This window comes from Symphalangus syndactylus, chromosome 5, assembly GCF_028878055.3.
Source record: "Symphalangus syndactylus isolate Jambi chromosome 5, NHGRI_mSymSyn1-v2.1_pri, whole genome shotgun sequence".
Classification (NCBI taxonomy): domain Eukaryota; kingdom Metazoa; phylum Chordata; class Mammalia; order Primates; family Hylobatidae; genus Symphalangus; species Symphalangus syndactylus.
In genome coordinates, this window is record NC_072427.2 from 27,785,588 (window position 1) to 27,921,282 (window position 135,695).

General features: G+C 48.6%; 2 protein-coding genes across 7 annotated transcripts; one reads left to right on the plus strand and one right to left on the minus strand.

Moving 5' to 3' along the window:
- The first annotated feature begins 10,118 nt into the window (after positions 1 to 10,118).
- Positions 10,119 to 92,820, plus strand: TBC1D2B (TBC1 domain family member 2B). 6 transcript variants are annotated; one of them, XM_055277594.2, is made up of 14 exons: positions 10,120 to 10,541; positions 33,440 to 33,593; positions 42,601 to 42,769; positions 57,781 to 57,944; positions 62,445 to 62,683; positions 63,404 to 63,787; positions 70,012 to 70,122; positions 71,234 to 71,427; positions 74,641 to 75,135; positions 78,901 to 79,018; positions 84,670 to 84,855; positions 86,422 to 86,543; positions 89,797 to 89,957; positions 92,745 to 92,820. In XM_055277594.2, the coding sequence occupies exons 1-14, from the start codon at positions 10,155 to 10,157 to the stop codon at positions 92,768 to 92,770; spliced, it is 2,910 nt and encodes a 969-aa protein (XP_055133569.2). In that variant the 5' UTR covers positions 10,120 to 10,154; the 3' UTR covers positions 92,771 to 92,820. The 6 variants fall into 6 exon arrangements, with proteins under 6 accessions (XP_055133568.2, XP_055133569.2, XP_055133570.2 ...); XM_055277593.2 differs by having other exon boundaries at positions 10,119 to 10,541; positions 62,448 to 62,683; positions 89,797 to 92,820; XM_055277595.2 differs by having other exon boundaries at positions 89,849 to 92,820.
- Positions 92,821 to 94,766: 1,946 nt separating this feature from the next.
- On the minus strand, positions 94,767 to 115,172 carry LOC129481539 (A disintegrin and metalloproteinase with thrombospondin motifs 7-like). The gene is given in 27 exon segments (XM_063638490.1): positions 94,767 to 94,830; positions 94,832 to 94,857; positions 94,859 to 94,929; positions 97,627 to 97,789; positions 98,915 to 99,061; positions 99,143 to 99,316; positions 99,755 to 99,907; positions 100,822 to 101,643; positions 101,645 to 101,845; positions 101,848 to 102,240; positions 102,567 to 102,738; positions 102,740 to 102,772; positions 103,698 to 103,824; positions 106,365 to 106,506; positions 106,788 to 107,018; positions 107,020 to 107,033; positions 108,280 to 108,400; positions 109,146 to 109,276; positions 109,359 to 109,525; positions 110,943 to 111,088; positions 111,489 to 111,581; positions 112,187 to 112,267; positions 112,269 to 112,520; positions 112,900 to 113,026; positions 113,126 to 113,316; positions 114,363 to 114,496; positions 115,070 to 115,172. Coding segments are annotated over 27 exon segments (4,479 nt in total).
- Positions 115,173 to 135,695: the final 20,523 nt, after the last annotated feature.

A 135,695-nucleotide genomic window follows, 5' to 3' on the forward strand; every position in this document is an offset into this window, starting at 1 on the left:
CTCTGGAGTCAGACTTATTGGCTTAAAATCCCAGCTCCCTTACTTGTTGGCTCTGACTTCACTGTGTCTGTTTCTTCATCTATAAAAATAGAAGGGAGAAAAAGTACCTACCTGGTAGGTTTCGGGAATTCTCAGAGCTAATCTATGCAGCGAAGTGGCCTGGAGGCTCAGTGCACATGCAATAGATATCAGTAGCCATCATGATTCACCCACAGCTGCAAGTCATCCCCAGGACTGGGAAGTCCCCAGAATTCGAAGTCCCTGTCCCTAGCAAAACTTCCCTGTCCTAATTTCTCTCTCAAAAGGCTGCTTTTCCTATAGCGCAAATAGATGGTAATGGATTATCCCACAAATGACTACTGAAGGTGTTCAGCTTGGCTTGCCCTTGCAGGAAGCAGGTTGAGGTTTCTCCAGAAAGCTGCTCAGAGGTAGTGTCTCCCCAGCCGTTTCGATGAAGGCCCACTGAATGTGCCCTAACCAAGCACTGACCCTCTCACTTCTCTTTTTGAGCCTGTGCAGAAGCCATGTTCATTGCCAAGTGCTGCCGGCAGAGCCTGGTGATCGAACACCAAAGTGGACTTTTCTGTAAATGCTTGTCATGTGCCTGTGTTAGTCTATGCACACTACATTTTCATAGCTCTAAGTTGTTTCATTGATAGGCCTGAATTAGTTCTATAATATTGGGGAGTGAAGAATGGATGATCCTATTTCTTTTTTCTCAATTTGTCTACCTCATTTTCCACTGTATTCCTTACCTAGAATAGTGCTTGGCACAAGTAGATGCTCAGTAGGCTTATTTTATGTTATTATTTTATTTTATTTTATTTTTGAGACAGAGTCTCACTCTGTTGCCTAGGATGGAGTATAGTGGACACGATCATGACTCAATGCAACCTCCAGCTCCCAGGTGAAGGCGATTTTCTTGCCTCAGCCACCCAAGTAGGTGGGACTACAGGCATGCACCACCACACCTGGCTAATTTTTGTATTTTTAATAGAGATGGGGTTTTGTCACATTGGCCAGGCTGGCCTCAAACTCCTGACCCCAAGTGGTCCACCTGCTTTGGCCTCCCAAAGTGCTGGGATTACAGGCATGAACCACCACACCTGGCCTTCAGTAAATATATTTTAATTCATTATTCAAATAGACGATAAATCAACATAATTTTTAAAAAGACAAATATAAAAAGATATCAGTAAAAATATTTTTCCTCCAGGCATTTAACCCCATCCACCCAGCTACTAACCGCATTTCATTCCCATAGATAACCACTGTTAGTTGTTCCTTGAATGTCCTTCCTGGGTTTCTTTATGTACATACAAATAAGTATGTATATTTTTTCTTTTCTTTTCTTTTTCTCTTCTCTTCTTTTCTTTTCTTTTTTGAGACAGAGCCTTGCTCTGTTGGCCAGGCTGGAGTGCAGTGGTGCAACCACAACTCACTGCACCCTCAACCTCCTGGGCTCAAGCAATCCTCCCACACCTCAGCCTCTTGAGTAGCTGGGACTCAAGGTGTTGGGATTATAGGCGTGAGCTACTGCGCCCAGCCAAGTATGTACATTATTTTCCTCACCTTCTTACATAAAAGGTAGAGTACTATACAGCGTTCTGCACCTTGCCTTGTAAAAAAAATTCAGCAGTGTATCTTGGTGCTCCTTCCACAAGACCAAAGAGAGGGGTGCCATTCTTGTTTTCACAGCTGCATATTATTCCATTGTATGAATACATCACAATTTTTGTAACCAGTCCTCTATTGATGGTCATTTGAGTTGTTTCCAATTTTTTTTAATTCCTGAAAATACAGCAATGGATAACCTTATATGGATTTGATTAAGTATAAGAATAAATACATCCATGAAACACATTCTCAAAAGTGGAATCGCTGAATCAAAGGGTATTTGCAGTTGTCATTTTAACAGATGATGCCAAATTGCTTTCGTTAAGGGTTGTATTGATTTATGGCTCAGTAAATATTGAATAAATGAATGAATAATATTTTCAAGTTCAGTCATTTTGAGGCCCGCAGCATGCAAGAAAAACCAGGGGAGAGGGCTATGGCTGGTCCAGAGACGTCACCAATGTTATCGTGACCCTTTTGGCCCCTCAAGGCCACTGAGTGACTTCGTCTTGCCATCTTTCCAACATGGCTGCTGGTTGGGGAGGGCAGTGTCTAGAGAGGTCCCCCTCAGCCCTTCTCCCACCAAACACAGGCAGCTCTATTTTATCCATAGGACAATGGCCAGGTACTGGGCTGGGAACTTTCCAAGGGCCTATAAAAAGATCTGAGACCTGGAAGAAACAAACAAACAACCAGTATTGGCTCCAAAATTCAAAAGGAGAAAAATGCAAAATCACAATGAATAAATGTATAAGTAAATGTCTATACTATGTAATATTGCATCAGCTTCATTTCGTATTCATAGAAGTTTCGTCACATCTGAAAATGGTTTGGAGGCCAGATTATTTTAGCTCACAAAAATCCTCAAGTGTGCAAGAAGACTGCCAAGAAATCATTACCAATTGTAAATGAAATGAATTCCTCAAGGCTAAATCATCTCAAAATCAAAATCATAAGAATAATCCTTTCCAAAAAGCTTAAAGCAAAAGACATATATATTTTTATTGTAAAATATGGCCATGCCATTTAAAATTACATATATTTGATAGTAGTGAGATGGAGACTCCAAAGGTGAGAGTGCCCTGGACCTACCACGGTCTCAAAAACATTGCCAACCTCATCTGTGCCATAAAACACCCATCTGGGGTGCTCTGGGCCTGTAGTCTCTGCTCCTGACAGCGCAGAGCGGAAAACCACCCCTCAGATCAGAGAGGCTCCCTTGTCGGTGTACCTCTCAGTTTCAGCAGCAAGAACAAGACACAAGTTAATTTCGCTATAGATAATCCGTACTCACTAGTGAGTATTTCTGAGTCCCATGTAAAAATGAAATTCTTCAGAGTTGCTTGCTGTTTGCTCATGACAGCTGGAGAAGGGACGAGCTTTTGGGATCAGTTTAGGGACCATAGGGAAGACAAGGGGCCAAGGACCATAATTTTGAGAACCCTCGTTCTACAGCCTTTTGGAGGCCAGATGGCCACTGTGGGGCCCAGCTGCAGAGACCTGGTACACCTAGAAACTTGGGCAGCTGGGGCCCCTGGGCTTGCCCCTCAATTTAGTCCTATCCCTGTCTCCCTTCCCCTCACTTTACAGCTGGGAACACGGAGGTCTCCATAGATTCCTAATGATTTTGAGCCCTTACCAGGTGCCAAGTACTTCACATACACACATACATGATTTCCTTTCATCTTTATAGCAGGTATACAAGGTAGTATTACTGTCCTCACTTTTTCCCATTACAAAGACAGTGACACTGAAACTCAAGAATGGAAATGGCCTGTCCAAGACAAAGAGTAAGTCCATGGCAGGGCCAAGACGAGAACCTCGTACCCCATCCTCCTCCCCCAGATTTGCTGCATCCTCCTCCCATGCCATTGCTCCAGCCATTTTCCCTGCTACCCGAATTCTTTAAATACTTTAAAAATGCATTAATTCAAAATTAATAGTCAATGTGTTCAAACTTCCAAATAAGAAACACATTTAAAAACATTCCTCCCACTCCAGTATCTACTTCTTCTGGGTCTTTTCTGTGCCTGTCTTCACGTATCCTGACTGCCTTCTTCCTGCTTCCCTCTTCATTGCTTTGCTCACATAAGTACGCTGTAAACTCCTTTCGTAGACCCCTTCGCCCAACCAGAAGAATGCCTGAACTTCCACCATCAGAACAGCATCTCTTTAAGCTTTCAGTTAAAATGCCCCACCTCCCAGACTTGGCCTCAAAGTGGGTTTCAGTCCCTGTTGCTTGTGTGGGAAGGGTGGAAGTGTCTGAGATCAGATTTGGCTGAGTGATGGGGGCACTGGGAAGGGGACAGCATGAGGGCCTCTAGGAAGCAGAAAGGTGAAGGCAGAGGGGACTACGCTGTGCTGGGCCGGGTGCCAGGCCCTGGGAACAGGGCGGTAACAGGAAGGACACAGGGCCTCTGCAGTTGCAGCCATTGCCTCCTCAGGGTCCAGTGCTCCCCTGTTCCTGGGGCAGTGTGACTCTCCCTAACTCCCATGCTAGACTTGACTGCCTGGCACCAAGCCCCTGCCAACCCTCTACCCTCTATCAGCTCCCAGAGACACCCAGGCGTCTATCTGTCCGAGCCTCAGTCCCCTGGCCCCAGGGCTGGGAGATTGGCCAGCACCTCAGATTTGTTCCTTCTCAGAAAAAGAGCCAGGAGGTATGCAAATTTGCCTGCCAATTTGGTAGGGAAATGAGGCCTACTGGAAGCCAGAGTCCACAGTCCAAGACGGTCTGAGAGCCCTGGGCTCCCTTGCTGGGGCTGTTCTCTGTGAGGCTCTCCCACCTGACAAAACTGAGAGCTTCTCGCAGTGGGGCCAGGCCTAGTCTTGTGGTGAGTTCTCAGCACCACCCATCACCAGCCAGAGGCAAAGAGCAGGAGCCAGGGATGTTTGTTAAATCAATTAGTTACCAAACTGAGACTTGTTGTACGTCAGCGACTGTGTCGAGTGTTTTGCATTTACTGGCTCATTTAAGCCCCTAGCAGCTCTAAGGGGTAAATGTTATTATGCCCCATTGTACAGATGAGGAATCTGAGGCACAGAGAGGCTGGGAGATTGGCCCAAGCTCCCACAGTTCCTTATTTCTTTATTTAGAGACAGGGTCTCACTTTGTCACCCAGGCTGGAGTGCAGTGGCGCAATCTCAGCTCACTGCAGCCTTGACTTCCTGGGCTCAAGCAATCCTCCTGCCTCAGACCCCCAAGTAGCTGGGACTATAGGCATGCACCACGATGCCCAGCTAATTTTTTGTAGAGATGCGGTTTTGCCATGTTGCCCAGGCTGGTCTCAAACTCCTGAGCTCAAGTGATCCACTTGCCTCAGCCTTCCAAAGTGCTAGGATTACAGGTGTGAGCCCTCAGGCCCAGCCCCCTTCTTTATTTTGAAACCACTCCCCCACCACCCTACCCCTGCCCCAGTCCCCCCATCAACCTCCCACCAGGGCAGTAGGCTTGGCGCAGGGTGCCCCCTTTCAGAGCTTTGCAGACATACCTGGAAAGCCCTCTCTCTGGTCTGGGGTCTCCCTGTGGCAGCTGTGTGCTCTGGTCAAAGCATCCTCTGCTCTGAGGATGGCCTTGCTCTTCTCTGCCCTGCCCCTAGCCCTCCAACGCTCAGCCCATTCACAGCTCCAGTCCCCCAACCTTCTTCACCCACCCCATCCCCTCCTCATCAGGCCAACTTCCTTCACAAGGCCCTACCAGGATAGCATTGTCCAACCCCCAAGTAACACAGCTATCTCTGCTTCTGTCTGCCTCAGGGACACAAGGCCTCCATTTGTGCCCTGGATGGGGGTGATGATTAGGGCTGCTTCTCCATCAGGGCCCAGGGTCATACGATGCAGAAGTGTCACCTCAAAGGGGTCATGCTTGCACCAACTGCAGTGGGCAGCCAAGCCTGTAGATGGAGTGGAGCCCTGAGGGGAGGAGGCAGCTTGGTTGTGATGGCTGCAACAATCCAGAGGGCTCTGAGCACAGGGACTGAAAAGAGCACAGCCTCCACCGGCTTGCAGAGCTGTGGGAAGAATGACTGCAGGCCCTCACAGCTGTGTCTCACGCCACTGCTGCGTTTCAGAGCAGGCAGGGGCAGGCCTTTGGACATCACTTAGCCATCCATCTCCTTGTTGTGCAAGGGGAAAACTGCAGCCCAGAGAGGGTGGGGACATGCCTGGGGGAACACAGCATACAGGTGATAAGGCTGTTGTCCTCTCTGGGCCTCCTGCAGATCTGTGCACTCCTCCAACGGGAGGTCAGCATCTCGATCAGCTCCGCCTCCCTGGGGTCTGACAGTTGCAAAGGCAGTGTGCAGTGAGTGCTTCTTCAGAGGCCTCTGGGCACATGCTACCCACTCTGGGGAGACTGACCTAGGATGAGTCACTGGCTCTGTGGTCCCCTAGGGTTTTCCCAGAGGCTGGCCATGTAGGAGCAAGTTTACTGCCCAAATTTCCCCTTTTCAGTAAACATCAGCTACTTCCTCCTGAGTGGTTACTTCCTTCTGGTCACTGGGTTCCTGGAAGGCTCGAGGAAGCAGGGGCTTACATGGGCATGCAGGGCAGACCTTTCAACACCTCTCATGCCTGTACTAGATGCAGGGAAGGTACAGAGAATGTATAAAGCTGGCCCTGACCACAGGACACTGCTGTTTAATCTAAGAGACCTCAGGAACTGCAGATGTCAACAAACCATTTACAAAGGGTTCCAGGGAATTAGGAGCCACCAGAGACAGCCCCAACATTTCCATGCAGGAGGCCCTTGGGAAGAACTGAAGCTATATTTATTTACATAAACTATAAACATTGTCCAAATTGAAGATGGAGGTACTAAGAGAGATGAGATAAAGCCCCATTGCCTAGTCCTCCTCAGCTCATGGCCCTAGGAATGAGGGGAGAAGGGTTTGTTCACAAAATAAAAAGCATTCCAGCAGGGCCTTGAGAGAGTCAGAGGGGAAGAGGGGCCTGGGGGAGGTCTAGAGAGTCAAGAGGGTTTTAGGGTTGATTCTGGAGGCTCTACGGATCCTTGGAAGGCTTGGGCCACTTCCCAAGCCTGGTCAGGTAGACAGAGACTCAGGGCCCTCCAGGGGACCCTCCTGAGACATTGCTGTTGGCTTTGAGGCCTCCATACTTTATCACTCTCACTGGGGACTCAGGCCTGTGTCTGTGTAGCCTCCTCAGAGGGCCATATTCTGGATCTGGCCAGACCAAGGCAGGGGCCAGGCCAGTTTATCCCCTAATATATTAAAAGGCTCAGTGCCTGCGCCTGCCTGCTTGAGAGGCCTGTGAAATGTTTGTAGCCTAAGAAAAATGTATTGGCTCTAAAACCCAAGAAAAACAGCAAAATTAGAATTAACGAATATCTAATTAAATGTCTACAAATGTAACATGTCACCTTTATAGTCATCATAAAAATGTCATAACAGAGCTGGGCACCTTGGCTCATGCCTTAATCCCAGCACTCTGGGAGGCCAAGGTGGGAGGATCACTTGAGACCAGGAGTTTGAGATCAGCCTGGGCAACATGACAAAGACCTGTCTCTACAAAAAATACAAAAATTAGCTAAGCATGGTGCTGCGCACACCTGTGGTTCCAGCTACTCAGGAGGCTAAGGTGGGAGGATTGCTGGAGCCCAGGATGGGGAGGTTGCAGTGAGCCGAGGTAGCGTCACCGCACTCCAGCCTGGGTGACACATTGAGACTCATCTCAAAAAAAAAAAAAAAAGGTCATTACATTTGAGAACAATTTCTAGGTTAGTTTTCTCTCACTTGGCCAAAATTCCCACATAGACATGACGATTGCCAAGAAATCAGCCAATTAAAAATGAAAATGAAAACTCATAATTAGATAATATCAAGAGCACAATTATGGATATTCCTGAAAACATTTTTATAGCAAAAATTATGTATATGTTTACTACGGGATGTAGGGCATTTTAATATGTTTGATATGATGTAAGGTGTGGCCTCCAGAAGGAAGAGGGCAGTGGCCTACGAGCATTTCATTTATTATTATTATTATTATTATTATTTTGAGACAGAGCCTCGCTCTGTTACTCAGGCTGGAGTGCAGTGGCACGATCTTGGTTCACTGCAACCTCCTCCTCCCAGACTCGAGTGATTCTCCTGCCTCGGCCTCCCAAGTAGCTGGGATTACAGGCGCCTGCCACCGTGCCTGGCTCATTTTTGTATTTTTAGTAGAGATTGGGTTTCACCATGCTGCCCAGGCTGGTCTCAAACTCCTGACCTTGTGATCTGCTCTCCTTGGCCTCCCAAAGTGCTGGGATTACAGGCGTGAGCCACCATGCCCAGCCCTGCAAGCATTTTAAAATGGCCCCAGCTCATCTGTGCTGGGTGACCAGGGAAGGACTGGGGACTCAGGTGTAGGGGAGTCAGGCTGAAGTCCAGCTTGCCCACTGAGGGGCACAGACAGCAGGTACAGTTCTGTATGCCAGGCCCTGGCGGATACAGCAGTGAACAAACCAATCATTCTCCTACCCTCATGGAGATTATATTCTAGTAAGGCAGGGAGGTGACACACAAGAAAGCAGATAAAAGTAATGTGTGCTATGTTGTATAAATGCCGTGATGACATGTAAATGATTACCACTTAAAATAGTACCCTTGTCCCATCCCATCTGCCTAGCCCTGGCCAGCCAGCCCAGACTGTTAGTCCAGGAGCGGGGCTCTTGCCTTGTGCCTGTGAAGGATGCCTTCCTCGGGCCTAGGGGACATCGTCCCCCGTGAGACACCTCACGGGGCTTGGTCCTGTCCACTGAGACCACAGGTCATGGCCACCCCCACTTCCTCATAACTTACTGATAGAGCTAGGAGACATGGGCTACACCCTCCCCTGTCCTGTTGCCTCCCCATACCATGGCAATAGAGCTTGGGTTCTCCCAGCTCTTCCCTTTCCCACAGTATTTCAAGGTCAGACCCCACCCTGACTGCCTACCCCACAAGCCAATTAGTCACAGCCACTTTTACATACACGGTGAGGCCCAAATTGAACTTGGACCCCTCACTCCCGAGAGCAGCCCACTCCACTTCTGCAGCACCGCAGTGTCTGGCCTCCCTTGTCTGGGCCCGGTCTGACTGTTGGATTCCCCCTCTCCAAATCTGCTGACTGATGAGGAAGACATCGGTGTTAACTGCATGATGATAATAATAACAGCTGATATGTGCTGAGTGCTTACTATGTGTGAGGCACCGTGCTAAGCACTTTCATATGCATTTCTCACGTAACCCTTTCAATAACAACAGCATGAGATAGCTACTTGTATTTATCAATCCCGTTTTATAAATGAAGAGACTGAGGCCCAGAGAGGTTAAATCACTTGCCCAAGGTCATGCCTCTGGTAAGTGGCAGAGCTAGGAGACACATCTGGTCAGTGTGAAGTCAGAGCCCAGTCCTTAACACTGTGCCGATTGTGCTCAAAGACAGGTGGAGAGGTCAGCCAGACCTCTGATGGGCCCCAGGAAATGAACGCTTGTGTGGTGCCACTGTAGGGCCTGCAGAGAGTCGGCAGGCTGGGTGAGGATCCAGAGCCTGCCCTTCCTACCTGGGTGGCTCCAAACAGGCAGTCTAATTTGTGTCCCTGTCCAGCTCAGAAAGGTCAGTTTTCCACCTGGGTCTTTCAGTGTGTCTGTATAAAACATGCAAATATATGAGGGTGAGATATTTGGTTTGGGCCTTCACAAATGTAGCTATACATTTCCTTTTTCCTTTGAATAAAGTGAGCTCTTGTACTCACTGTTCCCTCTCCCTGGAATGCTTCACCCACATTTCTGGTTGCCCCTGTCCGTCCCATCATCTGGGTCTGTGCTCCACGTCACAGGATCAGACCAGCTTCTTTGCCTGTCCTGGGGGAGCAGCCTGCTACCTGCCCCCCATCACCTCATCCTCTCGCTTTGCTTTTTACTTATTTTATTTTTTATTCTTGTGGGAACATAGTAGGTGTATACATTTATGGGTTACATTCAGAAGGCGCTCAATAAATATATGTTGAATTCAATGAATGAACTGAGGTCTGGAGAGGCAGGAAACGCTTTGGCATTCATGAATTCTGCAAATATTTACTGAGCACCCACTCAGCACCAGGCAATAGGCTGTCTCATTTTTACAATATTAGCTTGAGACTCCGGCAGGAGGGAGATTTAAAAATCAAGTTTTTAGAATAAGGTACACAGTGTGAAATGCAGTTTTAAGTGGACACTCCGTTGGGTTTTGAGATGCACACTCTCATGTACCTACACTGCCGTAAAGAAATAGACCATTACTTCACCCGGCAGGGCGAGGACTTGGAGCCCAGGTAGCACTAAGGCAACTGACCCGCAGGGGTGCTGGTCGCAGGACCCTGCCTCCGGGGGCTGCGGGGGCACTGCCGGCGGGCGGACGGGGGCGAGACTACAAGTCCCAGGCTGCTTTGCGCGCCCGCGGGCCTTGTGGAGCGATGGGGCGGTGCGGAGGGGTAGGGGGCGCAGCGGCGGCGGCGCGGAGGCGCGGGGCGCGGGGCGCGGGGCGCGGGCGCCTACGGTTGGCGCGCGGTAGCGATGCCGGGGGCTGGAGGCCGGGCGGAGGAGGGCGGCGGCGGCGAGGGCGGCGGCGGCGAGGGCGGCGGCGGCGAGGGCGCGGCGCAGGGGGCGGCCGCGGAGCCCGGGGCGGGTTCCTCGCGGGAGCCAGCGCGGCTGTGCGGCTATCTGCAGAAGCTGTCGGGCAAGGGCCCGCTGCGCGGCTACCGCAGCCGCTGGTTCGTGTTCGACGCGCGCCGCTGCTACCTCTACTATTTCAAGAGTCCGCAAGACGCGCTGCCCCTCGGCCACTTGGACATCGCGGACGCCTGCTTCAGCTACCAGGGCCCCGACGAGGCGGCGGAGCCGGGCGCGGAGCCACCCGCGCACTTCCAGGTGCACAGCGCGGGAGCCGTCACAGTGCTCAAGGTGGGACCGCGCGCCCCAAAGCCGCCTGCGTGCTTCCGCTGGCGCCCCCTACCTCGGCCACTGGCTTGCGCCATCCACCCTCCTTCCTCCAAGGCCTCCTCGCCCCTGCCCACGTCGGCCTGCCTTTCCCTGCTTCTCCACATCCCGCCCTCGTTCCTATCTCCCCGCCTCTACCTGGGCTTCAGCCAGTCTGGCTGGGGCTACCCAGCCCCGTCTCCTTCCTCAGCCACCTTGACCCATTATCTCCTTCTGCGCCTAACCTCGGGCCCGTCTCTGGTGTCTCCCGACCCCCACCATCCCGTGGATGTCCTGTGCAGCCTTCCCAGGCATCCGTGAGCGTATAGGCTTCTACCCCTGGGGCCTCCTTTAGAACTCTGCTTATGATCTTGGTACCTCTGAACCGCTCTGCGCTGCAGCGGCCTCCTGTAAAATGGGATAGCAGTAGTATCTACCTCATGGGGTGTTGGGATTGAATGAATTATACTCTAAACTGCTCAGTAAATGTCAGTGCTTTTATCTGTTTATTTATTCTTTTTGAGACAGGATCTCGTTCTGTTGTCCAGGCTGGAGTGCAGGGGTGAGATCTCGGCTCACTGCAGCCTCCATGCCTGGGCTCAAGAGATCCTCCCACCTCAGCCTCCCAAGTAGCTGGGACCACAGGCGCGGGCCACCACGCCTGGCTAATTAAATTTTTTTTTTTTTTTTTAAAAAGAAACGGGGTCTCACTATGTTGCCCAGGCTAGTCTCGAACTCCTGGGCCGAAACCATCCTCCCCCTCCAGCTTCCCAAAGTGCTGGGATGCCAGGCGTGAGCCAGAGTGCATTTAGCACTGTAGACAGAAAGAGTTACATGGCAGGGCCCTTAGAGACAGTCCACTACATTTTCCTCCAGAGTGGACAGGGATGCTCCAGCTAAGGTCACACAGCCAGTAGGTGACAGATCCTGTTTTCTTCCTCCTTGCTTTGTCTAGGATGGGTGGGAGGGGGTCGCTTCAGCCAGTTATGCCTTGCTCCTTTGAGGCTCCCTTAATCCTCCAGTGGACACACAATGAGAGATACAGTGTAGAAGCAGGAGAGTAGAGTCAGGAGTCCTGGTGCTGAAAGGCCTCCCCTGTCCTTGGAAGTTCTGGGGGACTAGACTGTCACCTCCTAGGGGCCCACCTGCTTTGAGCACCTGGAGGGATCTGGGCCCAGGCCTAGAGCTGGGTATCCTTTTTCCAGGCTTTGCTCCCTGCCTAGTTTCTGTGAGTCTCCACCCTCACTCTCCTCTTCCGTATTCCAAGTTGGGCTTTCTGCAGAGCAACAGGGTTGGGCTGGGATGTATGAAAGTGCTCTCAAAACTGGCCACGCGGAGAGCAGAGTAGGCAAGCTCCTGGCCTTGTGAGCTGAGGACTGTTCCTCAGACCCCCAGAGCTGCTAACAGCTGGAGCTGCTCCCTGGAGATGTTCTTAGAGCTTTGCTGACTCAGCTTTTGCCAGTTCAAGCAGGATCTGATTCCCATGTTCTCTTGGGCTCCCCTGTCCTGTCTGTAAGTGGATGCAGACAGCCTGTTTCCCCAAAGAAAACCAACTCGGGTTGCAGTCCTACTCAGGCTTACTTAGAGAGTGCCTGTATAAACTTGGGAATGACCCTAGTGGGAGACCTTTGCCAAAGGCAGAGGCTCTTCCTCAGTGTACATATGGGCTGTCCCTGTGTTGGACTAATTTCCTGTGGGATGTTTGTTAAAGAAAATAGAGCATCATGTTTCACATTTTTCCCAGATGACTGTAGAGCCCTCTATCAGTTTTTTTCATTAAAATAATCTGAATCTCCTGTAATCCCAGCACTTTGGGAAGCTGAGGCGGGTGGATCACGAGGTCAGGAGCTCGAGACCATCCTGGCTAACACGGTGACACCCCATCTCTATTAAATATACAAAAAATTAGCCAGGCATGGTGGCGGGCGCCTGTAGTCCCAACTATTCGGGAGGCTGAGGCAGGAGAATGGCATGAACCCGGGAGGCAGAGCTTGCAGTGAGCAGAGATCGCACCACTGCACTCAGCCTGGGTGACAGAGCAAGACTCCATCTCAAAAAAAATAAAATAAATAAATAAATAAATCAGGATCTACATAAGCAGGGTTACAAGGGGCATTGTCAGTAGTGTGGCTTTAAACTTCGATGGACTTGAACTTGAAGCAGTAGTCTGCTGCTCACACATATTAGACAAATTACACCAGTTCCCTGCTCCAGTTTCCTCTTTGGTCTAGTGGGAATCATACCTTCCTCATTAGGTGTCTGTGAGGATTCTGGAGAATGTTATGGAAAATGGCTGGCACATTTTCCATGGTGGTATGGAAAATAGTAGGCACTACATGGCATATGAAACATCAAGCAGTGTCTTTAGCCAAATATGTAGTGTATTCATATAATGGAATATTATGTAGTAGTAAACAAAGGAACTAGAGCTATAGGTGTCAACATGGATTACTCTCACAAACAATAAAATTGAACAAGAAGTAAGTTACAGACTGATTGTGTTCAGAATGATACCACTTATAGAAAGGTTAGGAAGATCATGTGAAACAGTACTACAGATCATGAGGATGTATGCTCTTTCGCGAGGGGAGGAGCTTTATGGGGCTGATGAGCCCTGGTTTCCAGGTGGTGGTTGCCTCTGATGGGAAGAGGCAGGATGTGATTGGGAATGGGTGCCTCAGGGCTTCTCCTGTTTTGCAGTATTTTATTTCTTGGACTGGGTCATAGGTATATCAGTGTTTGTCATATTATGCCATCCATCTTTTTGTAGGTTCAGGATATTTTTTTAAAGAAAGGAAATACATTTTCCTTTGGGTTACTGACGATGGAGGAATATTTTGACATGTAAAATTAAATTGGTCACAGAATAAGATAGTACCGAGTGTTGGCTATATACAACAATGGGAATGGAAACCAGGCAAGGCTTTCTGGTAGAAGGGAGGAGAAGGCTGGGCGCCGTGGCTCATGCCTGTAATCCCAGCACTTTGGGAGGCCGAGGCGAGTGGATCACTTGAGGTCAGGAGTTCGAGACCAGCCTGGCCAATATGATGAAACCCCGTCTGTACTAAAAATACAAAAATTGGCTGGGCATGGTGGCACACACCTATAGTCCCAGCTGCTCGCGAGGCTGAGACAGAATTGCATGAACCTGGGAGGCTGAGGTTGCAGTGAGCCGAGATCACACCACTGCACTCCAGCCTGAGCAACAGAGTGAGACACCACCTTAAAAACAAACAAACAAAAAAACACCCCTACTCTAAAACCCTGCTCCCTTTTTTTTTTAGAGATGGAGTCTCGCTGTGTCGCCCAGGCTGGAGTGCAGTGGCGCAGTCTCTGCTAACTGCAACCTCTGGCTCCCGGGTTCAAGCAATTCTCCTGCCTCAGCCTTCCGAGCTGAGGGACTATAGGCGCGTGCCACCACGCCCAGCTAATTTTTGTATTTTTAGTAGAGACGGGATTTCACCATATTGGCCAGGCTGGTCTCGAACTCCTGACCTTGTGATCCACCTGCCTCCGCCTCTCAAAGTGCTGGGGTTACAGATGTGAGCCACTGCGCCCAGCCAGGGGTGTGTTTTAAGAAAGTTAAATTTCACTGTACAGTTATTTCTTTTGAGCTGTAGGAATAAAATCTTTATGGTGTAAGTATGGAGATTACCAATTTATCTTCCTTTTCGTCTTTCAGATGCAAGAACTGATTCCCTTAAGCCTTAATGTTTCACTTTAGGGCTGCCCAGCCGTGGAGGAGACCCTGATTTCTAAAGATTTTAAGTTAGGATTTAGCCCTGCTTAGACTTCAGCTAGTTGTGTATAATTTTACAAATACCATTTCTTATCACAGAGGTTTAAAAAGTAAAGAAAAACCAGCGATTTTCTTATTCTGTTATCATATGTTTTTCTTATTTAAAGGCATCTTTCAGCCTTCTCTGGAGAAGCTGTGGTTTTGTTGGGCTTTTTCAAAATGTTTTTCTATGTAAGGCTTAGTGAAAGCTGATATAGGAATTTCTTGGTAAACTCCTCTATTCCCAAACTTAGGGATTTGATCTGGTGCCTTATGGGGTAATAGAGGCTAGAGAGGGGATGTGATTTTGCCAACATCATGAAGCTAGACTCAGACCCTCTCTGAAAGTAGAGGCTCCAGGAACAGTATCTAATTGTATTGTCTGTTCTGACAAGTCTACGTTTTTTGACTTCGTTGTGGATGAGATAAGGCGTAGTAGTAGTCTTTCCTTTTATTGCATTTAATATCTGTCCTTTTTGGATAGTGAGTATCACAAGGGAACATTTTACTGCTCAGTTCTTTACCAGGATGCCTAGTACCTTTTATTGGACATGTCTGTAAACTTCTGCAAGGGTCTAGCGGAGGCTGATGCTTCCTGTGTGCGTCTCTCTCTGTGTGTAGGGGTGCTGGAGGCTTCTCACGGAGCTTTACTGGAATCTGAGGCACTTAGGGGAAGGAGAGCATGTGACTGACCGAGGGTGAAGCTTAAACAGCCTTGATCTTCCAGATCTCTGCAGTCTTTGGAACAAGAGAGCGTCATCAGACCGTCAGCAAATGAATTCCTCCCTCCGTATGTGCTTGGTGCTAAATAGACATGTGTACTGGTTTCTGAGCCACACGTAACTGAATAGCTGTGTACCCCTATTCTTAACCACTTTTGTGGGAATGCACATTCCCTGGTGTTGAAATTTCTCTTAATGACAAACATTTGTCGGCTTGAGTAATCATAGTGTGTTCAGTACAAAACTAGATGTGGTGAACCAGCCTTCTTTGCTGTTTGGTTCTTCTAAGCTGTTCTGCCCTAGGGCATCTCTTCTGTCTTGAAGCATTATTTAACTCTTTAAGTTATGGGGATTTAACTTTTCATGGCTTTCCAATTAGTAAGTTCCTTCAAGGCAAGTCCAGTATTGTGCTTGTGATATCACAGTGGCATTCCGTCTCCCTCTCCCACTGCCTCTCACACAGTCCTCATTGCAGGGGAGTCTCCATCCTATTTCCTGCCAACCAGAGGGTAAGCTCCCTAAGGACTGTGTGTATCCTCAGCTCCCGCAACAGTATCTGGCACAAAGGAGATATGCTATAGACTAGTGTTTGTGTTCCTGAAAAATTCATATGTTGAAGTGCCAACTCCCAATGTGATGATATTTAGAGGTGGGGCCTTTGGGAGGTAATTAAGTCATGAGGGTGGAGCCTTCATGAATGGGATTAGTGCCTTTATAAAAAGAGACCCTGGAGAGATGATCTCTCCCTCCACCTATGAGGATACAGCAAAAAGGCATTCCTTTGCAAACCAGGAAGAGGGCCCCCGCCAGGAACCAAATTGACCGGCACCTTGATTTTGGACATTCCAGCCTTCAGAACTGAGGAGTAAATTTCTGTTGTTTAAGCCACTCAGTCTGTGGTGTTTTTGTTATAACAGCCTGAACCGACTAAGGTAAGGTGCCCAGGTAGACATTTGTTGAATGAATGAATGAATAGAAAATGGTCACCCAGTAAGCACTGGTTTTGGCGTGAGCCCTGACCCTTTAGAAGTGATCAGCCAGAACTCCCAAATATACAGGTGTATTACATGCCATTCTTGCCTCATGTCGTGGAGGTGGCAGCCATTCAGTGACTGCCCACTGAATTTAACAGACATCAGGAATCCAAAAGGGGGTTATGACTCACCCTTCCCCAGAGGAGAGAGCTTACAGTCAGTTCCGTATTTTTGGGTCTCATATATTTCATGCCCATGGTCAGGACTCCAAGGACACTGTTATAGCAGAGGCAAACTTTATGTAAAGGGTCACATACTATTTTCGGTTTTGCGCACTCTGCCATATCTGTCACTATGCTGTTGTAGTACAGAAACAACCATAGAATGAGTATAGCTGTGTTTTAACTTTTAGTTATGGACTCTGAAATTTGAATTTCATATAATTTTCACATTTCACAAAATATTCTTTTGATTTTTTTCAACCATTTAAAAATGTTAGCTGGGCACAGTGGCTCACTCCTGTAATCCCAGCACTTTGGGAGGTCGAAATGAGAGGATCACTTGATCCCAATAGTTCAAGACCAGTCTAGGCAACAAAGTGAGACCCTATCTCTACAAAAATTAAAAAACTAGCCAGGCGTGGCTGGATGCGGTGGCTCACGCCTGTAATCCCAGCACTTTGGGAGGCCAAGGCGGGTGGATCACTTGAGGTCAGGAGTTTGAGACCAGCCTGACCAGCATGGTGAGACCCTGTCTCTACTAAAAATACAAAATTAGCTGGGTGTGGTGGCGGATGCCTGTAATCCCAGCTGTTTGGGAGGCTGAGGCAGGAGAATTGCTTGGACCCAGGAAACAGAGGTTGCAGTGAGCTGAGATGGCGCCATTGCACTCCAGCCTGGGCGACAAGAGCGAAACTCTGTCTCAAACCAAAAAACAAAAAACAAAAGACAAACTGGCCAGGCATGATGGCACATGTCTTTAGTCCCAGCTACTTGGGAGGCTGAGGCAGGAGGACTGCTTGATCCCAGGAGGTGGAGATTGCAGTGAGCTGTGTTTGCTCCACTGTACTCCAGCCTGGGTGACAAAGGGAGACCCTGTTTCAAGAAAATTAAATAGCAAAATAAAAATGTTGAAACTGTCCTTGCCTTGTAGATTGTACAGAAATAGGCAGAGGCTGGAAATGACCCCAGGCTGTAGTTCACTGACTTGTGTTCTAGGAAGGCCTCAGGAGCTTCCCACTTATTCACTCACTGTGTGTGCTTAGGCACTGGGGATATGACTGGACAAGACAAACAGTCCCTGTCCTCCTGGAGCTTTCAGTAGGTGGGGGGGACAGATGTTAATAAAAAACAAACACCAACCAGTGCTAGGAAGTTTGAAAGGAAAGATATGCAATGCATGTATAGTTCAGGATCTTGATCTGGTTTATGGGTGGGGGAGGGCTAGGAAAGACTTTCTTGAAGAAGCGACATTTGAGCTGAGACACAAAGGATGAGTTGGTGTTGACTGGAGGGGGTAAGGGGGTGGAGAGGAGGAAGTAAAGTGTTGTAGGGAGAGGAAATGGCATAAGCAGAGGCCCTTAGGTGGGGGTGCTGGTTGCATGTGGGACTCAAGGAGTGCCTGGTGGCAACTAGGAGTGAAGGGGACATAGCCTTTGGAAGAGGCAGGCCTTGGGCCAGGGCAGGATTTTGGTCTTTGTCTTAACAGCTAGAGTCAGTGAAGAGTTTTAAGCAGGGTTTAACAAATAGGTGTTTTTTTTTTCTTTCTTCTGCTCCCAGATAGATTGTTTTAGGCCATTTGTGCTGCTGTGAAAAAATACCATAGACAGCGTAGCTTATAAACAACAGAAATTTATTTCTCATGGTTCTGGAGGCTGGGAAGCCCAAGATGAAGGCACCAGCAGATTTGGTGTCTGGTGAGGGCTCACTCTGCTTTAGAGGTGGTGGCTTCTAGTGGTGTCCTCTTAGCAGAAGGGGACAGACAAGTTCCTTCTGGGGCCTCCATCTATGTATGTTTGTATATATGTATGTATGTATCTATCTATCTAAATGTATTTTTCTCCTCAAATTCCTTTTCCCACTCTGGCATCTTTCATAAGGACCCTGATCTCATTCCAGAGGGCTCTGCCCTCATGACTTAAATCACTTCCCACAAGGCTTCCCTCTTAATACTATCATCTTGGGGACTGGGTCTCAACGTGTGAATTTTGTGGGACACAGACATTTGGACTGTGGCACTGATGGTTTGGTCATGCCTAGTATTTTTATGTAACTAAGTTAGAGGATTATTGTGTTTGGGTACAAAGGGTTGATGTATTTATATGTTATGTACTGGCAAACAGATTTCAAAGTAGATAAATGCAAAGCTGACCCTATCTTGAGCAGTTGCTTGTTAATTGTTTCTGAGTGGTGGGTGTTGTGATGGGTAAAGTTCGCTTTGGCAGGTGTGTGTGTGGCTAGGGCCGGCGCGCCCTGGTGGACTTCCTTTCCTGAAGCATTCCTAATGGCCCCCGGCGTTGACCTCTCTCCTGCTGCACTTACTTTGCTCATATGCACATTACCAGTTTCCTTCCTCCGTGGAGATGACGATTTCTTGAGAAATGGAAGGAGTGTTCAGATGTACCAGCTCCCACCTCACGTCTGACGGGAGTGGACCAGTCTCCTCGGTCAGTTGCTTTTACCTTTGAGCCACTGGGGTGCAGACTTCCCACCTCCAGTCAGAACAAAATACAAACGGTAACACCCCCTTCCTCTAAACGAAGAAAAAGACCCCACCATTGTAGAAGTCACTGTCAGATTGGGAGAGGGAGAGGCATTTTCATTAGCAATTTTCGGTTCTGGTATTTATGTAGTGGGGTCTTAATGACATTTGATCGGGTGTTCACCCATATCCTATCAGGCCAGCCCTCAGCTGGGTTTTGTTCGCTTTCACAGAGTAAATGCAATGTGGAAATGGTAAACTGGGTAGTGGTGACTAGTTAGTGGCTTCTAACTAGTGTTCTGTGAAATACTCTGCCTGGAGTGCTCAGTTCAGTAAACATCTTGAGCACTCGGATATGTGAGGCCATGGGAGGCTCAAGAAGCTGAGAGGATCCCTGGGGAGACTGCGGCTTTCGCGATTGTCCAGTAGGCAGTAGCTCACCAGCCAGCACAGGAGGCCCTCAGTCGGCTAGAGATTCAGGATGGTTTTGCTCCCTGGTCTAGTCTTTGAGTGTCTGCTGTTGTGTCCTACCAGAGCATCACCTCCTAGGAGATTTTGTCAGTGTATTTCACTACTGCGCCTTTCATGCTTAGAGGATCCCAGCACCTGTTAGATGCTTGTTGGCTAAATGCATGCTTTAAGCCCTCATATCCTTTGTGTGTGTGTGTGTGTGTGTGTGTGTGTGGTGTGTGCTTTCATTTCATGGTCAAACGGACGTTTGCAGTGTCCATTTATTCAGCAAATATTTTTGAGCATCTATCATATTCTAAGCACTATGCTTCTTGCTGCAAATACAGCAGTGAAAATTTTCCACTGATTTAAGAAACTGTAGTGTTAACTTTAAAAATAGCTTAGCATCTGATATAATCAAAGAATTGTAAAAGTTTTGAAAAAAACATTGAAGAGGACCATGTTTGTCTGTAGTATTCAGCACTGGGAGATAAATATCACATGTCTGCAAGTTTTTTGATTCTGAGAGGTCTGGCACTTCTCCATAGTAAATGAAGGGGAGGGGGCATCCATATGTAAAATACTAATCTGGATATGGCCCAGGGCCAGAAATCTGTGATTTGTGTAATAATTTTGGTGAACATTGCAGAATTGGAGAGTTCTGTATAACCTATTATCAAGAAAAACTCCCTGAAGAAGATGGGAAAAGGGAGTTAGTAAATGTTGGTATAATTGTGTAGCTGCTCGAAGACTTAGTTCCTCTTTGATCAGCAACATGTGTTCCCAGTAAGCTGGGAATCACCATCTTCTAATGAGTTTGCATGCTTGGCCATTTTCTTAGCCTTTGCAGAGATTGCCTGGGAGAACTAGAATCCAGTGTGAGAAGCGGGGATTTGGTAGCTGAGATCCTCTGTGCTGCTTCTTTCTGCCCCTTTCCTGGGCCAGTGCTACTGTACCAGCAGACTTTTCCTTGAGCAGACTGCCCCCGGGCTGGGACTTGTGTTGCTGAGTGTCAGATGGCAGGCCTGGCCGTGGCCTGGAGGTGGGCAGGCTAATGTTATCAGAGATGTTGATCTTGGATTATAGGAATTATTTCTAGGCAGCAAGCCCAGTATTCATTTTCCTCTCCAGCTCTCTGGTGTTCAGGAGAGGCTGTGCTTGCAGAGAAGGTGGCCAACTTTCTAAATGGATGCAGCCAACTGGCCATTCACCAGACAGACTTTGTTGAGCAGGAGTCAAGCTTTGCCTCTGGCCTCAGGGAGCTTCTGTGTCTGTTTTGGGGGTGATTAGGGCATTGTCAATAGGTGGCTCTGGGAGCTGGAGGAAGGCATTCATTATTTTTGCTCAAGGGTCATTATCCCAAAGTTAGAACTGGAGAGGCCCTCAGAGATCAGCCCCCTTCCCATGCGTGATACAGAGAGGAAATTGAGTCCCACAGCTAGCTACCCTACCACTGAAACCTTCTCCAAACACATGAACAATATTTTACCATTTTAAACCCAGCAGTTTGATGATACTTGCTTTATATATCTGTCTTAATCCATTAGTAGAAAATTTGGCTTATTCTTTTTTTAGTAGTTGTATATGGAGACTCAAATTGTACCTTTAGCCATTTTGTGTTGGGGCACAGATTTAAGAAGTTTAGTCACATGGAGGTTGGAAATTAACAGCACAAGTTATAAACTTCCAGTGGGGGTTGACGTGATAGGCGGCATCAGTGATGTTTCCCTGGCAGAGATTGAGGCCTGGTGCATCCCTTTTCAGAGGGCTTCTCTTTGGAGGTGGCTTTGATTTTCTCTTTGGTTCGTCAAAGGAAAACAGGCAGTTGGCAGATGGCTGTATCTTTTCATTCTGCTCTGTAAGGCATACCCTCTGGCCTTAGAAGTGAACCACTTTTTATACTGTTTACACAGCTCTCTTGTATATACTGTCCTAGAGGTAACATGCTGATAAGACTTTTTTTGTTTCTGTCTTTTAAAGAAAAATATCTTCCTCAGAACCACAGTTCTTAAATTTTGTGTGGAAAAGACTCTTCCTGGGTTCTGTTAAAATGCAGATTGTGGGGTTCGTCCCCTAGAGATTCTACTTTGGTTGGCAGGCCAGAGTGGGCCTCAGGAATCTGCATTTCTTTCCAGCATCCCAGCCCTTCTGCTGCAGATCTCTGTGGCTTCCCTGTGAAACACTGCTCTCCTCCCGATGATGAATGTTCTCTTTGGCTGTGAAGAAAAGACTGACCCTGTATGATGGTGGCTTTCTAAGTGGGCTAGAAATAACTAAACTGCGTGGGTGGAGACCAGTGAAGTGTGAGCCCTCCATCCTTGGGTTGACTGTCTGTGGTTTATAGCTGCATATCTTCTTTGCATTCTGAGTTTCTATGCTCCAGAGGAGTGGCTTTTGGCCCAATTCTCCATTGGCCCCAAGGTTTCTGTCTCCTGTGCTGATCATGGTGGCTGGCAGACCCTGTGTGCTAGGGTTCCTGCCTGAGCATTCAGAGGGAGGCTCCTGGAGGGAACAGTGTTTACTGGCATCTTTCAGTATTTCTGGGAGGATGAATTGCAATGATTACCACCACCAAAGAGCTGGTAAGTACTTTCAGATCCCCCAGCTTTTCACCAGAGAGAAGTGGGTAACAATGATACAGGACGACCATCTGATACTCCTGAGACACCAACTCCACCTTAAAACACTGTTAGAAATCACTGTGGTTCCCAAACATGCCTGTAAATTCACTGAAAGACTAGGTGGGTTCCTGGTACCGGGCCCCCCAGCCTCACAAATCTCTGGTGGGTGGAGCCTGGGAACCTGTCCCAACTCCATTTCCTAAAACTTCATGTTAAGTCAGTCATTCTTTTGCCCTAGTTTTAGTTGAAAAACATCAAGCAGAATAATGTGGTATTGCATAGTGTGTGGAAGCCAGTGTGGGCAGAGGTGGAGCAAGACCATCCAATAGGCTACAGGCTGTGGCTGCAGGAGTTGTTATTTATCCTGAGCTCATCCCTGGCTCTCTCACATTGTGCAATGGCAGAGCTGAGAGGGAACCACAGGAATGTAGCCCTGTGGTCACTTGGAGGCCTCGTGCTCCCTCTCTCTCTGAAACAGAAAGCATATTGACAGGCTTCTACATTTCCTGTAGGGACGAGCATGTCCGGAGAGCGGCCTCGTCCTTGCCCTTGTCTTGAAATCTGTGGCTCAGCCCAGCCGGGTGGCCTGGGCTGTTAGAGGCTTTGATGTGGCCAGATCCCTCATAAGCCCAGTTGTTTTCATTGCCCACTTTCCTGTGAACTCACATTTGCTCTTCTTTGTTCTAGTTGTAGGCCCTCTTCTTCTAGTCCATTACCCTTAGTTGCTAATCTCTGTTAAATGATATTTGCTTAAAAAGGTATTTGCTGAATATGGGTTTAAGAAATGACTTTTCTCTCAAGGTGTTTGCTTTTTAAAAGGGGTGCTTGAGTGTTAGAGATGGCAGAACTCCTCAGACTACCACCTACCAGAATGGATGATGAATGTGGCATCTTCCCAGGGAATGGCGCCCACCTCAATGCAGACTCTTCCGGCAAATTGATTATGAGTTCTAGGTGTGTGCTCAGCCTTTGAAAGGGGCTAGATTAGAACTATTTTAATAAGATACAATTATTTTGTAAGACATATGAATGCTAATTTTAAGATAGCAATTTTAAAATATACAAAAGGAGAATTTATTATGTTCAGTAGAGGAATGGAGGTTTGTGACCTTGCATTCCATTTTCCAAGGAGCCAGGAGATCCAGTATTTGCCTTCTCAGTCTCTGTTGCTGGGCTGAAACAGAAGATTTCAAAACCTTCCCAGGGAAAAAAATACATTTTTTTTTCCACTGTTGCTGGGCCAGATCCCTTGAGATTGTTTCCAGGCTCATGATTTTGAAACACTCAGGAAAAAATTTGGAACCTAGAGTTATTTATCAGATTCGGGGTTATAGTCTGTTTTCCATTTGAATTTTGCTTTGTATTATCAGGCTGCTTACAATATTCTTGTGCTTTTTATTGCTTATGGAAGAAATTACTTTAGACATTTCTTAGAGATCCAGATATCCTTCCTTGAGTTTAAGAAACAAAAATTCCTTCATTATGAGCAGCCATTGCATTCTTTTCAGAAATGGATACCCAAAGCTATCCATGTAATTTAAATTGCTTTCTAGAAGGTATGCAGACTTGACCCATTCTGTATATATATTTTCCTTCCTGTGGCTCCTTCGTGATTGTTGGTTATGTTATTCTTTTGGCTAATAAACATGGTAGGACCTGACCCTTTGGGAAGGAACCTAGAGTTCATAACCCTAAGTGGGTGATTGAGGTGGTGTGCATCACGTAGAGCATGTTGGAGGAATGATCGTTTGGTTGTATAAGGGATGTTGGCTGGCCTTACAGATGAGATGTTTCAACTGGGTCTTGAGTGAGTAGGAATTTGTTAGGGAGGTGTTAGTGCAGTAGGAGCAGAGATTGTGAAGGCTTTTGTGTGGGAGAAAGGTTATAGTTCTATGGAGTGTGGGGCAGTGTGGGCCAGATTTCTTGACACTTGGAAGCCATGAGGGAGTTTTAAGCATGCGACATATATGACTTCATTGGCTAGGTGTCAGAAGAGAGTTTGGAGAGGGGAGACTGAGACAGCAAGTCCAGTTAGGAAGCTGTTGCAGAGGCCCAGGGGTAGATGAATCTGGAGACCCAGAGGCCCAGGGGTAGATGACTCTGAGACTGTCAGGATGCATGAATCTGAGAGACTGACAAGGGAGTCCTTAGGAATAGGAGACCTGGCGATTCTATTATATCAGGCTGGAGAAGTTTCTGTCCTCTCCATATTTGCTTGTGTGTGGTCTTATTATTGCTCACAGCAGTCTATTTTTGAGAAACACCCTTAGAGCAGAATTGTGATTAAGAGTGGAAGCATGTTGGCCATCGTAGACTGATGGTCATGCCCTCTCCCAGTGACACTATGCTGACCCCTCTAGATTTGATGTCCAGAGGACCGTCTCTACTGATGTGGGGGACCAGCATCTGATATAGTTTATTTGTCTCTGAAGCCAACCCAGAGGTTTTTATTTGAACTTTGCTATTGATTGAGGCCATCAGCATTTCAATATTTGAGAAAAACCATAGAGGAACTTGTGATTTCTGCTAAAATGCTGAGAGGATTGGTTTTGTCTTGGACATGCTCTCTCATCCTTCCCCTTGATAGCAAGTAATGCAGACTTGGGTTTGAGTTTTGACTGTGCCAAGTGGCTAGGAGATTTTGGGTAAACATGATAATATAGGTAGTTGATACACAGTGAGTACTTTGTGCCAAATACTCTTCTGAGCTTAACAGATGTTAAGTGGGTTATCATGGGTAAACATGATAATATAGATAGTTGATACACAATGAATACTTTGTGCCAAATACTCTTCTGAGCTTAACACATGTTAAGTGGGTTATGGGTGAACATGATAATATAGATAGTTGATACCTAATGAGTACTTTGTGCCAAACACCCTTTTGAGCTTAACACATGTTAACTCATTAATCTTCAGTACCATGAAGTAGGTTCCTATTATTATTATTATTTCAATTTTACCAGCAAGGAATCCAAGACCCACACAATTTATTAACTTACCTAACAGCTAGCCAGTAGCAGAGCTGGGATTTGAACCTTGGTAGTTAGGCTCCAGGGTCCATGGGCAAGCAGATGATACTGTTTGGGGAGAGTTAGTTCCGAGGGTTAAATGACAGTGTGTATAAAGCGAAAGCATAGTGTCTGGCACACAGTAATTGTTTAATTGATGGTGTCTAATATAATATGCAAATATAGATTATGGAAGAGTCTATATAATTTTAATACAGTTTCATAAAGAAAATTGGTTTTCTACCAATTGGCTAGAAAATTGGTAGAAAATATATGGGTAGAGAATTTTCTATACATTTATGGGTAGAAAGATGTTTGGAAATACCAGAGTATTGATGGAGGTTATTTCTGGTGATGCAGCTATGTTCATTTTATTTTCTTCTTTGCTTTCCTGTGTTTTCCAAATTCTTCTCAGCAGATGTAGATTGTTATTATTTGAAATGTAAGTCTAAAATATGTTTGTTTTTTTTTTTTAAACTAAAGATTAATAGGATCTCACCAGACAAACAGAACTTCCCACAGTCCAGGAAGAGTGAAGAGCCCTGCAAAGCTATAGTGGTGTGAAACTCTACACCATGCTTAGTGACTTTGAAGTTGTTTGGTCTTTTTTCAGTTTGTCATTGTCTATTAATTTATTTGTAGTGTTTTAGACACGTATTTTCTTTGCTTTGCTTTCTTTGTGGGTTTAGAAAGCCCTTTACCTTCCAAGAGAATAGAAATGTTAGGACAGCAGTTTCTTGTGCTGCTGGGGAGAATAATCAGCCCTCTTATAATCAGTGACTCCCTGCTGCCTGGAGCCGGCTTTCAGGGTTGCCCATGGGAGAAGCAGCTCCGGGGCTTACAGTTTGAAGTGTCTGTCGTTCTAGCTTTCAGTTTTGGGCTTGGTCTTGAAAGAGTGTTTTGTTTTCCTCGTCTACTGCATCATGGCATTCATTTTCTGCGTAGAGTCTTGTGGCTGCTGTTTATACTTCAGTTTTAGCTAAACCTTCCCATGTGAATTTCTGCTATGCCACATTGCTTGATTTAAGTCCTATCATCCCTTCCATACCTTTATAATTTGGTGGAAATCTATATAACTGTTGTTGTAAGAGGCAGAAAGAGATAGAAACTTAATTTTAATTGTGCAGGCTTTTTCTTCTAATTTAATGGTTTTTATTAAATTTATTTATTAAATTCATTCATTTAATGGTTTTTATTAAATCATTAGTTTATTAAATCATGAATTGAATTTGAAATTATTTTCTCTGATGATAGGTTTCTCACCCAGGGCATCACTTATTTTTTTCCAGATATTTGACCGGTTGTCCTAATGCCATTATATATATATTATATATAAATTATGCATGTATTTTTGGAGACAGAGTCTTGCTCTGTCACCCAGCCTGGAGTACAGTGGTACAGTTATGGCTCACTGCAGCTTCAACCTCCTGGGCTCAAGAAATTCTCCCATCTCAGCCTTCTGAGTAGCTGGGACTACAGGCATGCACCACCACACCTGGCTAATTTTTGTACTTTTTGTAGAGAGGGGATTTCACCATGTTGGCCAGGCTGGTCTCGAACTCCTCGGTTCAAGTGATCTGCCTGCCTCTGCCTCCCAAAGTGCTGGGATTACAGGTGTCAGCCACTGTGCCTGGCCTATTATTATTATATTTTTGAGAGACAGGGTCTTTTGTTTTGTGTTTGAGATGGAGTTTTGCTCTTGTTGCCTAGGTTGGAGTGCAATGGCACAATCTTGTCTCACTGCAATCTCTGCCTCCCAGGTTTAAATGATTCTCCTGCCTCAGCCTCCCGAGTAGCTGGGATTACAGGAGTGTGCCACCACACCTGGTAAATTTATATTTCTAATAGAGACGAGGTTTTACCATATTGCCCAGGCTAATCTTGAACTCTGGGGCTCAAGCAATCTGCCTGCCTCTGTCTCCCGAAGTGCTGGGATTACAGGCATGAGCCACTGTGCCTGGCCTATTATTATTATATTTTAAAGAGACAGGGTCTTCTGTTTTCATTTTGAGACAGAGTTTCACTCTTGTTGCCCAGGCTGGAGTGCAGTGGTGCGATCTCGGCTCACTGCAACCTCCGCTTCCTGGGTTTAAACAATTGTCCTGTCTCAGCCTCCCGAGTAGCTGGGATTACAGGAGTGTGCCGCCACACCTGGCTAATTTTGGTATTTTTAATAGAGACGAGGTTTCACCATGTTGGCTAGGCTGGTCTCGAACTTCTGACTTCAGGTGATCTGCCTGCCTTGGCCTCCCAAAGGGCTGGGATTACAGGAGTGAGCCACAGTGCCCAACCAAGAGATAGGTCTTGCTCTGTCGCCCAGGCTGGGTACAGATCTCGGCTCACTGCAAACTCTGTCTCCTGGGCTCAAGGGATCCTCTAACCTCAGCCTCCTGAGTAGCTGGTACTACAAGCACACGCCACCGTGCCTGGCTAATTTTTTTTTTTTTTTTTTTTTTTTTTTGTAGAGATGTGGTTTCACCATGTTGCTCAGGCTGGTCTCAAACTCCTGAGCCCAAGTGATTCACTCACCTGGACCTCCCAAAGGGCTAGGATTACTGGCATGAGCCACTGTGCCTGGCCTCTGGATTTCTTAATTGGATACCTAGGCATTTTATGTTGATTATAATTATGAACTTGTTTCCCACTGTTTATTGTTGGCATAAAGGAAAATGTTTGCTTGCGGTGAATATCTCAGAGGTAGGAATTAACCAGATCTCATCCAGTTCTGTATTCTTAGTGCTAACTACTGGACTTGGCCCAAGTTAGGCTCTTAATAAACATTTGTCAAGCAAATGAACACTTTATGTACATGGTGTTGTCCCTTTTTCCTCTTTTGGACTACTTTAGCTACATTCCCAGGAATAGAATTGTGGGTCAAAGAATGTGAACATTATTATAGCTTCTAAAATGTGGTAAATTTTGATAGGTGGACATTGTTTACCAAAGGGAATAAAAGCTTAGATAAACTTGTTTAGTGGAGATGATGAGGCCCGACTCCCTGTCGATGCTGCTGGGTTGCTACTCCAGCCCCTGTCCTCGCAATCATGTACTTCCTGCTGAGAGTGGGCCCTTAATATACGTGTATTGAAATCAGTTAACTTGTAATCAAACAACTTTATTGTGGGACTTGTCTAAGCATCAAGTTGAGAGCTGGTGGGAGGCTGAGGGGAGTCTCTGGGGCCCAAGAGAAGGAACAGGTGGCCAGGGCCTGTCTCACACAAGAGTGGACTTCTGGGTTTTGAGCTACTAGAGACCTGGGGACAGCAGCTTGTGGGAGCAGCTGGGGCATCATATGGTACTTCTCAGCCAGCTGTCAAGGACTGCATTCCCATCTCAAGCAGAATGTGGATGGCTTGCTTTTATTCTCCGAGCTGGTGCCTCATGTCTTGGCACCCAAAGGCAGCAGATGGCTGCCATGTAGAATTGTGCCCACCCAATCCTTGTCTGTCCCTCTCCCTCACCCAGGACGTTCATGCAGCCATGTAGAAGACAACTACAATGGCTTTCCAAGATGTTCGGCTTGGTCTCATATTGGGATTGGTGCCATATTTGACCTGGGATTTCAGCAGTGTTGAGGAAGTAGCAACAATTGAACATGAGAGGACGAGTCAGATATTTGAGTGTTTATATTCAGGACACTGTGGCAAGGCATCTTGGATCGTATTGAGACCAGCAGGTCTGGCCTCTGCCTTTAAGGAACTTAGGTTAGTGAGGAACATGCAGGGAGTGCCCTCACCTCCATGGGAGGGTTACCTGGGCTACAAGACTCTCTGAGCTCCCCATTCAGAGAATGGAGACAAAATGTACACCCAGATCAGGGAAACCTGCTCTGAAGAGGTGGCCTTTGCATTGGACCTTGAAGGGTGAGGAGGAAGGAGCTGGAGAGACTGGTGTTAGGGGAGACTCAGGAGCTGGCCTGGGTAAGGCATCAGACAGCACACACCAGTACCTGGCTTCTTGCTGGGTGCTTGCCTGGCATCGGCTCCCAGTTCTCTGCTGATCTGTGGAGCTCTGCCTTGTCACTGTTTCTTCTAGCGTGAGTGGAATGCCTGTCTGGCTCTCCAGAACTTGGAACCACAGCATTTTGGTCATTCTGAGGGGTGGGTGGCAGGTGGTGATCCTTCCCAGTCCTCACTCCTCTGGCGGGCGTGTCTTTGGTGAATGCTGTGTGGTCCTGGCGGTAAGCTTCTGCGCTGACTGGCTCATTGTCACCAGCTGAGCTGAGGCTCAGCGGAGGGAACTCCTGGCGATAGACCCAGCAAGGCGTTGTCTTTGCAGCCAGATCACTCAAAGGTCCTACTCGCCCCACTTTGGGAGCACTGAATAAAGGCACTAAAGCTGGGGCCAGACCAGCAGATGCCTGGGTTCCTAAAGAATGTTGGCCTCTCCTTGGACATTAATGGACCATGGGGTGGTTGGAGATATGGAGGCGCCTGTTTAAAGAGAGAAGTTATCTTGAGTCGTGAAGTGCTGTAGAAGGGCAATGGTGTTGGCTGCCCCACATCCCCATGGATCCCATGCCCTTGGCTTACGTTATAATCCTGAGGTGCTGTTCCCTGCCAAGCCAGATCTCCCACCAACCTTGGCTCTCAAAATGGAATATATTTGCCATTGTAGTATAGACCAGCACTGTTCAGTAAAGATAAGATGTGAGCCACATATATACTTTTAAATTTTCAATTAGCCACATTAAACCAGTAAAATTAATTTTAATACTATTGTATTTAATTCAGTGTATCCAAAAGATTTTATGTGGCACTGGCCACCTCTCATGTGCTCAGTAGTCACGTCTGGCTAGGGCTACTGTGTTGGTACAGGGCAGATCTGAACCAATTTACTGGGACTGGGGCCTTAAAGAGGCTGATTTGTGATTATACATTTAATTAGGCCTGAGCCGAATCTCCATTTAGTCCTTTGCTAAAAGATACCAGATGGAAAATGCAGAGGCTTTTTGGATTTCTGCTGATTTTGCTGTCTTGTACTTTTAGTGGTGCTCAGTCTTAGAACCTGTGTGTGTTTCTGTCTTTGGGTTTCAGCTCTCTTCAGAAAAGGCCCTTTGGGGCTTCAAAGCACATGCCCCAGAGCCATTTCAGCCAGCCTGGCCCCCAGCCTTTTACTAGCTAATTGGGGATTGAAGTCAAAAGTCTTCTAGTGATCTCTAGATTTTTTTTTTTTGAGACAGAGTCTCACTGTCGCCCAGGCTGGAGTGCAGTGGCACCGTGTCGGCTCACTGCAACCTCTGTTTCCTGGGTTCAAGCAGTTTTCCTGCCTCAGCCTCCCAAGTAGCTGGGATTACAGGCACCCACCACCATATCTGGCTAATTTGTAAAAATATTTTTAGTAGAGATGGGGTTTCACCATGTTGGCTAGGCTGGTCTCGAACTCCTGACCTCAGGTGGTCCGCCCACCTCGGCCTCCCAAAGTACTGGGATTACAGGTATGAGCCACCACGCCCGCCTGTCTAGGTTTTTTTTTTTGAAAGGAAACAAACCCAGTTAATCAGTGTCTTGATTAACTGCCTTGTTAACCAGATTTTGCCCGCCTTATTGACCAAATTTCTACAATATGATAAAATATCAGTCATTGAAAGCATGTGATCTAAAAGTTTTGCCCTGGGAATTTAGTGAGAAATGACTCAGAGGTTACTAATTGTTTCCTAGTTACATTTAATACCCAAAGATTTAAAGTGAAAAGGATTTCTTGTAAAAAGCAGATTTTTCATGGTGCCTGCATTGTCAGAGGCAGCTGGAGAGGTTGGTTCAGATCTGCCCTAGTGAGTATGTGCCAGCTTCTTTAGCAGCCTGTGGCTCCCGAGCATAAATAGAAACACAGCTGCGTGTGCAGGCTGAACAAGAGGAAGTGTCTGGGCACCTCCCTGGCTGGAGCAGAAGGCTCCCAGGGTGCTTAGCTCACCCGTGGCATGGGGATGGAGGGGCCAGGTAGTCAGGGAGCTGGTGGGAAGACCAGACACACACATTCCCCCACCCAAACACACACTTGCCTCTAAGGGTGGGGGGTTTGGCAGACTGGGCTCACAGTATTGACTCCCTGTATGACCTAGACAAGTCACTTCCCTTTCTGGGCCTCTGTCCCCTCATCTGCAAAAAAAAAAAAAAAAAAAGAAGAGGAGGACTGGGTGGGCTTTGGGCTCTGAATTTGGCTCTGGTTGTGTCTCTCAGTTCCTGACTTGCCTGGTGACTCTCCTCTCCCCTCCTGTGGAAATGCTTGTGTGCTCTTTGCCCCGCCCCAGGGCCAGGCTGAGCTCCTGTGTCTACACTGCAACCAGCCTGCCACCCAAACTCCAGGCTGCAATTCATGGATCTCTCAAGTGGGTTCACGGCCTCTGGCCTGAACTAATCTCCTCCTATGCAAACTGTGCACCTGCCTTTCCCTCACCACCATTTTCACCAGCAGTACCTTTGTCTAATAATGTCAGTGCCCTGCTAAGTTCCCCATTCCATCTCTTTAGGAAGGCACACAAGTCCCTTCAGGGCCAGGTCCTTGCCACTCACTGACCTCACCTCACTCCTGCTCTCTGACCTTTGTGCTTCTGTAGACACTCCTCTCTTTCCTTGGAATCTCTTTTCCTCTGGCCACTGCCTGCTTCCCCTTTAAGACCAAGTTCTCCTGTATCATTTTCTGATTATTCATTCATTCACTTATTCCTTCATATATGTATTCAGTAAATACTGACCTACTACTATGTGCCTGACACTGAGCTAGATGCTAGAGAAATGGAGACAACTTGGAGTTTGTTTCTTGGAGAAGATAGACATTAAACCAATACTTTGAAGCTTTTGAACCTGCCTGTGGCAGGTGTCCTGAACTTTGAGTACCTTGTCCTTTGCTGCACCTCCCCTCTTTGGCTATGTGTCCTTCCTTCCCCGGTGCTCTCCAGTCACGCCAGCCCCGCCTCACCTGCTCTGCTTTCTGTCATAGCACTTAATGCAGCATGGAAACTACAGGTTGTTTTTTCCTGTCTTTCTCACTAGGCCAGGCCCCAGGTCTTGGTACCTGATAGGTGCTCGGCAAATGTTGGTTAAATGAATGGATGAAATGGCAACTTGGCTGATAGTTGGAAGAACTTTCTGTAAAGTACCCAAAGATCCTGTAATGAAAATACCCAAAGATCCTTTTCTTTAACTGGGGCCAGGTGTGCAAGTATCACTAAAAAGACCCAGGTTGTAGCCACAGCACCCAGAGGTTATCATTTGCTTGTAGGTAGTAGTAGTTTGGTCTAGGCCTATCTCTTGCTGTCAGGCCTGCAGAGCCATTTTCTTCACTGCCTCTGATCTTGGGAACCACTGTGTCTGATGTCTGCACATGTCACTGGATGCCAGTGTTGATGAAGTTCCCATAATAGTGTCATGGCAGCCTTTCTTCTTCTTGGGACTCCTTTGCTGGGGGCAGCCTGGAGACCTTGACCCATACCTGCAGTCTAGTTTGTTTATAGTTAGGTTCATTGTTCTGGGTCCTCTCCCTCATCTTGGTTGATTTTTTAATGATATTCACTCTTTGTGTATATAATTCTATGATTTTGGACAAATGCATAGAATCATGACTTTACCACCAGAACCATGATACAGAACAGTTCTGTCACCCACAAATTCTTGTGCTGCCGCTTTGTAGTCAGCTGCTCCCCTCCCTGCCAAGCCCTGGCAACCACAGATTTGTTTTCTGTCCTGACAATTTTGCCTTTTCAGGGTGTTACGTAAGTGGCATCATACAGTATATAACCGTTTGGGTCAAGCTTCTTTCACTTGGCAATACGCACTTAATATTTATCCATGTAGTAGGAATCAGTAGTGTGCTCCTTTTTATTGCTAAATAGTATTTTATTGTATGGATGTACCACAGTTTTTTTTAATCCTTTCACCAGACGAAGTTCTCATTTTTTTTGGCAATTATGAATAAAACCTCTGTAAACATTCACATACAAGTCTTTGTGTGAATATGCTTTCATTCCTCTTGGGTGGATATGTAGGGATGGGCTTGCCAGGTCACTTGGTAAGTGTATGTTTAACTTCATAAGGAATTGCCAAACTGTTTTCTAAAGTGGCTGCACCATGTTGCATTCCACCTGCAGCTTATGAAAGTTCTAGCTGCCCTGTACCCTTTTCAGCACTTGGCATTGTCAACTTTTTGAAATATTAGCCATTTTCATAGGAGTGCCAGCTAGTTTTTAATCTGCAGTTTTCTTTGTATACTCTCAGATGCTGATGGAGTTTAAATATCATTATTTGATGTGATTTGGCAAGGCCGTCCATACCTATGTAAGATTTTATTTTTGAAGATGGAATTTATAGTTTCTCAGAGTAAAAGAGCAGCAGTATTATCACATCTTCCTAAACGGTTTTGAGGAAAATGATATACTGCACTGTTCTTTAATTTTAGAATTTAAAAAGACTTCTTGTTAATTGGGTTCAATTCTTCATGTTACAATTGCTGTTTGCTTGACCAACTCATCATGAGCAAAAGCTACTAATCTTGTAACTGAAGTTTCCTTGATCTGTTAATCTTAACTCTCACATGGCAAGCTGAACAGTCTCTACTCATGAGACATAATATTTTTTAAGCTCTTCATATTATTGGTGGCCATAACATGTTTTTCCCCTCCCTCTTTCTAGGCTCCCAATCGTCAACTCATGACTTACTGGTTACAGGAGCTTCAGCAGAAGAGATGGGAATATTGTAACAGTCTGGACATGGTCAAGTGGGACAGCAGGACCTCTCCAACTCCTGGGGATTTTCCTAAGGGTCTTGTAGCCAGAGATAACACCGGTAAGGCAGAAATAAAGGGGAGCTGGGTCAGTTCTTTGTGTAAGCCATTCGATACCACACATGAACTTAGCAGTGAATGAAAATGAATTTAGAAAGAAAATAATAATGATGCTACCTTATGAGTGGACAGCATTCCACAGTTACTCAGCGCCTCCATGTATGAAGCTTATGCAAGCCCAGTGATGGCCTTGGAATCAGGCAAGGCCAGTGCCAAGCATGTGGAAGAGATGATACGACTAAGGTCAGCATGTGGTAAGTTGTGGTGCTGTAAGTCTAGTTCTGACTGCAGGGCCAGCCTTTCTACCACACCCAATGATAAGCACTCATGCCTAGATAGTCATGCTTGGGCAGACTTGCCAAGATTGACAGGTGTTTGTATACACTAGGAAGGTATTCTCAAAACATTCCACTTGTAATTCTCTAATGTTTCTTAGGAAGACTTTAACCTTCAAACATTGATTTCATTCTATCCTGGATTCATGGCATTTCTATAACTCAGGGTAATCCCTGGCCATTTGTAGCATGGAGATAACCTCTAGAAAGAACAGGACAACAATTATTTGCTGCCCATCCTACCCCCCTGCAAAGACTGTGGAGATGGGACTGTTTTTTGGCCCCCACTCTCCATACAGGGAAAACAACACATCCAGAAAACAAACAAACAAACAAACAAAAAAAACAGCCTCCTGAGCGCCGAAGTAAAGTCTAAAAAGCCCAGGTCATTGTATTAGTATTTTTGGAAGACACGTGGAGCGTACATTAAAAGTAGTAGACAATAGTAAGGACTAGTTCTAACAGTTTCGTAAAGAGATTTCTTCACTTCATAAAACCTGTGGGACCATCTGCTCCAAGCAGAACACAGGGCTGCATCCAAGTTTCCTGTCCCACCAAGGATGGTGTTGGCACATGTGTGGCTGATTTACTCCAGAAACAAAGGCATTCTTAGATGAATTTTTCATCTCCAAATTTGTCAGTCTTGTTTTTACTTGTGCCAGTATTTTTCAGCAGGTTAACCCTCTTATCAGTGATAAATTAGTATATATGCTTTGTACCTATTGATATATTTTCTGTGAGAGTTTTCGAGTCACTTTCACGACTGTCTTAGCACGCTGACTATTCCAGGTTCTGAGATCATGCCTTTATTTTCAACTTTATGCCCCCTTATGTTTAGTTCAGGGTCGAGTCACTGGTAACTGAGTTGTTTTGAAAGCCACTCTTATAGTACTTTTCATCTCAAAAGGAGCTCCTAACTGAGTGTCTGAGTCACTTGGAACATTTGGAAACCCTGTGGGAACAGGCAGTGTTCATGAGCATAGCCAGTGCCTTTGGCACAGGAGATGCTCGATTTGCCTCAGTTCCTTTGTTCTGAGGACACCAAGTGCTTCTTTCTAGCAAAGACTCAGGGATATTAAACTGAAAGGAGGACAAAAAAGTAGTACCTAGCCCTATAGTCTCTTTATAGCAGCTGTCCTTCCTCCTTCTAAGCCAAAATGCTGTGATTGGAGAGCCAGAGAAAACATCTGAAGTCCATATTTGTTTCTCCTCCTTTGATCTGGGGACTCCAGGTATGGAATTTAGCATTTCAGTAAATGCCATCTGACATTTACTCATTCATTCAGCAAAGTCGGCACTCAAGATGAGCTTTGTCCCTCTGCTCACAGAATTTCTAGTCAAGCAGGGTGGTTGTGCAGAGAAAAAATGAGAGAAATGTGCAGGAAGGGTGCATGCTGGTACCATGGGCTGTAAGTGGGCTGTGCATAGTTTCTGGCAGTTAGGGCCTCTCTGAGGAAGTGCATCTAAGCCAAGGCCTGGAGGATGGCCAGGAATTAGCTAGGTAGAGAGGAGGGGAGTCAGATGACAGGGCTGGACTGCGGTGCCTTCCCAGAGCTGCAGTCAGGATGGCTACTGGCTGGAAGCAGTTGTGGGGAGCGAGCTGAACCTGGGGCACACCCAGGACCCAGAGCCAGAGCTGGGGGAGAGCCTAGACTGCTGGTCTTGGGATTTTGGACTTTAACCTAAGAGCAGTGGAGTGCCTTTGAAGATTTTATAGATAGAAATGACTGTAACATTAGACTTCTATTAATTTTTAGATAGCTTCTAAGAACAAGGAATGAAACTTTGGGCCCCAGAGCAGTATGTGAGACTATAATAGTTCAGGAAGTCGTCGAAAAATCTAAAACAGGAAGTCAAGAAGAAAAGGCTGTATTTTAGCCCCTTTTGTTTTATCATCAGAGATAAAATCTGGTTCAAAGATAGATTGTGTTGTGTTATATGGCAGTTCTCTGTGAAGTTTCTAAAGCCATGCTTGTAGTTATCTGCTCAGCTTAGCCTACTCTAGCAAGAATTAAAGAAGAATGTTTTTATAACTGATTTGCATTAAAAATAAAACTTTTCCTAGTATTGTCTCATAGTCACCCAGTTGTTTGGAACATTTTGGTTTGTAGTCTAACGGGCGTCACCCATCAGGACCCTCCTAGCACCTAAAGTCAATATGGGGAAAGATATAGGGGATTAACGTTTTCCACTGATAGCTAGTCATATGTCTTAGAAGGCAGCTCTACCTGGTGGAAGAAGCCCTGTGGGCTGTGAGTCTTGGGGATATTTACTAGTTGTCAGACTCTAAGTAAGTCACTTATCCTGTAGTACAGGGGTAGGAAACTGTGGCTCTGGGAATTGAAGTTTGTTCACCCTCCTTCATAGTTGTTATAAAGATCAAATGGGAAGCTGCACTGTTAAGTGTAAAGAGCCATATGTATGTGTATATACACATATATATTGTATACATATATATGAGACGATATCATTTTGAAAGGGTTAGCATTATGTTTAGTTGTAATTAACAGGAAACCTTACTAATAAGGACTTACACATAGGGAGTAATTTGTGTCACGTGATAAGCAGTTTATGGCTGGCATAGCTACTCACTAGTGCCACTGAAGGGCGCAAGCTGTCTCTGACTCTGTATTTTCCATTGCTAGAGTGTATTAGCTTTCCTGCTCACGCTAGCTGCCCCTGGGGGTGGCACTTACCTCAAAAAGGAGAATGCTTTCCCAGAAACCTGTGGCTTATGCATCATTAGCTGGAACTGTCATATGGCCATTCCCAGCTGGAAGGAGTCTGGGAAGCCAAGTATTTTAGCTGAGCATATGGCTACGATCAAAACCAAGGTCTATAAGTAAGGAAAAGCTGCATTGAATATTCATTAAGGAGCCAGCACTGTCACATAGTTGTTTACATTAATTTTTTTTCTAGAATCTGTGTTGAGTAAGAGACTTTCCTGTGTGATTGGAACTTGCAGCTTTATTATTAGTCAATATCTGTTCTGTCTGCCCTCTATTTTGTAGCCTGTCCTCTGAAGTCATGCCATGCCTCAAATACCATTCCACATTGTCTTCTGTGTTTGGATAGATAAAGACCTAGTTTCAACACAAATGAGTAATTTGCATAAAGATACAATCAGGGGTCCATAAACCTTTATAGCTGATGAGAATGAGGTAGCTAGAACCCAAAGGAGGTGCCCATAAATGGCTAATAGCCTCATTACAGGATGTATGTCTAGCACATTCCGTTTACTTCATTTCCCACATAAACTAATAAGAAAACAAGCCAGGGATAACAACACCCTGCTTTCTTAAAAAGCTTCTTGAAAGTTCATGAGTACTAAAGCACTCGTGGTCATAGCAGGCTCAAATGCCCAAGTGCCTGTTTGAATATGGATGGTATTTCTTGCAGAAATTGTATCGTGAAGACAGTTTGAAGGATGACCACACGTTTCCTCCCCTGAAGCAGCTGCATTGGGTAGTTGAACTGTTACACTTTTAACAGCTTGTGTGCAAGGGGATGGCGTGGGAGGAGTAGCTGTAACTTTCAGTCTTCAGGCAGCCTGAGCAGTGCTCTCAATGCAGGATGCAGGGTGTAGAGGGCTGCCAGAAGGAAAGCCATCAGGTGGAATGCAGGCCCCGTGTTGGCAGTGCCACAGGAATTACACATCATCCTTTAATGTCGTGATTCCATACAGAGATCAAGGAAGCTGTGCTTTTGTGTAATCCTTGTAAAATGCTGCAAAATGCCATGCGTTCTTGTGAAGTATCAGTCATGGTAGTTACCAGTGTTGTATCTGAGAGGCAGCATGGGGAGATCTTATGGGACCTTTAGCACATCATGATTTCCCCATCTGTAAAGCAAGATGCTCTCTGAACCAGGTTCCTTCTGGTTTGAATGTTCTGTGAAAGTCAGGTTGTGAAAAAATGTGACTGTGGGAGGGAGGATGTGAGGGAGATGCTGAGTGGGGTTAGATTGCAGTTCTGTCTGGGAGGAGCCTGCTGGAGAGGGTCGGAAAGGAGACTATCTGGAACAGGCTTGGAATTTGGTGTCAGCAGAGACATCCTCAGCCTAGATTTGGTGGGACTTGGTGCAGGTGAATACAGGGATTGATGTGGCTGTGAGTGGGGGCGGGGCGGTGGCTGAGCCAGATTGCAGGAGAACAGGGAGGAATGGGAAGGGAAAAGAGGGAAACCCCCACTCCAATTCAAGGAATCTGTCAGAGGCAAGGGGGCAGGAGAGAGGAAAGTCAGGAAGGATGATGAGTATAAACCCACTCAAGAACTGCAGGGGCCTTTGCTGCCTTCTGCCCGATTGGCCTTTTCTCCCATGCCATGGTAGCAAGTTCCTGTCTTTTATGGATTAATTTGGTCATTTAACCAATATTTATTAAGTCACTCCTCTATGCTAGATGTTGGATATGCAGCTGTTAGCAAATCAGATAGAGGTTCAGTTCTCACAGAGTTGTGTCCTTGATAGGAGGTAGGGGACAGGCAGATGAGTAATTAACCAGACATATGGACTGGCCCATCCTGGGGCCTCTCAGGACCTGGTGGTTGGCCGCCTTTTTTTTCTGGTGCTTAGATGCACTCTATGTCCTCACTTGGAAGATATTTCTATTCCTCTTGACTGGTCCTTCACAGTCTGTATTAAAACTCACATTGATAAATAAAAAAATTTTTGTCAGATTAAGCCCACCCTGTCTTCCTCCAGCTCGCAGTGTTGACACCCAGACTTTTCGTTTGCTGTATCCTTTGATGCATATAGGGATAGCCCTTTCCCAGTGCTCTTTTCTCCTTTCTTGGATGCAGCTGCAGGCCTGGGTTGAGTTTTATGAGAATTCTCCCACTGTACACGGTTCTGTGCTCTGCAGAGGTTGCTGGCGGAGCACCTAGGCCTGACTGAGACAGCAGGAGAGGAGAGGGAAGACTCACTGAGGCAGTCCGGATGTAGGCAGGAGCTGCCTCTGTGCGGGGAGTCCCATTAGGAGGAGACTTTGAGCATCATGTGTTAGAATGCAGCAAGTGGGAAGGGCTCTTGGAGACCAGGGAGGCTGAGACTGCCCGGGGTCACACTGGATTTAGAGGCGGTGCTGGAATCAGAACCTAGGAAATGGGAACAATGCAGTCGGAAACTCCCTCAGAGTTTTCATTTAGGCATTTGAAAATGTTTAAAAAGGACAGAGGTCTAAACACCAAAAACCGTCAGGCACAGACTTTCTTTCCCCACTGAAGCTGTAAGACAAAAGACATGTTCATGAACACCAGTCCAGCCTCTTAAAATCTTCGAGGAAATGTTGCCATGTCCTAGTTTGTGTTTTCCCTTAATGTCCTCCTCGAGGCGGTTCCCTGCATGCTAATGTTAGGACATGTATTGAGGAGAAGCCAGCAGCTCTGCTTTTCATTAAGTAAATCTCACATGGTCTCTTAAAAACCAAAAACCAGACAAAAATAACAGTAACAGCAAAAATGTATTAAGCTGGAAAAGAGCTTCTTGATTTCAAGTCAGATAATTACTTTTAGAAATTGTCCTCCAACATGTTCCTCCCAGGTCTCTGGTCCCTTGTCTCCACCCCTCCCTGGGGCCTCTGAGTTCCTCAGGAAGTATTTCCAGTATGGGCTGTGGGTTGCTGCAAGGCCTGGGGTTTTCTTGGTAATAGGCACTTTGCCATATGAGCATTTGACAGTCCAATCTCGCAGAGGGGCCGTTCATCACCTTGCTACTAGCCCACACAGGAAGAAGAGGCTGGACTCAGCCTGTAACAGAAATCTGTACAGTTTGTTGTGCTTATTTCCTGACTTGGCTTAGAATTGTGATGATGATTGTAAGACCAGCCTTTGAAGTAAAGGAGTTTGAGCTGCGCCCTTACTCCATGTGCCTGTAGACTGACACATGCTGTCACCAACACTGAGCACCCCCGCCCACCACTCCAGGCACTGTGCTCTCCTCTAGTAGGTACACTCATCTCTACCTGCCTTGCAATATTTGTATACTGCAGGGGCTGGTGTCTGGGTTCTGGCCCTGGATCTGGACTCTAGTGTCCTGATGGAGAAAGTAGGTAGGGAGACTGGACTGGATTAATGGTGTTTGAACTTTTTTTTTCTTTTGTTTACTGGAACCTCTTTTCCAAATGAAATCTTAAAGGGAACCCCAGTATATAAAAGAGTGAAGAGAGGAACTGCTGAGGACGAAGCTGAGCATGGGGCCCCCATCCTCTTCTCCCTGTAGAAGTCCCCCAGGCATCTCCTGGAACCCTAAGACTCAGAGGAAGGGTCTGGATCCCAGTGACTCAATGTATTTATTCTGTGGTGACTTGGAGCTTGACATGTTACTGTTTTACTTATGTCTCTCTCCTGGATGTGTTCTCCTTTACGGGGAAAGCTCTGTCTCATTGGTTGTTGTGCCCTCAGTGCCTAGTGCTTAATACGTGATAGTAAAACCAAGAACTGGCAATCTGTGGTTATTTGTAACTTCTTGCCTCTTGACTCAAGAGGCTGCAGTGAGCCGTGATCACACCACTGCACTGCAGGCCTCAGTGACAGAGTGAGACCCAGTCTCAAAAAAAAAAAAAAAAGTGTGTACTCTGTTACCAAGTCCGTAATTCTTCTGTTCCCAACACACTGTCTTGCTTTTCTTAGTCAGAACCCTACTATAAGCCATGCATTGACTCTCCTTGCCAGAGCCAAATTACCCTGATAGATACACAGCACTTGTTTACTCATGCCACACCCAAGATACTTCCCCAGTGTGTTCTTGAAGCCCTTCCTACACTGATTGTGGTCAAGTCAGAACCTGCCTACACAGTGCAGGCCCATCATGCGGCATTCAGGACGTTGCTCTCCAAGCCCACACAGTCCAGGAATGCCTGCTCTCTGTTTCCTTTACCAGTGCTCAGTGACCTTTACCAGAGACCTGTTCTTGCTGACTCCGATTCTGTGCTCCTCTGATTAGAAACGAATTTTTCTTGGCTGGGTACAGTGGCTTACGCCTGTATTCCCAGCACTTTGGGACACCAAGGTGGAAGAATTGCTTGAACCCAGGCATTCAAGACTAGCCTGGGCAATATGGCAAACCCTGTCTCTACAAAAAAAAAAAAAAAAAAATACAAAAATTAGCTGGGCATCGTGCGTGCCTGTAGTCTCAGCTACTTGGTAGGCTGAGGCAAGAGGATCACATGAGCCTAGGAGGTTGAGGCTGCAGTGAGTCGTGTTCACTGAGACTCTATCTCAAAAAAAAAAGAGAAAAGAATTTTTCTTGAATATCAGTGGTCAGCAGTCAATTCTGATTTCACAGAAAGAGATGGTTGATTTTGTTGATACAGAGATTTTTTAAAAAGAAGTGTAGATCAAATTGATTATTGTAAAGTAATATTGAATTCTGTTTACAAGCATGTCCTATTCTCAGAGAGATTATGCCATTTGGCATGGGATAATTCTACCACTGAAATACCAGTGCAGATTATGTCATTTGGAAGAATACAAAGTATTTGTAGTAGAAATGTTTTTATCAGCCGGGCACAGTGGCTCACACCTATAATCCCAGCACTTTGGGAGGCCGAGGCGGATGGATCACCTGAGATCAGGAGTTCGCGACCAGCCTGGCCAACATGGTGAAACCTTGTCTGTACTAAAAATACAAAAATTAGCCAGGTGTGGTGCCGGGTGCCTGTAATCCCAGCTACTTGGGAGGCTGAGGCAGAAGAATCGCTTGAACCCGGGAGGAGGAGGTTGCAATGAGCCGAGACCGCGCCATTGCATTCCGTCCTGGGCAACAAGAGCAAAACTCCGTCTATGGGGGAAAAAAAAGAAAAGAAAAGAAATGTTTTTATCAAAAACAAAAAAAAATTTAAATAACTTTTTATTATGGGAAATTTTAAACATATACAAAGAACATAATATTACCTCCAGGTTTATTAGCTAGGTGCAACAGTAATTACCCCTCTTGTTTCATTGATACCCTGCTTTGTTATTTTGAAGCAAATAACATGTTACCTGAAGCAAATATTACTATGTATTTGTTAAGTAACAAAATATTGCTATTTTGAAGTAAATCCTGACCATCATATAATTTCCACCTTAACTATTTCAAAAGTTTACATTTTAAAGATGTGAAGTTTCATCATGCTTTAGCATCAGTATGTTTGCTTGTGAATTTACTGAACTGCTATTCTGTGATGTGCAAACCTTATTTTTTCAGTGTCACTCTTTACAAGTATTAGCAAATACATTTATATTTGTATTTCTCCCACTTTCTTAGAGAAAAGGGACCCTTGTATAATCTGATCTGTACCTTGCTTTTCTTATTTAACAGTTTATCCTGGAAATTGTTTCTTATCAGTACAGGTGACTGGACTTTGATGACGGGTTTATGGTGAGGGTTACTGGTGTGCAGTACTGGAGAAAAATTCTAGCCTTTCCTTTCTCTGGGCCAACACTGTTAATACTTGGTGGTTTGAGGCATGTCACAACCTTCCTTTGAGAAACATGGATCTGTTTAGATGAAAATGGTTTCAGAACACCAGAGTTACTCACAGATTATGTTTTTATGTAGTATACATTAAAAATATACTATTACATAGTTTAGATTTTTATATAGTATGTCAAGTCAGTGTTTTATGTGGGATGTCAAGTTTCATGTGGAAAGTTTGAGTAACTGACATTTGTTGACCTTTTTTTTTTTTTTTCAGATTTAATTTGCCCACACCCAAATGCTTCTGCAGAAAAAGCCAGAAATGTCCTAGCTGTGGAGACTGTGCCTGGAGAGCTGGTGGGAGAACAAGCTGCAAATCAGCCTGCCCCAGGGCATCCAAATTCTATTAATTTTTACTCTTTGAAACAGTGGGGCAATGAGCTCAAGTGAGTCTTTGGAAAGCAGCGTATGAATTTGAAAAGGGGTTGTTTCTGATAATGTATGTCACAATTTTATAGATGAAGTTAAAAACTATCTTACACTTACAAAGGCGTTTGTTGTTTACATCATACTTTCCCATAGATCATTGTGATTTTAGCTTGTATTACTTGCTTATTCTGTGTCTGACACTATGCCAAACATTTTCACACTTAAACGGTTTAATTTAATTGCTCAATTCTGTGAAGTAGGTCATATGGCTGACATTTTACAGAGACTGAAACTGGCTGAAGGAGAGTATGTGTCTGAGGTCACAATTCTTCCAGGCTGCAGAGCTGGGGCTTCTTGTGCCTAGGGCCTAGTCCCCTTTCCAAGACACTAGGCTGGCCAGGTCCTGTGCTCTGGATTTCCATTCTCTGTTTGTGCATGGGCTAGTGAGAGTAGAGGTGGGTTGGTTTTTGTTCGTTTGTTTGGTTTTTATGAGATGAGGTCTTGCTGTGTTGCCCAGGCTGGTCTCAAGTCCTGGGCTCAAGTGATCCTCCTGCCTCAGCCTCTTGAGTAGTTGGGACTGCAGGCAAGTGCCACTGTGGTCGACTTGTTTTTTTAAAGAACTTTATTGAGATACAATTCACACACTGTACAATCACCCATTTAAAATGTACAATTCAGTGATTTTTGGTATATTCAGAGTTGTGCTACCATCACCACAATCAATTTTTAAATGTTTTCATCGATCCAAAAAGAAACTCATTACATTAGCAATTCCTTCTCATTTCCCCCAACCCCTTCTCCTCTGTCAACCCTCAACCGTAGGCAACTCCTAATCAACTTTCTATGAATTTGTTTTTTGGTGGTTTTTTTTTTTATTTTGAGACAAGGTCTTGCTCTGTTACCCAGGCTGGCATGCAGTTGCGTGATCATGGCTCACTGCAGCCTTGAGCTCCTGAGCTCCAGCGATCCTCCTACCTCAGCTTCCAGAGTAGCTGGGATTACAGGTGTGTACCACCATGCCCAGCTAATATTTTAATTTTTTTTTTGTAGAGACAGGGGTCTCTTTATCTTGCACAGGCTGGTCTCAACTTCTGGGCTCAAGTAATCCTACCTTGGCCTCCCAAAGTGCTGGGATTACATGAGCCACTGGCCCTGGCTTATGAATTTTATTGTGGACATTTCATATAAATGGCACCGTACATGCCTTTGTGTCTGGCTTCTTTCACTTAGCATAATATTTTCAAGATTCCTCCCATGTTGTAGCAAGTATCAGTGCTTCATTTCCTTTTATGGCCAAATAATATTCCCATATATGAATGTGCCATATTTTGTTTATCCATTAGCTTGGAGTGGTGGTGCATGCCTGTGGTCCCAACTACTTGGAGGCAGAGGTAGGAAGATCACTTGAGGCCAGGAGGTCGAGGCTGCAGTGAGCTGAGTTCGCATCACTGCACTCCAGCCTGGGCGACAGGGTGAAACCCTGTTTCAAAAAAAAGAAAAAATGAAAAAAGAGAAAGGTTGTAGTGGCAGTGCATTGTGGGAGACTTGGAAGTTTCTTGCTGTCCTGTAGAGCCCAAGCCAGTAGTCACTATGCAGTTGGCCAGCTGAGCTCCATAAGGGGTCCCACTGGTTTTTCAGGATGGGGCTGGGGTGTTCTTAGAAGCTACTATCCAAGGACACACTGTTTTAAAAAGTAGCCTCTTTGCTGTAACTGCTTTCTTTTTTGTACCTTCGTGGTTGAATTCAGTATGATAAAGTTATTTTCTGTGTGTTTTTAGTTTTTAAGGATTAGGTTTATATTGAAGCTGAGTGGGATATACAGGATATATATAGGTTATACTGGAACTGAATGTCAGGGGTACTCAGACCTCAGAAGACCAGCACTTATGAGGGTGTTCACTGTAGTGGGCCCTGCTTTCCTTCCTCATCCTGGCTTGTGGCTGCAGTCCCACCTTCTTGGTCGTGCTCTGCTCCCATTCATCTGCTTTCTGCTGTTTTCTCTCTTCAGTCAGCTCTGATCATGTCATCTCCCTACGTCAGAAGCATTGCTGATAGCCCTCAGCCTGCAAGTGCAGCTCCAAACTCTTTGGTGTGATATATGAGTTTCTCAACGATACGACATTAGTCTCTTCTTGGGCAGCTGCTTCCCGGTATTAGCGCTTCATGAGCCTCTGTGTTCTGGCCATTCTGTGCCTTCCCCTTCACCCCAGAACCTCTGCTCAACATGTGCCTGTCTGCCCTGTGCCATCTGATTAAGTCCCAGTCATCTCCCACCACCCAGGGGATGGGGAGGGGTCAGCCGGGAGGCACAGTGGGGCTGCCTTCCCTGGGTACCTGCAACTAGAGAACCACTGATTTCCTCTGTTTCAAAGTATTGGGCTTCTCAGTAAAGAAAGGGATCTGTGCTCCTAAAAGTGTCAGAAAACCACTGAGAGCGTCCCTTCATTCCACATGTTAAAAGGTTGAGGCTTAGAGAGGTAAAGTGACTTGCTGAAGATCTCATAGCAAGTGTGTGGCCAAGCTGAAACACACACCCAGGTCTCCTAATTGGGGACCCAGGGCTCCTTCCCCCTTTCATCATAAGAACACATCTGGGGGACTATTGGTTTGCCAGATTTTCATACCTAAGGTGTGTCATCTGCCCTCAAAGTGAGATAATGGAATGAGGTGGAAACAGACCTGTAATGCTGGGTGCTTTCCATGTCCTTGAACACAGGAACATGGATGATGATTGAGTGCCTCTTGCCTAGGAAAGTGAACGCCTGTCACTTCTGCCTGTCACAGCTGACAGATCACATTCAGGGTGAAACATCACTAGGAGTTATCTTCTATCAGCTGTGCCTTTGCCATGTAACACAGTGATTAAGAACCAGGCTGCCTGAGTTCAACTCCCAGCTATGCCACTTAGTAGCTGGATAACTTGGGCAAGTTACTTAGTATTCTGTGCCTCCGTTTCTCATTTGTAATATGAAGATAATAATCATACATCATGAGATTGATAGCATGATGATGAGTTCGTATGTGTAAACTGCTTAGAACAGTGCCTGGCACTTAGGAAGTACTAGGCAAGGGTTAGTTGTTGCTGTTGCTGGTGGAGGGCTAGCTCATGACAAAGCCATTCTTCACAGAGGTTTTTGGGACCACTTTCTGTAGACACTAATGCTTATTGACTGGCATATGAATCTTAAGTGTTTATGGTTTTTTGTTTTTCTTTTGTTTGTTTTTACTTATGGCATGCTTTATGAAGTTTTAAATAAAATGCCTTAGGTGCATAGACAGACTTTAATGACCCTAAAATAGATTCCTGTATTATAAATGAATGGCTCAAAAATTGTATTTTTTAATGCACTCAAAATGCTATCAACATTATAGTCAAGGCTTAAAAGATAAATGAAGGTTTGTTTATTCTTTTATTCTGTTTATCAGTATAGTTGAAACTCTCCTAACTAGCTCCCCTGATGAACTGACATTTTAAGGTTCCTCAGTAGAGCCATGGTCCTCACTGACTGCATGAGACCAAATGGGCCACTTCAGGGCACCTGTGTCCATGCTGCCCCCCCAAGCTGAGCTACAGACCTACCAAGAATCAGCTGGGTTTGTTCCTCACTGGTTAATGCCCGTTGTACTTATTATTGTAATTATGTAATTTAATGAGATATTTACTAAACCCATGAAATATAAAAAGGAATTGTTGTTTCTAGGAAAAATAAGTTGAATGCTTAGGGAAAATTTGATAAAGGTGAGTCACTAAAAAATTGCCATGAGGATGTGGGTGACATGATTGTGAAAAATCAAAGAAAAAAAAATTGCCATGAGGATGTGGGTGACATGATTGTGAAAAATCAAAGAAAAAAAAACTTAAAAGCCTGTAAGATTTTATGCTTAGATTGTTTCATATCTGTTAGGCCTTGTTCCATTTTTTAATAAGAAACAAAACAAAATTGGGAAAGTTAGCCGATGTCTTAATGGATGTGATTTGCCCAAGAAAGATAACAGAGAACTGCAGTTAGTATCCCTAGATGGATTTCTTCCTTCCTCCTTCCCTCCCTCTTTTTTCTTTTCTTTTCTCTTTTTTTCTTTTCTCTTTTCTTTCTGTTTTTCTTTCTTTCTTTTCTTTCTCTCTCTCTCTTCCTCCCTCCCTTTTTTCCTTCCTTCCTTCCTTCCTTCCCTCCATCCCTCCCTCTCTTCCTCCCTCCCTCCCTCCCTTCCTCCCTCCCTCCCTTCCTCCTTCCCTATCTCTTTTTCTTTCTTTCTCTCTCTTTCTTTTTCTTTCTCTCTTTCTTTCTCTCTTTTTCACTTTCTCTCTTTCTTTCTCTCCTTTCCCTTTCCTTTCCTTTTCCTTTTCCTTTTCCTTTCTTTTTCATTTTTTGAGACAGGGTCTCTAGTTTGTCACCCAGGCTGGAGTGTAGTGGCACAATCTTGGCTTACTGAACCCTTGAACTTCTGGGCTCAGGTGATCCTCACATCTTAGCCCCCCAAGTAGCTGGAACTTCAGGCGTGTGTCACCACGCCCAGTATCCTCAGATTCCAAGAAGAGGCTTTGGCTGGAGTGTATCAGTAGACTGGCAGATGAGTGCACATTTACATACACCTTTACAGGTGCATGTGTTTGTTTTAAGTTCCTTTTATATGGATTCCTGCTTTAACCACATTTTTCATTTAACTTATCAACAGTCCAAATCACACCAGGTGAAGGAACTAGGTCTCTGCTGAAATTCTGGCCAGTCCATGTGTGTATGTGCATGCTCAGGGGTGGGAGTGTGCAAACACAAGTGAGAAAGTGCATGCCTGAGCACACGTGTGAGCGTGCATCGGGAGCCTGTGTGGCGGTTGAGCGTGTATTTTCAGTGTATGTAGGAGGTGTGCTTAGGCTGCAGCAACACTGACAGCAGTCAGCAAAGTTCTGTGGCTTTGTGGCCTAGACTGTGCTCCCATCTCTGGGTGCTAGGCTGGGCCCGATGTGGACCTCTGGCTCCTGGGGTCCAGCTCTAGTTCTGTTCAAGAGTGGGGTCACATTGTGGATATTGCAGTCAGCCTAGGTTTTGGAATCCCAGTCCTGCTACTTATTGGGTGTGTGATGTTGAGCTAGTGACTTAACTTCTCTGAGCTTTATTTTCTCCATTAGTAAATTGCGCGTGTGCACGTGTGTGTGTGTGTGTGTGTGTGTGTGTGTGTGTGTGAAGTAAGCCTCTCCTCTACTGGATGGGTGGGAGTGTTAAGGTTATAAATAAGAACTGCCTAGCACAGCGTCATTGTAAGTGCTCAGTAAATGGTGGCTACACAACCCAGGCCTGCTGGTATTGCTGCCACTGTCGTTACGCTGACTCTTTTTTTTTTTTTTTTTTGAGACGGAGTCTTGCTCTGTCGCCCAGGCTGGAGTGCAGTGGCGCGATCTTGGCTCACTGCAAGCTCCGCCACCCGGGTTCACGCGCCATTCTCCTGCCTCAGCCTCTCCGAGTAGCTGGGACTACAGGGGCCCGCCACCACGCCCGGCTAATTTTTTGTGTTTAGTAGAGACGGGGTTTCGCCGTGGTCTTGATCTCCTGACCTCGTGATCCGCCCGCCTCGGCCTCCCAATACGCTGACTCTTTTGAGCCAGTAGGTGAAGTGAGTCTCTACTTCCTTGAGTCAGGTGGATGGGGTGCCTTTCTCAATGCAGGTGTAAGGGCTGAGCTAGCCGGGAATGTGTGCTCATCCCTCCAGGCCTGCCTCCCGTAAGTCTTCTGCAGGCCCTGCAGTTGGCCCTGCTCTGATCTTTTGTTTTTGCTTCTCTCTTGACTCCTTCAGGCCTGGTAGAAAGAGTTATTTGTGAGCATGGCGGGGGTTCCCAAGAATCTATTAAGGTTTTAGTGTCTAGGACTGTAAAGTCATGACAGTAACTCCTCTCTTCAGCCCCAGTTTGCAGCAGAGGGCCCAGCGCAGCCCAAATCAGGCACCCAGATGTTTGGTGAATTAGGGGAAGTTGTTCCTGTCCCGGAGCCGTAATGTGGTACTTGTGATTTTCCTTGTTGGAAGGCACAGCTATGTCTGCCAAGAAAGACAAGGCATGTAGTCACCATGCTACTGCCTCACACAGACATTTTTTAAGCCAGGCCTTCTGGAGAAGGAAGCAGGAAGGAAGGTGACTTGCTCTTTGGCCCATGGAGTTTCAGCAGTTGTGGGAAGTTGGCTGGGGTGTGTTTGTGTTTCTGCAGTGGTGCAATGGCACCTGGTCTTCTCTGATAGCTCCCAGGAGCATGAAGTTGTGCTTAGCAATTATGTCCCAGTAGTCCTCTTGGTGCTGATCCATTCACATGCTCCCAGGGGCCCATGTATCAGAAGGGCCGCCGGTGTATGACACTGTTCCATGGAAATCACTGTGGTCATGAGAGGACCAGTGGCTTTGGCCTGTAGACTCGGAGACCTTTCACCATGACTCAGCATGGCAAGCCGAGGCTCAGAGAACTTTAATATCTTGTCCAGGGTCACCAAGGGAGCAATTGGGCCATGTCTCCTGTTGTATTTAGAGTTGGGGGCTGAGGAAGGGCACCTGTCTGCATCCTCTGCCTGTGCTGGGTCCACCTGTTGCAGGGACCCAATTCTAAGGGACCTGAATCAATTCAATCGACTGCCTCAGCCTTTCAGAGGCTTCTCATTGCCTTAGGCTGAAGGCTGTCCTGCTGAACATGGCCTTCAGGGTCCCGTGGGGTCTGACCCCTGTCATTTCCTCTGTTGCAGGCCCACTTGACTTCTTTCAGTTCTTCAGATGTATGTCTTCCCGACAGGCCCTGCCTCAGGCTGTCCCATTGCAGGGAGGGCTCTCTCTTCTCTGGTTACTTCTGCTCATTCTTCAGAGAAGCCTTCCTCCCTGTTCCTCCCACTCCTCACTGCTGTGCTTCTCCTTCATAGCCCTGTAGTTTCTGTATTTCTTTGTGTACTTGTCTGTGGTCCAGCTCCCTTGCAAGGCTGGGAGCTCCATGGGGCAGGGACCCTGTCTGTCTTGTCTCTGGTTTACCCCAGCACCTCACACTGCCTGGCTCATGGTGGGTGTCCAGCACCGACTTGAGGAAGAGTGATGAGAGAAGGCTCCAGACCCTTCCAGGGGCAGAGTTGCTCTGCTGCTCCTGCTCCCGCTGCCTGGGGGCTTCTCATCCTCTGCCCTTTATACTCGTGGGGGGTCTGCCCACACCCACCTGCCCTTGTGCCACACTCCCTTCCCCAGCAGGACGACAGTTCTTCTCAGCACTTTTCTTTCTGTTTGGCTTCCTGGGCAGGATGTTACCTTCTGACACAGCATTGTTCGCTTTGTTGACTGGGAACTGACAGCAGAAAATACACATCTTTGTATGTAAATGTATACTGTTGTTATGTAAATAAAACTGAAAGAAAAATTCCACTGCTACATATAGTAAAGCTAAGTAGTATTTTCTCTTTTAATACTAAAAAAATGCTTGTCATGACCCTCAAAATTGATTTCTTGACTCCTTAATTTGATGTCCTGGCCTCCAGTGGGTCATCACCTGCATTTGAGAAGCCCGTTCTGCAGGACTGCCTGGCTGGGCAGCTGGCCCTCCTTCCCTCCCCCGCTTCATCTTCCTCTCCCCTCCACTATGGGATGGGGCTGAGGATGTTCCCTTGGGTAAGAGGCTGTCCCTCCCTGCTGTCAGGTGTTTAAGGGTCTTCAGGAAGACAGGCAGGCAAGCCTGTGAGTCCTCTGCCCACAGGGGCTGTAGGATGCAGTTCAAGGCTGAACCCAGCATGTCACGGCCTACCTGGGCACACCAGGAAGAAGTGCTTATTCTTTGCAGTGTGGGTTGTGGGAGAGGCTGGTGATGGTTTTGCTGTGAAGATGAGTTTTGGCTTAAAGGGCTTGAGAGATGGAGAGGGACTGTCCAAAGGGGAATGCAAGTGCAAGGACACCCATGCAGAGGCAAGGAAGTCAGAACAGGGTGTGTCTCACGAGTGGCATGGGTTCTGGTGCCAGGTGCGTAGGGTGCTAAGGGGGTGAGGATAGAAGAGGAGCTGAGGAGGCCAGGGACTCCCAGGGTGAAGGGGTGGGGGTGTCTGCCCTTTGGGCAGTAGGGAACCTGTGGAGCTGTACCTGTCTGAAAGTTCTACAGTAAGAATATTGTTTCTTAGATGTTTGGTTTCTTTGAGGCTGTGCATGTTTATTAGGTGTTTGCTCTGATGTCTTAGAATTGGAAGGGTGATGTACTCATCTGTCCAGGTAAATGTCTAGAGTATTTTGGAAAGGGTCTTTCTGATGACACCTTTCCAGGTCCTCAGGACCAAAAGACATCATATCAGAAGTAAATATATTCTGACTTTGGACGTTAATGCTCCGAACTTGAATGCCAGCTGAAGCCTGGACCACAACAGAAAGCAGCCTCTCAAAGTCCTTGGTTTGAAGGGCAATAGCTTATTAGAGAGTAATTGTATTAATTTGCTCTGGCTGCTATAACAAGTGACCATAACATTGGTGGCTTGAAACAGCACATATTTATTGTTTGATAGTTTGGGAGGCCAGAAATTCAAAATCAGCTTCACTAGGCCTAAGTTAAGGTGTTGGCAGGACTGCTTTCTTCAGAGGCTCCAGGGCAGAGTTAGTTCCTGCCTCTTCCAGCTTCTGGTGGCTTCTGGTATTCCTTGGCCTGTGGCTGCCTTGCTCTAAATCTCTGCTTCCCTGGCCACATTGCCGTCTCCTCTTCTGTAGTTGAATCTAGGCCCACTCCCCAGATAACAGTGTTAATCCATTCGTGAAGACTGAGCCTTCATGGCTTAATCACCTCTTAATGGTCCCACCTCTTAATACCGTCACAATGATAATTACATTTCAACATGAGTTTTGGAGGAGATATTCAAACCATAGCAAGTGACCTGGCTTGCAGGCCTGCCACCTGACAGCTTCCCCATTTGGCCTGCCTTCTTAGTTGTGTGTTTGTACTTCATTGCAGTAAGCGTGCGTGTGTATAAAAAGAAAAATCAATCATTGCTGAGGAGTACACAGTTAAAAGTGAAAGTCCTTTTAAGTCCACTTCCCAGAAGTCACCACTAGAACTGAAGGTACTTATGTCTGCACCCTGAACTTTGCTCTGTGTGTATGTGACTTAGAGGGATCGTACAGTATCCACTATGTCAGTGCATAGCTACTTCGGTGACTTAGAATGCTCACTCTTCCCTCAGACATGGCTTCTCTGTATTTACCATGTCATGAGGCCCACTTGCACCAAAGCTGTGCTCTCACCAGCAGATGGGTCAGGAGGGGTCAGCAGTGGTGGGGAATGTAGAGCCACCTGCCATGCCCCTTTGAGCTGACACATTATATAGGCACTTACCTGGAAGGTCCAAACTTGTTAGCCCTTACTAGAGCTCTTGTTCCAACAGAATTCAGTTATAGGAATGTGCCCTGATTTATTTAAGCAGTTTCTTAGCCATGAACATCTACTTGTTTCTACTTTTCTGTCATTTCAAATAGCATTGTTCTAATATTCTTGTACATATGTCTCTGTGCCGTTGTGAGAATATATTTGAGGAATTAATTTGTAGAGGAGGAAATACTGAGTCAGCCTTATTGAGATGGCTGTTGCCAGTCAGAGGAAACCGCCCCCACACAACCTCCTCCCTGCCCCGCCACCTTTGTTTCCCTTAACAGGGCCTGTAGTCTGGAGGGAGGGAGGGAGCTGGAAGTAGTGGTAGCCTGCCTCCCTCCTGTGCACAAAGTCCTGGCAAGTGCAAACCTCTGCCTTGGCAGTGTCGTCCCCCTGCTGAAGAGGTTGTGGTTTTGCCTGAAACCTGGCTGTGCAGGCGGTTTGTGGAGGGGTTGACTTGGAAGAAATTTGATGGAACATTTCCCAACAATTCTGTCAACTTGTAAATTCTAGCTGGTTATCAGAATTCAAACGAATGTCGAACAAGTTATTACTGTTTTAGTTAGACATTTTAAACTGTGCAGGCTTCCACCTGGAAAGAGGTTTTCTTAACGATGATACAGATTGCTGGCGTTTGTTTTAAAAAGCTCAGGCTGACCACTGCCCCTAACAAGGTGCTGTTTTGCTGCTTGGTGGTGCCTCACTTTTTATTTCAGATCAGAGCAGCTGAGTGTTCATAGGTGAGCACCTGGCACGATGCCTGGGAGAACACAGAAGGCCTCTCAAAGATCTGTCAAATAAGACTGGGGTCTTTAAACAGCAAATACTGTCATAGAGCAGCCTCTAACACCAGCTAAAAAAGTGCCTCCATTTAAACCAGCTGTGAACTCCTCATGGAGTGCACAGGCAGGACACGTGGTTGCCACCGAGGCCTCTGTGGGCCAGAGCAGATAGGGTGAGTGTGTCTGAGAAGTCTGCACTGTAATGACCCCCTTGCTGCACAGTCCTAGAATTGGGTTGCGCCACATAAGAGCAAAAACAGGAATTGGCTATATACTGTTTCAGCTTCAAGAGGCTTTCACTTTGAGCGTGATTCCATTTCTCTCTTATCCAGGACTTGACAAGTAGCACCGTACCTCCAGCAAGGCTGTCCCTCAGCTGCAGGTGAGAGCACGGCAGTGTACAACTCAGGCTTGCAACAGGCTGGAAACCCAAAACCGCAGTGGGAGGAAGGAGGGTGTGTGGCCGTTCTAAGTCACTGAAATTACTGTTCTCTCTCCCCAGGCCATGTGGGGGTGTCCCTGCTCTTATTTCTCTTTCCTGCATTCACCCTTTAGGAACCAGAGGTGAGGAGCACAGTTTGACAGCTAGGGCAAATGGCAAAGAGAATTTAACTGCTAAAATTGACAGTGGTGGTAGTCACATGCCGCCTGAGAGAAGGCTCCCGTGAGATCCTTGCTATAGGCAGAGCCACTGAAAAGTCAGTGCAGTGGGTCCAGCGGTGCCCCAGTGCTCTGTGAAGTGATGAACCAATCATGTCAAAAAAATGAACAGAAGTATAGCCAGCATTTGTGAGAGTTTTCTTTTGAGCAGCTATTTTGAAATAGTTTTCTCTACAATTTTATAATTTTTATAAAACCAGACTTTATACAGTATCTTGCTCATTAGGTTACCATGGGGAATTGACTAGAATCCTTCTATGCAGTTGTCTGTGAAGATGTGTGGCACAATGCCAGGCTCTAGAAGAGACAGGAAATAAATAGCACGTGCAAGATGCTATACGTCGTTTACCAGCTCCTTCTTGGTCCTAAGTAAATAAACTATGAGAAAGTGAGTATCAGTTCTAAACAGGCATAATTGCTGGTTCCTGGTGACTCTTTGTTAAAGCAGTTAGCCAAGGGCCATACATCCATATACTGTGATAGCGTGATGAGAACATAAGCATGTTATATAATTTCTCTGTATTCTTCTGAATGTTTAAAGTACAAGTAAAAAGGGATAACGCTATGCTTTAAAAAACACATTGAGAAATGACTGTTTTACATGAGAATATCATCTGTCTGATTCAAACTAGAGATAAAGCCACCTTTTCCCCCCTTGCCTTTAATCCACCTCAGAAAACACCAAATGATACATTTCTTCCTCTTCCTTATTTATTTGCATGTTTATTTTAATAACTTCATTGAGTTATAATTTACCTCCAGTAAGTTCACCTATTTTAGGTGAATAGGTTGATGAATTTAGGAAATTATACACAGCGATGTAAACACCTCCATAATAAAGAAAAATAGAACATTTCTACACCTTTAAAAATTCCTTCACGTTCCTTTGCGGTTGATCCCTTCCCTTAATACCTGGCCCTGGGCAACCTCTGATGGGCTTTCTGTCACTATAGCTTTGAGTTTTAAAAATTTTTATATAAATGGAATCATACTCCGTATAGTCTCCTGTGTGTCTTCTTTCACTTAACATAATGTTTTGGAGAGACTTACCTATATTGTTTGGTGTTTTCGTATTTCATTCCTTTTATTGCTTTAGGGATAAGTATGGATCTATTAAGTAAGAGAATATAAGTTCATATGTGTGTGTGCGTGTAAGTAAGGTGGTTCATGCGAGCATGTCCTCTCCTCACCACTCCACTTACCGACTGCTCAAATGAATTAAGATGTCTCTTCATAATGAACACATGCCTCTTACCTTTTGGCAGTTTAACTATAAAAATTTGACTTCCTTTATTTCTTTTGCAAATTAGGGTTATACTTAAAACTTTAAATATTATTTGTATTAGGCAATTTGATTATGATATGCCTTGATACAGTTTTCTTCATGATTTTTGTGCTTGAAGTTTGTTGAGCTTCTTTTATCTGTGGATTGATGGTTTACATCAGATTTAGAAAAATTTTTCGTCATTATTTCTTCACATACTTTTATTCCATCTCCTCCCCTTCTTGTCTCCTTCAGTGACCAGCTCATTGGTCCATTCATCCTTCCTTTTTTTCATTTGTCGTTTTTCTGTTTCATTTTAGGTCATATTTCTGTTTTGTTTTAGGTTGTTTCTATTGCAGGGTCATCAAGTTTTCTAGTCTTTCCTTCCACAATGCCTGGTCTGCTCTTGTTCCCATTTAGCATGTTTTTCATCATAGGCATTGTAGTTTTATCTTTGGAAATTTTATTTAAATCTTTTTTTTTTTTAATTTTCTGTGTCTCTAAGATGTTCATTCTTTTTTTCTAGCTTCTAGAACATAAAGAATACAGTTACAACTTTTAGAGTCCCTGTCTGCTAATTTTATCATTTGTTGTTTCTGGTCTGTTTCTGTTAATTGGTTTTTTTTCCTCATTGTGACTTGTACTTCCCACTTCGTGCATGCCTGGTCATTTTTAAAATTGAATACCAGATGTTGTGAATTTTACCTTTTTGTGTGCTGGATTTTTTTTTTTTTTTTGTATTGCTATAAATATTCTTGGGCTTTGTTCTCAGATGTATTAAATGACTCTGGAACAGTTTGATCCTTTTGAAGTTTGCTTTTAAGCTTTGCTTGGTAGGATGAGCACAGGCTTTAGGGATACCATCGGTAGCCTTTCTCAGTAATCTTTCTGATGCCCTGTGAATTATAAGGTTTTCCACTCTGACTGGTGAGACTAGGCAGTATTCCTGGTCCCGTGTGAGGCTCAGGGATGGTTTCCTTTGCTTCTCTCAGTTGGTTCTCTCCCTGTCCTCAGATAGCTTTCTTACGTCGAAGCCGCAATCAGTACTCAGTTGAAGACTTGGGGGGACCATCTAAGATCTCTGCGACACTCCCTCTGTGCAGCTCTCTTCTCTCTAGTACTCTGCTGTATGAGCTGCAACTGCCTTGAGAGTCTCCACTCTATCTTCTCATCTCAGAGAGATGCTGGGCTCCTCCTGAGTTTTCCCTGCCTGCAGCCTGGCCTAGAAACTGTCTCCAGGCAGTAAGGTGGGCTTACCTCATTGGCTTTCCCTCTCTCAGGATCATTGTCCTGTGCTGCCTGATGGCCAGTGTCCGAAAACCATGGTTTCCTATATTTTTTATTTTTTTTTCAGTTCTTTAGTTTTCACCGGGGAAGGTAAATCTAGTCCTTGTTATTCCATCTGCACTGGAAGCAGAAATCTCAACCTACTTTTAAAAACTTTTAATGAAATATTTTTAGCACACAGACAAGTGTATTGATTACTCAGATAGCCATGACTCATTTTTATAGTTTTGTCATATTTCTACTGCATTTTTAAAAACAGAACATTGCTAAAATCCTCTCTCTCTCTCTTTTGGTTTTTTTTTTTTTGGAGACAGAGTCTTGCTCTATTGCCCAGGCTGGAGTGCAGTGGGGTGATCTCTTCTCACTGTAACCTCCGCCTCCCAGGTTCAAGTGATTCTTGTGCCTCAGCCTCCGGAGTAGATGGGACTACAGGTATGCGCCACCACACCCAGCTAATTTTTGTATTTTTAATAGAGACAGGGTTTCGCCACATTGGCCAGGCTGGTCTTGAACTCCTGACCTTGGGTGATATGCCCACCTCGGTCTCCCAAAGTACTGGGATTACAGGCATTAGCCACGGCACCTGGCTAAATCCTCTCTTCTTGATCCTATTCTTCTTTACTTTTACAGAGGTTGCCAGTATTCTGTATTTGATAATTGTAATTTGTGTGTGGACTTAAAAAAATAGTTTTACTACATATATATGTATCCATAAGTAGTCTCTGTTAATAGTATAATCTGAAGCTATAAAACAGTATCATGCTGTACCTATAATTCTTCCATTTTCTTTTTCTTTCAGTGTTTAAAAAACGTTTATCCCTATGATACATATAGCTTTGGCTGAAAGGTACATTCCACAAGAATAAGAATCTTGGTGTGTTTTGTTCACTGGGATATTCCAAGCATCTAGAATATTACCTGGCATGTTGTAGGCCCAGTCAATAATTGCTGGATGAATGAATTAATTTTAAGTGCTGTATAGTACTTGACTGTGAATATGCCACAGTTTATTCTCCTGTTCATGAATGTTTAGGTTGTTGTACCTTTTTATTTTTTTCTAATATGGACAATTCTGCAGTGAATGTTTTTGCTCGTGTCTCCTTGTGCACATACATAAGAATTTCTTTTAGCAAATACTGGGTGTTAGGGGTAGGCACTTCTTCAACTTAACAGTACCTTGTTGAGTTCCTCTGCATGGTAATAGTATCAATTTATAATCCTACCAGCAGTGTGTAAGAATCTCCATTTCGGTTGGGTGAGGTGGCTCATGCCTGTAATCCCAGCACTTTGGAAGGCCAAGGTGGGCAGATCACCTTGAGGTCAAGAGTTCGAGACCAGCCTGGCCAACATGTTGAAACCCCGTCTCTACTAAAAATAATTAAAAAAAAAAATTAGCTGGGCATGGTGGCACAGCCTGTAATCCCAGCTACTCAGGGAGGCTGAGGCAGGAGAATTTCTTGAACCTAGGAGGCAAAGGTTGCAGTGAGCCAAGATTGCACCACTGTACTCCAGCCTGGGTGACAGAGGGAGACTCCATTTCCAAAAAAAAAAGGAATCCCTATTTCTCCATATCCTCACCAACATTTGGTATCATCAGATATTTAAATTTTTGCCAATCCTATATACATGAGATTACGTTTTGTTTTACTTTTGTTTTTGTTAATAACACATATTGTTTTTCCCAATAGGAATTCGATGTCTTCTTTCCGTCCTGGAAGAGGACATAATGATAGTCGGAGGACTGTGTTTTATACCAATGAAGAGTGGGAACTTTTAGACCCAACCCCTAAGGACCTAGAGGAGTCCATAGTACAGGAAGAAAAGAAGAAGCTGACCCCTGAAGGAAACAAAGGTATCAACATACTTCCTGTTGTCTGTCATTCTCTGTACTGCCATCTGTTAACCACCAGTGATGTGGGAGACATATTATCAGCAGGTATTTCGAGAAGCATAAGGACCAATGGGGGCATGCATTTTCTTTGTCGGACTTAAAACATAAAGGCTTAAAAAATTATTTAATAAATGTTATAAGAAATAAATGACTGTCTAGTCCAATGGCTCAATTTTTTGGGGGAGATAGCACACTTGGAAGTCATGATCCTCTTTATGGAAGTATTGATTTTAAAAACTTTATAGAAATTTGAAATGTACACAAAAGAGAATATAGTCTCATGAATTCTGGTGTACACGTCATCCAGCTTCTACAGTGTGAACTATGGTCTCTCTTCGTCCTTCTCCGTCTCTAAGCTCCTGCTCCTCCCTGCACCCACTGTCAACTGGATTATTATTGTAGGCATTAATCCATTGCATCTGCAAATGCTTTAGTATGTATCTCTAAGAGATAATGACTCTTTAAAAAAATTATAACTACAACTTATTTATTATATTTACAGTTACAATAAATCCTTAATATTATTTAATTGCAATCTACAACTGCATCTGCAAATGCTATATATGTATCTCTAAGAGATAATGACTCTTAAAAAAATTATAACCGGCCGGGCATGGTGGCTCATGCCTGTAATCCCAGCACTTTGGGAGGCTGAGGGCGGGCAGATCACGAGGTCAGGAGATCGAGACCATCCTGGCTAACACGGTGAAGCTCCATCTCTACTAAAAATACAAAAAAATTAGCCGGGCGTGGTGGGGGGGCGCCTGTAGTCCCAGCTACTTGGGAGACTGAGGTGGAGCTTGCAGTGAGCTGAGATTGCGCCACTGCACTCCAGCCTGGGTGACAGACCGATCTGTCCCCAAAATAAAAAAAAAAATTATAACCACAACTTCTTTATTATATTTACAGTTACAATAAATGCTTAGTATTATTTGATTCCTTAATTGTTCCCTAAGTGTCTGTTTACAGCCAGTTTGTTCAAATGAAGATTCAAACAAGACCCACACATTGTATTTAATTGATGTCTTCTTAGGTCTCTTTTAGTCTAAACAGCTCCCTGGCCTTTTTTCCCTTCCCCCTCCTTTGCCACATTTGTTGAAGAAACCAGGTCTTGGTGCTGAGGAGTCTCCCATGTCTGGGTTTGCTGATTGTATTTCTGTGGGGTCATTTAACATGCTTCTCTGTCCCATGTTAATTCCTGTATACTGGCAGTTAGAGCCAGAGGCCTGCCCAGATTCAGGGTTGACTTCTGATTTGATAGGAATGCTGTTTTGGTGGGGAGATGGCTGCGTGCTTCCTATCGCATCGCATCTGAAGCCACATTGTGTCTGGTTTTCTCTCTTTTGATATTAAGATTGATCAGGATTTAGGGTTGTCATCCTGATCCATTCATAAAATTCTCCATCAGCCTTTTGCCTGATGCTTTTAACAGCCATTTACAATTCTAAATTTATTTATTTATTTTATTTATTGAGACAGAGTCTCGCTCTGTTGCCCACGGTGGAGTGCAGTGGTGCGATCTCGGCTCATTGCAACCTCCGCCTCCCGGGTTAAGCGATTCTACCTCAGCCTCCTGAGTAACTGGTACTACAGGTGCCCACCACAATGCCTGGCTAATTTTTTTATTTTTAGTAGAGACAGGGTTTCATCGTGTTGGCCAGGCTGGTCTTGAACTCCTGACCTCAGGTGATTGGTCCACCTTGGTCTCCCAAAGTACTGGGATTACAGCCATGAGCCACCATGCCTGGCCACAGTCCTAGATTTATTAATTCATTAGGAGGATATTGATATTTTAAACATAAAATAACAATAAATAATTTTGAAATTCCACCTTATGCCTGATTCTAGCATGGGCCAGCAGGAATAGGGTGCAGGATTTGAGGAAACCTTTGTTGCGAGAGTAAGCACTTAGGAAAGGAAATATTTTTTCTGTCTCCTGGAAAAGGACTGTCATGATTTGCTGTGAGAGGGAGCTTACTTGTGCTCCACAGGATCCTGGTGTAGAACCCACTGGCCCAGTGTGACATGGTATAGAATGTGGCCACGCTGAATGTGCTGAATTACCTAATGCATGGCAAGGCCAGTGAGAGTGCCCAGAAGAGAGGCTCAGTATGAGCTGATAATGCTGCCTGGAAAAAAAGAGATTAAAACTGGGGATTTGGGTTATTGAAAATAAGTACTGTTGGCTGTGACTTCCAGTAGAGACTGAGGGTGAAATGGAAGGATGAATGTGAGCAGGACTGGGGAGGAAGAATCGGGAGTGCTTAGTGAGTTGGGACGGGAGGAGAAACTCCCTGCACCATGGAGACTGTTTTCTTGATGGATGACAGCCTTCTTAGCCCTCTGCCCAGCCCTTCATCCCCTTTGAGAGGAGTTTATGTGATAGAGAGGGAGAGACAAAGATGTCACTAGACTTTGATCTTACTCTCTTCATGGGTATTTCCTGAAGTGGCTCCAAGAATCAGCCCTCCAACTTGTCCATGTTATTCACAGAAAGTGAACTACCCTTCCTTGTATTTTCCCCTATCTTTAAGTAGACTTTTTATTGATGTATAACATACAGAAAAGTCCCCAAATCAGAAATGTATAGCTCAGTGAATTGTCACAAATTGAATACACCCATGAAGCCAGCACTCACTTCAAGAAAGAGGACGATGCCAACACCCCAGGAGCCAGCTGCCACCCCCGTGCCCTTTCCAGTCACTACCCCGCCCCAGGGAACCACTGTACTGATTCCCAACAGTGTAGGTTGGTTCTGCCTGTTTTCTAACTTTATATAAATCATGCTTATATACTCCCTTGTGTCTCCTCTTTATAATGTGAGTATATATATTTCAATCTATCTACACTAAAATTTATTTAGATCCCATAGTATTTTTTTTTTCTTTTTTAGTGATGGAGTATCTGTGTTGTCTAGGCTGGCCTTGAACTCCTGGGCCTAAGCTATCCTCCTGCCTCAGCCTCCAATAGCTGGGACCACAGGTGCATACCACTGTGCCTGGCCTGACAGTATTCCCGAATACTCTTTTTTTTTTTTTTTTTGAGACGGAGATTCGCTCTTGTTGCCTAGGCTGGAGTGCAATGGTGTGATCTCGGCTCACTGCAACCTCCGCCTCTCAGGTTCGAGTGATTCTCCTGCCTCAGCCTCCTGAGTAGCTGGGATTACAGGCATGCACCACCACGCCCAGGTAATTTTGTATATTTAGTAAAGACAGGGTTTCTCCATGTTGGTCAGGCTGGTCTCAAACTCCCGACCTCAGGTGATCCACCTGCCTCGGCCTCGCAAAGTGCTGGGATTACAGGCGTGAGCCACCATGCCCATCCCCAAATACCCATTTTTTAAGAAGGGGAATCTAGTCATGCTTTAAAACATGCATGTCTTAGTTTGTTTTATACTGTTATAACAGAATACCATAGGCTGGGTAATTTATAATGAACAGAAATTTATTTGGCTCATGGTTCTGGGGCTAGAAGTCCAAAAGCATTGGCATTGGCATCTGGGGAGAGCCTTTGTTTTGTGTAGTCCCTTGGCGGAAGGCAAGAGAGAAAGAAAGCAAGAGAGGGCAAGAGTGAGCGAGAGCCAGGGGACCAAACTTGTTTTTATTGCAAACCTGCTCTTGTGATAACTAACCCACCCTAGTGATAACACATTAATCCATTCACAGGGGCAGAGTCCTCATGACCTAATCACCTGTTATTAGGCCCCACTTCCCAATACTGTTACATTGAGGATTAAATTTCCAACACATAAACTTTGGGGGACACATTCAAAGTATAGCAATGTTTGTATGTTAAAAAAAAAAAACAAAAACCAACATACATTTGAGTGTTTTTGGTTTTTTGCTAAGGACAAATTAGCAAAAATAGGATGCTTAGTATGTCTTAGTTTTCCATGAAAAATGATCCTGTGATACAGTCTTCCAAGGAAGGATCCAGTGGGGGGAATCAATCATCTCTGGCTGAAGCATGTTGGTTACTATCTAGAATGCAGTGGGGGCAGAGTCATCAATCTCCTGTAGTTCTCAAGGTAGTGGATGCCAAACTCCCTGGAGGATGATTTGTGGGGATGCTTTATTTTGTTATGGTTTCCAAAAGGAAGATGTGGTTTTTGTTTAAAATACAAGTTTTGGCCGGGCATGGTGGCTCACGCCTGTAATCCCAGCACTTTGGGAGGCCAAGGAGGGAGGATCACGAGGTCAGGAGGTCAAGGCCATCCTGGCTAACACAGTGAAACCCTGTCTCTACTGAAAATACAAAAAATTAGCCAGGCGTGGTGGCGGGTGCTTGTAGTAGTCCCAGCTACTCGGGATGCTGAGGCAGTAGAATGGCATGAACCTGGGGGGTGGAGCTTACGGTGAGTTGACATTGCGCCACTGCACTCCAGCCTGGGCGACAGACCAACACTCCGTCTCAAAAATATAATAATAATAATAATAAAATACAAGTTTTATTTTTATGTAGGAGTAACTGGCTCAGGATTCCCCTTTGATTTTGGACGTAACCCCTACAAAGGAAAGCGCCCTTTGAAAGACATAATTGGGTCGTACAAAAATCGTCACAGCAGTGGTGATCCTTCAGGTGAAGGCACATCAGGCAGTGGCAGCGTCAGCATAAGGAAGCCGGTCTCCGAAATGCAACTGCAGGTCCAGAGCCAGCAGGAAGAGCTGGAACAGTTAAAGAAAGACCTATCCAGTCAGAAGGTAACTTCTTCTGGCTTCTGTCTTACCCCACCTCAGCAGGCCAAGGACGGGAGGAGTGAAGCCCAATTTATGTTTCCCTGAGTCTTTCTGGGGACAGCTTTGTTTCCCAGGAGTTGCTTTTCCCCTGGAGGTTTCATATTGCCCTGGTGGTCATCTAGGCGCGGCTGCTGTGCTTGATCATTGGTTCAGAGGTGTTTGCATTTGCAAGGAGAGTGAAGATCTCTCAAAGGAGGACAGAGGAGGTTGCTGTCTGCACCCACAGCCCAGTCCTGCCCCTGAGGTTGAATCTCCCTAAACACAGTTTCAGCCCAGAGTTCTTTAACAGTCATTAAAAAGAGTTTCTGCATCCTATTCAACAACAGTTTCCTGAGCTAATCAGATCTAATTGCATTTAATTGTTCAGCAGTTCAGTGACTCTTAGAGCACAGATTTTTTAATACCCGTGAACATTTACTGGATGCCATTGCTAATTACAGTGGACATGTCCATTATTTCCTGTTTCCTATTACTGTTCTCTACAGACAGTCTTTATGGAGTAAATATTTTTTTCCTCTATTTTTGAGACCTTCAAGAGGAATTTCATTATTAAAATGTTTCCAGTAAAGTTTCTACATTTCCTAAAATTCTGTCGATTACTCCATGTAATGTTGTCATGATTTCTGCTCTTTCTCCTCTCCTTGCTCTTTTCACCCTTCACTCCATTCTCCTTTTGGCTCCCAGGAGCTTGTTCGACTGCTCCAGCAGACAGTCCGGTCATCCCAGTATGACAAGTATTTCACAAGCAGCCGGCTCTGTGAGGGGGTCCCAAAGGACACGCTCGAGCTTCTGCACCAAAAGGATGATCAGATTCTGGGCCTTACCAGCCAGCTCGAGAGGTTCAACTTGGAGAAGGAGAGTCTTCAGCAGGAAGTGAGGACGCTGAAGAGCAAAGTGGGCGAGCTCAACGAGCAGCTGGGGATGCTCATGGAGACCATCCAGGCCAAGGACGAGGTCATCATCAAGCTCAGTGAGGGCGAGGGCAACGGGCCTCCTCCCACCGTGGCGCCCGTCTCCCCTTCGGCTGCGCCTGTTGCCAGGGACCAGCTGGAACTGGACAGGCTGAAAGTAAGAGCAGGGCAGGGGCTCTGGTGATTGGCATGGGAGACCACCGATGTCACCCTAGAGGCCTGGCCTCCGTGAGCTGATTTGGTGTGACAGCAGAACAGCTCCACACTTTTTTTTTTTTTTTCACAAGTGTAATAGGACTTATCATCAAATAATCATTAATCTTCTGTGGAGCCTCCTTGGGAAAGGAAACTCTTGCTGTTGCTTTGAACAGTTTCAGATCCTTCCCATCCCTTGCTTTCAGGCAACTAAGACTTCCCTTTCTATATATACCACCCTTAGTACTTCATTATCCCTTGTAGCATATGGAGGCTGTTTCTTGCCCCTCCTGTGTACATGAAATCACACACAAACAATTTGCACAGCTTGCTGCAGGACCTAGTGGATGCCTGGTTTGGGAGCATTGTTCCTAACAGCTAGTATGGGGTTAGCTGGGGAAGCAGACTCCAGCTTCCAAGTAGGCCTGGGAAGAGGGCCTGTTCACAGTCAGTGCCCCCAACACCCAAGATGGGAGGGTCCTGACACTTAGTAGGAAGGACAGCTTTCCTCCCTGTGTCCCTCTCTAGGCTAGCCCTCAGGCTGGGAGGCTATTTCCTGAACAAAAGTGACCATCCTAGTCATGCCTGGGGTGGTGACCAGCTGATGCGGTAGGAGGAACACACAGCATTTGTGAGAGGTGGGGGCAGCCTGCATTTCTCTTCTTGCCTATAGAGAAACCTAATGATTCAGAGGGGAGGCCACAGGGAGGATCGTAACATTCTTGCTGCCACCAGTTCTTGAGACTTTGTGGGAGAGGTTTTAGGTGGACAAGTGGCCCCCAGGACATGGGGCATCAAGTATAGCCCATTTGACCCCAGCAGACCCCAGACATGTCTGTAGCTACTGGTCTCACCTAGCCCCAAGGCGTCCCTCACCTGGCCACCCTCTTCTTGCAAATAATGTCTCCGAGGGTGTTTGGCTCCAGATGGAGCTTGTCCTTGGAGGGCAGAGGTTTGCTACTGTCCAGGTTGTTACTGAGCATTTGCTTCATGCCTAGCAGTACCTTTCAGGCAATGCATTGAGTGAGGGAATGATGGGCATGCTAGGGACCCTGAAGATAATTCCAAAACAGAAGTAAAAACACTGGAATCATGACAGCATGGCTGGAATATGTACATGGTCCCCATAGTGACCACTTCTTACTGACAACACCCATTGGATATGTGAGGCCCAGAGGATTTATGAATGAGAAAATCCAAAACAACAATAAAACCTCTGGTCTCAATACTTTACACTTATATCTACTATTTAAAAAAAAAAAAAATCTGGCTGTGCATAGTGGCTTATGCCTGTGATAGCAGCACTTTGGGTGACTGAGGTGGGCACATTGCTTGAGCCCAGGAATTTGAGACCAGTATAGGCAACATAGTGAAACTCCCGTCTCTACCAAAAAAAAAAAAAAAAAAAAAAAAAAATGGCCAGGCATGGTGACTTGTACTTGTGGTCCCAACTACTCAAGAGGCTGAAGTGGGAGGATTGCTTGAGCCCTGGAAAGCAGAGCAAGGCTGCAGTGAGCGGAGATCCTACCACCGCACTCCAGCCTGGATGACAAAGTGAGACCCCGTTGCAAGAAAAAAAAATAACCTTTGTGTGTTTTTTTTTGTTTGTTTTTTTAATAAGAGGTCTTGGTTAGCATTGCCAATGGAAGTTGGGTTTTTTAATGTACACAACATTGAATATACATGACCCTAAATATATACCCATCAATAATACACATTTTGGGATTACTTAATAAGAGCAGAAATTTTTATTTTTATGTATTTATTTTTGTTGAGACAGCATCTTGCTCTGTTGCCCAGGCTGGAGTGCAGTAGTGCAATCTCAGCTTACTGAAGCCTTAACCTCCCTGGCTCAAGAAATCCTCCAGCCTCAGCCTCCTGAGTAGCTGGGACTAGAGGCGTATGTCACCACACCCAGCTAATTTTTATATTTTTAGTAGAGACAGAGTTTTGCTGTGTTGCCCGGGCTGGTCTTGAACTACTGAGCTCAAGTGATCTGCCTGCCTTGGCCTCAGAATGCTGAGATTATAGGCATGAGCCATTACATCCAGCAGACAGGTGAAATTTTTATTTTGCAAGTGTGTCTATTTCTGTAGTGTGTAGAACAATACTATAGTGGTGGGTTTCCAGGGCGTGCGTGACACTCGGCAGTGGGGGAGATGTGTGGAGCAGGTTTTCCCGGGGAGTGAGCCGGGGTGTGTGTGGAGGGTATGCTTCGTGGCTGTGTCCACTATGCAGCTCCTTCTGTAGACAGCTAATGGAGCTGATCGGGATACAACGCTGATCAGAACAGGACATTCCCTCCTCTTTTCTTTTTGCAGCATAATGGGTGGGGCGGTTTTGAGCCATGAAGTTTTTTTCCTCCAACATTTCTCAACTTAACAAGTTTAACAATTTTTAATAACTTAACAAGCCTGTGGCCCCAACATATCACAACTGTGAGGTGATGTGGTGACAGTTGATAAAGAGGCAAAGTGGTTGTTAGGTGGATTCCAGACGAGACAGTTGAGGCCTGCCTGGGTCCATGAACTCATGCTTTCTGACATTGCTCTGTTATTGCCAGTGCCGGAGGTCCCTCTGCAATGCAGAAGGTGTTCACACCTCATGCAGGTCTCCTCTGCAGTGGCACTGGGAGAACTGGAAAGGCTGCAGGGAGAAAGAGGGAGCGCACAGACAGAAGTGGGTGTTCTCATGTGTGTTCCCTCATAGCCCTTCAGCTCTAGACAGGGTATGGTTGAAGAAGAAATATTGATTCCTACTTCTGATTCCAGGTTTAAAATGTCTAAGTGGAAAAATATATATATTTAAGATATATTTATTTAAAGTATATTTTATATATTTTTAATTTTAAAGATATGTTTATATATCTTTTTTGCTATTGCTGTTCTTGACCAGTTTTCATGCTTTATTGTCAGTGGATGCTGCCTGTAAAGATTTCTGCCATTTGGAATTTGCTAACTTTTTTTGGTGTGGTCTAATGCTTTTTGTTTCTATAGTATTCTGAGGCAGGAATAAACATTGGTCCTAGGATTTTGCCACCCTAGTGATTTAAGTCATTATTTCTCCATGTTTCCTTCCAATCCTTTTCTGTGTTTCCGTAATTTTTCCATTTTTGAAGTATATGGACTTTTGGATTGTTCCATTCAGCATTGTGGCCCCAGCACTTCCATGTGGCTTTCATTAGCGATTTCAGTGTTGTCCATCCTTTGTGTTATCATTTACTTCATCCTTGTCTTTCTTCCTGCGTTTGCTGTTCGATGAATACCTCCGTGCCTACAGCTTCTCCTGCTTCCAGCTCATCTATGCATCCAGCTATGTGCCCACCCTTTTACTCTGCACGGGTACACAGGCACTGCACTCCTGGGCCTCACAGTTTAGTTTAGAGGCACAAACAGAAAAGCAGAATTACAACTGGAGCAAGCACCAGGAGGGAAGGGGATGTGGAACAGCATGGGATGATGCTTTACATTGAGCATGGCCTCTGGAGCCAGCCCTGGTTGGATTCAAACCCAGATCACCACTTAGGACCTCTGACTTGGTCAGGTGAATTCATGTCTCTGCCTCAGTGTGTTTGTCTGTGAAATAGTGCTTATTTTCCTCATAGGTATTGTGAGGGTTACAGGTGGTAATCCATGTAAAGCCCTCCCTCACACAGTGCCTGGCTCCTCATAAGGTCTTCACTGTTGGGTGTTATTGCTGTGATCATCATCATCATTCTAGAGAAAGTATCTGTAATATAAATGATCAGGACTTACTTAGACTGTAACACAAGTTTTAAGTTAAAGACATACATGGCAGCTGATGTTACTTGCTTTCACTGACCCACCTTATATCACTCAGTCTCTATCCATCACTGTTGAGTGTTTTCTTCAGTTGCCCTCCAGCCAGCTTTCCTTTGGCTGACCTGCCTTTTAGTAATATGTTTGCTTAATGTTTCCAAATATGAGACCTTTGGCCAGGTGCAGTAGCTCATACCTGTAACCCCAGTGCTTTGGGAGGCCGAGGCAAGAGGATCACTTAAGGCCAAGAGTTTGAGACCAGCCTGGGCAACATAGTGAGATCTCATCTCTACAAAAAAAATTAGCTTGGCGTGGTGGCCGTGCCTGTGGTCCTAGCTATTCAGGAAGCTGAGGTGGGAGGATCACTTATGCCCAGGAATTCAAGGCTGCAGTGAGCTATGACCATGCTACTGCACTCCAGCCTGGGCAACAGAGTGAGACCCTATCTTCCCCCCCCCCTTTTTTTTTTGATACAGAGTCTCACTATTTCACCCAGGTTGGAGTGCAGTGGCATGATCTTGGCTCACTGCAGCCTCCGCCTCCTGGAGTCAAGTGATTCTCATGCCTCAGAAAGGGTAGCTGGGACTATAGGTGTGCGCTATCACGTCTGGCTAATTTTTTTTTGTATTTTTAGTAGAGACAGGGTTTCACCATGTTAGCCAGGCTGGTCTCAAACTCCTGGCGTCAAGTGATCCTCCTGCCTTGGCCTCCCAAAGTGTTGGGATTACAGGCATGAGTCACCATTCCCAGCCAACCTTGTTTCTTTAAAAAAAAAAAAAAAAAAAAAAAGCTTTTAAGACACCAGTAGAAAGATTCAGGTGAGAAAAGGAAGTCCAACATTCAACATTTCAAGTACTTGTCATGACGTGACAAGTACTTGAATTTGCTCAGACTGAGTATGATGCCTATCGAAGTTCTAGTGGGAGTCGGGACCTGAGACCATGGAGCTAAGAGCCCACTGGTCTGGCTCTCAGAAGTTTGATTTGCAGGCTAGATGGTAATTGGGCAGCTTTCTATGGCTCAGTTCTTCACCTCAAAGATGGTGAGAATGGCTGCCTAAGATTTGGAGTTTTAAACAAGATTAGGAATCTCACATGCCTAGCACGGGGCACCTGTAACCCATCGCAAGTGCTCCGTAAATGTTAGCGATTAAAGGCAACATTGAACCATTTTCAGTTCTTCTGCACTTTATGGGGGAAGTGGTATAATCCCGTGGTGGTTTCTTGTTTGGCGACGGGGAATTTCTGCAGCCGCATCTCTGGGGAACGGCAGCAGTCTCCTGCCTGTGATATCACCAGAGTCTATCTTGACTACCCTGGCCTGCCCTTTGAGCTGTCTTGAACATAATTTCTTCTGTGATTGGGAGATCAGGAACCTCACACACCAGCCTGTCAGATTATAAAAGAGAAACAATTAGAAGCGGGGGGAGAAGAGACACGTTTATAAAAGACTGAATTTGTAAAGAACATTTAGAAGTCACTGCCTCAGAGGTGATTCCAGATTAGGATCCTTAGCAGCTTCTTCAGTTCATTGTTTTTATTATTAGGAAAGTCTAAGGAAGTTTTCTGGCTTCATTTTCAGTGTTTTACATGAAAACACTTCACCCCCTTTTTGGTTTGCTTTTTGTTGCTGTTGGCTCCTTTCAGCTTTCTTGCTTGGAGTTTCAAGGGCTGAAGCCAAGATGACATGTGCCCCGCCCCGACCTGCTCTCAAAGTTGGACTCGGCAGAACTTGTCACCAGCTTGTTATGTTCTTTTATAGACAGAAAGCAAATAGGCAAAATTTAACAATTGGCTAATTTAGGTGAAGGCTATATTGTGTTCATTGTACTTTTCTTTCAACTTTTCTGTAAGTTTGAAATTTTTCAATGTTGAAGAATATGTTCTCTTACGTGCCTTATACATTGTAGGTCATAGGATTTGTTATTAAGAGTCATTTTTAGTTATGGGCTGTATATGTATGTAGCCTTTTTTTACATAAACTGGATAAGTGAAGATGAGAACCTTCAGAAAATATGTTCAGTTTCTCTAGTTTAAAAAAAAAGTAAGGTATTGCTTTTTTTTAACCACCTCAATGAATATGGAATATGGATAGATAAAATATTTGCATAGATTTAGGAATATGTCATATTTATTTCTCCTGTCATCAGCTGAGAAAAACTACCACAATTAAATAACAATATCTTCTCCATCGCCATTACGGCAATCATGCCTGCCTGCCTTCTACTACTGTAAATGGCCAAAAAGATTAATTGGGAAGTGCCTTTTAACAACTTCTAGTTCTTTAGAACTTACTCTAACTTAGCAGGGCTATTTGATTGGTGAAGCAGCAAGATACTGACTACATAAGGTAATTAATTAGTCAATATTCAACCAATGTGAATTCAGGGATTTTTTTTTTCTAACAGGATAATCTACAGGGGTACAAAACCCAAAACAAATTTCTAAATAAGGAGATTTTGGAACTCTCGGCTCTACGAAGAAATGCAGAAAGGAGAGAGAGGGATCTGATGGCAAAGGTGGGTCAGGATAGGTGGATTCTATTACCTGGTGGGAGGTAAGGTTAGGAAACCATTAAAAATAAACATGCTTTACAAAGCGGTTCAACTCCCAGGCTTGGAGAGATGTCGTTACTGATAACAAAATATATTTAAAATATATATAGTACATAGAGCTGTATAGTTAGTCTCATTTTATTATCTCTGATGAAGACAAAGAGAAATGCCCTGAGATGTGAGTTTTTCACATAAACTGGATAAGTAAGAATGAGAAGCTACAGAAAATGTGTTCAGTTTCTCTAGTTAAAAAAAGAACATAAGGTGTTGCTTTCTTTGTGTGTTACCTTTGTTCGTAAGCGTTTTTAATAGATTTTGAAGAAAACAAAGTAAGTACATAATTATAAGTTCCCCTAAATTAAGATTATTTGGGTTTTGATTTATGCTGTTCAGTTTTGTATTTATGGAGATGGTGAGGCGAATGCCTCCTCTGTGAACCCAATAGGGTTGGTGTGAAAGTCCGATATGATTATGGCTGGAAGGGGCTTTGCACAAAGTGTAATGGGACCACAAACATTTCAGCTGTCGTCAAATGAGCTGTAATCAAATGACACTTGTCAACAGCTGTTATATACCCGATATACTTTTTTGAACAGAACTTGAAGCGTCTTCCCAGACCTTATTCCTGCATGTTTTGTAGGGTATATTTGATTTGTCTGATAAGGTGGCAGATGGGAGCTAGTCCTGGACCACAGTGTCCTAAGAAAGAATGGGTATAGCATGGAGTGGCCACTCATGGGCCATGTGCCAGATGGCACCGAGCTGGACCTCAGTAATTGGCATGTAGCCTGGTTTCTGCTGCTCTCTCCACCTGTGTCCAGAGGTGATGCATTTGTTGGCATCCAGAGGTCTGATTATCAGCACTCCTTCTATAAGGAAGAGAGGAGCCCACTGCAGGCCATTTTAAACATGAAAGGTGGTCTGTGGCATAAATTAATTTCTTGTCTTTGCTACAGTCTGTCTCTGGCTCACTTCCTAATAGTTTTAGGTTTGTTGTTCACTGGTTATTTGAGTACCTAAAAGATTGCTCTTCCTGTGTCTGTCTGAATGGAGGTAACCACCACATTCTCTGCAGTATTCTAGCCTGGAAGCCAAGCTCTGCCAGATAGAAAGTAAATACCTGATATTGCTCCAAGAAATGAAGACACCAGTGTGCTCAGAAGACCAGGGGCCCACCCGGGAGGTCATAGCCCAGTTGCTGGAGGATGCTCTGCAGGTTGAGAGCCAAGAGCAGCCAGAGCAAGCATTTGTTAAACCTCATCTTGTCAGGTAAATGTACTAGTGACTTTTGGGGGTAGTGCACCCCATTTCCGAAGTCCCTTTTTCAACAGCAGGAACCATTCGCAGAGAGCCGTACACAACTGTGTGTCTCATTTGGTGCTCGTGACAAATGCTGTCAGGTCAGCAGAACAGGTAATGTCTTCATTCTCCCCTAGTAATCAAGTCATAGAGCAGGGACTTACCACAGGTCTTCTGACTGTTAGACCTATTTTTCGTGTAAGTAAGGGAGCCTTCCTTCTGATCCTTCCTTACTTCAGGAGGAGCCAGTCTTCCAAGGAATAGGAACCTTCTCCTAAAACATAGCCCTGCCCACAGGTGGTTCAAAACAAAGGGGGCCCTTAAGTGGGGAACTGAGCTTACACTACACACACACACACCCCATATATTTTTGGGGAAAGCACTGAATCTGGAAGCCCATGATGGATCTTGGATTAAGAACCCTCTCATAACCTGTTTTCTAAAAAATATGAGACTCATGAAATACTTGAACCAGGAGAAATCTACAGATTCACGCAGTTCAGCCTCCTCTTGTTTCCACGACTCAGGACCAGCCCTGTGTCTAGGCCTTGCTTACTGCAGTCTCCTTGCTTCTCCTGCCCCACCCCTGTAGGCCCAGGTGAAGTCTTGCTTCAGTTTGACATGACCTTTCCCTTCTCTGAGCTTACAGCACCAGCCTGCATTGTTTGGGCTACTCAGATGACAGAAATATGCTCAGAAAGTGCCCAACACCATCTTTACTAAACACTTTTATGGATGTTTGCCATGTGCCAGGAACTTTGCTAAGGGTTTTATGTGCAGAGTTGTACTTAATGCTCAGTGAGGTGTTTATATCCTCACTTTACAAGTGAAGAAGTGGGGTATGGAAGTGATATAACTTGCCCAGAGTCACCCAGCCTGTGAATGGTGAGGACAGGCCCTCAGCCTGGATAGTCGGGTTTCCAGGTGCAGTAGCGCCACCTGTACGCTGGGCATTGCTGCTTTGCTCATTGCGGTGGCTGTTAACTTTTATGAGCTCTCGGAGCGCTTCTAAACGTGCTGTGTGTTCTTCCCATGTGAAAGCGTTTTGTGCTCTTACTATTTATATGTGTGTTCAAATTTTATATATAAGTAGAATAACCATGTATATTGGTTTATTTTCAACTTTATCTTATGGAAAATTTAAAACATACAAAGAAGTAGACAGAATTATGTAACATATACCCCTGTGTGCAACTAACTTGAGCAATTGTTAATGTTTTGCCAATATAGTTTCATTTTACCTCCTCACTCCCCACGGTTTTTTTTCTGGAATAGTTTAGTTGTGTTGTGTTGTGTTGTGTTTTTTTTGAGACGGAGTCTCGCTCTGTCGCCCCAGCTGGAGTGCAGTGGTACAATCTCGGCTCACTGCAAGCTCCACCTCCCGGGTTCACGCCATTCTCTTGCCTCAGCCTCCTGAGTAGCTGGGACTACAGGCGCCCGCCACCACGCCTGGCTAATTTTTTGTATTTTTAGCAGAGACAGGGTTTCACCATGTTAGCCAGGATGGTCTCAATCTCCTGACCTCGTGATCTGCCTGCCTCGGCTTCCCAAAGTGCTGGGATTACAGGCGTGAGCCACTGCGCCCAGCCTTTTCTGGAATATTTTAAAGCAAATGCCAGACGTCAACGTCATTCCACCTGTAAATACTTCAGTATGTATTTCTGACTGATGATACCTTTTTACATACTAATCCCAGATACATATCATTTTGAAGCTTATTTCCTTCAACATTATTTTCTGAAGTTATCCAGGTTGATACAAGTTACTCCTGAGCTATTTTTTTTAAGAGATGGGGTCTCTCAGTCTGTTGCCCTGGCTGGCCTCAACCTCCTGGGCTCAAGCAATTCTCCTACATCAGCCTCCCAAATAGCTGGGACTACAGATGCACACGACTGAGCATGTTTACCTTCTTTGTAGAACATCATTGTATGAATCTACCATGGTGTCTTTATTCCTTCCCCTCATGGAGGACATTTACGATCTTTCCATTTTTCCTTGTTACAGTGATGCAAGGACCATCATGGTCCATATTCCCATTTGCCCGCGTGAGAGAGTTTCTCCAGGGTGCAGACTGGAAGTGGAATTCCTAGTGTATAGAAAATACATACCTTTAACTCTGCTAGATCTGATTTCCAAAGTGCTTGAGTAAGTTTACGCTCAGCAGCAGTGTGTGAAAGGCCTTTGTAGTAGTTTTCTTTTACTGGTACAACAAATTATCATAAACATAGTAGCTTAAAACAACACAAATTTGTCACTTAATAGTTCTGTAGGTCAGTAGCCCAACATGGGTCTCATTGGATTACAATCCAGGTTTAATTAAGGGCTGCATTTTTTCTGAAGGTTCTGGGGTAATTTAAGTTGTTGGCGGAATATAGTTCCTTGCAGTCAGTTGTAGGACTAGGTCACTATTTCCTTGCTGGCTATCAGCTGTGGTTGGCGGCTTCTAGAGCCCTCTGCATTCTTTGGCCCGTGGCCCCTTTTCCCATCTTCCAGGCAGCAGCAGCAGGTCCAGCCCCTCTCACACCTCCCATCTCTCCTGCCTGACATTTCTCTGACTGACTCTTCCACTTTGAAGGGCTCATGAGGATATTTGGGCCCACCTAGATATCCCAAATAATCTCCTTGTTTTAAGTTCTGTAGTCTTAACTGCATTAACATTCCATTAACAACATTCTTGTTGCCATGTAATGTAAAATAGCCACAGGTTTCACTAACTGGGACGTGAACATCCTTATCCCTAATAGCTTATAAATACATTCTTTGTTTTTTTTTAATCTTTTAAAATGATATTTTTAAGCATAAAGTTATACATATGTAGTATATATATGATAAAGAAACATACACATACATTAATGTAGCCAAATTTATCAATCTTGTTTTTGTGCTGTTGCCTGCATTTTCTTCCATGTATTTCATATTTTCAGTGTTAAACTGTTCGGGATTGTTTTTTTTTCCCTGTATAGTATCAAGTAGATATCTAATTTAATTTTTGCATATAGATAGCCAGTCGTCCTAGCGTTATATACTGAGAAGTTGATTATATCCTCACTGATTTGAAATGCTTCTCATAGTTCAAAGTACCACATGTGCCTGATTTGGTTTCCAGACTCTCTATTTCTGTTGCATTGGTCTTTGTTGCTAAAACTTTGTCATTTTAATTTTTCCTCTTGTTTTTATCAACAGTGAATATGATATTTATGGGTTCAGGACTGTACCTGAGGATGATGAGGAAGAGAAGTTGGTTGCCAAGGTCCGCGCGTTGGATCTGAAGACTCTCTACCTCACAGAAAACCAGGAAGTCTCCACTGGGGTCAAGTGGGAAAACTATTTTGCAAGTACAGTGAACAGGGAGATGATGTGCTCTCCAGAGTTAAAAAACCTCATCCGTGCGGGCATTCCCCACGAGCACCGTTCCAAGGTGTGGAAGTGGTGTGTGGACCGTCACACCAGGAAGTTCAAGGACAACACTGAGCCTGGCCACTTCCAGACCTTGCTGCAGAAGGCGCTAGAGAAACAGAACCCGGCCTCCAAGCAGATTGAGCTGGACTTGCTGCGAACTCTGCCCAACAACAAACATTACTCCTGCCCCACCTCAGAAGGCATACAGAAGTTACGCAATGTCCTCCTCGCCTTCTCCTGGCGGAATCCAGATATCGGCTACTGTCAAGGCCTAAACAGGTGGGTGCACAGCACAAAATGTTCCCATTTGCCATTAGGCAACTTGTAGGCACCGGTGCTGCCTGACAGCTCCCTCCCTTCCTGGTTGGCCAAGAAAAGTCAATATTTTAAGAGAAAAAAGTAATTGCAGCAAGCCAGTTTTCATTACATAGTATCCCCAGTTCTAGAAGAACTGAGAGAAACAAACATGCTTTTAGAAAGTATTAAGAACACAAGAGTTAAATTCATTTGAAACTACTTGGAGTCTCATTTTTTCCTATTCTCATCGCACTCGGGTTTTGATCAGAAGTTTGATTTTATTAGTTTGTAATGCATGGAATGGAAATTGGTGGTCACCCCTTGTTTATGCAGTATACAGGATCTTTTTGTGAATCAAGAGGTTGCCTCAAACAATTATTCAGCTGATTGAAACTTAGCCCTTCATGGACTTAAACTTGTTTCCTTTTAAACTAGAACCTTTAACAGGTCTTGCATACTTCCCTACTTCCATAGGCAGAGGACGCCCAAAAGTCTCTCATGTTTCCTGGGTAATGTAGGTGTTCATCCTCCTGAGCTGTGCAGGGATGGGACAAGACCTCTGGAGGGCTGAGGTTTGCTCCCTACAAAGCTCTTCCTGTCACTGGACTTTGCTCTGACTGCTTCTTACCTGGCTGGCGCGCTTTCTGCTTACTGCTGTCCTTGCAGCTGTCCATTTATATTTCTGTGTAATGAAAGTAGGTAACCAAGCTTGTTAAAAATATGGATAAAGGTCCAGTGCAGTGACTCACACCTGTAATCCCAACACTCTGGGAGGCCAAGGTGGAAGGATCGCTTGAGTCCAGGAGTTTGAAACCAGCCTGGGCAACGTGGTGAAACCCCGTCCCTACAAAAAATACAAAAAAATTGGCGGCGTGCGGTGGGTAACACCTGTAATCCCGGCATTTTGGGAGGTCGAGGCAGGCAGATCACCTGAGGTCAGGAGTTCAAGACCAGCCTGGCCAATATGGCGAGACCCTGTCTCTACTAAAAATACAAAAATTTGCCAGATGGTGGCACATGCCTGTAATCCCAGCTATTCTGGAGGCTGAGGTAAGAGAATCGCTTGAACCCGGGAGGCATATGTTGCAGTGAGCCAACATTGCACCACTGCACTCCAGCCTAAACAACAGAGCGAGACTCTGTCTAAAAAAAAAAAAAAAAAAAAAAATAGCTGGGCATGGTGGCATGCGCCTCTAATCCCAGCTACTTGGAAGGTTGAGGTGGGAGGATCGCTTGAGCCCAGGACGTTGAGGCTGCAGTGAGCTGTGATCACACCACTACACTCCAGCCTGGGCAACAGAGTGAGACCCTGTCTCCAAAAAAAAAAAAAAAAAAAAAAAAATATGGCTAAAGTAAGAATGAAAAAGTTCTGCATGTGTACCTTAGGAATTCTGTAAGCCATGCATGAGCTGGAGTTCTGAGTGCTGACGTTTGTTATGGCTGCCCACAGGCCTTTTTTGCTCCTGCTCCATGCCAGGTATTGACCTCCAGGTAAGGGTTTTCTATTTGTGTCTGAAATGAGAGTACTGCAGGAAGAAAGGATTTTAAGCTGGAATGTTATTTGGTTAAGACCTGAAACCAAATAGTTTTCAGTAAGTCATTGTCTCTGGTGGTGAGGATAGGTCAGCCTCTCTGTGTGCCCTCAGAAGATGAAAGGGACTATAGCTACTCCTAGACAGTCTCCACTTTTAAAAAGACTGTAAGTAGGATCCTGCCTAATAAAGCAGTTTTGTTTTGCTTAAAGCCACCATTCACATTGTATACTCAATCTAAAAATTCCTGGAAGCTGGAAACCCGTGAAACTAAGGGTCCTGGTGAGGACTTGAGTGTGCCTGTTTGGGGTACAGTAATGCTCCATTTATCTGGCATTGTCATGGAATCAGTTTTTTCCTACATAAATGACACTTCCAGATAAGTAAAGCTTTCTCTCTACATCTCCACCCTCACCACTGTTAAAACCTCTGAATTGTAATTCTTTGGGATTTTTTTCTTCACAGTATTTGGTATATGTTCATGCCTTCTGAGCACCCAGAACTTTAGTAGGACAACTGTAGCCTTGTCTAGATGATGGTGATTCAGGCCTATCATCTGGAATATTGGTGAATTTAAGTGATGTCCTCAAAGGCTCTGTCGCTTTCAGACTCTACCCCTTCTCCTGGCACCATCAAGTCCTGTCTCTCGATTTGGTGTCTCTGCTTGCATGTCTTGTTTTTCTCTCCTCTGTTTCTGCCAGTGGTCACCATTCTCCTTTCCATCACATCCCTGCATACTTGAGACATCCCCTTCCCGGACTTTTTTTCCATTTAATTTGAGATGAGTTCATTATAGTTTTATCTAAGGAAAATATTCTGAGAAATGGCTTCAGGGGTTTTCCCATGAGTGTTGCTCCTAAGCTTCGTGTGATGGGCAGAAGTTTTGGGTTTCAGCTGAGTAGAGGGAGGCCTTTCTCTCACCTCTTCCTTTCCATCCTGCTGCTCCAGATTCCCGCTTGGAGCCATACCAGGGCTGTTGATTAGTGACAGCATGTAAATAGCTGACCCCAGTTTCTGTTATGAACAACAAAGCAAGTGAGACACATGGTCCTCTTCCCCTGCTGTGCATGCAGTGGGCACAGCGCTGTTAGCTCCTCCGGGGTGCCCTCATCTGCAGCGCATTTTATTCTTTCAGCCTGGAAGCAGGATGGTGTTGGGAAAGCTGTTTTAAACTATCCTGTATTCTTTGTTACTTACATTCACATTTGGATTTTTTGTGCATAAAAGGTTTATTTGGAACTTCTTGATGAACTAAAAGAATCAGCTGCATTTGCAAAAATCTGGTTTTTGTGTGTGTGTGCGTTTTTTTTTGTTTGTTTGTTTTTGTTTTTTGAGATGGAATCTGGCTCTTTCGCCCAGGCCGGGGTGCAGTGGAGCTATCTTGGCTCACTGCAAGCTCCGCCTCCCGGGTTCACGCCATTCTCCTGCCTCAGCCTTCCCAGGTAGCTTGGACTACAGGCGTCCGCCACCGCGCCCGGCTAATTTTTTTGTATTTTTAGTAGAGACAGGGTTTCACCGTGTCAGCCAGGATGGTCTCAATCTCCTGACCACGTGATCTGCCCGCCTCGGCCTCCCAAAGTGCTGGGATTACAGGCGTGAGCCATTGTGCCCAGCTGCAAAAATCTTATAATGAAAACTTTTTTTTTTAATGAGGCTGGCTGATCATTGGGAAACAATTTCATCTTTGAGCAAAAACCAAATGAAAGTGGGGAAAAGTAGCTTTGCTTCTCAAATTTTAGGAAATGCCCCCCCCGCTTTTTTTTTTTTTAATGAGACAAGGTCTCGTTGTGTTGCACAGGCTGGAGTGCAGTGGTACGATCATCATTCACTGTAGCCTCCACCTCCTGGGCTCAAGTGATCCTCCTGGGCTCAAGTGATCCTCCTGCCTCAGCCTACTGGGTAGCTAGGACTACAGGTGTGCGTCACTACTCCTGGCTGATTTTTGGTTTTTTGTTTTTTTAGAGATGGAGTCTTGCTATGTTGCCCAGGCTGGTCTTAAACTCTTGGCCTCAAGTGATCTTCCTGTCTTGGCCTCCCAGAGTGCTAGTATAATAGGCATGAGCCATTAAGCCAGGTCCTTATTATTCTTTATTGGAGAACTAGAAATAGTTTTGGCCATGAGAGAAAAAGTGGCTTAAAGCAGACGGTCTCTGTGGAGACTGTGGTAGCAGCTGTCTGTGCCTGGGCTCTCATCTTGTCCTCCCTTTGCTTGTAGGTTGGTGGCAGTGGCCCTCCTGTACCTGGAACAAGAAGATGCTTTCTGGTGTCTCGTTACCATAGTGGAAGTTTTCATGCCTCGAGACTATTATACAAAGACTCTCTTAGGATCCCAGGTAGTTCTGAAAATTCTGTGTTTTAGTCACCACTTTTAGAATTGCAGCTGAAATGTGACCTGAATTAAACCTGTGGTCGGGGTCAGGGGTTGCTTTGTGCACGTGACTTCAGAGACTGATTCCTGAAGACAGCAGGCCGCATCTCAGAGGCTGTCTCCAGTCATGGCCTGCTGTTTGTGACTGAGGCCGAGTTGGGCTCATTCAGCCCCCTGCGAACCAGCAGAGACAGACCCGTCCTGCAGGCCTAACATTGTGTTCACTGCCCTGCACTGTCTTCCCCGGACACAGGCCTACCAGTGGGCTGAGTCATAATCCAGGCGTGCTTGGGTGACTGGTGTGTTAGCTTAGGCTCTCAAGAAGCAATGTCAGGCTGGAATGAGACAAACCAGGGACTTTGGCGGTGGGGAAGCCCCTGTGGAGGACAAGGGACAGAGAAGTTCCAGCCCCAGGAAGAGAGGAGGATGGGGAGGAGAGTCCCAGACCCTGTGCGGTGACCACCATGCAGTCCTGAGGAAGTCTGGGCAGGGCCAGTGGGGAGCCCTCAAGCCAAGGGCAGCGACCAAGGCACCTGCCTCCACAGATGGGCTGCATTCCTGCTGCTGCCGCACCCATGCTCTGCTGCTGGGAGTGAACGTGGTGATGCACCAGAGGGGCAGCAGCGGGGCCTGCAGTCACCTCATGCAGTGGGGGTCTGAGTGGCACATTTCATGCCATCCACACCTGGAGTCTGATGCCAGGGGCCAGGGCAGGGTGATAAGGGCTGGGAGAGCCCAGTGTTTCTGTCGTTGCTTGGGACAGTCCTGGCCCCAGACCAGATCCTTGGCCCTTGCATCATCCCTAGGCTGGGCTGGGGCTGCTGCCGGCACTGGCTTCCCCATAAGCCGGCCCTTCACATGTGGCCCAGCCTCAGGCAGCTTGTCTCTTAGCCACAGCTGTGCCCGTGTGTGCCTGCTCTGTCTCGTGTCTCTTCTCCAGGTCTGTGCCCCCGCCTGGCCTGCCTGCTCACAGCCTCTTCTTGCCCTTCTCCTGCACCACTCGGTGTCGCGAGGCCTGGCCCCACAGGCCAGCGGGAGGTGCTGGCAGGAGACTGAAGGGTGACGGGAGGGACTGAAGGGGTTTTCCCTCTCCCCATCTCGGGCACTGCCTCTGAAGGTGGCTTTATCTCCTCTGTGCCCAGCTCCTGTCCAGTGGGTCCTCTGTGCCAACAGCTGACCCCACCGACTCCCTTCATTGCTCCCCCCGCCAGAGTGGCTTTCTGCCCTTGCTATAACTCTGGGCTGCCTCACCGTCAGCTGTTTGGCTTCTCAGCTTTTCTCTCACCGGTGTGGCCAGCCCCTGGATGACATTCATTCTGTGACACATATTTAGAGGGACTTCCGTTTTCCTGGCTGGACCCTGAGCGAGTGTTCTTTGCATTTGCATTTCTGCCTGTGGAGGGAGGGTCCTCATTATTGCCTCCTGTTTCCGCCTGTGCTCCTCACCTCTCTAGCTCCCCAGACTGGAAACAAGCCATCCTGGACTCCTGCTTCCTTCCCCTGTATCCCTGTTGTCACCGCTTCTAATGCTGCCGCCTGCCTGGAAGCTTACATCTGTGTCCCCTTTTTGTCCCTCTCACCACAGTGGGGTCACCGGCCCCTCTCCATTACTGCAGTTGCCTCTCTCCTTTCTTCCTACTGCCACTCGCCCACAGCTCCAGTTTAACCTCTATCTCACTCAGGCATTCAGTCTCATCCCTCTGCTGCTGGCGTCAGGGATTCCTCAGGGTAAAGATGCCTTCGAACGCCGCCAGGGTCTTCCTTCCTGCCCGCTGATGGGGCATGTGTTCTCTGGGCATGCCCATCCCCTGAGTGCTCTCCTACATAATCCCTCTACTGGAACAACGTCCCATCGCTCATCTCCCTGGGAAGCTCCTGTGCAGCCTTAGCACACAGGCCATCTCCTCTGTGAGTGGTCCTTCCTGCCCCAAGGCAGGCACGGGCCCCTGCTGCTGTTCTCGCTGCTCGGGTGCAGGCCTCCAGGACAGTGGCCACCTGATTGGATCATCCTTGTGTGCCTGCTTGTCCTCCAGCTAGTCAATGATACCTGAGGGCCACAGCCCTGTCTTTCCTTTTTCTTTCTTTTTCCTTTTCCTGTATGCCTGGCACCCCACACAGCAAATGTTTGAACTTACATGACCTACTCTTTGACCAGGGAAAGAGGGTTGGCATTTACTGAGCTCTGGCCCCGTGCCAGCAGCTGTACAACTGCACAGAGGCCTGCATGCTTGAGCCATCAGTATCCCTATTTGACTTGGGAGAAAACTGGGAGCCAAAGACACTAATATGCAATTTGCCTGAGGTGCCACCGATGAGGGGCTGAGCTGGGGTTTGAACTCAGGCCTCTGCAGCTCTGGGCCTAAGCTTGCCCGTCTCTGCCCACTGCCTCCTAGAACATCACAGGAGGATGGCAAGAGAGTTGGAGCTTTGACCTTCCCAGAGGGTGGGCTTTCACCACAGCTGCTCCATTCAGGTCCCTGTCCCAGTTTCTCAGATGTCAGTGGATCCCAGGAGAAGCTCATCTGGTCTCCCTGTGATCACTGCACTTGCTAATTACCCAAGAAATGTGTTGTTCTGTTGCGTTGGTGTGTAGGAAATGAACAGCAACAGGAAGAGGCAGCAGTCAGTCGGGTGGGATTAGAGGGTCAGTAAAGAAAGTTTTGTGTGTTCATGGGCACCTGAAAGCTAATAGCTTTCAAAGACTCAAATTTAAAATATCAAATGACTCAATGTTTCAGAATAAGAAAAATGAAGCATTGATCTTTCTTAATTCCATTGAGGTGTGGTCAAGCACATTGGTTAGGAACTTGGGGGGAGGGTCGCATGTAGTAGGTCACAACCCAGGCCCTACCTCCTATGAGCTGTGGAGCTTGGACACATCATTTAACATCTCTGTGCCTCAGTTTCCCCATATGTAAAATGAGAGTAATACCCCCCTCACATAGATTTTTGAGGTTGAATTGAGATGATGCATTAAAAAAAGTTGAATGTAATGCTCAGAACATTGTAAAAACTCAATAAAAGTTGGTAGTATTGTTATAGGGGAAGACCTATTTTAAATGCCTGGATTTAAGATAAAATTTGCATCATATTGTCACATAAACATAAATGTAAAATCTAAGGAGACTTTTTCCCCGCTGACTATACAAGTAATAGATGACCACTAAAGAGAAGTCAGGCAATGTAGAAAGATGTTAAGAAGAAAATGAAAATTACCTGTTATTCTACCAACTTGGAGAACCATGGTTAGCATTTTGATGTATTTCCTTTTGCCTTTCTCCCTCTAGTTCATATAGGTTTCCAAATTGACAGCACAGTGTATCCTGGCTGGTTCACATTATAGCATGAGCATTTTCCCATGTCATTTTATACTGTGTACCCATCCTATTTGGTGGCCTAATATTCCATCAGGTGGGTGCTAGAATGTGTTTAATTACCCTCCCGCTTATCGATGGCCATTGCGTAAGGTGGCTCTTCTGCTTTTTTTTTTTTTTTTTTTTTTTTTTTGCGATGGAGTCTCGCTCTGTCCCCCAGGCTGGAGTGCAGTGGCGCGATCTCGGCTCGCTGCAAGCTCCGCCTCCTGGGTTCACACCATTCTCCTGCCTCAGCCTCCCGAGTAGCTGGGACTATAGGCGCCCGTGCATAAGGTGGCTCTTAAAATGCGGATAGCTTTGTGTGTGCTGTCAACCCTGAGCACTGGGCTTTGCCAATCACCGTCAAACTGCCTCCTGCCAGAACCAAGTGCCCGAGCCCCATGCCCACTGCTGCTGCAGTCCACATGCTTGTCAGCTTTTCCATTCATTCCATCCTTTGAGTGCATGTTCTGTGCCAGGACCTTGCTAGGTGCTGAGGACACAGAGATGAATGACACAGTCATTCCATGTCCTCCAGAGCTCAGTGGAGGAGGGAGCTTGAACAGAGGCCAGAGTAAGCGTTCCCTGGCAGCCTGCTCCACACCAGCCCTCCGCCAATCACCCGGGCAGCAGTTGGGAGAAGAGATGTGTACAAGGATTTTCTCCCACATCAGGGCCAGCTGATATGCGCCTCCCTCTTGGACATCTGCAGCTGGATACTCCAGGCTGAATGAATTACATCATCATTAGCTGGTCTTACAGTGAGCTGTCCATCCCCCTTGCCACTTTACTGCTCCTTCAAGGCAGCTCCTGGCTGGGCATGAAGTATGGGAAAATACATACAGTTAACCCTTGAACAACGTGGGTTTGAACTGCATGAGTCCACTTACGTGTGGATTTTTTCAACCACACACGGATTGAAAATGTAGTATTCACAGGACATGAAACCCTCTTATATGGAGGGCCAGCTTTTTGTGTATACACCAAGGGATGACTATAGTTGTTTTTTACACTATGGATAGAGAAATTGGTTTAGTAGGTTGGTACTAGGTTTTTATTTTTATTTTCTTCCCATCAAATCCAATTGATTAGAATTAAAAGCATCAAAGTGTAGTCCGCTGTGTGAGATTAAGTATTGTTTTGTGAAACATTTGTTTCTGTTTTGTACACGTGCATACCAGTTCACGTGGAATAGGTGATGATTGAAGATGCATGTTTTTTGTGAGTCATAGACAAAGGCTAGGAAAGCCCCTGGCTGACAGGATAGCATCTTGACTCTTCAGCATGATGAAGGGGTGTCTGTGACCAGCTTCTGCCTGGCTGTGCTGCCTCACCTCCCAGCCCTCTTGCCTGGAAGCCTGAGCTCTGGCTGTAGGAGTGGTTTCTCCTCAGGGCTTGGCTGGGACCTGTCCATGGTTCCACAGGGCTGTATGAACACATCGTTACCAGGGCCTGGCCATGATTAGGATGGTCCACGTGTCTGGCCTTCCCTTCTCGTCTTTTAACTCCTTGAGGTCAGGGTTGAACCTTATTCAACACTCTGCCCAGCACTGGCCCCATGCCTGACACAGAGTGGCAGTAACCAGGTATTGCTCGTCTGTCGTACGTGGGTAGTTTATATAAGCCTCGTTTAATCCTCATAGTAGTCTAGTAAGAGAGAGGTAATTAACTATTTTCCAGATGAGGCACAGAGCCGTCTAGAGCATAATTTGCTAAAAGCCACCCAGTTAGTACGTGGTAGAGCTGAGATTCAGACTCAGGTCCATGTGATGCTGGAGTCCTCGCCACCCCCACTGCACATACAGCCCAGCAAATGTTTGTTGAATGGATGTGGTGATGCTGCTTCCTTTTTGACTCAAGACTCCTATCTGCCCAGGATTCTAGTTTGTGGCCCTTTGTGTCAACGTCTCCTGTACTTACTTGTGGATTGGCAAGGCTGACTGTCCCACCTGCTCCTTGCAGTGGCCTATTTCCCAGGGCATTTTGAGTGCAGGAGTTGGTTTCAGGTTACAGACTCCTCCACTCCCATGCCCTGTGGAAAGCTTGCTGTTTAGCGGACCCTCGGTGTATACCTGCAGTGCACGAGGTCAGTGCTGCTGGAACATGGTAGTCTGGCTCCGTGATGGGCCCCACAGCACATTTGGAACAGTTGTGCTGCTGTCACTTGGGCTCCACCCCCCGACTGTCAGTGTCTTGTCTGCTCGTCTGCTTACCCAGTGACTTGGCAGTCCCGATATACTTCTCCCCTTTGTTCCCTCTTCAGGTGGACCAGCGGGTGTTCAGAGACCTTATGAGTGAGAAGCTGCCTCGGTTGCATGGCCACTTTGAACAGTACAAAGTCGACTACACCCTCATCACTTTCAACTGGTTTCTGGTGGTGTTTGTGGATAGTGTCGTTAGTGACATCCTCTTTAAAATATGGGACTCTTTCCTTTATGAAGGACCAAAGGTGAGTTAGCTCAGCTCAGCTATTTTCAGATATACACACTTGAAAACCGTCAGCAGCGTTGGTGGCGGTAGAGCGGCTGGCTCACCTGGACCTTGTGAGGGTTACGACAGTGCCCAAGGGATCTCAGCACGGCCTGCACTAGAGCTGGGTCCAGGGTATCAGGAAACCACAGTCATTTGTTCATGTATCAGAAACATTCAACTCACATCAAGCCCTGTGATAGGCGCTGGGAGCTGTGGCTTACAGTTTGAGCCTGAGCCTCACCATCTGTCAAATGGCTGGTGGTGTTACCCCATCATATGGAGGAGGAGATGGAGGCCCAGAGATCTAATAAGCAGGGGATTGGGGGACTAATAAGGGGGACTAACTCAGGGGAGCCAACTTCAGAGTCTCACTGCCCATGAGCCTCCCACCCGCTCTGTTGTATGTTTTTTAAAAATCAGTTTTTGAATAAGGAATATATTTACATATTAAACCCTGATTGTATAAACGGGTGTATGTAATGGAGTGGAGGCCCCCCTAGTCTTCTAGTTACCCTTCTCAATTTATTCTATACCTTAGCCGGGCACAGTGGCATGTGCCAATTGTCTCAGCTACTTGGGAGGCTGAGGTAGGAGGATCATTTGAGCTGAGGAGTTAAAATATAGCCTGGGCAACATAGCAAGACCCAGAAAACAAACTAAATTAGAGAAAGTACAGGCCCTTAGATACGGGGAAAGCAGTTTGTTCCAAAGCTGCTTGAACTTGCAAGACTACCAGGAGTCCATTCCCTCTAACCTCTAATGTACCCCAAACACAAATTAAAGAAAAAAAAAAAAGGCCAGGCACAGTGGCTGACACTTGTAATCCCAGCACTTTGGGAGGCCGAGGTGGGCAGATCATGAGGTCAGGAGATGGAGACCATCGTGGCTAACATGGTGAAACCCCGTCTCTACTCAAAATAAAAAAATAGCCAGGTGTGGTGGCGGGCACCAGTAGTCCCAGCTACTCAGGAGGCTGAGGCAGGAGAATCACTTGAACCCGGGAGGCAGAGGTTGCAGTGAGCCAAGATTGCACCGCTGCATTTCAGCCTGGGCGGCAGAGCAAGACTATATCTCAAAAAAAAAAATAAATAAAATTAAAAAAAAAAAACTCCTTCCCTATCTTCAAAAGTGCACTAGTTGAGATGGAAACAGCCTCTGCAGGTGGGACTTTCTAAGAGTTTCAGAATCAGAAAACCTTGGTTTTGGTTTTATTTTAAAATGATTCCTTATGTTTGTTCCTTATGCTTTATTGACTAGAAGTGTTCTCTGAATATGAAAGGATTCCACAAAGATCTCCTATAAGGAGATTTTTGGTTTGGGCTGATGTGTTGTTGAAAACCAGCAGGGTTTATTTTCCTGTAATAAAGGAGTCTTGGCCTAGCCAGTGAAAATTGCCCCTCAGGTCAATTGTCTTTCCCCAGGGCGGGGACCATGAAAGCCATATCCTCCTGTCCCCAGTAGGGCCAGCACCCCCCTGCAGTCCAGGCTTGTGCCTGGACTCACAGGGTTTTTCGACTAACAGATTTCCCTGTTTATTCCACAGGTTATTTTCCGTTTTGCTCTGGCACTTTTTAAGTACAAGGAAGAGGAGATTTTGAAATTGCAAGATTCGATGTCTATATTTAAGTATCTCCGCTACTTCACTCGCACTATCCTTGATGCTAGGTGAGTCCTGGGGAGTTCTCAGATGTCAAGGAGAGCAGGAAGCCTGGCCCCGGCCTCCTTGAGAGCAGCCTGTCCTTGCTGTCTTCCAACTCAGAGCCATCCCAGGTGTACAGTGTTGGAGAGGGCACTGCTTTCCAGGGAAAAGAGAGCAAGGGGTGTGAGCCCCAAGTAGCCTTACCTAGGAGGAACTGAGATGAGGATTCTGTCCTTTATCCTACAAACATAAATCCCACCAAGAGCAATAGTTTCATTTGTCTAGAAAGCATTTACTGAGTACCTGCTTTGTGGTAGGGTCTGTGCTGGGCCCTGAGGATGACAGATGGAGAGTAAGGCCTGTCCTGGAAGACCTTGCTGGGGACACTGTTGCGCATCATTTGATCCGTGCTGTGGTAGAGGGAGCCCAGGCCGGAGAAAGGCTGAGTAAGCTGGGCAAGGGGCAGCAAGGAAACAGTATGGGGACAGGGGGTCCTTCAGGAGTGGTGGTGCAGAGCTGTGGGGCACATGTGTTTGGGGAAGTGTGGAGGCAGCTCAGCCTGGCTGGTGCCAGTGTGGCTGGGCCATAGCAGAGCTGGGCTGTCAGGGTGCTTGCAGACTTCGCTCAGGACTTGAGGCTTCATCCTGAGCGCTGGGAAGTCCTGCAGGGTTAGGCAAGAGACAAATAGGTCAGATTGGGGCAGGACTGGTGGCTGTTAGAGGGCTCTAGGGAGAGAGGTGGTGCCACAGATGGAGAAGGGGGGTAGATTGAAGAGAGGGAGGGAGGAATTTGACTTGGAGGACCCCTGAGTTTCTGGCCTGGGAGACCAAGTGTTCAGGAACCCTCCCTGGCCACACGGTCATTGCCTGTTCTGGGCCACCCTCGTCCGTATGTCCCCTGGACCGCAGCTTTTGGCTGATCTGACCCTGAGAGCTGATTTGGACAATGGGAGCTGAGGTGCTGGCTGAGGCCATGCCAGGCCTCCTGGAGGTCATCGCTATTTTCAGCGTCTTTTGTTGGGGAGTGGGTTTGTAATAGTTTCGTGCTTACTAATAGCACCAACAACAGTGCCCTGATTTCTGCCAAATGAGGAAGGATATGGGAATCATATTTGCTGGGGAAAGTTTGATTCTGAGTGCTGGGGTGAACCTGGAGGGTTTCTGTTCATCTCGTGTTGGGTCAAGATTGCTGAGAGTGACAGGGAGTGAGCTCGCCCATGCTGACAGCTAGGGCTGTGTTGGGAAAGCCGCTGCCCTCGGTTCTGTACTGGGTCCCAGGCGCTGCCAGGAGCCGAGGCGAGTGGGCGTGGCTCTGGCGAGTGCCCGCCCCTTCCCTGGCACCACAGGCTGACCTGGCCCCGCCCACGCTGCTGGGCCTTGCATGGTCCTGCAGCGCCTCCTTGTGAGCGGCTCGCGGTACGGTCTCCCCTGCAGCTTGCTTTAGAAAGCGGGGTCGCCACACCAACAGGTGCTTTAAGGAGTGCCAAGGCGTGGTGGCAGGCTCCCCGCTGTTACCAAGACTGCAGGGGCCCATAACCCGCCTCTGGGCTGGAGCCTCAGTGTTTTAATGACCTCCCCAGACTAGCGGTTGCAAGGAGGCCAGTCCTGCAGCACAGCGATTGGCCTTCAGAAACACAGGGAGGGAGTTGTGTGGTCAGCTGCATTCAGGAGATGGGAGTTACACAGGATTGAACCAGGTTCTGCAGCAGGACTTCTAGGAGCCTTTTAAGGTGCTGAGCATCGTCTCCCAAATTTAGCTGACTATGGGGCACCTTCTCATCTCCTAGCGGAACCTTCCAGGCCTGAGGCAGAGGTGGGGTCTGGCTTCCCGGGTGCCAGCCTGGGCCGAGGGGCCTCTCTCAGCTCCTGACTGAGGAACAAATGAAGAATTACACTTCCGGCTCGCGTTCTGCAGCACAGGAGGGTTGGGCACCATAGGTTTGGGGTTTTTGGGGGCTGTGGGCTGACAGCTGTCGGGGAGAAAGGACTGGTGGTGGGGACCCTGTGCCCCGTTCACACGGATCCTCCTCCCGCCTGCTGGGGCTGGTAGCCCACTCTGCAGAGCCAGGCAGGAGGCGGAACCTGAGAAATCCACACGCGGGGACGCCTGTGCTCGGGCCTTCCCTGTTCTCTGGTGCTTCCATGTTCCAGAACACACGCTGGGGAATTCGGAATATAAATAAAGCTGGCCTTTCTGACCTTAAGCCTCTGGACGAGAGTTAAGCATGTCCAGGTAGCGGGTGTTTTGAAACATAAAAGGTTGCACCCTTGTGTGTGCCTTGTGTTGAAAGGAGCCGACACAGCCGACAGCAGCAGGAGCAAATGGCCTGTGCTGATGGGGACAGGCAGGAAGTCCTTCGGGGCATTTCTGTTTCATCACAGCTTTTCCTGGGGCTGGTGACTTTGTTGGGCCTTTGGTTGACAGGAAAGCGCATGAGCCCATGTTGCTGGATGCAAAGCATCTGGGGCCTGGCAGAATCCAGAGAGGGGAAGAAGGTGGCCCCAGGAACTGGCTTATTTTGTGACCCCCCAGAGACCAGTGTGGCTGACCCATTAGTGCTGCAAATCCATAGCCAGGCCTCAGGACAGCATTTGGTTTTGTTTTTATTAAGCCACTGACCAGTGGTTAGGAGCAAGTGATCACAACCTTAACATTTTTATTGAAAATTGGAGCCTTGACCTGGGGATAACGTGAAACCCATGAGCTGCACGTTTCTCTGTAGACTGCATCTGGACACTTGTCACATTGCTGACTGGGTCTGACAGTCATCGCCAGGACTGCCTGGGCCTGTGTTCATTCCCAGTCAATGAGTCTTGGGACACAGACGTCCTGGACTCGTGCCCGGTGCCAGGCCTCGTGCCTGCCCGAGGATGCAGACACACCCGCACCCGCCATCACCATGCAAGTGCCAGGAGCTCTTCTCAGCGCTTATGTGTGGGAACTTGAGTAATCCCATACCCTAGGAGGTGGCACTACTGTCACCGTCACCCCAGTATGCAGATGAGGAATCAGAGGCCAGAAAAGGGGGTGACTTCAGTCACACAGCAAGCATGTGGCAGAGCTGGAGTCCAGGTCATCATTCTGAGCCTGCCCCTGGCTGGGCCATTGTGCCTTGTCACCTCTCTGCAGAAGGTGGGCCCCATCCCCTGCATCAGGCCCCCAGCCTGGCCAGCGCTCTTCCCACCCTGCCCCAGGCCACCTGCTGTGCCTGTGAGGGCTGTGTGTGAGCACCCTCTGGAGCGCTGCTGATTCTCTTGTCTCTCCCCTGTGTCCTGCCAGGAAGCTGATCAGTATCTCCTTTGGGGACCTGAACCCTTTCCCCCTACGCCAGATCCGGAACCGACGCGCCTACCACTTGGAGAAGGTCCGGCTGGAGCTGACCGAGCTGGAGGCCATCCGTGAGGACTTCCTGCGTGAGCGGGACACCAGCCCTGACAAGGGTGAGCTGGTCAGTGACGAGGAGGAGGAGGATACCTGAGTGGGCTCCGGGACGCTGCTCTTCTTGCCTTCACAACCAAAGTGTGCCCAAAGGGCGAAAACACGCTCAAAAGCCAGAATGTAACATGTGTGGCCTCTGGGGATCTGCTGGGCAGATGTCCCAAGCCAGGCTGCACTTCCTCATTTCCCACTGTGCGGGGCAGGGGTGGGAGGTCTAATCTGTTTACAGCCATTTCTGTGCCATGCTTTCGGTTACATGTATCTCAGTCACGCTTTCTGCCTGATTGGTGGATCCTCGGGCTGACCAGTGGCTATTTGCAAGAGCCTGTTTCCAGCCTCCGTCAGCCTGTCGGTGTTCTGACCCTCTGAAACTTTGCTTTGCTGGGCATCTCCCCATGTTCTCTCTCCTGTACATAGTGAGCAGTGCTGTGAAGGATGCCCACTGTGCTTCAGGCACCTGTAGGCCAGAGGGTTGCTGCCTCAGGCATAAGGTCGGTATGAAAAGGGGCTGCCTTAGAAAAGCAGGCACATCCCTTGTTCAGAAATGGCCACTGTAGAAAGCCTGTGAACCTCCCACCAGTGGCTTTAGGCTGCCAGCCATGCCCCATTTCTAGAATAGCCTTTGCCCTTCCACACGCAACCCTTCCATCAGTGGCTCCCGGCCTGCATGGGGAGAGCCTGGCTGCCCAGACACCCACCCTCACTTCTCATGGCCCGCCTGTGTTTGCAGATCACTGGGCTGCTCTGTCCCCAGCTTGCCCCTGCCTGGCATGGCTCTGTGAGATTCTGTGGAACGCCCTTCTTGACTTGTAGAAATCCTTCACCAAGTACGATGGGACGGGATTCCAAGTAAACGATGGACCATCATATTGCAAAACAGGCCCACGCCTGGGCTGGCCTTGGTTGAGGGGATGGAGGAATGTTTTTGGGGGTGCTTTGCAGGGCAGTGGTGCAGCTGCAGCATGAACGCTCTTGGACAGCTGAAAACCGTGGCCTCCTTGGGGATGGCCAGTGCTCCTGGTGTCTCCTCCACCTGACCTGGGCTGTGTAGGAGGCCGGCTGCCAGTGCCCGGGGCTGGGAAACTTTTTTGCTTGGGGCCCAGGCTTGGGTGAGCTCTCCCAGATGTGTGCCCACTCCACCACTGCCTGGAAGCATCCTTGTTCTTTGCCAGGATGCAGGGTCACTGTTGCCTCTGACACAGCAGTTTCTGGGAACTCAGAGGACTGCCTTTCTGAGGGCTAGGGAGAGGCTTTGAGCAAGGAGCTTATTTTTGCTTAATCCCTTAATCCTTCAGGCATCAAAAAGGGGTTTTGTCTGTCGTTGTCTTTGAGAGCAGCAGTTTGAGGTCTGACTCCTTCAGTTGTCCTGTGAGCTGGGCGTTGCAGTCCGCTTGAATCAAGTGTTGGAACCCCCCACCCCTCAGCCCATCGTGAAACGACAGCTGTCAGCCAGGGGGGTGGCTGCTGAGGAGGTGCAGCAGGAATGGGGCTGGGCCCGTGGGCCGGCCCCAGCTGCCCTCAGGTTTTACTTTCCAAGCCGATGGCCCCTGGAACATGCCAGCACACACTGCCATGTCCTGGGGCTAAGAGCTGCCTTTAGGGACAGGCTCGTGTTGTCCAGTTTGCCCCGAGAGATGCACCTGACCAGGGGCCCGTCGTGACTGCAACCCACAGTGGTATGTTAGTGTTTCCAGGCAGTTGTCAGCAGCTGCCGGACAGTGTGTGTGCGACAGCAGGAGAGTTCCTGGAGGAAAGGGACTGGAGACGCTTTCTCAGAGGTTCTCCTGCCTGGAATCAAGTGACACGTGTCCAGAAGGCAAGAGAGGGCAGCTCCGCCTAGTTCCAGTTTAGGAACAGGATGGAGCCAACTCCTCTTTCCAGGACTGTGGGCCTCACTCTTTCGCGCTAACACTTTCCCTCCCTCACGTCACTGAGGAAAGAGCTGCTCTGTCTCCTCCAGTGCCCTGGAGGTCCCTGGCCTCCACTGGCTGCCATGGCAGGGGGCCCTTCTGGCAGGGGCTGCCCTACGCTGCTGTTCCTCCTCCGAACCTTCACCCCAACACCCAGCCCGTGGCCCCTGCAAGGGGGAACCTTGCCAGCTGGGAAACCCAAAGGCCTGTCCAAATGCGCGCACCAGGACCGAGGGGAGCTCCCTCCCCACACCTGCTGGGAATTGCCAACTTTTAAATGGATGGGGCTTTTCATGGGTTGAACCTCTGTTCATACTTTTGTACACTTTCGCTACAGTTTATATTTTTATAGGCTATTTTCTCAAGGTGTTTCTAGATTCCACATATCTATTTTATATAACAAGTTCTTATATGTGACTCCCTTGTATCTGTGCCAGCCTCAGCCTCCGAGTTGCTCTTCCCTCTGGCCCTGACTCTCACTGACTCACCGATGTGATGTGCGGGCCCACTTCTTACCCCAGGTAGCCTCGGGCGCTGCCTGTAGTCATGCTGACAGCTGTACAGTAGCCGCCAAGACTGCTGACGGCTGGAGACGGTTCTGGTTTCAACTACGGTATGTCGATATCTGAAGTATTCTAGACGGATCCTCGGTTGGGTTTTCTAACTATATGTTTGTATTGCACAGATCCCCACCCGCCATCCTATAGTATTGTCTTCCCGTGTGTTCCGGGGCTTCTGGGCAGCTGGGCCTGCCCGGGGAAGTCCTTGCAGGTGGGAGGCCATGCAGAGACCCAGTGTGTGCCACTGAGCGTCCCACCGCTGCTGGGCAACTGGAGGACTGCAGGGGGCGCCAGGTGACTCTCTCCTTTTATATCACAGCAGCTCCTGTGCTGACCTTCAAGTGACGTTTTGGAACTGTAATACTAAAGGAAGAAAGCTACTAATTTGTATAATATTCTGCTTTGAAATTCAGTCCTAGTCACTAGTGATGGGGCTCACCCCAAGGGCTTGGAGGGTGGGGCGGGGCTTATTGGTGTTGGGGGGTGAGGAGGGGCTCTCTGACCTTCCAGCCTGGCGTTTCTGGGTGTCCCTGCCCTTGGCTCACCCTGGGGCGGGTGTGTCAGGATGCCTTTGCCAGCAGGGGCAGCCTTGGGAGGCCCCAAGGACCATGGCCAAGCTGCAGGTGTGGGCTGGGGGCACCGAGGTGGGAAAGCCGGAAGCTGGAGACTCCCTGTGTCCGGATAACCCCCCACCCAGCCACAAAGAACAGGCATGCCTCCTTCCGCCAGCTGTGCCATGCCCTGCCTGAGTCACAGGCTTGTCTGTCTCCTGCCCGGGCTGACAGCTCAGGCCCAGCTGCCACTGGGGACACCCCCAGCCATCAGTGGAAAACACCCAAGAATGATGAAGACCAAAGGGGTTCCCATAGGGGTGTTTCGGGGTGGCTCCAGCAAGGATTCCCAGACAGGGCAGGCCAAGGCCTGGCAGGCTTTTCTCTTCTGGGGACATGGATTCAGCGAGGCTGGGGGTTCCTGAAGTCATCACGCAGCACAGCAGCGGCAGCAGAGCTGGGACAGGGACTGGCTTGGTGTGTGGGACAGGGACCGGCTTGGTGTGTGGGTCAGGAGCAAGTCGACAGGCCCTGCTCCCCACCCCTTGGAAGGGACTGCCACCAGGGGCCATTCTGACTAAGGCCTGGGAAGCCATTACTCGGAGTGTGGGTCCCCAGGGTCTCGGGCCAGCCGGGCTGCTGCAGACAGACAGGAAGCACGCCTGATGCTCCTCCACCCTCGGGCAGCACAGCGGGGCTGGGACTCACATTAGCGTGCCCAGCAACTTGCTTTCCTGCGTGAACTCTGGCAGGCGGACCTCTCTGTGCAAAGCCGCCACTGGGGCCTGCTCGGGGCCCTCGCCCTCTTCCACCTGCTGAGGGTGGCCTGGAACTTGGAGGTGGGCAGTCAGGGCCTAGGGTGGGCCTGTGTCACCAGGGCGTGTGCCCTTGGACCAGTTACTTCCTCTCAGAGCCTTGGGCTCCTCTGAGGATGGGGCTTGTTGGTGTGAAATGAGGTGAGCATGTTGAGTTGGGGAGCAGCAGGACACGCACCTGCAGGCAGCCGCCCTGGCCACGCTCCCTCCCTACCTTCCAAGTCCTGGGACAGACACAGTAGGGCACAGCTGGCCAGCCTGCTCTCCTCTTCTCCGTCCACTTTTTGCAGAGGAGTCAACAGATACAACAAGGCTAGGGAGGTGCCCCTGGGGGCCCCAGTCCCCATCACTCCAAGGGGCAGTCCCTGCAAGTGACAAGGTGGGCCCAATCCCTGTGGAACAAGTCTCTGAGGACCACAGAGTAGGGCCTCAGGGAATGCTGGGAGCCTGAGCTGGAGGCAGGCAGCAAGTAAGGGCCAAGCTGTGCCCCTGCCCAGAAGACCTTCCTGCCCCCAGAACCCCACCCCCTGCAGACAGCCCTCCCTGGGCAGCAGCCCCCCGGCTTCCAAGGCCTGTGCCTCACCTGACGCCATGCTCTCACGGACTCGTTTGCTGATCTGTACCCCGCAGATCTGCCCCAGAGAAGCAGGTGAAAAGCCGCGCCTGCCGAGGTGCTGCAGCGGTGGAGTTTTGGGCAGAGGGGTCGGGGGAAGAGTTTCTCACTTTTAAGATTCCCCAAATCCAAGATGAAGTCACGCTGTGCTTTGGAATGGCAGATGCTCATTTATGTAAAATAATAAATGTTACACAAACTGTTAGAATAAAAAAATACCTTTCTTGAGGGGGAGGAGGTCCTCAGCCTACCGCTGGGTAGTAAGAGGGGGTTAGCACCATTAGGGCACAGGGGGCGGGAGCTCCGCCACAGCCTGTGGTGGGCCCTGAGGTCTGTCAGTCGGTCTGTGCATCCTGGCACGGTCAGTGGCGGGCAACCCGCTGATGGCCTCGGGAGCGGGCGCCGTGGCTGGGCGGAGCACAAGCAGCAGCACTGGGTACGGACTGTGGGCAGCGGGCAGCTGGCAGCGGCCCAGTAGGTGCAGCGTCTTGCAGAAACCGAAGGACAGGCGGTCCCGCTCATAGCCTGGAGTGGGGCGGGGGGGGGGGGAGAGGGGCAGAGGAACATCAGAACCAGTGGTTTGGGGTACCCAGAACCTGGCTCCCCACCCCAACCACCTTAAGGAGGCTCCAGCAGCTCCCCACTAAGCAGAGAGCCCTGGTTTCTGGAGCGGCTCCCGAACCAAAGTTGCACGTCTCCAGCTGTTGCTGTTTCTGTCCCACCTGCTCATGGCCAACCCCAGGACTCAAGAACGGGCGCTGCTATGCTGTTTCTGGAGGAAAGGTCCGGAGACCCCACCCTGACCCCCTCACATGCCCATGAAAGAGCCTGCCCAGGGTGACACCCTGCCACCCCATCTCCATCCTTGCTCACCGCTGGTGTTCCCCGATATATCCTGGCACAGAACTGCAGTCCCAGGGGCCTCCTGCCAGCCTGCAGCAGCCTCTGCCATCCACTCCCACCACCTCCCCCTGCCCCAGTGCACCTATCCTGCCAGGCCTCTGTGACCACCTCCAGCCACAGGGGCTGTACTCAGCCTCGGGTTCTGAGTCACAGGGTCCCATCTTCCAGGCCAGCCTCCCACTTCTCAGGTGGGCCACGAAGCCTAGAGTGAGTGGGTCTTACAGGCTGTCAGTGGAAACCAGGGACTGAGCCGGCTGCAGGCTGTGCTTGTCAGGGCTGAGGCTTGGCTGGGCCCTCCTGCCCCATGGTTATCAGAGCTATTTTGGGATATGGCTTGTTTCCAGCCTCCTAGCCTTGCTGCTGCTGCTGCTGCTTGCTGCTGCTTGCTGCTGCTAACAAACCCCAGGCCCTGCTTACTCCAGCAGGAGGAGCAGGAAGGCAGCAGCCAGCCCTGGGCCTGGGACATCCCCAAGGCCCGGCAGAGGGCACGAGGCAGCAGGCAGGCTCCTCCACTCCAGCTCCAGGCAGAGCTCCAAAGTGCACATCTGCAGGCCTGCATCCTGGTCTCCCTGGGGTGACCTCAGACAAGCTGTTTCACCTCTTAGGCCTCGGTTCTCTCCTCTATCAACCCCACCTCCACAGCAAACAGATGTGGCCATGCTGTGTCACTGCAGTGAGCACACACATGAGTTTCCCGGCTTTCCACATGTCCCGCCAACTGTCCCACAGACCAGCAGAACATCTGGGAATCCTAGGTCTCAAAGTCCAGGACACCTCCCAGCCGCCCCTCCACTGTTCACTGGTGGCAGAAAACTCCTCACTTAGGACAGCTTCTAGTTCAACCACCAAACCAGCCCCCATAGCCCACTCCCTGCAGCCCACTCACACCTGCCCCTGGGAGACCTTGCAAGCCCAGAGCCTCCTGGGCCATCGGTCCTTGGTTCTAGGCCCCCAGGGGCCTCAGTTCCTGTTCTCTGCCCCATCTGGTCCTCACCCCCGCCCTGGGATCATAACCACCCCGCTCCCTGTGGCCAGCCCTAGCCATGAAGGCAAGAGATGTGGTGCCAGCACCCAGCTCAGGAGGCACACAGAAGTGCTCTGAGATGCTGGCTGGGTGCATGCTGAGGACAGGCAGGACAGGGTGGGGGCACTGCCACTGGGCCTTGAGGTAATGGGGTTTGAGGCAGGAAGGCCACCCCTGCCAGAGGCAAGGTAGTGAGGCATGGCAGGGGCCACTCAGCCCAAATGAGGGCTGCCCAGGAGCCGGTGCAGGTAGAGAAGGCTGAGTTGGACAAGGGGAGAAGGCATACCGAGGAGATTGCAGGAGGCCCCAAATGTCAGCTTGAGTGCCCTGGCTGAGGACTCTGTCCTAGGGTCAGGGGGCAGACAGCCAATAGCACAGGGGATGCAGCTCTTCACGCCACAGCTTCTGGATTCCTTAGACTGCGAGGGTCAGCCCCAGGCCCTCTCCCCGATCTTGCAACTGGGGATGACAGTGGCTGTGGGGGAGGGGAAAAAGCTGCCTTCCCTGAGTACCACCTGGATGCCCACACAGTGCTGTGCCCTTCATGCCCAAACCTCATTTATGCAAGGATGGGGCTTGGCAGCCCCTTTATTCAGCACATGAAGGCCTTGAGAGGGAAATGGAGCCCAAGGTCACACAGCTGGTGAGGGGATCCCAGGTGACACTCCAGGGCCACACCATTTCCTGTCCTCAGCACTGCTGGGAGCAGCTGGGAGCAGCTGGGAGCAGCTGGGGCTGCAGGAAGGAAGTGTATGACTGTGTGTGCGTGCGTGCGTGTGTGTGTGTGTGTGTGTGTGTGTGTGTGCGTGTGTGTGTGTGTGTGTCGGGGGCAGGGGAGGGAGGCCCTTCCTGCGGTTCCATTGCTCACTCTAGGCAGTCCTCTGGCCAGGGAATGGACAGGCCAGGGCTAAGGACAGGGACTCACCCAGGCCCAGCTTTCACACAGCCTCGGGGCCATCCCTGGCCTCACTGGGGGAAGACTGAGACCCAGAGGAGAAAGAGCTTACCCAGGTTCACACAGCAACTCAAGGGCCAGGGCCACTCCCTCTTCTCCCCTGAGGCCAGATAGCTGCCTGTGGGATGTTGTGTGGCTGGGACTCCCCTTGACTGACTCCCAGCACAGCCCAGCCTCCAGCATGGCATCCTGTGGCATCAGGATTTTCAGTGGCTCCTGAGCCCAGACTACAGATGGAACCAGCCAGTGCCGTGGGCGCAATGGTTTGACGACCCCACTTCCCTGTCACCCTCCCCATCCCACCTCACTTCAGCAGGGAGCCTGCGGCCAGGAGACTCACGGGGAGGCTCGACGGGCTCACAATCCTCAGTGCCACACGGCCGGGAGCTCTCAGGCCAGGCCTCGTGGCCACACTGGTCACTGTCTTCCTCAGGCAGCCCCGTCTGGGTGTTGACACACTTGACCAGGCGCCGCTGGACACCACCGCCACAGGGGGCTGAGCACTGGGGGGAGCAGGGGAGGAATGAGTGTCTCCAGGGCCAGCCCTAGCACTGGGGGCAGGGACACCTCCTCTGGGAAGCCGTCCCTGTGCCTGACTGGCCTGCCCTTGCTCCCAGCCGCCCCCTCAGTGCCTCCTGGAGGACCTGGTCCCATTCCTAGAGCCCACTTGGTGCTGGAACCCCACTCTCATTTGTGGGATCGGCTCCTGCAGAGGGAAGGGGCATGAGAACCATGGGACAGCCCTCGGGGCTGCAGGGCAGTGAGCCCCTCACACGGGACATGCCTGAGAGGCCTGGGCAGGGGCCCCGGGATGGAGCCCTGATGCAGCAATGGGCAGAGATGTGGACGAGACACCACTGTGCCCAAGGGACGGGAGAGGACCTGCCACAGCCCATGGGCAGGAGGAGAGGAGACAGGTTTCACAGCCAGGGCCCAGCCTGCCAGGCTTCATTGTTATCAGCCCTAAACATGCACTGAGTCTGTGCCAGTGTCGTGCTGTGCCCAGCCCTGTGCTTCGTTGCATTCCTTCATTTAATCCTCCCGACCCTCCTTCTCCTAAACTGTTCCAGTTTTACAGATGAGAAAACAGTGACCCAGCAAAGCAAAGCAACCTGCCCAGAGTCACTCAGCAGCCAGTGGGACAAAGACTCAAACGCTGGCCCAGCCGACTCCAGGGCCCAGCTCAGGGCCCAAATCTGAGATTTCTGAACCCCTGAGTTCCAAATAGGTCCAGCAGAAGGTGTCCTGCCCATCCGAGGCCCCTCTTCCGCCCCCTTCTGCCCCTGGCCTTTGCCGAGCTCCCTGGTCCCCCCAAGCTCGTCATTCCTGCCTCAGACTTCACACCTGCTGTCCCCTCGATCCCTGTCCTTGGCATCACTGACTCCTCCCTCGGGTCTCAACCCCAGACCCCTCCTCGGAAGGCCTTCCCTGACATCACAGCACACCGCCCTTTCCTTGTCTGTTTCTCCCTGGCAGGTGTGAGCACCAGCAGGGCGGGGCCTCGTCCAGTGACAGGGCCACAAAGAGCCTGGCTCACAGCACACACTCCACAGCTCCTTCACCCAACCCAGGACTGACTAGGCGCCACCAAGCACTTGCTCCCTGCTCCTCCCCACAGCCCGGCTCACCTGGCCCCAGGGCCCCACCACCCACTGCGTGCAGGGGTGGGTGTTGCTGGGCCGGGTGGTGTTGGGTCTCAGCGCCTCCTCGCAGAGGCCTGGCTCCGGGCAGTTCACCAGACGCTGCTGCTCACCACCGCCACAGGCCTCGGAGCACTGGGTGGGCAGGGAAGGAGTCAGGGCACAGCCAGGGTCTGAGGGCATTCCCTCCCCCCATCTGAACCCCCAAGGCCTCACCTCCCTCCAGGAAGATGTGTACCAGCTGAGGCAGGGCTGGGCCCCGCAGGGCCGGTACGCAGGCGGCTTGGCAGGCCTGGGCTGACAATGGAAGGGCTGCAGTGGCCGGAGGTCCCGTGTGTCCACACACTGCACATCCCGCACTGAAGAACCTCCACCGCAGCTGCGGGAGCACTGGAGACCAAGACACCCATATGCAGGCCCACGGGTGTGACCCCGTGAGGCATGTGGCGGGAAAGGCATCAGGCCCACGCCCCAGCCTGGGGGAAATCCCTGAAGAACCCCAGCGAGAGGCCAAGGCTGGCAGGCCCCAGGCAAAAGGTGGCATGGCCAGGGGCTGCCATGGGCTGGGACAGACAGAGAAAGGGAGGAACAAAGGCAAGCTGGTGAAAGACAAGTCCAGATGGGGTCAAAGATACAGAGGAAAGGAGACAGGCCAAGCCAGACAAAGATGAGAAGACTCCCAAGAGATTCGGAATCCGGTGCGATCAGGCACACACACATGCAGCCTGGAGCCCTCCCCTGCCCTGCTGCTCTCGGAACACAGGCCGTGGGGAACCAGGGCTCACCCCATGCCCTGGGGATGCCTGTCCTGGCTCCATCCTCACGCACCTTACTCCAGTTGCCTGAGTGCCAGGTGGCACAGGGCCTCAGGTGGCAGCGGCGGGCAGGCTGGGGCCGGCCAGCAGGGGCGCAGTCTTCATCCCGGCCGGAGCTACAGCGCACCGGCCTCCAGACCGCACCCAGGCCACAGGTGGTGGAGCACTGCGGGACACAGACCCGTGAAAGCCAGGCAGATCCCATCCCCGCCAGGCCTCCACAGCCAGGAAACTACCCACCCAGGCTAGCGAGACCTCAGCAAGACAGGGCCTCTTCCGGGCCTCAGTTTCCTTATATGCAAAATAGGCTCCTCCACCCCCCTCCCAGGAAGACCGTGAGGATGAAAAGTCAAATCCCCCCAGCAACCAGCCGTCCCTGCTCACATGGGACAAAGGGCCTATGTTCCAGTGTCATCGGTGCAGAGGTAGGGGGAGGGGACCTTGTGAGCACCCCTGACCAGCTATCCTGACCAGCCTCGTCATTTCCCAGAGGCACTAGGGAAGGGAAGGCTGGGTCCTGGTACCAGCAGCCAAATCGCTGTGTAAAGTTTCAGCCTGCCCTTTCCCACCTCCAAATTAGGGATCTGAACAGAAGCTTGCTTCTCCTGCAGTGACCATCTGGGGACCCAGGGAGGGGGCACTAGCCAGCTTCTTTCTTACAGCTCAGACCCCTGCAGGTCACTGCCGGAGGAGGGTGGAGCCACTGAGGGCGGAGACAGGTGGCAGTGGGCTGAGCCCAGCCTGGAGGAGCCAGGCAGAGCCTCAGGGAAGCTGCTGCCTGCTGGGCAGGACTGGGCCTGGCAGCCATGCAGGGACCCTCCCCACTGCACAGCTGTCTAAGCCAGCTCCATCCTGGGGCGTGCCGTGCTGCCAGAGTGTGCCTGCCCCTGCCTCCCCTGAGCCCCCTGTGCTGTCCAGGAATGGGCCCCGGGGTCCCCTCATCCCCTTAATCCTGGGAACCCCTGCCCCGAGGGAGGTGAGACAGACGGCGCCTGTGTCCCACTCTGCTCATTTTCAGATGAAGAAACAGTCACCAAGGTCCCGCACAAACTCCCTGCCCGCCCAGCCCACACCACTTGCCTCGCTCCAGTTTCCTGCTTGCCAGCTGGCGTTCCTGACAACCAGTGGGTCCGTGGGGGGCCCCACTTCAACCAGGCTGGGAGCCAGCGGCTGGGTCTCAGGGACTCTGTGGCTGTTGGTGGGGCTGTCCCAAGCTGGTGTGGGCAGCAGCCTAGAGCTCAGGGGCACCTCAGGGCTGAGGGACTCAGACTGGCCCTTGGGTCCTGGGTTCAGGGCAGGCTCAGGCGTGTGCCTGAGGCCAGTCAGGGTTGTGGGGAGGAAGGTCCCCCACACTGCCACAGTCTGCAGGTCCCATGAGCCTGGTCCTGGGGTTGGGAATGTGGGAGTCCCCAGCTCCAGGGGACTGTCCCTGCCCTTCATCTCTGGAAGAGGGGCTATGGGAGGAGGAGGGGGAGAAGCCACCCCAACAGTGGGCCACAGTTCACTGTCCATGGGCCCCAGGCCACCCTCCAGAGCTGGCTCCCGGGCGACTGTCCCTCCTGTCCACAGCTCCGCCACGTCAGGACTAGGAGGCGAGTGGGTGCTGCCGACCGGGGACAAAGTGGGCAGCGTGGGGCTGGGTCTCGGGGGCAGGTGGGGTGCTCCGCGGCCCTCAGGTTCCTCATCATCCTCGAAAACCTCATTGGTCCTGTCCCGCCATGGAGGGGGCAGTTGGCTCTGGCTGTCCTTGCCAACTGGGAAGTCATTTTGGCTCTCAGGGGCGGCAGGCGTCTGCAGGCCATCAGTGGAAACCCTGGGCCGGGGCAGGCTGGGGAGCCCAAGATCTGGGGCCCCTATGGGGGCGTCTTCCTCAGGCAGGAAGTTGATCAAAGGGTTTCCCAAGGGTCTGCTCTGAGGGTGGGGGTGGGGAGCGGCTGGCCTGGCTGGGCCAAGGGCTAGGGGACCAAGGTCCCGGTGCCCCCTCCTCCTTGGCTGCGGGAGGCTCTGTGGCAGGCACGGGGCTACCCGTGGAGGGTGCAGCAGGACGGCTGTGCAGTGGGGGCATCTGATCCCCTGTCCCCGCCAGGTCTAGATCGGGCTCCTCCTGTCCCAGCAGGCAGGGCAGTAGGACAGATCCTCGTGGAAGTTGATGAAATTGTAGTCGTAGTAGAAGTCATCCACAAACACGGGCCCCGGCAGGTCCAGCTCTGGGGCCTCCTCCTCAATGGCGTTGCCCATGGTGCCTGGCTTGGGTGATGAAGCGGGTGAAGGGTGTGGGGCCAGGTGGCGTGGGATGAAGTCAGCCTCGTTGAAGAGCTCGTGGCTGGAGGAGCCGCTGCCTGAGCCTTCAGGGCCCAGTGTGCCCAGGGGTCACCTACAGAGTGGCAGAGAGCAGGTGACTTCGCTGGCTGGCTGCTGGGCCTCGTCACAGGGGACACCGGTGTCATTGATGCAGAGGACATTTTGGCGCTGAGTGCCCTCCCCACATGTCACTGAGCACTGCAGGGGAAGCCAGGGTGAGGGGCTTAGGCTGGGAGGCAGGCTGCCAGGGGACGCTGGGGCAAGGCTGGGTAACCTGTCCACTGCCCGATGTCAGAGTGGCAGAGACCCCAGCCAGCCCTCTCTGGCCCTGCCCAGCTCAAGGCCACGGCTGTGGCCACACTTGCCAGGGGCTTCCTGATCCCTGAGGCTTTAGAGTCAGGGACTGGACCCTGGAATGCCCAGGCTCCCTCCCACCCACGAGGGCTCCAGGAAGGCGTCTGCCTCCCTGTAGCTGAAGACCAAGGGTAGAGCTGGAGGTGGGCCCCCTCCCATCCCACACTCACCTGAGACCAGTTCCCCACAGCCCAGGTGGCCGGACAGGGCACATGGCGGTTGCAAGGGGTTTCAGTAGGGGGCTGGGGAAGATGTTCACAGGCGAGTGGCTCCAAGGCACTCTGCTCATCCAGCCCCACACTGCGGATGCAGAGCACGGCCCAGCAGGAGAGGCCCCCAGGCACTGGAGCACAGCTGCCACTCACCTGCCCAGCAGCTGGTGAGGGCACATGGGTGGCATCGGCAGGCTCATCAGCAGGGAGGGCCAGGCTGGGCTTCCAGGGTTTGGGTAGAGTGGAGACTGAGGCCAGTGGATGATTCTCCAGAGCTCCAAGCCCAGGTAAGTTTCCTGCCCTCAAAGCCTGGTGACATGGCACAGTCCCTCCCCTCAGGGAAACTGAGCGTGACCTGAGGCTTATTTCCACATCCAGAGACCCAAAGAGGAGGACCACAGGTGTCCAGGCTGGCCTAGGCTGGGGTGAGGGGTGACCGGGGATTGAGGCTTCAGCCTTGGGAAGAGAATGAAAGCCCAGCTCTCTGCTCCTCCCCGGGGCCTCTGGGGACCCAGATGTAGGGGCCTGTGGCAGACCCAGGATGCCTGGGGGTGGGGAGTTGGCGGGGGATGGGGGTGGCGAGTTGGCGGGGGATGGGGGTGGCGAGTTGGCGGGGGATGGGGGTGGCGAGTTGGCGGGGGATGGGGGTGGCGAGTTGGCGGGGGATGGGGGTGGCGAGTTGGCGGGGGATGGGGGTGGCGAGTTGGCGGGGGATGGGGGTGGCGAGTTGGCGGGGGATGGGGGTGGCGAGTTGGCGGGGGATGGGGGTGGCGAGTTGGCGGGGGATGGGGGTGGCGAGTTGGCGGGGGATGGGGGTGGCGAGTTGGCGGGGGATGGGGGTGGCGAGTTGGCGGGGGATGGGGGTGGCGAGTTGGCGGGGGATGGGGGTGGCGAGTTGGCGGGGGATGGGGGTGGCGAGTTGGCGGGGGATGGGGGTGGCGAGTTGGCGGGGGATGGGGGTGGCGAGTTGGCGGGGGATGGGGGTGGCGAGTTGGCGGGGGATGGGGGTGGCGAGTTGGCGGGGGATGGGGGTGGCGAGTTGGCGGGGGATGGGGGTGGCGAGTTGGCGGGGGATGGGGGCGGGCTTACCTGGCAGGGCAGGGCTGCTCGCTGCACTTCCTCTGGCGGTCATCGGGCCAGCCCAGGGGGTCACAGTGCTCCTCGTCCACGGACCCTGCCTGCCGCTCCGAGCAGTACACAGACTGCCTCTGCACACCTAGGGGCCATGGGGCTCAGCCTGGGACTGGCACCCAGGTGCCCACCACCCAAGACCCAAAGACACTGTCTCTGCCAGAACCCTCCCAGAACAGTGCTTTACTGCCCATGTCAGGATGAAGGCAGACCTCCACCGTCGCCTCCTCGCTGTCCTCCTGGTTCTCACCCACCCCTCTCCTATGTAGCCTCCCCTCTGACTGCCCCTGGAGGGGTGGCACAGAGTGTGGAAGTTTAGTGGGTTGGGTGCCCAGACCCTCTGCTTCCTAGCTGAGATGCCTGGGCAGCTCATTTGGCCTTACTGAACCTCAGCGTCCTCCTCTGTGAAGTGGGAGCAACAATCCTGCCTCCTCCAAGCCCTGGAGGAAGGACCACATGTGTTCTTGCATGTGCAGGCTCAGCCCGTGCCCAGCACATCCTAAGAGCTCGATCCGTGCCAGCTGCTGCTAGTATGCAAACCCAACCATGGTGGCAAGGCCGTCCCACCATCCACACCCTTCCCAATGGCTCAGAGAACGTCTGGACAAGAAATGGGGCATCGAGGGGCAGCCCCTGCTCCCCACCCCCACACCAACCTTGGCACTGCTCCTGTCCTTCACACCCTCTGCCACTGCCCACCCTGGGGACTTTGCACAGCCACGCCCCTCACCTTGGACACTCACTTCCATACTGCCTGTTGAAGCCCAGCTGCAGGACCCCCTCTGCTGGTGGCTCTGCCTTCTCTGTTCCACCCCCAGCCCCATGGTCCCGAGTAAGTTGTCCCTCCCCTGAGCTGCCAGTCCCACACTCATCCCCCTTTCCTCACCAATTCTGATTTTGTTCAAGGCAGCAATGGGACCTGCTGAAAACACACCCCACTGCCGCTCCCTTGCAACTAGGGGGGTCTGGGATACAGTCCTGGCTCGGGAGAAAAAGACACAAGCCCCTCACTGGAAGTCAGCCCTTTCCCCTCTCCTTCTTCCTGTCCAGAACATTGCAAGAGCCCTGGAAGGGAGGACACCATCTGTGGCTAGCAGGAGTGGAGGGGAGGCTGCTATGGCAAGGACAGTGTGGCTGAGGGCCAGTCAGCTCCAGGTCCCGCCAGCTTGGACTGTGCACCTGGGACTTCCTGCCTGAGACAAAGAACCCCTGTCTGTTCCAGCCACCATGGGGCACTTGCCTCCGCAGATGCTCCTAAGTGGTCCACCTGTGAAGCAGCCAATTTGCTGAAAGACAATTCCCCAAATGTCTAGTGCTGCAAATGTATTTGTTGGTTTTCAAGTTTGTCCATTTAAAGACACCCATATTAGGCCAGGCGCAGTGGCTCACGCCTGTAATCCCAGCACTATGGGAGGCCAAGGCGGGCGAATCACCTGAGAACAGGAGTTCGAGACCAGCCTGGCCAACATAGTGAAACCCTGTCTCTACTAATAAAAAATTAGCCAGGCATGGTGGCACTTGCCTGTAAATCCCAGCCGGGAGGCTGAGGCAGGAGAACTGCTGGAACCTGGGAGGTGGAGTCTGCAGTGAGTTGAGATCACGCCATTGTACTCCAGCCTGGGCAACAGAGCAAGACTCCATCTTTAAAATAAAATAAAATAAAATAAAATAAAATAAAATAAAATAAAATAAATAAATTAATTAATAAAATAAAATAAAAATAAAATAATAAAATAAAATAAAAAAATAAAATAAAAATAAAGTAAAAAATAAATAAAATAAAATAAAATAAAATAAAGACAGCTGTATTAGACAAAATGGGTTTCCTAGCTTTGGAAGGTATCTGCCCAGTTCTCCAGATTTCATTTTGTCATAATAGCATTTTAAAGAATGCTCAAATGTCTGTATCTCAGATTCCTGATTCTGAGACCCTGAGGACACTGAGTGTCAACGATGGGAAGACTGAGGGGAAAAGGGGAGGACTAAGAGACAAAGGGGGAGACAGATGTGGGGAGACCAAGGAGCGGCGGGGGAGACCCGAGTTGGGGCAGGAAGACCGAGGGGCATGGGGGGTACTGGGGGGTGGGGGGGGAGACTGAGAGGCATGCGGGGAGACAGAGGGGCAGAGCGGAGACTGAGGAGCAGTGAGGAGGAGACAGAGAGAGGGGACTGAGGAGCACAGGGGGAGACAGGGAAATACAGTGAGGAAGAGTCAGAGTTAATGAAATTGCCCTTTTTATAAATAGTTCAGGGAAATAAGTCAGTGTGGTGAGGGGCCACTGGACTGGTCTCCAGGACGCAGCAGAAATGCAGGCACAAGACCTGCCAGAGCTGAGCAAGGACAAAATCAAGGGGGAGCTGTGTCCCCTGGAGGGAGAATGCCAAGAGCTGGAGCACGCTGAGCACGTGCCATGAGCCAGCACCCACCTGCTTCATCCATCTTCCCTCCCAGCGGGCCTGGGACACGGGGCAGTTGCTAGCCTCATCTCACAGATGGGGAACTGAGGCTCAGAGAAGCAAACTTCTAAACCCATGGTGGCCCAGCAGTGAGCTGGGAGCTGAAGCCAGTGTCCCTGACCAGAGATGAAGCCCCTGCTGGCGGGGCTGTGCCTCCCCACTTCTCACCTCTGCCGCAGGTGACTGTGCACTTGGTCCAGGGCCCATAGTGCCAGGAGAACTCGGGCGGCGGGACCTCGCCGTGGCCACCTGCCTCCCTGTGGATGGTGTACTCGTAGTGCACCCCGGGGTTGCTCTCCTGGAACAGCAGCTGGGTGGGCAGGTGGGGGCCCATGAGCACGAGGTGCCTTCTCCATCCACCCAGTCCTAAAGAAGCCGACCCCAGCCACCTCTGTGAACTGCAGCTACACCACTGGGCCATTTTAAAGATGGGGAAACCGAGGTAGAGGCCGCAGCAGGAGGGCCGGACTCAGAGCCAGGCTCTGTGACTGACCCAGGGCTCACTCCTCCAGGACAAGACCTGCCATGGAGGGTGCTGGGCCTGGGGACTCTGCCTCTGCTCCCCCCGCCTGGGCCTCGGGAGGCAGGCACCTGGATCCAGACAGGCTCCTTGGTGGGACCTGGGGACGTGAGGTTCTCCCAGTTGCCCCTGCGTGCGTATGTGAAGGTGGTCCCTGCCACCTGGTAGTCCCCGTTCCACTGGATGGCCCAGCCACCATTGAGGAAGTACTTCTCTGGGTCCTCGCTCCGCAGTGCCAGGAAGTTGGCAGCCTCGGCCACCTCCTGGATGCAGAACTCACGTGCGCCGGCTGGGATCAGCCCCAACGTCCACATACCCTGTCAGCCAAGGGTTGCGCATAGGTTGTGCCCGGGGTGAGAAGGTTGCTTATCCCCACCCGCTCCCCTCATGTCTCTCCCCACTTGCCTCCGCCTGCTGATGCCAAAGATATCGCCATTAGCTTTCAAGTTTGAGCTCCCCAAATTGCTTGTATCTGTCGTGGGTCACCAAAACCTCACAGAGGTGCCACAAATCCTAACCCCATGGCCATGCCCCATCACCCCTCTTGGGGACCTAAACTGGTCTCATCACAAGGCTGGATCCATCCCCTACTCTAAGGGCCGGCTGGCATCTTCTTTCTAAAAAAGCCAAAGTGCCCAGGCCTTTCTCCTGGGACACCCTCCTCATCCCCACGCGGCCTGCTTTTATTCATTCACTTCCGTCACACCCATCATGTGCTGGGCACTACTCTCATCACTTCACCTGTGTAAGCTCATGGGTAACGGCCCTATAGCATAGGTACTGTTGTTATCCCCATTTTACAGATGAGCAAAGTGAGGCACACAGGGATAGTAATGTCATGAGCTTCCTGCTGGGATATGAGCAGCCTCCAGGGCCAGTGCTTTATCCACCACACTACACTGCATCTCTGGGATGAAATCTAAGCTTCTCAGCCTGGCATTCAAGGCCCCATAGCTAGCCCTGCCTTCCCTTCTTGCCTCCAGGGCTGTGGCACAAGCTCTTTCCTCCATTTGGAATGCCCTTTCCATCTCTTCTGAGTTTTATGATTCAGCTCAACTTCCGCCTCCTACAGGAAACCTTCCCTGACTTCCCCAGGCCAGGACCTTCTTCCTCAGTGCTCCCACAGCCCTCTGGGCCTCCCTCCACTGCACTAGTCACACCAGAAGGTTCTGTTCCTCTGCAGGACTGAGCGCTTCACCTGCATGTCCCCATCACCTAGCACACAGTCAGTACTTGAGCAACGTGTGCAAAACAGACCGGAGGTGAGGGCACGGAGCTGGGGTCTGAGAAGCTTCACGAGGAGACTACCATTCTTTGAAAGGCCCAGGGGCCACACACAAGCCGGGTCTCTGGGACAGGAGGACTCCCCATGGGGACAGGTCTCTGCACGTGGGCCAGGGGTCCCCTGACTCCTGCAAGAATCCACCCCAGCAAGGCTTCCCTGCTTAGCCATCTCTAGGCTGGGTGGGGGCCACCAGGCCAAGGACAGGGGCCCAGGGGGAGATGGGGAAGGGGCCACCAGGTGAAGAGCACACCCCTCCCCACAGCGGTCCCACCCCATACCCAGGCCCTCGGCCTCCTCGAAGGTCCCGCTCACGGTGTGGCAGGTGGAGCCGTTGCCGTGGCACACGCCACAACGGTCCTCTATAGCGCCAGAGTCAATCTCGAAGTCACAGCCCACATTCTGCAACACACGAGGAGGGGAGGCCCCTGGTGCTGGTGGCCAGCCCTCTGTGGCCACAGCCCCGGGGGCCAGCCAGGGTCAGGAGGAGAAACTGGGAGTGGGGATCGGGAGGCCTCTCTCTGGCCCTGCCCCACCCCAGCTGTGCCTCTGACCCAGGTGAACTTCTCTACCTCCCTAAGCCTCAGTTTCCTCAGATGTGAGATGGGGAGACCCACCCCTCCCTTAAAGGCATATTGTGAGCATCACAAGAGACAAGAGAAGGGAAGAGTTCTGCAAAGCCCGGGGGCAGGCAGGGGATCTGACATGCCACGGGCTCCTGACCAGCACGTGCAGGGAATTTCAACGTCAAAGGCACCGGGGGTTGGCACCTCCCTGCTGGTTCTCCATGGAGCCCAGGCCTTGATACCCCAGAGGCTTAGAGGGCAAGAAGCAGGGATAAGTAGGTGGCTGGGGACATGGGCAAAGACGAGAGGCCATTGTTATTATTAAAAATAAGAACAGAAATTGTTACCAAACACTGAGGGCTACTCTTCGCGGCTCAGAGCCCTTCGTGTCACCTGTGCCACCTCATTTAACCCCTTCTATCAGGGAGCAAACCACTGCCTGGGGTCAGCCAGCCAGCAAGAGGTCAAGCCACTGCCTGGGCTCCGGTGTCCTGGCTGGGGCAGTGCTGGTGCAGGCATCCAAGGAGACACAGAGGGGCAAGGCCTGACTGGGAGGGTCCCCAGTGCCAGGAGTGACATACATCCATGGCAGGCTGGAGGCTCCGGCTGGGCTGGTAGCTATCTGCAAGGCTGCAGACTGGGGAGCTAGGGGTGAGCAGCAGCCCCAGGGAACAGTGGGAGTGGCCCAGGCTTGGGTTGGAGGCTGGCCCTCCTGCTTGCATCACAGGGTAACCTTGGACCCACACCCCCACTGCCCTCTGAGCCTCAATGTCTCCATGGGAGGCAGCACTCACCGTCATTGACCACAGGCACCCATGTGTGCAGCTGGCCTACGTGAGTGGCGTCAAAGTGACTGCGCTGGACGTGGCGGAAGGAGGGGCTGCCAGCGGGGCAGGCCTGCAGGTTGCAGAGGCGGAAGCGCTTCCGCTCACCCACACAGTATCTGCCTTTGTATTTGGGCCTGTGGGGAGAACCGAGGTGCGCCCCAGTGAGGGCCCAGTGAGTGCTACTGCATGGCCACAGCCCAGAGCAAGCAGCTTCCTCCTGTACCCACACCCCGAGATCCCTGCCACCCAGCTTTGTGCACGCTGCTCCCCTCCCTTGGGCTGCCCACCCTCTGGCCCAGACACACCCTCCCTGTTTGTAAAGACCTGCGGGGAGGTGGCAGCAGGAAGCCTGAGCTCTGCCCCCAACCTGCTGTGTGACCGTGGGCAAGTCTTCGGCCACCCTCTGGGCCTCAGTTTCCTCATGTATAAAGTGGGGTTGGGGCTGCCTCTGCAGAGGGCTGTTGAGAAGCTGGGACAAGCTTCAGGCATGACTGGCACTGGCTGGAGGGACTGCTCCGAGTCTCCAGCCCATGACACCAGCATCCTAACAAGCCCTTGAGTCCTCAGCCTTCCTCCTGGTGGCAGTACCCCCAGCCCAGGTCTAAAGGAAGCGCCCAGGGCCCCAGCCAGCCGAAAGGTCTGACTGAGCACAGCTCCTGAAATCCTCCGCATCTAGGCCAGGGTGGCTGGCCCCCACCCAGCTCAGACCTGAAGGCCAGGAGGCAGGGAAGGGCACAGGCCAGTCTTGGGTAAGCGCAGGGCCCTGGGTGGGGCTGGCTGTGAACCCCATGCCTGCCCCAGGTGGCCTCCAGAAATGAAGATCAGCCAGGTAGTGCCTCAGTCTACAGTACCACTGGCCTGTGCGTCTCACCAGATCTTCACACCTCCCCATTTAGATGGGGAAACAGAGGCCCAGAGAGGTGAAGTCACTCACCTCAGGCCACCCCTTCAGTGCTGTCCCATCCTCCCAGCTGCCCCATCCTCCCAGCTGCCCCCAGTCTCATCTCAGACTCTCGCTGTGTCCCTGAGGCCACCAAGCCCCTCCTGCTGAGTGCCCGCTACAGATGAGCTGCAGGGCTGAGGGCCTGGTCTGCGTAAACTGCATTTGCCCCTGACTACAGCTTTACTGGATGGGCACTGCTATTATACAGATGGGGAAATGGAGGCCCAGAGAAGGGGTGAAGAGGGGATTCGAAACCTGAGCCATCTAAGGTCCAGGGCCCATGCTCTTCACCACTGCCCTCTCCTGCCTCCTTCCAGCCAGCAGCTGCTTTGCCATGTGGCCTCTGATGCGTCTCTCAAGTCTCTGGACCTCAGTGTCCCCTCTCTGCAAAGGGGTCAGCAGTTTCTGCAAAGGGGTCAGCAGTGGAGACCCTGTCAGCCCCCAGAACACTCCTTGAAAGTGACTCAAGGTGGCCTGGACACTCGGACTGACCATTATCAGGACACTTCTAAGAGCCAGGGGCTGGGACAGAGCCAAGCTCCTGCAATCGGCTGACTGCTTGGGTCCCTCTGTCCCATCACCCAGGGCACCCTGGGCCCCACACTCACGTAGGCCACATGCACTGCCGCTTGGCACTCTATATGCCCACGCCACAGCTCCGCGAGCAGACGGACCAGGCGCTCCAGCCAGACCAGCCACCATCCACGGCCTCGGGCCGGAAGCCCACAGGTACACACTCCCCATTGAGACACCACTACCGAGACAGATGGAGGTAGAGCCAACCCCCCCCCAAGCCTATCCAGTCATCCTCACCCTAGTGAGAACAAGGTGGGTGGGAAGGCTGCGAAAGGCACAGAGGGGAAGGATGGAAGGTGAGACAGGCCCCCTTGCAATCATCACAATCATCTGTGACCCAGGCCACAGGGAGGAGCTGAGCGGGGAGTAAAACAGCCCACGTGCTGACTCAGCTGAAGACACCCTGGGGAATCACGGAATCAAGCCCTGGCCCCAGTGCCTCCACTTTGCAGGCGGGGGCTTGGGCTGCAGAGAGTGCGGGGCTCTCCTACAAGCACAAGCAAGACTGTGAGCCGGGGCTGACCCCAGGGCCCGGTCACAGTAGGAGGTTTAACCTTTCCCACACCCACCACCGGGACTGGGGACACCCCCCACCGGGTGCCGTCCATGGCTGCTTCCAGCTTGGAGTGACAGGTGGTCCCCACAGAGCACCAGAGTGTGTGGCAGACATTCTGCGAGAAGGAGGGCATGGGCCATACCCTCACACCCTACCCAGTGCTGCTACCCACCCTGCCCCCCTCCCTGTCCCCAAGGGTCCCCCCTGGGCAGCCTTCCACATGGCGGGGGGCCCACAGACCCCCAGAGGTCCCTTCTTGTGTGTCTGCTCCCACCTTGCTCCCCTGACCATGTGGTGGTGTGGGGCGCCCGGGGCTGCGCTGCTCAGAGCGGTCCCCAGCTGTCCACACCTCTCCTGGCCCAGCCCCTCCTCCGGAATCACTCCCGTTAGAAGATCACTTCAGGTGATCTCCGCCAGGATAAACAGACCCTCCCCACAGGGCTTCCTTTTCCCTCTTATAAGCCAGCTCCAGAGAGGCGAAGGGACTTGTCTGAAGGGTCACAGTTGGCCCATGGTTGACCCAGAATTCAGAGCTGGGTCTGTAGCCGCCCATTCCTGGCCTCTCCCACAGGCCACTTGACGTCTCACAGTGTCACTCGGGGGCGCAGGCCAGGCCAGGCGAGGTTCCTCCCAGGCTGGCATCCACAGGCTGGTGAGAGCTGTCCCCTGAGCCCTCCTGCCAGGTCCCCACATCCCCACACCCACACCGGCCCCACTCACATCCATGTCCTCGCAGAAGGCAGAGTAGGCCCCGTACTGGAGGCGGCACTGGTGGCTCACATCATAGAGGACACCAGGGGGGAACCGAGGGGAAGTCGATGATGTCCTTGGCAGGAGGGTCGTCCAGGCACAGGCCCCACCCACGGCTAGAGATGGGACGGGAGGATGGAGCGGGGTGCAGCCTGTGAGACCCATCGGAGAAGCCTCGGTGGGGCCAGGAGAGGAGGAGAGGTGGGAGGGGGCACAGAGCCCTGCAACTGTAGGAAACTCCAGCCTCCCTGCTCGGCTCAGCCGATCCTCCACCTGCAGCCGGCAGCACAGGCCCTCCCGGCCTCTCTCATCTCACCTCCTAGGCACTCCAGCTGGCTAAACAACCCCAACCCCAATCCCAGGCCTCTGCACACGCTGCCAGGGCCCCTCCCTCAGAAGGCCTCCTGGACCGCCAAGCCGTCATGTGGCCCTGCTCTCCGACCCTGCAGCCTCCGTGTCTGAGCCCAGACCCTGGAGCCAGGTCCGACGAGGATCCGGAGAACATCACATCACAGTTGACACAACAGAGCCTCCAACGGCCCCACCCAGGCAGAGACCTCGGGTCATCTGTGGAAGGGCGAGGTCTGGAAAGTAGCCTCTCCCCTGGGAGAGAACCCAGGGCAGTCGTGCCTGTCCCGTTTCCCCTACCCCCTGACAGGGCTGGCCTCCGGCCTCTGTCATACCCTATCTACTCCTGCTTTCCTCCAGCTGGCATTCCCTGGCAGCGGTGGCAGGGAAACTGGCAGACACAAGCAGGTGCCATCTGTATCCACCACATACTCCTGCTGCTGTGGTGTGGCAAAGACAAGGCTGCCCAGACACAACACCATGAGGCAGGGAGCACGGAAGCAGGGGCCCTGGGGAGGGCGGCCCAGGCCCTTCTGGCACCCGCCTCTGCCCCTGCCTCACTCTGTACAACCCTCAGGCATGCCATTGCTTCTGGGACCAGTGACCAGCCTGCTGCCCCTGCTGGACCGTAGGCAGGCACCACTATAGCTTAGCAACAGGAGTGCCCTGGCATGCTGACCACCCTGCCCATGGCTCATTGCTGTCCTGGAGGAAGTGGAGGAAGGTTTAGGGCCTTCTGGGGGCAGCAGTGGCTGGGGAGAATTAAGCCACGCAGACATGCAGGGCTGGGGATGACCCAGGCAGCCACGACTTGGGCAGAAGCAATGGAGGGAGGCAGGACCTGTGGGAACTGGGGCCTCTAGCCAGGCAGAGGAGATGGGGACGCACAAACCCTCCAGTTCTCCAGTCTGGGTGGCCTGAGGGCAGGTGGCACCAGGACAGAGGGCCAGGATGAGCATACAGTCCTGATTGGGACAGGCTGGGCGTCGCACAGGGAAGAAGGGCAAAGGTGATGGATTCTGGAGTCCAGCAGGGAGAGAAAGAGACACTCCGAGATGTGGAGAGGCTGGGAAAACACGAAAGGGTCAGGAAACAGGGCCAAGACTGCTGAAGGCAGGTGTGGAGAGAGGCTGGGAGGCTGGATCAGACCATAGAATCCCAAAGCTCAGATTTCAGAGGAGGGGGCCTGGCAGCTGGGAGACCCAGGGTGGAGTGGGTGTCTGCATGGTCTCCTAAGTCCCCTGACCAGTGACAGGCCCCTGGCCCTGCCCAGAGCTGCGGAGAAGAAAGCCAAGGTGACCAGACTTCTACTGAGAACCCTGGAATCCTCCTGGAATCACCCAGACTGCCCATGCTGGCTGGAAACAGATCCTCTAACATGGGCGTTGGCAGATGAGCAGCTGCTGGATGCAGTCCTAGTGCCCAAGATGACCACGTGCCAGGCTGGTCCAGGGTGCTGGGGGCATACCCTCTCCTTTGCTCCTCACAACATCCTGGGCAGACTCTACCATCATCTCCCCTCATGCACGCAGGGCCCATAGGTCACTGGCCCCGGGTCGCATAAGAGAGATGTGATGGCCAGGATCTGAAGCCAGGCCCAGGTTGCCTGCACCAGGCTGTGTCTACTCACTGGGCTGCCCCCAGTGCAGGGCTCCTCCCACTCAACCACGAGCCTGGCCTCAAATACTTCACCCCAAATACAAGTTCAAAACCATGGCAGCCGAGGCCTGGAGGGGAGAAAGGAGTGTCCCAAGTGCTCCTGTGGCTTGGGGCTCCCTGAGCCTCCCTGGGCCTTTACCAGGGGCTGAGTGTCAGCGGGGGGTGGTGGGTTCAGCTGGCCCTGGGCTCCCTCCTTCCCACTAGCATTCCGTGGCCCGAGGAGGTAGACTGGGGGCTCACACATCCCAGCCAGGGGGTCCTCTGACCCAGGGGCTGAGGGGTCCAATGCGCCTCATCCCAGCACCAACAGTCCCTGGGCTGCAGCCCAGCCCTTCTGCTTCCTGGCTGCCCCAGTGCTGACTCGCTGCTCATGTGGCTCCTGAGGGCCTGCTGTTGGGCGGCTGAAGCCACAACAACCTCTCAGCCCATCCTGGGTGTGTGGGAGAAGTCGGGAGCATGAGGCGACCCTCACAGAATCCACTGCCAGAAACAGGCCGAGGTGCTGTCTTGGGAGTCAGAAACCCAAGTTCTACTCTTTGCCTGGCTGTAGATGCTGTGTGGCCTTGGGCCTTCACGTCCTCATCTACAAGAGGCTGATCCCAAGCTACAGGGGTATAAATAGCAGTGTCTTCTTGGGAAAAATCATGCAGGTGGCCGGCAGCCAGCCCTTCCTTCCTCTGGCAGGCTCACTGCCAGGTCCTCTGCGCTGCTGACACACCCGGATCCCCAAACCCGTCAGCCCTTCCCCTCCACGCCCCTCCTTAAGCTAATTATAGCGGGGCTGGGCAGTCCCACAAGAGGTCAAAGCAGACAGTAGGTGACTCCGGTCAGAAGCCTCACTCTCACCTTGAGACTGCAAAGAACTGCCCACCACTGACAGGAGAGACCTGTGGGCCCGCTCCCCTGGCCACCCCGGGATCTGGTCATGGTCACTGAATGGGGGGTCCATGGGGTGAAGGACCCCACATGTGACCCAGCCTGCCTCTCTCCCTGTAGAAATGCTGGCTTTGAGGAAAGCAGGGACCAGGGCCTTCCCTCCTCCCCACCCAGGTTCAAGTTGACACTGGTGAAATGCTGTGACTTCTCCCCAGGGTCCCTTAAAGCACCTGTCAGCCCGGAAAGGTTCGTAGAGTTCTTCAGGTCAACCCTCTTGGACAAGCTCCAGAAGCTACCCTCCAGCACCCCCCCACCACCTCCTGAGGGTGCTTCTGCCCCACCCTACACTCGCATGGCCCCGGCCTCTGCCCAGCCTGCCCTCCACTTACAGCAGCACCCTTCTTCCTCGGGGTGGAAGTCGGCCTTTAGAAGGCAGGCTCCTTCTCCGAATCACTGTTCCTGACCCCAGGAGGGCTTGGTGCCCCTCTCCCCATTTCTACAGACCCACGAGGACTGCGTGCCTCAGTGCCAATCATCCCCAACTGTCATCTGTCCATCTCCCCCCAGTGTGAGGGCCTGGAGGACAGGCACCTGGAGGTCTGTCTCCTTTACCACGGTCCCCACACACAGGGCCCGATGGACATGGAGTCTGTGGACACAGCAAGAACGAGTTTGGATTCAGCCCTGTGGGTCTGCCTGGCTGGATAAGCATCTACATGCAGGAAGCCAAAGGAATTCAGGACCAGCCAGGATGAGAGGGTGGTCTGTGAGTGCCTCTGAGACGCCCTCAAGTCCTAGAAACACTGCCTGACCATTTGGCACTTTGGTGAATCTCATTCTGTCCCCCAGCCTGCATGGGTGGGGCCCATCCTCTCTCTCCTGTCCCACCCCCAGCAAGGAGGCCAAATGCTGCAGGCTGGGAGACAGGCTGCTGCCACCCTCCCCACCTCGGCACACCCTCTTCCTTCCACCTCCTGGGCCTTGGGAGTGCCCTGTTGCCTGACTCCCAGGATGCAAAGGAGAAAGTGTGAAAGGACCTTGGGAGGATGGGGTTCTTCTTCCCCCCAAACACCCCTCCATTGGGGAGGCACGTATTGCTCTGCTTCTGTCTGGCTCTCCCCGGTGCCAAGGCTCTGGGAGGCCCCGGCTGGCTCTGACTCTCACCCTGTCCTCCCACCCTCACCCCAGGCCCCGAGCCAAGTCCCTCAAGCATTCCAGCAGCTGAATGAGGACAGAGACTTGTCTGTCTGTCCTAGAGCCAGGGTGTTAGGCGGCAGCCTGGGTCGGGGCAGCTGGGAACAAGCCCTGGGGGTGCTGTGGGGTCAGCTACTATTCTGATTTTCTGAAGCCATTCTCTCATTCTCTGCCTCTCTCTGGAAGGAGACACACCCTCCTCCCCACCTTCAGGCCACTTCCCTGGTTCAAGCCCATCCCATCTACCACTTGGTAACAATGGAAGGAATAGTAATGAGCGTGTGTGAAATGCTTACTGTGTGGCAGGCACTGTGCTAAGCACTGCACGTGTTTTCTCACTTATTCCTCATATCACATGCACAAGGCAGGCCCATCATCATGTCCATTTTTTGAGGCTTAAGGGATAATATAACTTGTCTGCCAACACACGTAGAAGCCTGGGCCACAGTCTAGGTTGTTTTTTTTTTTTTTTTTTTTCCCAAGACAGTCTTACTCTGTTGCCTAAGCTGAACTGCAGTGGCATGATCTCGGCTCACTGCAACCTCCGCCTCCCAGGTTCAAGCAATTCTCCTGCCTCAGCCTCCCGAGTAGCTGGGATTATAGGCATGCACCACCACACCCAGGTGATTTTTGTATTTTTAGTAGAGACGGGGGTTTCACCATGTTGGCCAGGCTGGTCTCGAACTCCTGACCTCAAGGAATCCACCTGCTTCAGTCTCCCAAAGTGCTGGGATTACAGGCATGAGCCACCATGCACGGCCAGTCTAACCACCAAAGAAAACTCCTCTCCACTTCCAATCCCACTCTCCACCCCAGCAATCCCTCTTCCACTGGAGGCCAGCATCCTTGCTCTTACATCCCTAATGGACCTGGTCACATCCCTGCTTAAACCCCACAGTGAGTGGACTTCTAGAAAAACATGGCACATTGAGCAGACAGATTTATCGCTGCTCCCTTCCAAGACTCCACTATGATGACAGTAGAGGAAATAAACAAGGCATAAATCCATAACGGCTGATGATGGGTAATGAAGGATGTCAACAAGATTCTGGAAGCTGGGAAGCAGATGGCCAGGCAGTAGCTGACTTGGTCGAGTGATGAAAGCTGAGAGTCAGATGCCTGCAGGGAGGAACCACTCAGAAGGAGAAGCCCGGAAAGGTTCAGGAATTGCGTTTCCAGGGACCCCTCCGGGCCTTAGGGCCAGGAGGGCTGAAGACAGTGGGGCTGAAAGTCTGTAAGAACTGATCAGACCCTAGATCCCCTCCCCAACCCTGAGTAGCCAAGTGACGGCCACCTGCCACCCAGCAGAGGGCTGGGGATCACTCCCTGGAGAGGGTGAACCAGGAGGCTCTGGCCCAGGAATGTTGGACATACATGAAGGCCCAAGGCAGAAGGACTTACAGAGGAAAGGGGACAAGCAAAAGTCTACACATTGAAGGGTAAGAAACACGCCACGCCCCTTCCCCACTTGGATGCTGCAGCCAGACATACACTCTCCCGGGAAAAGTCAAGAGGATTCTTCTCTGGGGAAACTGGTTCACTCAGAAAAATGACCTCAGATACTGACATTAGAGGATCTCCCCAAAACAGCCCCATCTGAAGCAGTCTTTCAGCAGTGACTTGGAAAAGTCCTGCCCAAGTCCACAAACTGCCCAATTAGTGTCTCTGAATCTCCTTGCTATACATGAAATACAGCCAATGCATTTTAAGAAAACTTTTTTTTTGAGACAGAGTTTGTCTCTTTTGCCCAGGCTGGAGCACAGTGTCACAATCTCGGTTCACTGCAGCCTCCGCCTCCCGGGTTCAAGCGATTCTCCTGCCTCAGCCTTCTGAGTAGCTGCGATTACAGGCACCAGCCACAGTGCTTGGCTAATTGTTTTGTATTTTTTTTTTAGTAGAGATAGGGTTTCACCATGTTGGCCAGGCTAGCCTGCCTCAGCCTCCCAAAGTGCTGGGATTACAGGCATGAGCACTGCACCTGGCCAAGAAAACTATTAACATGAAACAAATATTTTTTAAAAAATAAGCCAAGGGAAAGAAAAACATTTCAGGGAACAGAAGAAAAAAGTCAAATCCATGTAAGTAATAACCTCACAGAGATAAGAGAATATACTGTACCCATGAAAGAAGAATAGGATCAAAAGGTACACAGGTTGAGTATCTCCAATCCCAAAATCCAAATGCTCCAAAATCCAGAACTTTTGAGCACTAACATGATGCTCAGAGGAAATGATCTTTGGAGTACTTCAGATTTTGGACTTTCAGACTGGGGATTCTGAACTGCTAAGTATAATGCAAATACTCAAACAAAAAAAAATCCAAAATCTAAAACACTTCTGGCCCTAAGTATTTCAGATATGAGACATGCAATGTGTATTTAGTGAATGAGAAAGTTTAAGAAATTAAAAGTACAATAAAAAAATGAAAATGTTAATAGAAGGATTATAAAGTAAAGATAAATCAGATGCCTCCTAGAAAATAGAAAGAGGTGGCTGGGCACGCTGGCTCATGACGGTAATCCCAGAACTTTGGGAGGCTGAGGGAGGAGTCCAGAAGTTCAAGCCCAGCCTGAGCAACATGGCAAAACCCCATCTCTAGAAAAAATTAAAAATTAAAAAATTAGCTGGGTGTGGTGGCACACACCTGTTGTCCCAGCTACTCGGGATACTGAGGCAGGAGGATCATTTGCACCTGGGAGCTCGAGGCTTCAGTGAGCCATGATTGTGGCACTGCACTCCAGCCTGGGCAACAAAGTGAGACTCAAAGAAAGAAAGACAGACAGAGAGAGAGAGAGAGAGAGAGAGGGAGGGAGGGAGAGAGAAAGAGGAGGGAGGGAGGAAGGGAGGATAGAAAAGAAAATAGAAAGAAGAAAAAGTGTAAAATATTTAAAAATAAGAAAGTGAGAGAATAGCTGAATATTAAGGGTTCCAGAAAATGTGAGAAAGTTATCAAATAAATAATACAACAACAGTTCAAGAACTGAAGGGCACAAGTTTCTAGATTAAAACAGTCCAATGAGTGCTCCCTCAAATTAAAATAGACCAAGGCATATATTGTAAAATTTAAAATCACTAAAAAGAGAAAGACAGAGTCCTAAAAGCTTCCAGATTTTTTAAAAGGTCACATTCAAATCACAATGGTATGGGACCTCTTCAGAGCAATGTTGGAAACTAGAAGACAACAGAAAAATGCCTTCAACATTCTGAAGAAGAGTCACTTCCAACCCAGAAGTTGATACCAAATCAAAATATCAATCAGATGTGAGGGAAGAATAAAGACACTTCGAGATGGGCAAACCATTTACCTCCATGCACTCCTTCTCAGAAAGCTGCTTGAGCATGTGCTCCACCAAAACAAATTAAAAAAAAAAAAGGTACCTCCCCATAAAAAAAGTAGCATGGGATCCAAGAAACAGGAAGACCCTCCATGAATATTTTGGGGCAGGCCTAGAAAGCATCTAGTCTAAACTAAAGAACAGAGGGAAGTTGGGAGGAGGATCCAGGAAAGAAGGGAACTGCTGGATTATCTGGTAGGGATTACCTTTGGGAAAACTGGATTAAGAAACATCTCATAAAACTGATAAAGAATCTGGAAGGCCTGGAGAAGCGATGAAAATGAAGCACAAAAAAAACTTGTTCTTAAAAAGAAATGCCATCTAGATGGGGCGCGGTGGCTCATGCCTATAATCCCAGCACTTTCGGAGGCCAAGGTGGCAAATCACTCGAGGTCAGGAGATCGAGACCAGCCTAGCCAACATGGAAACCCCGTCTCTACTAAAAATACAAACATTAGCTGAGCGGGGGCGGCGGGTGCCTGTAATCCCAGCTACTTGGGAGGCTGAGGCATGAGAATCACTTGAACCCGGGAGGCGGAGGCTGCAGTGAGCTGAGACTGCACCACTGTACTCCAGCTGGGGCAACAGAATAAGACTCTCAAAAAACAAATGAACAAATAAAAAACAGAAATGCCATCTTATTACAACACTTAGTTCGGCCATCAAGATTTACAACCATAATAATAAAAACGTGGAATATGGACTTAATCCAAATATGTTAACACTAAATTGGGATGAAAGGTGAGGGGACAAATGTATGTACAGGAAGTGATGCAAAGGTGCTAAATCCCAACCTTCCAGATAATATCTAAACTGGAAAATCAATAAATGAGAGTCTAGCAATGCTTTTTGGATATAGGAAAGTAAATACAAGAAAAAACTAACAGTGTTAAGTTTGAAGGTGGTTGCCTAGGAAAAAGCAATGGAGGATGGGCAGAAGTGGGGCAGGTGTACAATGCTCTGCTGTTGCCATATTATTATTTTTTTTTTTTTGAGACAGATTTTTTTTGCTTTTGTTGCCCAGGATGGATTACAGTGGCATGATCTTGGCTCACTGCAGCCTCTGCCTCCCGGGTTCAAGCAATTCTCCTGCCTCAGGCTCCTGAATAGCTGGGATTACAGGCATCTGCCACCACACCAGCTAATTTTTATATTTTCAGTAGAGAAGGGGTTTCACCATGTTGGCCAGGCTGGTCTCGAACTCCTGATCTCAGGTGATCCACTCACCTCGGCCCCCCAAAGTGCTGGGATTACAGGCGTGAGTCACCGCACCCGGCCAGTAAGCAAGGTCTGATGGGACAAACGAGCCTGTGTGTGAGCAGAGGAGACACAGGCAATGTCTGTGTCCACCACTCCTTGCTGCCCCACTTGCATCTCACGTTTACTTTGGTCCAGATTGCTGGGAGGCATGAGCCACCATGCCTGGTCCTTTTCCCATTTTTAATTGGATTTATTTGTAAGAGCTCTTTGTATATTAAGAAAATTATCTCTTTGTCACAGTATTTGCTACTATTTCTCAGTCTGCTGTTTGTTTTCTGCTATAGAAATTTGAAGTTTTTATGCAATCAAATTTGTTAATGTTGTCTTTTTATAGCATCTCAGTTTTGTGTTAGAAAATCCTCTGCACCACTCCAAAGAAGTGAAATTCACCTGTTTTTCACTAATTAACCTCTTTAATCCAGATACAGAGATGCAAAGTGAAGTTTAGCTAGTGAATCTTATCCAATACCCTAATAGTATGTATCTTTATCAGTCCAGACTGACCACATGCAAACAGCACCACCTTCAGGCCAGCCTGAGAAGTCTGCACTAAGCCCCTGGATGCAGAACTCCAGGCCACAACCCCTCCAGTGATTTTTTTGGGGATGACATTATATTAACAAAGATGGGTTTTCCCACGTGTCCATCCTTACCAGGAATGGAAATGTATGCAAAAGGGAAAAGATGCAGAAGAGGATGGGGATGCACAGCTGAAACTTTCCAGCAGTCCAAGAGTTCATTTACCTCTCTGTTCCTAACCTATGTCAACCGTTCACCACAAGAACTGGCACTAGCTTGTCACCGGAGAGTCCTAGAGAAGCCATCTCCTCTGTGTCTGATTCTGGTAAGCTGGTTCTTGCCAGTGTCAGCTATCCTACATGAGACAGAGAGAAAGTCACACTTAAGACCAATATATGGTGAATGCTCCTACTGAGAAGGGTCCTGGTAGCCGAGGCAGTCCCCTAATACCAGCCTGCCACAGTGGGGCAAGCCTGGAAACAAAGCCAAGTTCAAGGTTGCCCCCCCAAGAGATTTCTTTCTCCATTGGCCAAACCACGGGGGTGAGAGAGGCTCTGTTCCACCACGAAGCGTTCTTGGTTAAAAGCTTGAGAACTAATCTGGCTAACTTAAGTAAAAGGGAATTCTTGAAAGACTGTCAGGGAACTGACAGAATAGAAGGGAGCTGATGGATCAGGCTTGAGAACAGTTAGGAGCCAAGAAACAAAGAGGAAGGCCCCAAGAACCACAATAACAGTCTCTTAGCAGAAACAGTTCAGCCTCCCCACCCCATGACCTCTGGTGTTACTACAGCCATCTGTTTCCCCACCTTTCTCACTCAAATTTCCACGTGCAAGGAAAGAGCATTTGGTTGGCTGAGTCTAAGTCACATGCACACTCCCTGGATGCAGCAGGGTGAGAGAGGATCCGATCTGGCTCCTAGCTTTTCTTACTAAGACCCCACACGAAGGCAGATTCTCCACTCTGGAGACTGAAGGCCTATCAGGCAGAAAGTGTCACTACTTGTCTTTAGACTCTGAGCAAGAAAGGACTTCGCCCCAAGGAATGCTAAGCCTAAGGCATTTGGGGGCCCTTAGCTCATCTAGAGTTGATGAAAAATGGTGTGGGTGAGGAAGGGGAGAACTGCATTCCATAACAGTTCTTTCTCTAACAGTTTTGAATGGAGAGTTTAGTCCATTAACATTCAAGGTGGTTATTGATCAGTAAGGACTTACTCTTGCCATTTGGTTATTTATTTTCTGGTGGTTGTGGTTTTCTTTCTTCTTTCCTCCTTCCTGTCTTCCTTTTGGTGAAGGTGATTTTCTCTGGTGGTATGATTTAACTTCTTGCTTTTGGGTTTTTTTCCTGTATTCATTGCGTATTTTTTTTTTTTTTTTTTTTTTTTTTGAGGTTACCACAAGGCTTGCAATACTATCTTATCACCCATTGTTTTAAAGTGGTAAGTTTACACTGCTTGTATAAAGGAACTAACAAATAAACAAGCAAAAAGAAAACTTACCAAAACTCTACACTTTAAATTTGTCCCTCTGCTTTTTAACATTTTGTTGTTTCTACTTATATCTTATTGTACTGCCTGTGTCTTGAAAAGTTGTTGTAGTTATTATTTTTGTTTGGTTCATCTTTTAGTTTTTGTTGCTTTTTTAGAGACAGAGTCTCGCTCTGTCACCTAGGATGGAGTGCAGTGGCGCCATCTCGGCTCACTGCAACCTCCACCTGCTGGGTTCAAGTGATTCTCCCGCCTCAGCCTGCCAGGCAGCTGAGACGACAGGCGCGTGCCATGACGTCCAGCTATTTTTGTGTGTGTGTGTGTGTATTTTTAGTAGAGATGGGGTTTCACCGTGTTAGCCAAGATGGTCTCGATCACCTGACCTCGCGATCCACCCACCTCAGTCTCCCAAAGTGTTGGGATTACAGGCATGAGCCACTGTGCCCGGCCTCATCTTTTAGTCTTTCTACTTAAGAGTTCTTTGTACACCACAATTACAGTGTTATAATACTCTGTGTTTTCCTGTGTACTTACTATTCCCAGTGAGTTTTGTGCCTTCAGATGATGACTTCTTGCTAATATCCTTTTGTTTCTGACTGCGGACCTTCCTTTAGCATTTCTTGCACGATAGGTCTGCTGGTGAAATCCCTCAGCTTTTGTTTGTCTGGGAAAGTCCTTATTTCTCCTTCATGTTTGAAGGATATTTTCACTGGATGTATTATTCTAGGGTGAAAGTTTTGTTTTTTTTTTTCCTTCAGCCCATCACATATATCATGGCACTCTCTCCTGGCCTGTAAGGTTTCCACTGAAAGTCTGCTGCCAGGTGTATGAGAGCTCCATTGTATGTCATTTGTTCCTTTTCTCTTGCTGCTTAGGATCCTTTCTTTATCCTTGACCTTTGGGAGTTTGAATATTAAATGCCTTCAGGTAGTCTTCTTTGGGTTAAATCTGCTTGCTGTCCTATAACCTTCTTGACCTGAATATTTATAGCTTTCTGTAGGTTTCGAAAGTTCTCTGTTATTATCCTTTTGAATAAACTTTCTACCTCTATTTCTCTATTTCCTCTTTAAGGCCAATAACTCTTGGCTTTGCCCCTTTGAGGCTATTTCTAGATCGTGTGGGCATGCTTCATTTTTTAAAATTGTTTTGTTTCCTAATTGTGTATTTTCAAATAGTTTGTCTTCAAGCTCACTGATTTTTTCTTCTGCTTGATCGATTCCACTATTAAGAGACTCTGATGCATTCTTTATTATGTCAACTGCATTTTTCATCCCCAGAATTTCTGCTTGATTCTTTTTAATTACTTCAATCTCATTGTTAAATTTATCTGATAGAATTCCAAATTCTTTCTCTGTGCTATCTTTAATTTCTTTGAGTTTCCCTGAAACCACTATTTTGAATTCTCTGTCTGGAAGGTCACATATCTCTGTTTTTCTATGATTGGTCCCTGGTGCTTTAATTAGGTTGTTTGGTGAGGTCATGTTTTCCTGGATGGTCTTGATGCTTGTGGATATTCAATGCCTGAGCGTTTAAGAGTTAGGTATTTATTGTAGTCTTCTCAGTCTGGCAGTGTATTACCCTCCCGGTTTTGATATGTGCCAATACACATGGAGAATTCCCAGCCAGAGAGGCTCCCTCAAGCCTCAGTGTTCAGGGTTTTTGCTGGAACTTCATCACAGAGGCATGCTTGATTGTCTGCATGGATCCTCTCACTTTTCAGTTTCCAGTCTTTCCAGGGGTGACCTAAAGCCCGGACTCTAAATCTCTTAGTCGGATTTCCTGGCCTGGCTAGACCCCACCCTAAATCTCATTATTAGACTATCCATTATGACCCAAGATCCCCAGGCAAAGATACTCCTATCAGGCATTACATGTTGATGGTTACCTCCCAGGAATCTAGGACAAAGGCCAGACCTCTTTTTGGTCAACATTAATTTTTATTTGAAACTATGCAACATTGCCATCACTCTGTTATCTTTTCTGTTTTGTCTTCAAAATAACCCTAATTGGTGGGTAAGGATGTTTATTATTATAAACAAGATCTCAAGAGGGAAGACGCTTGGGCAAGGTTGCAAAGTCGATCCTGGACTCATGGTACAAGACTCTTTCCACTCCCTGAGAGCCCTGAGTCCTGAGAAGAAGATGGAAACAAGGTGTGTATATGTGTGTGTGTGTGTGCACATGTGTGTTTGTGTAAATGTATATCTAATGAGTATGTCTGGATATGTGTATGTCTCTGTGTGTTTGTGTATATATGTAGATGTTTGTCTGTAAGTATGGTTGTATATGTGTGTATCTGTTCAGTGGTGCACACCTGTAATGCCAGCTACTCAGGAGGCAGATGAAGGAGGATCACTTGAGCCCAGGAGTTTGAGAGAGAGAAAATTTCAATGATCTTCCTGCAATTAGAAGAAGAAACCTGGGGCTGGACATAAAAAGACATAAAGCACAGCATAAAGAGGCAGAGAAATGTCTAATGAAAAACAAGTGACCAAGAATTAATCAGTTCATCTATAAAGAAATATAGCACTTTAGCAGCAGAATACAACTGGAAAATAATTTCTTCTAGAACCCTGATAACTGTCGATCACATATGTTAACTGCCAAAATGTGCAGGACTCTGTGCAACAGAACTGGCTAGTAAAACCATCTTTTTTTTTTTTTTTTTTTTTTTTTTTTTTTGAGACAGAGTCTGGCTCTGTCACCCAGGCTGAAGTGCAGTGGTGCGATCTTGGCTCACTGCAAGCTCTGCCTCCTGGGTTCATGCCATTCTCCTGCCTCAGCCTCCCATGTAGCTGGGACTACAGGCACCTGCCACCACGCCTGGCTAATTTTTTGTATTTTTAGTACAGACAGTGTCACTGTGTTAGCCAGGATGGTCTCGATCTCCTGACCTCGTGATCCACCCACCTCAGCCTCCCAAAGTGCTAGAATTACAGGTGTGAGCCACCACACCCAGCCAAAACCATCTTTCTTAAACTCATTATGCTACAAGTGGCATTCAACTCTTTCTCAATCAAGATTTCACAAACCTATCTCCGGCTTCCAGATGGTAAGGGAAAGTGTGATGAGATTTTATGATAAATTGTGCCTGTCTCTGAGCCCATCTCCTATTGAAGAGAAGGAAAATGAGGTGAGCACATTACAGCCCTGCCAACAAAAGTCACAAGATAAACAAATAATTATTAAAACCAGAGTCCTATAATTTATTCACGAATGCCACACATTCTATATTAGATCTTTCAGTTCAATTTACTTGTATTCTTTGAAGCAAATTTATAAGATTCAAATTATTCAGAAGATGCTCCCAAGGTAATAGAAGAAAACACTTTACCCACAGGAAGTATCATGCTACACAATATGGTGTGGTGGTGAATGGTGCAGGCTCTAAAACCAGAAAACACAGGTTCAAGTCCTGGCTCTACCACCTTGGCAAGGTTACATGGTCTCTCTGTGCCTCCATATCTCCATCTAAAATATGGGGATGACAATAATAGTGTCTATTTCACAGAGTTGTTTTGAGGAAAATAATATATGTAAAGCACTTTGAACAGCAGTTAGTGCTATGTAAGTATTTGCTATAGTTATTTCAACATTTCAGATTATAAATATCTACCCTGTTATTCAGATGACAAGTGTTCCTAAGCTGATAACATGATGAAGAGCTTTTGGGTTTCTTAATTTCCATCAGTTTTCTGAGGGAAAAAATACCACATGAAGAAGAGCAACTGAAGCAGGCGTGAGAAGAAAACTTGGCTTAAGATTGGGGGGCTTGGGTTTATTAGGCTTTTGTCTTCTAAAAATGTCCTAAGCTCCATTGATAAGAAGATGCTTAATATCAATCTAGCTAAAAAGGACCAATAGACCCCACAAGACACTGAGTTAGACATAAAAATAGAAGGGTAATAAATAAAATCTGGAAAACTACACAACCAGAAAAATAAACAACTACCAGTACCCAAAACATGGCTAAATCTCACAGGATTATGTTGAATGAAAGAAGCCAGCCACAAACGCGCATATACTGAATGATCTCATTTATATGAAGCTCAAGAACAGGTGAAACTAATCCATGGAATCATGTGAGATTTAGCCATGTTTTGGGTACTGCCAAGATGGCACTTTGAACAATGTGTGGAAAGGACAGAAAAACAAAAGAAGAAAACTGAGGTAGGTGGCTCCCTCAAGCCCTTTCATAAGGTCACTAATCCCATTCATGTGGGGGCTCCTCCCTCATGACTTAATTATATCTTAAAGACTCCACCTCCTAATGCTATCACATTGGGGTTTAAGTTCCAACATGAATTTTGGAGGAGACACAATCATTCCAACCATAGCAAATATACTTTACTAAAAAAGAAGAAAAAAGAAAAATCTTGTCTCTAAACATAATATTTTGAGTTTATATATTTACAGCCCAGTTTTCCACTTGCTTACATACATATTTGTGACCACGAGTGTCATTCTTAGCTGAGAAAAGTTTCAGTAAGTTTTTTCTCACATTATCTATTAATATCTTATTCAGATAAAACCAAATTTCTAACCTAGATTTTAGGTTGAGACAGAAACCCATAGTCATTAGTTGCAATGTGAGAATGACAGAGACATATTAACTAGCAGAATCCAACTATAAAAATAAATTTAAGAGCACAATTCTCTACTCAATGTAGAGTTGTACTCTACTAATGACTCCCCCAGACAACTCATTACTTGGATAGCAATGAATCAACTAAAAATGGAAGTGAGAAAAGTTAGAGTCCTTTTTGCAATGGATGGATGTTTATGAGACTATTAAGTGAAGAGGGTTCAGAAACAAGGGGAAAAATGGCATGCTAATTTGGGGTTGAATGGAGTAATGAGATGATCTTGGAAATATAAGAATCGCGCTTAATGGGACTTGTCTACTTGCAATTCAATAAACCAATATAGGTAAATTCAAAGAGACAAAGGACATGAGCACTCAGAACAAAATCATAGGAATATGGGCGGGTGCAGTGGCTCAGGCCTGTAATCCCAGCACTTAGGGAGGCTGAGGTGGTCTAAACACCTGAGGTCAGCAGTTTCTGACCAGCCTGGCCAACAGGGTGAAACCCCATCTCTTCTAAAAATACAAAAATCAGCTGGGCGTGGTGGTGGGCGCCTATAGTACCAGCTACTTGGGAGGCTGAGGCATGAGCATCACTGGAACCGGAAGGCGGAGCTTGCAGTGACCCGATTGAACCACTGCACTCCAGCCTGGGCAACAGAACGAGACTCCGTCTCAAAAAACAAACAAACAAACAAAAATTTGCAGGAATAAATGTAGCAAAGAGGCACCAGAGTTGAGACAAGAGTCACTGTTCCACGTCTGACATCTTTGAGTCATGGAGATGGTAGGCCAAGAACAGAATCTTCTGACTGGAAGCTAAAACCAGCCTTTGGGGTGGGTTCAGAGACACTGTTCAGACTCAAGATGCCAAGGCAGATGTTGCCTGGTCGAAAATATCGTGAATGCAAAGGCATTTTCAAAAACAGTGGTGCTTGGGGAAAGAAAACGCTGTGTATTTAAAAAGAAAAAAATTAAAAGAATAGAAACAAGGAAGAAAAACGGATCAGACAGTAGGGTGACCATAGGTTCTGGTTTGCAAGGTACAGCTAAGGTTATGCCTATCCTGGTGCAATTATGATAGTGCCCCCTTTCACTTTCCAAAGTGTCTGGATTTGGATGATAAAGCATATGCTCACCCTACCAAAGAGAGAAAATTAGCCAGAAGACCCATGTGTCCATTATTAAACGGTGTCGACTGATCCACAACCGCGTGCCGCTGCCCAGCTGAGCGGTGTACATCACCTCTGCCTCGCCCTACCCCACCCTGCCCGAGTCTCCAGGAAGGCTGGAGCAGGACCCTCGGCTCCCGCATGGCTCTAGTGCCACCTGCAGGTTATATGGGGGAACTGCTTCTCCCCACCCCGACCCTGGACAGCCTTGGACTTGGCCAAAAGACATTCAGAGCACGCGAAGCCCCGGCTGGGGAATGGGCTGGACCAGACAGTGAAGTTCACGTTACAGAATCAGAAGGGCCCAGCTTAAACCAACAAAGCCCAGCTCCTCCTCTTCCTACCCACTCCTGTCCTGTCTCATTTTGTAGAAGGGAAACTGAAGCCTAATTCAGATTTTTCATTGGTAGGATTGTGAAGCATACAGCTGGAGCCTCCCAGGTGCCATTCCCCACGTCTGTCTTTCCCCTCACACGTTAGGGGAGTGGGGAAGCAAGAGAGCTTAAGCTTACTAAGCTCCTACTGTGTACTCCTAAGTGCCAGAGTGGGCACTTTTCTCTCCAGCCTCGCAATTGATGGGAAATAGGTGATTACACAGCTAGGATACAGGATCAGAGTGGGCTAGCGATGTGCTCACAGTCTCTCAGCTGAAACTGGAACCCAGTGTGAATATGTCAGTCTAAATGGAGAGCTCTATGCATGTTCCTCTCTATTCCCTTTGTCACCAATACCAATTCCCAAGGCAGAGCCCCAGGAGAGCTGGCCTGAAGGACCTGGAGGTTAAAACAGCTCAAGAGTGGTGTACATGTCACTGGACTTTGGATTTCCCCTGCTGTGTTGGAGCCTGTAATTGCTTCTGGCAGTAAACTGAGGACACTGTAGGGTTCACCTTCTTTTAGGGATCGTAGTTCTGCTTGACCTGTTCTCCAGTGTCCGAAAACTATTGTTTTATATATGTTGTTCCATTTTTCTAGTTGTTCAAGGTGGGAGGCAAATCTGGTCCCTGTTATCAATCATGGCCACATGTAGTGGTTGCAGGATGTTGTTTATATCTGTATCTTTTTTTTTTTTTTTTTGAGATAGGATCTCACTCTGTCACCCCAAGTGGCACCATCTCAGCTCACTGCCACCTCCACTTCGTGGCCTCCAAGTGATCCTCCCACCTCAGCCTCCCAAAGTGCTGGGATTACAGGTGTGAGCCACTGCACCCAGCCTAAAATTATATCTTTCTTATTATCAGTGAAGTTAAACATTTTTTCCTGTGTGTCAGTGGCATTTGCGTTTTTCTTTGAACTTTCATATATTTTTTTCTATTTTTCTTAGAATTGTTGGTCTTTGTCTTCTCTACTTTTAGAATAGAATGAATATGATATTAATCATACTTTGAATTGTGGCCATAATAGAGTACCTGTATTGATGACAGTCTTCCAGCATAAACTACAAAGCTGGACAAAGTACATGAAGAAATTGTCTTCAGCCACTGGGCAATAGGCAGTTCCAGGTACAATCTGAGACAAGGGCATCACATGAAGTGACTGCTATGTTTTTTCAGTGGGGAAAGTTTCCAAACCCTCAATGACAGCACGAGGAAGCAGAGTCCAAGCTGAGAGGATCAGTCTTGTTTGGTGGAGGAAACAGAGATTGCCACTTAGGGCTGCTAAAATGTGTGTGGCAGAGTATCAGAAAGGATGGAGTTGCAGAGAAGGAGCCCCAGAAATCTTATAGAGGTTGCTGCAGGTCCTTGGCCAAATCCCAAACGACGAATGGGCGGATTGAGACTCTGCAAGGCCCAGCACAGAACAGCTGATGGGGAGCTGAAAGCTAAACAGCTATTTCAGTGGTCACAGAGTGCTGGAGATACACCTGAATTCTGGCTCAGCCAGAGTCTCCGCTCTTGGAATCTCAGGTCTTGATGAATAGTCCAGATATTCACAGAGGGCCTAGAAGGCCATGCCTTGGGATTAAGGAAGATTCCCCGGGAATAAGGGCAAAACTAAAAAACAGCTCACCCTAATAAAACCTAAAATGTAGCCTTGACACTCATGATCAAGTTAACCCATCAGCAATTTAATTCCCTGCCAAACAAAACTCAACAGTAGAGTAACCCACATCTCTACAATGAGGGTTCACAATGTCCAACAGCTCAAGAAATACTTACTAGATGGGTGAAAAAGTGAGAAAATATACCCTAAAGTTAAGAGAAAACCAGTCAATACGAACAGACCCACCGTGCATGGTGGCTCATGCCCGTAATCCCAGCACTTTGGGAGGCCAAGGCAGGTAGATCACTTGAGCTCAAGACTGCGAGACCAGCCTGGGCAACATGGCAAAACCCCATCTCTACTAAAAATTCAAAAATGAGTCTGGTGTGGCGGTGTGGGGGGGGTCCATAACCCCCAGGCTGTGGTCTCTACCAGTTGGTGACCTGTTAGGAACCAGGCTGCACAGCAGGAGGTGAGTGGTGGGCAGCAAGCATTACTGCCTGAGCTCCATCCCAACCCCCATCAGATCAGCAGGCATTAGATTCTTATAGGAGCGTGAACCCTAATGTGAACTGCACATCCGAGGGATCTAGGTTTCACACTCTCTTTATGAGAATCTAATGCCTGATGATCTGAAGTGGAACAGTTTCATACCATAACCACCACCCCCAACCCTGTCTGTGGAAAAATTGTCTTCCATGAAACCAGTCAGGACTGCTGGTGGCACGTGCCTGTGGTCCCAGCTACTTGGAAGGCTGAGGTGGAAGGATGGCTTGAGCCTGGGAAGTGGAGGTTGCAGTGAGCTGAGATCATGCCACTGCACTCCAGCCTGGACAACAGAGTGAGACCTTATCTCAAAGAAACAAACGAACAAAAAGGGCCAGGCATGATGGCTCACACCTGTAATCCCAGTACTTTGGGAGGCTGAGGCAGGCAGATCACCTGAGGTCAGGAATTCAAGACCAGCCAGGTGAGATGGAGGTTGTAGCAAGCCAAGATGGTGCCATTGTACTCCAGCCTGGGCTACAAGAGCGAAACTCCATCTCAAAAAAAAAAAAAAAAAAAGAAAAAGAAAAGACCCATAAATGGCTCACACATTAGAATTATTAGGCAAGAGCTTTAAAGTAACTACATAAATACATTAAAGAATTTACAGAAATATCAACACTTGTGAAGGATGGTGAAAAAAGAATTTAGAGAAATAAGTTTTAGTATAAGTATGTCCTAAATATGCATGGTACATACTTACTAAAAAAAAGTTTATTTTTTTATCAGAAATCTAAATTCAACTGGGTGTCCTATATTTTATCTGGCATCTCTACCCCAAAGCCAAGCAGGAGAGAGTCCAGAGTCCTATCTTCCAGCAGGTGACCTCGCCTAGGACAGGGCCTGGCCAGGGGCAATTGTGCATTGGATAGGTTAGAAATGCCAGTCATTCAATGTGTCAAAGGTTTGCCAGATCCGCATAGAATCAATATTACTTTAATATTTTTGTCTAAAGCAACTTTACAAATTTTAACCTTTTATTTGGAAATATAGATTCAGAGGAAATTTCAAAGATGGTAGAGAGAGGTTTCATATGCTCTTCACTCAGTTTCCTCCAAAGGTTCTATTTTGTATAAATGTGGGACAATATCTAACAATGTCACATGTCTAGGTCCATGCCATTTTATCACATACGTAGACTCCTTTAACCACCGCTACAATCAAGATACGGAACTGTTCCACCACCACGAAAATCCCCCTCCTGCTATTCCTCTGCACTCATTCCTGGCTCTTCCCCTCCACTATTCCTACTCCTGGCAACCACCAATCTGCTTTCTGTCTTTATAATCTTTTCACTTCAAGAACATTATAAAATGCAAAACTTAGCCAGGCGTGGTGGCACCAGCTTGTAGTTCCAGCTACATGGGAGGCTGAGGCAGGAGAATCACTTGAACCTGGGAGGTGGGGGATACAGTGACCCTGCCACTGCAGTCCAGCCTGAGAGACAGGGTGAGATTCTCTCAATGAATGAATGAATGAAGGCCTGGCACTGTGGCTCACACCTACAATCCCAGCACTTTGGCAGGCTGGGGCAGGTGGACCTGTTGTGGCCTTGAGTTTGAGACCAGCCTGGCCAACATGGCAAAACCCTGTCTCTACTAAAAATACAAAAATTAGCCAGGCATGATGGTGCGTGCCTGTACTCTCAGCTACTTGGGAGGCTGAAGCATGAGAATCACTTGAACCTGGGAGGCAGAGGCTACAGTGAGTTGAGATCATGCCACTGCCCTCCAGTGTGGGCCACAGAGTGATACTTCGTCTCAAAAACAAAATAAAACCAAAGAAGAAAAGAACATTATATAAATGGAATCACACAGTATGTGGCCTTTTGAGACTGGCTTTTTTTTTTTCTACTCAGCAAATGCCCTTTGAGATCCATCCAAGTTGTACATGTTCCTTATTACTGTTTTTTTCTGTTTGAGATGGTGTCTCACTCTGTCACCCAGGCTGGAATGCAGTGGCACGATCTCAGCTCACTGCAACCTCTGCCTCCTGTGTTCAAGCAATTCTCCCATCTCAGCCTTCTGAGTAGCTGGAATTATAGGCACCCACCACCATACCTGGCTTTTTTTTTTTTTTTTGGAGATGAAGTTTTGCTCTTGTTGCCCAGTACGATGGTGTGATCTCGGCTCACTGCAACCTCTGCCTCCCAGGTTCAAGCAATTCTCCTGCCCCAGCCTCCTGAGCAGCTGGGATTACAGGTGCCCGCCACCATGTCCAGCTAATTTTTTTGTATTTTTAGTAGAGATAGGGTTACACCATGTTGATCAGGCTGGTCTTGAACTCCTGACCTCAGGCGATCTGCCTGCCTCAGCCTCCCAAAGCACTGAGTTTACAGGTGTGAGCCATCATGCCTGGCCCCCTTTTTATTGTTGAATAGCATTTCATAGAATGGATGTAGCAGTTTGCTTTACCATTCACCTATTGGGGGGTATTTGGTTGTTTCCAGTTTGGGACTATTACAAATAAATCTGCCATGAACAATCATGTATGAGTTTTAGTGCAGACATCAGTTTTATTTTCTGGTACAAATGCCCAGAAGCAATTGCTAGGTCATATACTGAGGTGTACGTTTAATTAAAGAAGCTGCCAAACTATTTTCTAGTGCGTCTGTACCATTTTATATTCCCATCAGTGGTGTATGAGTTAGTTTTGTCTGCATCCTCACCAATATTTGATACTACCACTATGCTTGATTTGAGCTGTTCTAACAGATATATAGGGATATCTTACTGTGGTTTTAATTTGCATTTCCCCCGTGGTTAGTGTTGAAGATCTATTCCTGTGCTTTAAGTTAACTCATTTTTAAAACCTAAATAAATGTATTTAAAAAGGAAACTTTTGCTTTGGGAGGTCAAGGCAGGTGAATTGCTTGAGTCTAGGAGTTCGAGACCAGCCTGAGCAACATGGTGAAACTCCATCTCTACAAAAAGTAAAAAAAAATCCAGCATGGAGGCGTGCACCTATGGTTTCAGCTACTCAAGAAGTGAGGCAGGAGGATTGCTTGAACCTGGGAGGTCAAGGCTGCAGTGAGCTGTGATTGCACCATTATACTCCAGCCTGGGTGACACAGCAAAACCCTGCCTTAAATAAATGAATAAAAGGAAACTTGTGATTAGTAGTTCTCAAAGTGTGGTCCCTGAGCCAGCAGCATCAGCATCACCATCACCTGAGAACTTGTTAGAAATGCAGATTCTCAGGCGCCACCCCAGACCTCCTGAATCAGAACCTCTGGGGAGTGGGTTCAGTGATCTGTGGTTTAACAAGCCCTCCCTGTGAGCAGCAGTCTCATTTACTACAAATAGAAGGTAATGGTAAAAATAAATGCATCTACATATCGCCTAAAATCCTCTTGTGGGTCCCAGGTTTGCACACCACACTTTTGGGCAGGAGCCCCACTCACAGAGGCTATGACAAGAATGCTCCTGCCCCTGGGGTTGTGCAGTGACAGCTCACACAGCTCCACGTGGAAGTTCTGAGTTTGGGAAGCGCTGATGTAGTCCTGCTACAGCCCTTCCTGCCCTTCATTGGACTGAGAAAATCCAGGCTCTGAGGAGGGCGAGACTTGTCCAAGGTCACCTAGCAACATGGTCAGTCTCCTTTGTCAGGGCCCTCACAATGCCTGGCCTGTTTAAAGCCTGCCTCTATTCACTGCTGAGTGAAAAATCCAGCTCCAAAGAAGAATATGGGGAAGGATACTATCTTGTGCAGCTTATGTTTATAGCTGCAGATACATGAGGAAAAAAAGTCAGAAAATACTGTTGAAGCAGTTATTTGGGGGAGAGAAGGGGTTTGCTGGTTTTTTGTGTTTTTTAACTTTTATAGTTCATAATTTTTATCACAATGTTTAGTTACATAATCAAAATTTATTAAATGTTAAAAATTGACACAAAGCCTGATCCAGCCACAGCCTATCATTGGCAGAGCCAGGAAGCCTTCCAGATAGCGCAGCCCCGCACCTGCCCCAGGTCACACCCTGGGCCTGGACACATGCTAGGTCCTCTGTCTGGACACCCTCACCCCGTGGTGGCCTCCACATCCACACCCACCAGCACCTCCTGTGGACGAGGCCCTCCCCTGCATCCGGTGCTGGGAACCCACTAGCCCAGAGGGCACCTCACGGCCTGAGAGTCTGCCTGCCTGTCTCTAAAGAGAGGAAAGCTCCTTGGGACATGTGTTCTGCTTGACCCATCACCCCTGGCCTGGTACAGAAAGGTGGACAGTGGGTATTTGGTGAATAAATGAATGATTGGAATGAACCCCCTAAATGGTGATTTCTTGAGGCCCTTCTCCAGCTGGCCCAGGTGGAAGCAGTTCCGCTTTCACAGGAAAGCCAGGTGTGAGGAGTGGGGCAGGTGTGTGTGATGGGCCAGGTTCTCGAAGGCTAGATGGACACGGGGCTTGTGGCAGGTCTGGGGGCGGCAGTGCTGCCGTGGGAGCCTCGGGAAGGCTCATCCCCAGAATTCCCCAGGGTATCCTGGTGCCCCCCCAGCTGCTGCGTGGCATGAGAATTCCTGG

Bases quoted from the DNA above. Each gene is read 5' to 3' on its own strand.
- TBC1D2B (XM_055277592.2), top strand. From the start codon at position 10,155: ATGCCGGGGGCTGGAGGCCGGGCGGAGGAGGGCGGCGGCGGCGAGGGC. The intron at 10,542-33,439 runs GTGGGACCGCGC...CCCTCTTTCTAG, and splicing joins GAGCCGTCACAGTGCTCAAG to GCTCCCAATCGTCAACTCAT. The intron at 79,019-84,669 runs GTAGTTCTGAAA...TTCCCTCTTCAG, and splicing joins AGACTCTCTTAGGATCCCAG to GTGGACCAGCGGGTGTTCAG.